We start from the raw sequence: 112,455 nt of genomic DNA, 5'->3' as shown, positions 1-112,455 counted from the left end.
CATTATAATTAAAAATATTGACTCACTTCTTTATCTGCGACTGATTGAACGATTCCTTTGACCTGGCCCTTCCGACTCATTTCATGATAACAATATCACATATTACTATTTTACATGCAAGATAAACTTACTTTAAAATGCCATACCCTGATACTAGGAAGATGTAAGATACTGTTGTTCGACTCTTGCTCTTGTAACTTTTTTCCGAGTCGATTTTCTACAACAACCGAAGTCTTAACTTCAACCCTGGACCCGACTCCCCACCCAAACCTAACACTAGCCCTAAACCTATCCTTATAGTAAAACGCAATCGCGACCCTAACAGCAAGCACCATACCCAACCCTTTATGACTAAATAAAGCCAGGAGCAATTGTCATATGAACAATAATGTGGGGTCACCGCCGTCGATATTATTAACGTAGTCTATCAAGTCAAGATCTTTCTTATATGAATGGGGTTTGTCCCGGCAAACTAGCAAGCGTTATCACACCAAATTGCAAACGCCTGAATAAATAGTTGTGGGTCGTGGCAAACCAGGGGACGTAATAATTGACATATTACTCTACTTTTTACTTCCAGTTTATTCCCTTGAAAGCGATAGCGTGACTCTCTACAATCGAATCAAATTAGAGAAGAAAGTAGACAAGAGAGATGCGATGGAAGGTCAAGTGTATACCCCCATCAAATCCAAGGGAAGAGCGGGAGGGAAGGTGTCCCCCATTAGATACAATATAAGAGAAAGATAGGGAGAGGGGGGAGCATGAGTACCCCCTCAGATTCAGAAAAGAGGTGGATGGAGAAAGCATGCCCCATAAGATACAAGAGAGAAGGGGAGGTGGCAAGAATGCCCCTATCACGTGACAGAGAAAGAGAGGGGAGGAAGGGGGATGGGAGGGGGAGGGAGAGGGAGTGCTCTAATAAGATTATAAGAGGGGGAGGGGGAGTGCCCCCATCACATACAAGTGAAATAGAGGGGGAGAGGGCAATAGTGCCCCCATCAGATATAAGAGAAGAAGGGAGGGGGAAAGCGCCCCTTCAGATACAAGTGAATTCAAATTTAAATAATTTTATTTTCATGACTCTATCAACAAAATGAGGATCCCCACTATATACGAGATTGAAGGCAGGTTGCCACCCCTCCCACCTCATTAAATCGAAGAGAAGAATGAGGGGCCAGGGGGAGAGTGCCCCCATTAAGATGGAAAAGAGGCGAAGGAAGGGGCAAGAGTGTATCCCCATTAGATTCACGGGAAGAGGGGAGGGAGGGCAAGAGGGCCCTCATCAGATCAAAGAGATACGATGAGAGGACAAGATTGCCCCCATCAGTTCCAAAAGAGATACGGAAGGGACAGAATACCTTCATCCTTTGCAAGAAATGCAAAGGGAAGGCCATAATTTTCGTCCTCCTCCCCCCCCCCTTCTCTCTCTCTCTCTCTCTCTCTCTCTCTCCCTCTCTCTCTTTCCCCCTCTCTCTCCCTCTCTCTCTTTCCCCCTCTCTCTCTCTCGCTCTCTCTCTTTATCTCTCTCTCTCTCTCTCTGTGGCTCTATCCCTCTAATCCTACTCTCTTTATATCATACATTTATTTTTGCCTCCTCCCCCTTACTCTTGATCTATCATTCCCATTTATCTACCCCCCCCCCTCCCCCCCCCCCCCCCCTCTCTCTCTCTCTCTCGCTACCCCTTATTATCTCGAACTATCTTGCTCTTGCTCTTTACTCTTCCATCATCTAAATCCAAGCTTCGTGTAATTTGGTAGCTTCTAGGAATAAATCTGGCGACATTAAGAATCAAATTGCTCTCACGGAATTGCATAAAAAAGGTCGTTTGGAGTGCGTTTTCTTGACTCCCGGAGGTGACAGAAGAGAGTATTATCACGCAAACTTTTCCCGCCTTTATGTCAGCACTTTACAACCAATGTCAAGTCTGTCTATTGTGTCGTCTGCGGAGCCAGACAAACGATCATTCGATTGATTTTTCTTTTTATCTTCCTTTTTTTTAATTTATTGCATTAAGAGTGGTTTTAACGGTGAACTGATATGAACCCGTTATTCACTTGTTCGAATTTCTTTTGAATTTGATACGGGGGTGTTGATTTTGATTATTGATCGACGTCTAAAATGTGACCGCAAATGTAAAATAAAATGAATAAAATTAGGGTAGATTTATTCAGCCCGTTAGGCCTAATACTTCACGATTTACCCCTGATGTAAATACCTAAGACTTTTATATAAAGGACTATAATATAGTGTGTCATTCGTAGACGTATATGCCCTATGTTGCCAGACACAGATGCTGCTGGGCAAAAAAATATCAACCTTCCTGTTTCTGAATTTTGAGAGAGAGCAGAGCGAGAAAAAATGTAGAAAGCTTTTGTTTTCTCACAACAGTACGATACAAATCAAATATAGAACCAGCTCACAGCCCGGTTATAATTAGGGTACCATTATGAAGCTGCACCTTCCAGGATATGAAATTTAAACTTCTCGGGGGTGGGGGGGGGGGGGGGTAAAACATCAATGATGCAAATTATATGAATGATATTACAACAATGCATGGTTATTAGTGATGACACCGTAGCTTCCCATGGGCTTGTCCGACATAGCAACAACTGAAGTATTATGCAAAGTGCGTACTAACTTCTCAAATACAAACACCATTAACAGGTGAGTGACTCTTGGCTCTTGGGAAAAAAGCGATTAGTAAAATACATGATCGGCATTATAGTTTAAATACACTTGGAGGTTAAGCCTTTTACAATATAAAAGCCATTTTTGTAATGCAAATTTAATGTCATCTTTGTGATTATTGTGAAGGCCTTGATACGAATGATTCCATTCACCTGTCATGAATAGTCAGAATGCAAATGGCATATATAACGTGTTGTTAGGTATAGGGACGCCATAATGTTTTCCTACCCAGCAACAACTTATGTATGCAAATCGTATTCTGACTATTGAGATACTATTATTCTGACAGTTGAGTGAAATAATTTGTATTGAGGCACTTCACAAAGGTATATGCAATAAATTTGATTAAAGTAGCTGTGTGAAGAATTTAAAAATTAACTTTATTTTCATTATTGCAAAGGTGAAAAATTTGATTGGACAATTTTATAAAAATTCAATGCTTTGAAACATTCGAAGTAATGATTATTATCAATTACAAAACGCTTAAAAACAGCCCCGGCATAGCACTTGAAGAGCTCCCCGATCACTGCTGAGATGTGTGACATCACAGGTTGGACATGATTGTCCAATCAAAGTTTCACCTTTGCAATAATGAAAATAAAGTTAGATTTTTAAGTCTTCGCACATCTACTTATAATGGCCTGTTTGTCAGCATCGGCTCTAAAAAGAAACATCCGTAAATTTAAATAGAGTTGTTAACTGACTTTTATCTTAGAGGATCAGTGCAATGAGATGCGATTCTCCGACACCGCAGACGATTATTGTCCCGCGTAGAATTCCAAGACTAACCAAAATGTCTAACTTAAACAAGCAAGACTATAGCCCTAACCTTAAACCTAATCCCAAATCTTAAACTTACATACTCAATAGGTCATTTTCGTAATGTATAATAATATATTATGCTTGTCCTACCTAGCAACAATTAATTCATGAAACTTGCATTATGACAGGTGACTGAAATATTTTGTAACGTGGCAATTAACAAAGATTTTTGCTATAAATTTAATTACATTACCCCTAATCGTATATATTTAACGGACTAAATTTCAGGGAAAGTATTACCTGTGCCTAATTAGTTGGTTCATCAGAGTCTGAGAAACAGAACAGCCCTCTCCATGGGTCGATCCAATCATGGATGGACCTACTTCGTAGTAAAGGTCCATGATCCGATCAACACACTCGTCCAGCACCCACCATCATCTCACTAATCCTAATCAACGGCTAAAATTAAGAAGCGCTTCTTGGAATCATTATCCACCTCTTCAACGGTGATATATTAATAACGTCTTAATTGGATGGAACCTCCAGACTGGGATAAAAGTGATTAGTGATGTCAGGAGCGGAGGAAGAGGAAAAATAAAATAGGGTTTGACCTCACAGAGGTAAGTTCAAGATAAAACTATTTCATTCATTGTAAAGACACTGGTAATAGCATCACGATAGCTTGTACTGCTGTCAGGTGGACATTGTCCAGAAGCGTTTTAAAGGGGAGGGGGGGCGATCCCCCCAACCCACCATTGACTTAAAAGGGCCATGAAGTTGGGAATTCCCCCTGGCCCTTGCCAGGCCTGCTGTTGGTTCGAAAATAATGTATAAGATAAAATGTATCATTACATATCAGATGAAAATGATGTGTTTTGTGGATCAGGGTAATAATTTAACAATAACCCGATGCAGAGGTTATCACCTTATGGAAAATGGTTCCTTAACAGAAAACAGAAGGACTTGCTGAAAAAGCTATAAGCTTGCAGCTTGATTATTACATTCCCCAAAACGTTAGATTACTATGTGAGTTGGTCATCAAATAATCAATCGATATAAATAAATTATTTCAGAAATTATCACGAATCGTTGAATAAATAGAGTGTGAAGTGTAGGTTTATAATTTTTATCACCACCCTCTTAGGAAAGGTTTAGAGCATGAACCTCAAGGGGATAAGAAGAGAAGGGCATATGATGAAAGAAAGGGGAGAGAGGAAAGTTAGTGTGAGCGTCTGGAGTGTGTTATGTGAAAGTCGCCTCACATGATTATAAGGAATGAAGAAAGCCTTTTCACACTCTCCCTCTATTTCGTATTTACTATATTGTGTATCGTCATTTAATTTTCACTGAACCACGCATTTGAATCATGCATGATTTTTCTTATTGTCTCTGAAGGTCATGGTGTCTCAAGGTCGGCTCCAAGCATGCGATTAACCCTCTTTATGGCCATTCAAGGGCAGTCATAAAACCGAAAATAGGGCTCTTAAAAAAGAACCGATTATAGAATCACATTACTTCCGATAATTTCATATACAACAGGTTTCCCCTAAGAGCCCGTAAAATGCCATCGTCAAATATGTCTTAAAGCATTATAGCATACTAATGGTGTACCTTTCCCGAAAATCAGAGCACTTTTTGTCAGATTTCTTTGATTTTAGTCAATAAAATAAGCCTACCGATAAACGCATACAATTTCAGACCGCTGCATGATATCTCCACATTATGTATAATGATAGTGAATGGTGAATATTTTGCAATGGTAAGTGGTAGAGCAGCGGCTTCATAACGGGCAGGTCCAGGTTCGAAACCAAGTTAATGAGCTAGTGCCCTTTGGTAAGGCATTAATCCTCATTATCAATTCAACATGACTGAAATTCAAGGCGTTGGTCCCATGGTTACTTTTTTACAAACCTATACATGCTTTCTTAGGAGTCAGGTAAAAAAACAAATGATCAATATGATTGTATTTTATAGATTCTTGGTTATAATCTAAACTATCCTTTGTTTCATTGTTTTCATATTCTGTACCACACACTTATGCAGCTATAGGGCAATCCAAGTAAATGGCTCTTCGGGAAGGGTGGATCTAGACAATGATAAAGGGAGGGGCGGCTACCAAAGGCTACTCTATGTGCGCCGCTTGCACCAGTCCGTTCAATACATTCTCTACCAGAAGATAAGAGTTTATATAACATTGGTCAGGTATATTAATAAGTTGGTTATATTTTTTCTTTGGATTCATTTTTTGAAAGAGAGTATCATAAAACAACCTGTAGTGGCAAGAATTATGCAAGGATTAGTACAAAAGAAAGACATTTGCTGTTCACATAATAGGACCATCCGAGGTTTGGAGTGCGTTTCCAAAATAACTTATGTTAATAAATATACTTTGTACCACCAAAATGCTGGATTTCGAGCCCCGTGCCCCCTTTTAAATGCAAGATACCAACAGCAAACAAAAAAAAAGTCCCTGACTCTCGTATTATGCATGCCCCCCCCCCCGGCAGATTCTGATTACCTCCTTGATTTTTTAACAAAAACAAAAAAATATTCGGAATTGTGCCTTCCACTTTTGATATATTAATCCCTGATCCGCCTTTTCTTCATACACCTCGATGCCGATATTCAAGCACAGACTAGTACAAGTTCGAAAAAGATCTCACAATGCTCCAAGTCTTCATGGAATATATTAATTCCTAGAGTTCGCAGATTTATCTCCTAGAACAATTAATAATTATTACCCTAAACCTATTTGAGTGCTCGTTGTTGTGGGTAGAAGTAGAAGAAATTTGTCGTGATTTTGGCTTATGATCGGAAGGAAAAATGGCAGGAAGGGCTTTGTAACTGGACAAAAAAACCGCAGTCCTTTCGCTTTTGGATAGCACCTCGTCGGATACAGTCTTAAAGGCATCGTTTAACAATGTTAAATCTGAGATGCATGGTCTTACGTGTTATCAGTGTCTGTGATATGGTGTAATATTGAAGCCCTAACAAAATTGCGCTTCAAAATGATCATGAAGTGCCTCAAAAAAGTAAACATCTTTGAGTGACCAGTTTTACCATACTTATTTTACCAAATAGACTGTAGTGTTATAAAAACCGTTAGGAAAACGCAAAATGAAATTTCGAGTTTCAATCATAAATATCTTGATAATCAGACAGGCGATCGGCTTGTAAAGTGATGGGATTCCTGAATTACCTAAAGGTTTATAATTATGATTGCAGCATGAGCTAAATCAAGGATTTCGTTTAAGGGTCTGAGACAAAGTTAACGGTCCCTTTAAAGGCACTACTCAATAATTCTAAAGCCCCCCCCCCCCCAAAAGGGTCATATTCATACAGATATTGAGGGCGAAATGGATAGGTAGCCTTGCCCCTGTGCGTCGGTATCTAGAATGAGGAGGGGCGACGGAGTAGGCATTAATCAGAGTAAGATATGCAGTAGGATACACAGTTAATTCGTAGGATAGGAGCGATGCCTCTCCAATTTTGTTCTTCTTCTCCATCAATTTTTTGATTAAATATTTTGTTATTATCTTTTACCATTATTATAACGTAAAGTTTGTAGAGATACAGTTTTAGAATGATGTATTTCATGAATTATGTTATATATCAATAATTGCCATTGATACGCATCGCGATATCGATCAGAGTAAAATGCTGCCGAAAACGTTGATAGCACTGAACTCTACACTACGTATATAGAGTTCAGTGATTGATATAAGCGCAGAATTTTTTTTCATACCCACAGTAGAGGGTGTATACCGCTACAATTGCCCATTTTTCTGCACCATTTTTTAATTACAATTATCTCCCCTATAATTTCTATACAAGAATTACGAATAAATATCTCTATTGTTATTTAGAATAATTGAACAAAATATAATTCAAAATGATACAAAAGATAATTTATTTTTATTTTAAATGCCCCAAAGTAACCTTAGACCCATTAAAAAAAAGAAGAAAAACAATGCTCATAGTTTTCTTTACTACATTTTCTTTCTAAAATGTATGTTTCCAAATACCCTCACAAAAGTTCCCATAATTGACAAATTGACAACGGAATCAAAGAGGAAAGAGGAAAAAGGCATTTACGAAGTCAAAAGGAAATGCTCAGCCTTCTCCAATCCGTATCCTAGCCGGGGCGGGGGGGGGGGGGGGGGGTTGGGGCGGGTGTGACGGTGGGTGAATTAACTTCCGTCTCATAATGCGTTTTTGAAGTTTTGGTAAAAACATGGTAAAGGGTAAAGATTAAAATTTACATGTTCGCTTTATTCGCGCCAACAAACTTATTATAAAATTTAAAAAAAGTAAACGAACAAACAAAGAAATTGTGGGCTATTTGTATGAAATTCAGTGTAATTTAGATTTCCGTATAACCAACAGAAGTTCTTGACATTTTACAAAATGTATTACTTACCAACGGGAACGAGAGGATATGAATTGAAGAGATGCAGTTTCAAATTCGAAAACTTTTACAATTTTGTCACAACATTACAGTAACATCACAAATACATTACAAAAAGAAAAAAAGGTTGGGAAAATATGTCAATTGAGTATAGTTACAGATCTATATTACAAATCCATGCATAATTATGTTTCGTTTATTTCTTAATTTGCGCGTTGAATTCTTATCAATGGGTCATTGTTATTCACAGTGTATGTTTTGATATGTGCTTGAGATAAGTAAACAAACCCAGAACTGAAACCGAAACTAAAACTGAAATGTTTGTTTGCATGATAATCTTTGACATTCGACACATCCGTTGTCTGGTATGATAATAGAGCAGACTATGGGCGTAGCAACGTATAGGGTGGGGGGAAAGTGCCCCTCCAATCGATTTACAAAAATTGCAGACAAGCATACATAGAAGAAGAAGAACAACAAGAACAAGAACAACAACAACAACAACAACAACAAAACAACAACAAAAGAAGAAGAAGAAGAAGAAGAAGAAGAAGAAGGAGAAGAAGAAGAAGAAGAAGAAGAAGAAGAAGAAGAAGAAGAAGAAGAAGAAGGAGAAGAAGAAGAAAAAGAAGAAGAAAAAGAAGAAGAAGAACAAGAAGAAGAACAAGAAGAAGAAAAAAAGAGAAAAAAAGAAGAAAAAGAAACAGAAGAGGAGTAGCTTGAGAATGAGAGAGAGAGAGAGAGAGAGAGAGAGAGAGACAGGCAGACACAGACAAACAGACGTTTAGACACACACACTGGCTTAGCTAGGTGGAGGTGTGGGGGGGGGGGGGCAAGTGTCCCTCAAATCGAATGACAACAAGAATATACAAAGAATAAAGAGAGAGGGAGAAAGAGGGTAATGCAACTTGAAAAGTTGCTTATAAGACCTCTCCCATACCTTCCCCTTACTCGATCGTCTTATTCCCTTTTCATTTAGTCAGATCGGTACGCCCCTCCCCCCTCCCCCCCCCCCCCCCCATCCTCAATGACACCTAGGGCCCCCACAACGTCCGGACCGACGGATACGCCACTGGATGTAGGAACTGTGAGAAACAAGCAACAAAACAATCTGACAAGCAATTACTACGTTTGCGTGACCTCTACACATAAACAAAGAATAATAATATTCATTCAGAAGTCCAAAAAAGCCGGATCTGTCGTATTTCCTTTTCCTCTGTTTTTATCTCCTTCTTCCGTATCCCATTCAGGCTTCGATCATCACTGAACTTGGTCAATATTTGTCCTACTTTGTAACAAATACTTCAATAAATCTATTTATATTTGGTTAAAGACAAAGTTGAGCTCTGGCACGAGGAGATAATAAGTTATAAGCGCTGCTTTTTCTATCACTCTGTATCTTTGTCTCTCCATAATCTGAAACGTCACACACACATGCAGGGCTGCTCTTGCGGTGCCCTTTTCTATCTCTCCAAATTATGACAAGAAACGAGATTAAATTCTGATGCGACTTTTTGCGTAGTCCTGGTACCATGTACCCACATCTGTGTCCATAATTAGCAGTACCAGTATTGTCATGATCATAAGATTATTTATTTTCATTTGTGTGACAAGGATGATCCCAAATCTCATATTATCCATATTTTTTTTCTTCATATTTACTCCACGGCCAACCATTCTAGATGTACACCACTTTTTCGCAATGAAATTCCACGACCAGTAATAATCTTTTTCTTTAAACATCAACGAGCTATTATGAGATTAACCCTGACTTTGGTATGAATTGAAAGTTCAGCATCAGGCAAACTGTTTCGCGGTTTTCCATTGTGATGATATTTTTAGAACGGAAGTATTCATCGATGCAATGAAACGCACCCATTGGGAACAGACATAAAGCCAAAATATGATGACATCATTTTCATCTATCATTAGTAATTTTGATCACCGTTTTGGCCTTGATGATCCGGGTCGTTTAAGAATAGTCCTATGAAGTAAAAAATATGTCATTTCATGGTTATAAAACAATTCGTTTGCTGCCTGCAATAACGCCACGACTGCCATTAACAATGCTTGGCTCTCAATGCCTTCTAGATGACAGCCGACCAATTCCAGTGTAGAGGCTCTCTCCAAAGAAAATAATGAAAATGTATTCTTGAAAAATGTAAAGGAAAAGAGAAGGAATTGATGAGAGGAATTGTTTACCTGAGATAAGTTGAAGAGAGAAAATAAGCAAATAAGACAAAAATTAAATCTGGATGGCAGCCGATGAATTCCAGTGTAGAGGCTCTTTCCAAAGAAAATAATGAAACTGTATTTTTGAAAAATTGTAAAGGAAAAGAGAAGGACTGGATGAGAGGATTTGTTTACTTGAGATAGATTGAAGAGAGAAAACATTAGCAAATAACAAGAAAATAAATTAACTTTGTGAGAAGGTTCTGGAGGTGAAGAAAGGGAATAATAGAATTATAGGGACAAGACGTAAATAATACTGTATCAAGGTTGGCGATAATGATTTTTTCTTCTTCTTTTACTGTGTTCGTATTATTAAAAAAATGAATTAGAGGCCAATGAAACCTTACGGCAAATCAATATATAGAAAATATTGAGAGAGAGAGAGAGAGAGAGAGAGAGAGAGAGAGATAGAGAAAGGAGGAGAAGAAGCCATATACATTTATAATCGTGTCGTCTCTTTTCAAGGTTCGATAATATACATGTACAGTGCGTCCCCGCACAAAAAAAAAAGAACGAAACCCCAAACAAACGTATACTGGGAGCACTGAGCAGATTAAATATATTAATTGCTTTTCATAAAGTAGAAGTACTATGTTTTCAGATAATACTTTAATAGATTGCAGCAATCCAAATATGCTTCACAAAGCAACATTATTTTGAAAATGCCATGTCAAAATCCTTTTGTGCCAGATTTTGGTTAAATATGGAAAGCATTAGTATCACACCCCCCCCCCCCACTCCCCGAGTGCCGCCTTTGCGACAATCAAAGACGAATGAAGGCGATCTGCGGGGACCGTTTTTCCTATTAAAAAGTGAGTATAAGATATATCGATTCTTTGTTTATTCTTCTTTCTAGTGAGATCAACTTCATGGGAGAAAAACTGTAAAAAACGGCAAATAACCAGACCCTTGCAAAACTCATTACGTATATTTATAATCCGGAAAACCACGAACTCATTCGAGCTGAATAAAATACGTGCGAATTATCTTGCGTGGCGCTCTGACTGTTCATCTATACGTACGTTTTTTTATTTATAAATTCAATCAAAGCAGATAATGTTGAGGTTTCGTACTTACGAAATGCATGTACGTGACTAGACGAGTCTTTTTAAGAGCATATAGCCTCGTATTCAGGTTCACACAATTTTACTCTTTTTTATTAAATAATGTTAATAATATTTCTATAAATCTAGAATGTTAGACTAATTCTGTCCACACTTGTCTTATGTCCTAGACTAAATTCCTCTATGTGGGCATGCCTTGAACCATAATGCATAGTCGTACAGAGGACTTTTACCTGTTGGGGGCCGGGGGAAAATGCAATGAATTATTGATAATTTATTGCATTTTTTGCGTTTTTTTTTAAAAATCTGTGGGGGCTGCCCCCTACCCTAGCCCCGCTGCGTACAGTCATGATTCAGTGGCAAAGCATTGGCCTCGTAACTGTGAGGCACCAGGATAAAAACCGTGTTAATCATCTTATTAGTGCCCTTTTGTGAGGCATTAATCCTCATTACTGTAAGGACGTAGGTCCCCTAGTTGATAAACATAGTAACATACACATGCTTTAGCAGTCACGCAAAACAAACACTCGCAAATTATTATTCAATAACATCTCAGAATGTATACAATTATCTAGATCTGTTAGGAATAAACCATTGTCAAAATCATTTCATAAATTGGGGTAAAAAAAAATTATTCCACATTTATGACCAAAAGTGTATATTTATTACCTTTGCAACGGAAGTATTAACTAAGAGAATTAATATAACTAATTCACAAAAAACTTGGTCTTGCACTAATTTTCTCAATACTTTAGTGAAAAAACTCCAACATTAGGAGGAAATATGAACGTATTAAGCCCGGAACACAGGCTACATGGACAGTGAAGACATTTCGGACCGAGCAATATTTTTTTATTTTATGTAAGAACTAGTTTAAGTAGGAGGTCATTGAGTCAGTGACATTTCAAATCGATTACAAGTGTTCTTTATGACCTCTTACATTCTCAAGATATATATTCATAATGAAACGCAAAAAATACATATATACATGAATAAAAGATTTTGACCCCCCCCCCCCCCCATAAAGAGCACTTTAGAATCGTTGAGGATTCAAAAAGGAAATTGAAATTAATTATTAATATGGATTTAAAAAAAGGAGTATGTCTGGAAGTGTATTAAGTGTTTCTATACGTATATACATGAACATCTTTTCCCTGCGTACTCTCAAAGACGTGACGGTAGGTTCTCAAGTGTGTTCCATTAATTGGAAATCTGAAGGCAAAAAAAGGCTAAAAATGCTATTTTAGAAGCGTCAGAGGATTATGATTATAGGCGAACATTCTTCATCATGCTCAATAAGTCATCCTTCCGGGAAATCCTTTATTTATAACAAAAGGTAGTCCTTCAGATAAATGTTTCCAGGGACTTGAAAGACGTGTATTGTATGATGCACGTCATTACATTCTAACTGGAGGGAGACTTTGAACGTTCAAAAAATTTGTTGAAAAATCGAAAAAAAAAAAACGAGATTTTCTTTTACATTTTTTATTTTTTATTTTGTATTGATTCTATCAATACTTGTTATTTTTATTATTATTCGTTTATTTATATGTTCATTAATTTTGCTTTGCTCATTCGTTTATTAATTCAATTTTGTTTATTCATTCATACATGTATTTATTTATTTTGTATCTTTATCCATTCATTTATCTATTCATTTATCTGTTAACTATTTATCTATACTTATCCAATTATTTATTCATTTTATGTATATATATAATATTTTTTGTTTTTATTAATTCATCTATAATATTCATTTGTTTGCTTATGTAGAAAGATGATCTGTTCATTCGTGTGATCGGCGATTCCTGCTGAATAAAAAGGCGTTTTATGAAACGCAATTTCGATTTGTAGCGTGTAATTCATTATATCATTCACAAATTTATTTAGGAGGAGAATTACAGTTGAAGCTGTTTATTTTTGGCAATTCTAATATTGGAGAGACTTTGCGTCACAAAATACTTAACGAAATCTAATAGTTCGCCATGAGCTTAGTATTTGGTTTCAAGACAGTTTTTATACTAAATTTATCAGCATGAATTTTCTCCTTTCCTAACCCACAATCACCTTTCTCTGTCGGTCTGTATATCAGTATGCATATCTAGGACTCTTTCTTTCATCCTTTCCTCTAAAATTCTAATACACTGTTGGTCCTAGTGGTGGAATAATTATTTTTACCCCAATTTATGGAATGATTTTGACAATGATTTATTCCTAATAGATGTAAATAATAGTATACATTCTCAGCAAATGTTATTGCATTTGCTTTGTTTTTTTGTATTTGTGTGGGCGGCGACGTACCTTAGCCCCGCTGCGTACAGTCATGATTCATTGGCTAAGTAATGGCCTCGTTACTGTGAGCCCCCAGGATAAAAATCATGTCGATGTGCTATATTAGTGCCCTTTTATGAGACATTAATCCTCATTACTGTCAGTTATGACTTAATGACGTAGGTCCCCTAGTTGATTAGCATAGTAGCACACACGTGCTTTAGCAGTCATGCATAACAATCACTCACAAATTATTATTCAATAAAATCTGAGAAAGTATACTATTATCTAAATCTATTAGGAATAAATAATTGTCAAAATCATTCCATAAATTGGGGTAAAAATAATTAATCCACCTTTATGACGAACAGTGAAATATAAAATCATAAGCAGATAGCTAAAGTTGATGATTTACGGTCCGCAATTAAATCTTTGTTTTATGTTTATATAAAAAGAAATCGAAAATATTTTCTGACGAGAAGTATGTAGAATAAAATTATATTCATCCTAAAAAAAATTCTCACTCTCACTAATTAGCATATAATGAAGTGACAACTCAAGCGCCAATTAATGAATAAATGCTGGACCGTGGAACTCCCTGATGAAAAAACCCGAAATGTTATTAATAGGCGTCGCTAGAGGAAAAAGGGGGATAATACTCCTGTCAGCAATTTTTTTAGGGAGGGGGGGGGGGGGGGGGGGTCTCATGGTTTATATTAACCTAGTCAGAACATTCCTAAATCCAGGGACCGTTTGTTTACTATTGGAAGAAGAAAAACAGCTTTCGGCAAACAATTATACGTACCCCCCCCCCACACACACACACACAAACACGTACCTATGCCCACTCACACATTTAACTGTTGTATTAACGCATTTGGTAATTGGGTTCAGGGGAAATAAAGTTACCAAGGGAGCAAGCACTGGATGAAAATATCTCAGGTAGACTCTACTGATTTACTTTCCTTAAACATTCCAATTTTATGCATACTTTGAAAAGAAAGGTTGTTCTTTGCAACCCATCAGCTTGTATTGTAATATGCAAATAAACATCCGTCTTAAAGAAATTAAAATTCATATTTTTCCTATAAAATTGCGTCTTTAATTATATTCAATTACAACCAAGCTCTGTAATGGATAATGCTACATGGATTTAGTAGTAATCAGCATTGGTCACCCCCCCCCATCCCCATTGTAACCTTTACAAAATGAATATCATTATTATTATTATTAATTTTGTTGTGTCATAAATGTTGTAAATTTGTTTTAAAATATGATAAACTTTCACTTCTTTCCTTAGAGGGAGGGGAGGGGTAGGGAGTGGGAGTGGGAGGGTCTAGCAATAAAACATAATTTCTTCATGTACTGCGGCATGTATCTTTTTAGATTTTGTTAAGGCCATCGGAAAACATATAACTTTGAACTAAGCTACCTGAAAAAAGGGGGTACCTAACCTAAAAATCGAAGAGAGGTGGAGAAAGGGAGAGTGAGAATAAATGTGAGTGAGAGAGAGAGAGAGAGAGAGAGAGAGAGAGAGAGGGGGGGGGGGGGGAGAGAGAGAGAGAGATGGAAGGGAGAAATAGAAAATACAGAGGAAGAGGCCGTGGGATATTTATAGAGAATGAGGAGACGGGAGAATGAGAGAAAATAGAAAAATTAATGAAAGAGAGAGAGAGAGAGTGTGTGTGAGTGAGAGAGAGAGAGAGAGAGAAAGAGAGAGAAAGATAGAGAGTGAAGAGAGAGATGTTCATTAATTCATATATATACCATGGAGATGGCGAATGCTTTCCCGCATGCATGTGCCGAATACCACCGTTGCGTGAATGTGAGAGACGTGCGGAATTGTATTTAATATTCCGCATCATATCCGAGCGGGCGACCGAAAATAGTCGCCGACTTACGTCGATACTTTCGTGACGTTTTTCATATATCAATATGCTGATGATGATGATGAATAGGGATTGGGCGAGTATGTAAGAGCCGTCACCGGGGGCTTTTATGCCGTGGTTTTATTGCACGAAGCATTCAAGATTGCCCTTTTCATGCCGCAATCGCCGCGCGCTGATCATTTGGGGTTGATGACGTATTAATTTGACAAGCTGCACGAATTCTTCTACTATTGTGACGGTGGAAATATAAAATTGAACTTCGAAATGACTGACTGATTATATCCTGCTGCCTTGCAATAAAAATCGGTGAATGCGTAATTGTGATCGGCGTATTTCTGCTCGATCAAAGCTAGGTCAATAAATTAAGAAATATGTGGTCCTTTTTATTTGTCTATTTTGTTCATTTATTATTTTGTTGCCTATCAGAATCGTTTTTTGAAGCCGTGCCGATAGTTTTTATGATTATAATATGAGTAGGATAATTTTATGTTTACCTTTATTGGATCTGGTGAATTTCTGGTGGTGTTGGTTTAGTAATATGTTTTAGAATAACACAACCGAAATTCTTACACTCCATTCAAAATGGTTTGGCATTACTTGCCCTGTCCCCCTCTCTCTCTCTCTCTCTTTCTCTCTCTCTCTCTCTCTCTCTCTCTCTCTTCCCCCTTCCTCCCTCGCTCACCCCCTCTCTTGCTTTCTCATTCTCTCTTCTCTCCTACCCTCTCTGTATATGTTCCTTTCCATATTCTTGCAATGGCCCTGCTGCGATATTCTCAATGTGAGAATGGGCACATGGATAAAACTGTAATGAAAAAAAAGATTATAACGTCAACAAATATTAATTTCACAGTTGTGAACAAAAAGTAAGGTTATGAAGAAAAATGTTCTTGGTCGTTTGAAGTGTTTTCCCCTCCTTCTTGTCAGAAAATTATGTTTGTTGTGGACTGAAATCTTATGTAGTACATTGTTGTCGACTGAAACCTTATGTAGTACATTGTTGTCGACTGAAATCTTATGTAGTACATTGTTGTCGACTGAAATCTTATGTAGTACATTGTTGTCGACTGAAACCTTATATAGTACATTGTTGTCGACTGAAATCTTATATAGTACATTGTTGTCGACTGAAACCTTATATAGTACATTGTCGTCGACTGAAATCTTATGTAGTATATTTTTGTCGACTGAAACCTTATGTAGTACATTGTTGTCGACTGAAACCTTATGTAGTACATTGTTGTCGACTGAAACCTTATATGTAGTACATTGTTGTCGACTGAAACCTGATGTAGTACATTGTTGTCGACTGAAACCTTATATGTAGTACATTGTTGTCGACTGAAACTTATGTAGTATATAAGGTTTCAGTCGACAAAAAAAGAATTAATCACCCCCTTCGTTTATTGTATACATGTATTTCATAAATTGCTCATTTTAATTTTAAGAAGGAAACGAATGTTTATTGAATTGTGAATAAAATCTTTCAGAGTATGATAATGATGGTAAAATGACATTGTTAGAAAATATAAAAATGTTGACGTCCACATTGAGATTTTGACACAATACGACACAATGTTGAAATAGACATCCAACATAAATATTTCCTTGTAGCTTGTGCGAAAGAAGAAATCGAGATTTTTCGTCTAATATTTTCATACATGATAATAATCGTACACAAGACGATGCGGAGGGGCGAAAAAAGTTTGATTTACTTCAAATCCAACATCGAGGTAAGTCAAGATATGATACTGGCCTACAGGTAATCAATAATATTGCAACCTTATAAAGGTTAATATATTTTACTGTACACGTGACAGCCTTCAAGGCATGGGCAGCGCCAGAGAATTTCACAAGTCAAAATAATGCTTTTATACGTCTGGTATTGTATATACGCGTACTTAATAGGGGGGGGGGGGGGGGGGGGGGGGGAGAAAAAATAAGATGAAAAACAAAAGCCTGAAGAAGGTTGCCGCTCTTATCAAATTTTACCTTTTTGTTTTTTTCCAAGAAATATTCCCCCTAGACTTTAATTTCTATTATCTTGCAGCCCACATTATACTTTCTTCGCGCCACGTACTATAATCTTCGTGCATAACAATCCTCAAGCACAGGTTATTGTGTTTCATTATGCATCACGTATAATGCTTCAGAGATTCTTCCCTCTCATCTCCCATCTCAACAACTTGCCCGTATTCTCCCGGGCCCTCAAATCTAGCCCCCTCCCCGTACCAGGATTGTTGAGGGGCGACACACAGGTCTTCATTGTCAAAATTCTGTTTTTACATTTCGTATTGTCATGTTTTGTAAATGCAAGTATAAGAGAAAGAGAAATAGAGAGATAGGGAGAAAAAGGGAGTGCCTGATGAAAATGTAATAAGATTTCATCTTTTTTATGTTTTTGTTTTGTTTATGAGAAATATTCCCCCTTGACTTTAATTTCTATTATCTTGCAGCCCACAACACCCGATACTTACCCTGCACCAAATATTATTTGTTCTTAAATCTCCGTGCCTATAAAACTCCACAGGCACACTTTATTTTATTCCATTACGTATCACGCATAATGCTTCAGCATATACCCCTTCGGCAATCTCAACCCCTTGCCCCTATGCTCCTGGGTCCCCTAATCTCCCCCCTCATCAATCCGTTACCCAAGGCTAGGGGTATAGGGATGTTCCCTGAAAGAGATAAGCTTCAATCAATCAGCCCGTTACAAGATCGCGCGTTCCTGCGGCGCCCGGTAATATCCGCCTGTGCAGTTCCTCACAAACTTGCTCGCCTTCTTATCCATTTCATATTTTGACCTGAATCTTTGAGGGGGTTCTGTATCTTCTGGCACGATTTCTTTTTTTCTGTTCTTCCGAGGGTTGTGCGGTAAAAAGAGATAATGGCTTGCCCTACTTGTGCGCGCAGTCCTATCGATCTTTGTACTCAATTCGAGTACACTTTGATCTTCCTTCTTTCCCCTCCCTCTCACTCCGTCCCTCCCACTCCTATGTCTTTTTTTTCATAACTCTCTCTTCCACATCTTTCTCTCTTACATCTTTCTCTCTTTCATCTTTCTCTCTTACATCTTTCTCTCTCACATCTTTCTCTCTATCATCTTTCTCTCTTACATCTTTCTCTATTACATCTTTCTCTCTTTCATCTTTCTCTCTTACATCTTTCTCTCTTACATCTTTCTCTTTCATCTTTCTCTCTCACATCTTTCTCTCTTACATCTTTCTCTCTTTCATCTTTCTCTCTTACATCTTTCTCTCTTTCATCTTTCTCTCTTACATCTTTCTCTCTTTCATCTTTCTCTCTTTCATTTCACTCTTACATCTTTCTCTCTTACATCTTTCTCTCTTTCATCTTTCTCTCTTACATCTTTCTCTCTCACATCTTTCTCTCTTTCATTTTTCTCTCTCACATCTTTCTCTCTTACATCTTTCTCTCTTTCATCTTTCTCTCTTACATCTTTCTCTCTTTCATCGTTCTCTCTTTCATTTCACTCTTACATCTTTCTCTCTTACATTTTTCTCTCTTACATCTTTCTCTCTTACATCTTTCTCTCTTTCATCTTTCTATCTTACATCTTTCTCTCTTTCATCTTTCTCTCTTACATCTTTCTCTATTACATCTTTCTCCCTGACATCTTTCTCTCTTTCATCTTTCTCTCTTACATCTTTCTCTCTTACATCTTTCTCTCTTTCATCTTTCTATCTTACATCTTTCTCTCTTTCATCTTTCTCTCTTACATCTTTCTCTATTACATCTTTCTCTCTTACATCTTTCTCTCTTACATCTTTCTCTCTTACATCTTTCTCTCTTACATCTTTCTCCCTTACATCTTTCTCTCTTACATCTTTCTCTCTTACATCTTTCTCTCTTACATCTTACTCTTTGACATCTTTCTCTCTTTCATTTCACTCTTACATCTTTCTCCCTTACATTTTTCTCTCTTACATCTTTCTCTCTTACATCTTTCTCTCTTACATCTTTCTCTCTTTCATCTTTCTCTCTTACATCTTTCTCTCTTTCATCTTTCTCTCTTACATCTTTCTCTCTTTCATCTTTCTCTCTCACATCTTTCTCCCTTACATCTTTCTCTCTTTCATCTTTCTCTCTTACATCTTTCTCTCTTTCATCTTTCTCTCTTTCATCTTTCTCTCTTACATCTTTCTCTCTTTCATCTTTCTCTCTTACATCTTTCTCTCTTTCATCTTTCTCTCTTTCATCTTTCTCTCTTTCATCTTTCTCTCTTACATCTTTCTCTCTCACAGCTTTCTCTCTTACAGCTTTCTCTCTTACAGCTTTCTCTCTTTCATCTTTCTCTCTTTCATCTTTCTCTCTCACAGCTTTCTCTCTTACATCTTTCTCTCTCACAGCTTTCTCCCTTACATCTTCTCTCTAACACATATACCTTTCTCTCTCACAACTTTATCTCTTACATTTTCTCCCTTACATCGTTTTGTCTCGCAGCTTTCTTTATCTCATTATCTTCTCTCTCTCACATCTTTCTCTCAGCCATCAGGCCTCTCACCAACATTAACGTGTGATTTTTTGGCTCGCCAGTATTATAAACAGGATAGTTGATATTCATCCACCAGATAACAGCACCCCCTTAAAACATGCCTATGATTTCAGCGCCCCCATGCAATTATTTATAGTAAAGGCATAACAAATTGCATATTATTTGATTTCAATTATTTATTTCAACATCCCTGCAATTTCATTGCCCCCCCCCCCTTTGTTATGTATCTATAGATACCTCACAGTCGCGACCGATGTTACTGTCAACGAATTTGAGTCAATTGAAATTGAAAGATCATTTCTGTTTAAAAACAAAAACAAAACGATGGAGTACGTTTAAAACAATAACAAAAAGCGTTTTAAACAATGAAATAAGAAGGTTTTATCACAACCCTGCACATAATAATAATACTCTCTCCGTCTCTTTTCACGTATGTCTTCTATCTTCCACTCCTATCTCCATTTCCTTTTCTTCTCTGCTGTACGCTACATCAAGGACGAAGATTGGATCACCTCGAAGCATTTTTTTCGATAAACGTTTCATGTACCTCTTATACAACATATTTCATTTCATTTCAGACTGATCATTGTTGTCATCACGTGACTGATTCACATAATATTGTATTCTTTGAAGAGCGTTTTCAAGCAATCTATCTCCTTATTTTATCTCACGTTCTTTTTTCTTTCCTTTATCTCTCCCTGCGCTCTCAACTCTCCTTACTTTCTTTTTTCCCCTGTTCATTTTTTAAGGGGGGGGGGATACATGCCCCCTGAAAAATCATAACAAGTGGGGAAATATTTTTCTAAAAAAAATTTCTAATGATACTTAACACATAGCGACGGTTACTTTGCCATGACAAGAAAGATAATTGTAATTGATAATATTTGAGTTTCCAATCTTGTTTTAAAGGGTTCCGATGTTTATAACAATCACTTATTGCTTTCTTAGCTGTCAGGTAAAATAACCACCACGATCACTATATTTAAAGTTATAATAACATTTTTGTTACTGTGAATTATAGAGGAACAACTACCCTAAGGTATCTAATGAACTTTGAAGTATTTATTGTAAATGGTTTGTTATGTATGACATATAAATGCCTGGTTGCCATCGACCCATCGTCTGTGGGCTGCATACAGTGTGTATAGACTTCTGCGTGAGACATAGGGAGTTAACATCATTCAAATGTTTTACACTCTCTTCTTTAACATGCACTAGTAGGGTGTGGCTTTCAATGCAAAGGATTGGTAGCTCCTCTAAAAGACTAGCCAATAAGAGCAAAGTGTCTAGTATACCCACAGGGCACACCTACCATGCCAGTGATTTGAAAGTGGAACCTCCAATGCCTTGGAATAGGTCAATAATCTAGTTAGAATGTTATGCTACATGGTTTTAAATGGATTTAAAGTTTAAAACAAAAAGATTCGGCATATATGAGAGCAACTTCTGAGTTTTAAAACGATGTAGGCTGTTATTTAGTTACAATGTCATACGATTGCTTTAAAAACGTTCAAATCTAGTTTCTTACTCTAGTTGCCTTTACCGTCAACCGAAATACATGTCCGAAATTTTTCTTTTCCTTTTTGATTTGTCGTTCTGGAGATACTATAACCCATTATTGATTGGGTAAATAGGTCGCCAGTTTCTACCCCAGTTTCATGGAGAGTTTTCAGAATCTGTAATTTCGCCAATCTGATGGATCGACTATGAATAAATCATCCAAAATTAACGTCAATGCTTCATCCGTAAGTTTGATGACTTTTTCATTAATCCTTATTTCATTATGGTGATGTTGTAACTCAGGAAATACGTGCAATGAAAGACTTACAATTTCATTGCAGTCCCATGCACCAGTTTTGGTGTACTGTAAACCATAGTCTAAATGTTTAGGTTTTAAATCCGATATCCATCTCGTCTCCGTCTAGTCTAGACCGAAAGCTTCAGTCTCTGATATCGATGGTTGTTTGGCTGAGACAAAGTCTGGCTGGCTCCATTGACCGCGCATCCTATGAAGTACCTCGTACGGGATACTAATGGCACTCCTGTGCTGTGGTGCATTACAAGCAAAAAGTTGCAATCAATTGCAAATCCCCAAAATCAAACGTAAGTCTTGCGATTAATTGCAAATTTGCAATTGATCGCAACTCAACTGCCTTGCAAGGTACATAGAACTTTAGCTTACATTTAGCGCATTCGCTGTGCTGTGGTGCATTACAAGCAAAAAGTTGCAATCAATTGCAAATCCCCAAAATCAAACGCAAGTCTTGCGATTAATTGCAAATTTGCAATTGATCGCAACTCAACTGCCTTGCAAGGTACATAGAACTTTAGCTTACATTTAGCGCATTCGCATAACCTTCATCCGATCTCAGCGAATTACAAGTAGCCTCATTGTTCTAAATTGGCGCTGACAAGGCATGTGGAACTTTAGCTTAGTCCTACCTAGATCTACATTGATTTAGCGCATGCGCATTTAGTTGAAACATTTGCTTTTAAATATGACACTCTAAAATCATACTGTTGCCGTAAATTACCATTAATAATGAATAAGTCCTGTAAATTCCAGCTGATTCACAGCTCAAAACCTTAGAAAAACTGAAGAAACTGCCGCTGATGTTTCTTTGTTGCCTCCTATTTCGCGCGCATTTGCAAAGCATTTAGTTTTAGCTTTTCAGGGTTATTTTTTGTGAAAGGAGTGAAAATTATTTTAAATTGTTGATCTGTTTATATTATAGTTGGTTGGCTTGAAGGCTGAGCTTTTCAAGAAGCAGGAGCAGCTAAAGAGAGATCGTCTTCAACCTGGAGGCAGCACTTCATCCAATAAAAACAGACATGGAGAATCTAAGGTAACTTTGGATATCTTTCCAGTTTCCAACTTGTAAAGACTTTTGAACATATTTAAAGCATAAAAATAAAGTCTTGTGTCTTTGAAATTACCTTATTATCGGATGTAGTACTGAAAATATGCATAGATCAATTTTCATTTCCCTTCTCTATTGGTTTAATCTGATGATTTTGCAATGTGGCAGTGTCGGTGTGTGATGTGCACATTGCTTCAATACCAAACTGATCTAATCTTTCCAAGGATGATAATCTATTTCATCACAGCTTATCAAGCCTGGCTTTAAAAGAGATTACAGATAATAATGTGGACTTTAAGAGTAAGAGTAAAAATAAAAACAAGCTAAAAATGCACTGACAATTCTGTCATACACCTTTATTAAAGTGACTTCATGGCATGTTAGGTTGCTAAAATGATACTTTGAATGCAAGAAAAGATACATGGACTCTACTTCAGATACATCATTTCAAAATAATTATGAAATGTATTTGAAGTCACAATTTCCTTATTAATTCACCTTAATTCTTTTGTAATGTGATTGTTTTTTATGATGTTTGTTTTATTTTCTTGTCTTTATCATAATTCCTATTCTGAATCTGAAATCTGAAATAATACTCCTGATGGGCATTTCACAAAGATCCTAAGTTAAACCTATCTTTACGTTGGACTTCAAAATTATGGAAAGCTGTTAGCCTCTTTGAAAATATTTTGTAAAAGTTATATTAAGGCATAAAATGTTGATTCAAATCATTCATATTTTCTATTACAAAGGAGATTTCATGTTCTTGATGTGAAATTTATGAAATGTCTAAAATACTTTTGAATATATTTTATTTTAAGGCTACAAATTGCTCTCCATAATGTTGAAGTACAACTAAGAGTTAAATTCAACTTAGGATCTTTGTAAAATACCCCCCCCCCCTGATGGCCTAAAACAAGTCAGAATTTGTCAGTGATGTGTCTCCAACAATTGTATTGTCAATATATTTTTGGTCCAAATCAGAAGCCGTCCATCTGGAACAAGAAGAATGCTGGAGTGCAAGGAAGAGCTGAGAAGGATCTAGAGCAGCTGGCTGAGGAGAGGGATGAGCTTGATAATGCAAGGTATGATACTCTCATACAGAAGGGACAGAGACTGAACATAGGGGACAAGTATTTAATGGTCCAGTAACTACTGAACGAATCATTTACACCGTCTTTTGCAAAGATTACTCACTGCTGCCTCAACAAAAGTGGTGAATTCCTGTTAGTCCAAATTAGTCTATTCCAATCAACACCCAGCCCGTCTACTATCAATGACCATTTAGGCTAATAGCCATTTGGTCTTATCTCCAATAAGTCTACTAACTATTTTGTCTGTTGCTCATTTAGTCTAATTTGTAGTTGGTCTAATTCCCAGTTTGTCTAATGCCTATTTTGTCTGCTATCCATAAGGTCTAATATTCATTTGATGATTATTAGTTGAGTATTCCATATGGATATGGATTTGGAGACAAAATGGGCAATAGACCAAATAGGAAGTAGGCTCATTGGAGATTAGACCAAATGATTATTAGACGATGTGGATAGTAGATGGGCTGGGTGTGGACAAAATGGCAATAAACTAAAAACAAGCTTCCAGTTTTCTGTTTCGAGTCTTATTTATGTGACTATGTCTAAAATTTGCTCACAGATTAGTTTCTTACAACAGCAAAAGATGTCTAAAATTGAAATAGCATTCAATCCCAATAATAGGTATGAGCAATTTAGTTTAAAATGAAAAAGACTCATTGATGTTGTTACAGTTAAATACAAACACTGTTTTTGTATACATGTACAGATGATTTACTTTTCTTATTTTTTTTACTAAAGATATAGATTGACCTGATTGCTGTAAAATTAACACCTTTTGTTTTATCTTTTATAGGAATAAGTTGGAAGCCAAGGCCATGTTTTATGAGAAGATGACAAAGGAAGGTTACCTCCCAGGTAGGTGTCTTTTTAATTTGAACGGTTCCTGATTCTATTTTAAGCTTGCTTTTAATTTACATTTAACTCAAGCCCAACAATTTTATTTCATTAAATGGGATGTTTGTGAATATATATTATCTTCAGTTCATCATTAAACAAATGATATATAAAGTTTTGATGCTTGGTTTACGCAGAAACAATGATGATGATACAAGGTATTGTTTATATTTGTTGATTTACTCTCTATTCTTCCTACATGACTTAATATGACCCTGTCATTTTACAAGTCTGTCTGTCTCTTTTTCCCCCTGTATGTTCCGTCAGCCTCTTTGATCTCTTTCTGTCACTCCTTTTCTTTCTTTAATTATTTGTGGGGGTCTATTCCTTATAAAGAGTTGTCCATTTTTTTCTTTTGTTGAAATACACCATCAGTCACCGCTGTCTTAATTTCACAGATTATCTGTTGGTTGGTATTTCTCTTCTTTCTTTTTTGTTTGCCCACTCCTCCCTCTCTCTCTTTTCCTCTCTCCGTCTCCCTCTTTCTCCCTCTTCCTCTCTTTCTCCCTCTTCCTCTCTTTCTCCCTCTCTCTCTCTTTCTCCCTCTCCCTCTCTATCTCTCTCCCTCTCTCCTTCTCCCTCTCTTACTCCCTCTCCCTTCCCTCTCCTTGTCTCCCGACTTATCTTTGCATAAATTTGTGTAAATTCACCTCTCTCATTATATATTTTGATATCACAATGTTTTGATTATCAATCTATTGAGCAGACAGTGATTCAGAAGAGAGGTTTCTGGTTGATTTTGAGAGGAAGGCCTTGGATAAAAAGGAAGCATTCAAGCACAGAGTCGAAGAACTTGAAAATGAAGAAGATATCCCACCTCCTGCTAATCCAGACGAAGAATGGTAAGAAATCAATCTTAAAGCCTGTCTGTACTAGTTTTGCCAGGAAGAATAAGACCTCCCTGCAAGGTCACTGACAGGTGGTCATCTCATCAAATCAGCTCTCAATTAACATGAGAAAGAGGGGATCATGGGGGACCAACAGGCACCACTTAGGCATTGTTTGCTATAAAGAGGGCACAAGTAGCTACATGTATAAGTAGTGCAGTGGGGCTTTAAAAGAAACAAAATCTTTGGTTTATTGCCGTTTGGTCTACAACCAGTTTGTCTACTACCCAATTGGTCTATACAAATATAGTAGCCTATTCACTATCCACATGGTCTATTAATAATTTGGTCTACTTATTATTTAGTCTAATGACCATTTAGGCTAATAGTCATTTGGTCTAATTTCCATATAGTCTATTCTCCCATTAGTCTAAAACCAATTTGGTCTATTGCTCGTTTAGTCTGATTCCCAGTTTGTCTAATGCCCACTTTGGTCTACTATCCATACGGTCTAACAATCATTTAATCATAAAAAATAATACGTATCAAATTATTATTATACCTTATGGATGGTAGATGAAATAGGCATTAGACAAACTGGGAAGTAGAGTAAATGAGTAATGGACCAAATGGGTAGTAGACAAACTGGTTGAAGATCAAACAGAAATTCACCACGGCCAGTTAACCTACTGAACTATCCCCAGGAAAGTTACTCCTGAAGTTATCATATTTATCAAATCTGAGATCTGTCTTGAAACTCTCTGTAAGGTTTGCAGATTTAGCCAAGGAGGGGCACACAAATTTGCCTGGGGAGGAGGGGGTAGCAGGGTTTGTAGAGGTGCCGTAGTCGAGTGGTTTAAGCACTTGACTTGAAAAAAAAAGGTCTCGGGTTCGATCCCCGACATTGCACTGTCAGTTGGCAAGGCATTAATCTACATTTGCCACTCTATACCCCGGAGAGAAATGGGGACCTGGTAGGATGACAAAAGTCTTTGTGTTACTGTTAGTAATTTCCATATGCTGTCACAGTTAAGTGGTAGGAAGACTCCCCATGGAGTGGAGATGGTGCACATTGTGAGAGAATGAATCTGATGCCTGGGGTAATAGCTGTAAAGCGCTTAGAGAAGATTTTTTTCTATTAAGCGCTGTATAAATCCAGATTATTATTAGCACATGTCCACTTTAACCTCCCCTAAAATTTGCCAAGTGCTGATATCTACAATGTATATGTAGCTGTACCTTGCCACAGTGCTAAGCTTCACTTTCCATCTTGCATTTAATTTGCTGCAGGGTGAACTACACTGACACTCTTGGGCGGTCAAGATGCTGCATGAGGAAGGACCTTCCTAATCTGATCTCCATGGACAAGAAACTCAACCCTCAAGTCTATGAGTAAGTCAAGAACTACTACTTTACAATCAACTTTTTTTTCTTTTTTCCGTTATTTTTCTATTCCTTCATCTTTTTCATCTTTTCTTCTTCTTTTTATTTCTTTTATCATATCAACTTCACTAGTGAAAGTCTTATATATTATATCAGTTGCCTATTTTACATTGGACTATTTGCATGTACCCAACTCCATCCAACCCTAGGCTGAAAACAATACATATATACCCTAAACCTAATATAAATCTAAACCTCAATTTTAACTCTAAAAATTGTTCTTTTTGCATTTTTTTTTTAGGCCTAGGATTTCTGTGGATGCATTACTTTGTCCCTTGTAAAAAGGCATAAAAATGGAAAGGAAAAAACATGATTTTTCCAAACTCTGACCATTCTTTGCCTCCAGCTACTCAACAAGTTGCAGCTTTTGCATTATCAAAATTCATAGTAACAATTTGATGATGATGGATAATGATGATAATGATTGTTTTACCCGACTGCTAAGAATTATGCTTGTAAGTAAACATCTAGGGGACCAATGTACTCTCTGAGGGACTTGGTAATGAGGATTAATGCCGTACCAAAGGGCATGGGCTCATTTTCTTGGTTTCTCTAAACAATTTTTAGTTAAGTTTAGTGATGGTTATTTTGCCTGACTGAAAGCATAAATGCATGTTAGTAATCAACCAGATGACCTACGGCTTTAGGTCAACTCCAAGAGACCTGGTAATGAGGATTAATGCCTTACCAAAGGGCACTAGTGCATCGACTTGGTTCAAACCCAGGTCAGTGGATTACGAGACCACTGCTCTACCAACTGAGCTATTGTGCCTCCTCACAATGAGATGCTTATAACTGTATTCAATTTCAACTTCAATAGTGTAGAAATCTGACTCTCACCAGTTATTTCCCTTTTCTGTGGTCACGTCTCTAGCGAACCAGAGAAGAAACAGGTTGAGGAGAAGAAAGATGATCTACCCGATCTGATGTCTAACGACATGTACCGTGAGATGCTACGCAAGAAATGGGAAGAGGAGGAAGAAGAAGCAGCGAAGGGACCTCTCGTCTCCACCCACTTTCAAAATGTCAAATACGATGGTGAGCAGGATGTGCACTAGATTGTTTTAAATGGGGAAGTTCACCTTGATTTTAATGAAAGTAGAAAAGTGGGAGAAACAAATTAGTGAAATTTTGACCAATATCCGATTAAAAATAGATAAATTAGATTAGATAGTTGTGGTTATTTTACCTGACTGCTAAGAAAGCATAGATGCTTGTTAGTATTAAAGCAACCAGAGGACTGATGGCTTTAGGTCCTCTCTGAGGGACCTGGTAATGAGAATTAATGCCTTACCAAAGGGCACTAGCGCATCGTCTTGGTTTCGAACCCGGGTCGCCGGATTACGAGACCACTGCTCTACCAACTGAGCTATCGCGCCTCCTCAATAGGAAAGTTAAGAATGCTTGAAAGTTAAGAATGTTTGAAGTCGTCGTCAGTCATCAGGCGACACTGTGACATTTTCTTTAGGGAAACTAACTGAAGTTTTTAAGTACAGGGCTAATGGGAGGGGAGCTTGCAAGATACACCAACGTGTTGCCAATTTGTCTTTGATTGATCCTACCTTCACAAATTTGTAAGTGTATTATATTTAATCGGTTTTTGCTCAAACTTTCTCTTACCTGTTTCTCTCATTTTTCTGCTTATATTGAATCTTAGCATCAGGGTGGACTTCCCCTTTAATTGTCTGCACAAGTGTGTGAAATTAGTTTGCAGCAGTTTTGTAAGGCAACTTGTTGATTATTATGCATTTTCATAGTTCATTTGATAGAAACATTCCTTGATGTCTAACAAATGAACCCCATTTTAAATTCAGTAAACACTTGCCTTTTATCCAATGATAATTGGATGGTTCAAACTGGCTATGGCACTGAAATGGTTGCATTTTTTGTTGGAAAGGTAATGAATGTTGAAAAAGGAAATATCCCATTCAGTAAACATCTAAACATTTGCAACTTATTCTCCTACTCGGCATGTTGCTGAAATTGCTGTTAATTTCAGAGGACTTGTTTTGTATTTTCATGTCGTAAAAGTGAAGTCTACTCTTGGTGACTGACAACAACTGTTATTGGGTAAACACCAGAATGGTGTCAAATTCCCCATGAAAACCCACTACTTATGCGTCTTTCAATCATGTCTGATATTTTTTGTTCATTGACAACTGTTTCTCTCCGTTTTTGTTTTCAACCGTGTAGAGGTTCGTGACATGGGTGTAGGATACTTTGATTTCTCTAAGGATAAGAATCAAAGGAACCAACAGATGGAGACATTGCAACTACTCAGAGATGAGGTAAGTCTCTTACAAATATAAATGTTGTTCATCACATTGACTTTCATTATTTCATTATTTATGTATCAGACTCAACAGTTTCTTTGACTTTGTTCACAATTTTTCTTCCATTGTTATCTATATATTTGTATTTTTATTTTAATTTTAAATCCAACCTCAAATTTTTTGCAATAAAGAAATAATAATAAAAATAATAATAATATTAATAACAATGATAACAATATTAATAATAATAATAGTATCAATATTAATAAATTCAATGATTTCTTATAGACTTTGGGTCAGAGGGAGAGAAGAGAGAAATTAAAGCTGAAGAGAAAAGCAGCCATGAAAGCCAGACTGGAGAAGATCAAGGAGAGGAAACGAGCGAGGGGAGAAGTGATTGAGGATGAGGAAGAGGAGGAGGAGGAGGAGAAGAAGAAGGAAGATGACAGACTGACTGAAGCAGCAGAGGAAAGCAAGCCAGTGAAGGAGAGCAAAGTCAGAGAATGGGATGTTGGAAAAGGTAACTTCATCAATCAAACCAGAGCCATCTATACACAGAGTTTGGCCAACCCGGTTCGAGTTTGACACAACATGGGGACTACTGCTTCGTTAGGCAAGCACAAAACAAAAGAATATACACCATGTTGTGACCCAGTGAAACCAAGTTGGCCAAACTCTGTGTATAGATGGCTCTGGGTACTACTATCTCTATCTAAGCAATGTATTCGGCAAGCACAAAACAAAAGAATATAGGCCATGTTGTGACCCAGTGAAACTGAGTTGGCCAAACTCTGTGTATAGATGGCTCTGAATCGAACCATTTTGGTGAATTTCAATAATTGCCATAAGTATTTGAATTTTATACACAGTCGGAGTTCACACAATGTCTTATATTTCTGGCTATGGTGTATGAAGAAAACCCTGCCTGTCAGATATAGAGAGGAAATGATTATCCTGGGTGGCGTTTCACAGAACTTGTCATCAGTGACACATGACAGTTCTTGTTATAAGCTACTGAAATCCTTGCTTCAGATTGGTTATCAGCAGATTTGTCACTGATTTTTGTCATTTGGTCATTGAAAAAAGGCTTTTTGAAACGGGGCCCCGAAGTGTATTTTCTAGTATAAACGGTGTAGTTGTGATCACCCAATAGACAGGTTTAATAACATATTCAAATTGTATACATACTGGTTAAAGAAAGGTTGTCTTGACAACCCATAAGCTTGCCCAAATTTCTCCTGACATGGCAACTAATAATGTATGTAGACTGGATTCCAAGTATTGTAAATGGAAAACCTTGTCACTAGGTCCCCAGGAAAGATACACCCATAAGTTTGAATAATTATGTCAGTAAACTGGTCTATTGAGGCAGGTTTTTTTTGTTTTTGTTTGTTTGTTGCTTTAGTACAGGAATTGAGCAGAATTATAGGAAAAGAAAGAAGGTTTTTCCTATGTTTCATATCATGGGAAGATATTGTACTTGATAGCAAGAGCCTTTGTAGGGATGGCAAAAAGCATATATAAAAAATCAAAGCTTAGCATCATATAACATTTGTTTGTAATACTAGAAATGATCTGCTCTGTTATTAAATGATAAAATGATATGTGGCTAGCGATTCACAGGATACATATTTCAGGCTTCATTTATCGTATTATGTGATATAAACTTGTATAACCAAGAGAGTATTTTTTGTCACTTTATAGAACCAGTGTCTGCCTGGGAACAGAAGCTAACGAACATCAGAGAGGAGAGACCGTCTGAATTTGCTCCTCCGTCCATCTACACCGAGTCTGGCCGTAAGAGAGGTCAAAATCAAACACCTACCAGTAGATACCCTCCACCAAAGGACTACAACTCATCCTTCACAAATCCAACCAAGCAAAAGACCGTTAACAAGCCTAGCAGTGCAACATCATCTGAATTTGCCCCGCCAGAGGTTACCCCGTCCGAGTTTGCCCCGCCCGATAGCTACAAGGATCCATCTCTCGAAACACGGCATCGAAGCAAAATTAATTTGCCGCCACCGAGGGACTATTCATCCATGTATGGAAGAGCCAAGGAAAAGACTGGGGAGAAGTCTAGCACTGCCACGTTGTCACAGTGGAACAAACCAAGCGGGTGGTCAGATTCGAATCCACCATTCACTGCTGGAGGGGGGTTGGGTTTTAGCAGCAGTGGAGGGACTGCAGGAAGGACTGGATCAGGGGGTGTATCCACACCTACAGTGCAGGCAGCTGCTAGTGATGTTAATAAAGGGATGGAGGACGGTGAGAGTGCCATAGCCTCGGCCTTGTCATTTTTCAGGAAAAATGCAGGGAAGTAAAAGAAGTATTTTTCTTGACCAATATGGAGTGGATTCAATAATACAGGCAATGTCATTGGTCACATGATGCCACATGATCATGCTTGATCTTTCCTACGCTGCAAAACAATTACTTCAAAGAGTGATAACTCACGGCCATGATGCAAATAGTTGTGCATCTGGCACCATCAAATAAACTGGTTTACTAACCTATTCATATTAATAGATATTTCTATCCTGTGGACCTAGTGACGAGGTATTCCATTGAATGAACTACAATCCAGTCTGCCTTCATTACTTGTTGCTATGTTGGGCAAACCATTAGAAAGTATCTGCGAGCTGTCGGATTGTCAAGAACAACCTTTCTTTAAAAAGTATGCATACAGTTTGAATATGTTAGTAAACCTGTCTATCACTAGCTTGTTTTATACTTTAAAAAAATTGTATTACTTCCCCGTCAAAAAATGCAATATGGAAAGAAAATGACTGACAAATATTTTAACTCTGATAATCAGACATAGTTTTCTGTCTACCTACTTTTAGCTTATACAGTAGGTTTGCGAGAGCACCATGTGAGAGAGAGAGAGAGAGGGTTGAGGAGTCCTGAAAAGGACTCTGACTCAGTAATCTTTCTTGGGGGTGTGGTAGTCCTAAAAAGGACTGTTTGTTATCTTTCTTAGCATATAGTTCTAAGGAAAACTATAGCGCTTGGAGAGGACGAGTGTACTTTGAGCTTATTCTTTATTCAATTTTCATTTTTTTTGGGGGGGGGGGGGGGGCTGGGGGATAGAAAAAAGCTATTAATAATGATACAATGTAATGTGAATAATATATTAATAATAATAATAATAATCCGGTTTTTTATATAGCGCTCAATACACCGATCCAACGATGTACCTAAGCACTTTACAGATATATTATTACCCCGGTCATCGGATTCAGGCTTACCCGCACACAATGTGTGCACATTTTCCACTCCCTGGGGAGCATTCCAGCCAGTCGCCATTTTACAGGCGCACACTTGCTCGTTCAACCACATGAACGTTCGCATCCTACCGGGTACCCATTTAACACCTGGGTGGAGAGTAGCAAGTGCAGGTAAATATCTTGCCAAAGGATATTAGTGCCGTGTCGCAGATTTCTGGGACACAGAAGCCAAAGAGCAAGACAGGACAAACACAACAATCCGGTAAGAAGAAGAAAACCCAAGAAAAATCTCAGCAGATTTCAAAAAGAATATCACCGAGAGCATTGACCAGGAGTAGACAGAATCTTGAGGTATTTTGTGAATAAAGTGCATACATATACCTCCACCTTAAAGAAAAGTATCTTCTTTCTTAAAGTGTTTTTGCTTACCTTTAATATACCATTTCTCACATTTGTCTGCTTGTATTGAAATAAGATCAATACCAGGTTGGAATAGCCATAGAACAGACAATTGGAATTTAATAGCAGGATGCTATGGTAGATCGAGTAGTGGGAATTATACCTAGCTTTTTTAAACAATTGTGTCATGGTCAATAAATACTTGTACTATATATAGAACATTTTCTTACCCCCCCCCCTCAAATATCACAAATGTCTTGATAAAAACGACTAAAAGGAAGAGAGGTAGACATGAAATATTTGTTTGTTATTAACAAAGTGTATTTATTTACTCTCAACAAAACTCGTCATAAACTTGGCACTTTTTTCCTAAAAAGATGGAAAACGTATTCAACAATTTACTCTCAATAGAACAACTCTGTAAGAAAAGCACAAACAGTAACAACATTGGTTGAAACCTTCATTTTACACAATCGATTTGAGTTTTTTGTTTACCTTCAGTGAATACTTTCAAACGCTAACAGCATTCTTTGTCAGACTGATGCCGTCATAGATGGCTTTTAGATGATGGCCTCATTCTGAGGAAGAACGCTGTTAGCTTTCGAAAGTTCTCATCGAAGGCACACAAAATTTCAAATTGATTGTGTAAATAGAAGTTTTCAATCAGTAAACTACCAATCAGATGACCCTATTTTCAGGATCTTAGTAACAACATTGCACACAGAAAACATCTTAAACCAACATATTTATCCCTGCTAAAAATGCATCATCTAAATTTGTGAATTTTAAAGTGCAAAGATAGAATTTACAGTCAAACACTTTACCCATGAATACATTTGCAGGCTTAAACATTTGTATACATTTAAATATTGTTTCTTAAAAGTACACGTACATACATTGTCATATATTTTGTATCTGAGAATGAGACCCTATTTTTAAATTTAAAAAAAAAAAAAAAAAAAAAGGTTTACAACAGATGAAAATTCTAATACCAAAGGAACAAATTTTTTATAATTTACAATCATTGGAATGCAAAACTTCTGCCATCTTGAAATATTACATTATAAATATCGAAGAGACTTCCCTCTTATATTGATCTGCTAATCAATACATGAACTGCATTTTCAAAAAGGTAAAATTGTTTCCGACAAAAACAAATTTCCAAACTTTTACAAAAAGAAAGTTTAAATAGTTTACAATGTCAACATTAGGGATTAAAACTTGAACAAAACAGATGCAACAAAGACACATGCTCATCTGCAATAAAATTTAAATCGCATATATTTCTTTTCCTGCTCATATAGTTCAATAATTTTAAAAAGCTATCTAAAAACATTACCGGTACTCATAAAAGCAATGAAGTTACAAATTCACAAAAATGGACAGGATCGTACGGTTTAAACAACTCATATTTCAGTATTTTTAAACAAAAAACTGTGCAAGCTTAAAGGGATAGTTGAGTTGTGTTTTCAGACCACGAATGCCTTCAAAGTGCATGGTTATTGCTCTAATTCTTATCTATGACATTTCTAGTGCCCTTCTAGAACCTAAAATTGCTATAAAAGTAATTTTAGACCCCAAAATGTGTGAAATTTAGCCAATACGATGATACCAATTCAGCTCCACTTAAAAAAATATACGGTGACCGTTAATTAATTATTTAATTAAAAATAACAAGAATGGGCCGGCTGGTTATGCGTAATATAACCAACACGAAAGTGCCAATAAAAAAGCCAACATTGATATTGGAAAAAATACAACGTAAAAGGCGCTATTTTGCTTTTTCAACGGCTTTTTCAAAATATCTAATATTTGTATTAGAAATCGTTATATTTATGGATATTTCCGCCGTCTCTGAACCGATTTTGATCAAACAAAGATGATTTTGTCATTTAAATTGTATGTCCTTTCAAATTTGATACTCAGTTTTTCATTATCTCACAAAAAATTCTTTTGTGTAGCACCCTCTGCAACAGAACTCAACTATCCCTTTAATATTAAAAACACAAGAAAAACAGCCTTTGATGTCAAAAATTCAGCGCATCATCAATACCAACATAAACCGGATATAAATACATCCATGACAAGGTGATGATTTTACACCTTTAAATACAAAGATATGAAAAATACAAACTCAGAATAACTTAAACCTAAACTAGTTTATAGAATATTGCAAAAATCAAGAATACAAGGACATACCCTGTATATTTGCACTCAACAACACCAATAATAGCACGATAACAGAACAAATTTAAACGGGAACGTTACATAACAAATAAATATAAAATATGTACAAAATAACAATAAGATGCGCTTTGTTTCAAATGAAAAGGCGCTTTATAAATGCAATATATTATTACTATTATTCATTAGATATTTTTCTGACATTCAAAAACCAATTTGTATACAGTACACTTACTTTGGAACGCTTGGATATTCAATAAATCACATATTTAATTTAATTTTCTAGGGATTATTAATCAGTGACAAATTTCTTGATGTATGGCTGAAACATTCAACTCTGAAGATCTCGCAAATCAAATAGGCCAGTTTTGTAAAGAAATCAAATTGAATGCACAAATCTTTATTAAGTGCCATGTTCTAAATTATTTCATTCACCGGTTACAAAAAGTTGTATTTCAATAGTCAGAATGCCCACAGCTTACAGCATACATGTATGCCTGTTTAATAGATGTTGATACATTTTAAAATAATGAGAAAAAAAAGAGAACAACCCATGGAAAGTAGAATAGTGTTTTCAAAGGAGGAAAACAAATTTGTTTACCTGGACAGATAACCTTGATCTATATATCGTCTGTTCGGAGCCAAAAGTACATAAATTCATGCAGAGTTAATCCCTTTCTGGCTCATATCAGACCCTTTAACCTATTTACAAATCTTGTTGAAGAAAGTGATGGTGATTATCTTACCGATCTTAGAATTAAATCATTTTAACCAGATCAATCACCTAGACTTGACCAGCAATGTGTAAATATTTCAACAATAAATAAACGACAACAAAATGAAATACAATGTAATTCATACAGGCATGTGCACTCAATCCGCACATGAATTTTCAATGTCAATTTTCTAACAAAGAACATCTACATAACAATCAAAGGTTTTGAATTTGAATTCATTATATGTTAATGTTCAGGAAAAGAAAGTGTTTACAGTCTACAGATTGAACGCCCTATGTATTTTCCACTGACAACAGAACATGCACTAATTCTTGAAACATTAATATTTTCTAATCTTTACCTCACAAAAACCTCATTTTTTTTGTACAGTATAACATTTATAAACACAATAATATGTGAATGACAATGAAAACCGTAATATGATATGAAAAGAAAATTTGTCACATAGTTTTTTCTCTGTTTGTACATGTAACTGATGCAAGAATATACTTTGGTTTACTAGAATTTCTCTTTAAATATTATGCAGAGATGAAATTCTATCTCAATTTATTTGGTTTTTATTTTGGCACTTTGATATGCTGTCTGTAAATTCATACTTTCTGAAGAAAAAAAACAGCAACATTTAATCCTATAATAAAAGAAAAAAGATTGAGAGAAATCATTACATATAATTTTTATTTGCGAGAACAATAAAAAGAAATTCATTCATTTTTTTCAAACATGAACCATGAAACTAAAATACACTAAAATGTGAGCACACAGATTGTCAGAGAATGTAAGAATTTATTGGATAAAACCATTCTTCATAGATAAGTCAAACCCCAAGGTTTATTAAGCATGGTTTTGCATAGTGCCATGAGCACCGAAAGGTGGACCTGTGCGCTATACAAGTAGCCACTATTATTATTATTATTATTATAGTATCATAGAAAAAAAATACAAAACATACAACCATGTTTATTATATAACGATGCATAAAATATCATTAAAGACATTTTTTCACAATAAATAATAGTAACTTGAAAAGACTAGAAGGAATCAGACCTAATTTGGGGTTTGTAACAACTGAAAATGAATGTTTTATAACTACCAAGGTGTCTTTTTTTTAACACCCTATTAATGGATCAAAAATAAAAATAGAAAAGAAAATCTATTAATAAATATAACTAAGGGAAAAAGAAATCAGACTGGTGTATCACTCTTCTAACTGGAGTTTTCAGTCGCATAGTAGTTGGCTCTCATGAGGAATTCAATTTTTCTTGTGTTTACCCAATAAAAGGTGTTGTCAGTCAGCAGGATTACCCTTCAGTCTTACGACCAACAGGCCTTACGTAATGCATGGCAATTTCCACCCATTCCCCGATTCGGTAAAGTCATTATCTTACATTTTCCTCACCCCAAAAACTCTCCAAGAGACTGGGTAGTATTTATTGATAGGACTACAGGGTTTGCAGTGTGCGGGACTTGGACACCCATTAAAGGAAACCAAAACCTTCATACTAAGTTACTGTTATTGTAAAGTTTAAGATATTTGAAAAATATAAGTGAAAATTTGAACAAAATCGGGCAAGGAATAAGGAAGTAAGAGCTTTTTGAAATTAGTAGTCACTAGAGGGCGGTATTCAATTTGATGATATCATCTGTGGACAACTCTCCATGCCTTTTGTACATCAAATTTCATGTTTTTCCTTCTTTCTTGTGATTGAGATAATGTACTCCCCTGAAAGCAAGATATAGAATGCAAAATGATATTCTACTTCACATGTTATGAAGTCGGATCTAGAACACAAATAAATAAGAAAACAACAAAATTGTGAAATTTTATGTACAAAAGGCATGGAGAGTTGTTCACAGATGATTTCATCAAATTGAATAGCCCTCTAGTAACTAGTCATTTCAAAAAGCTCTAACTTTCTTATTCCTTGCCCGATTTTGTTCAAATTTTCACTGATTTTATTCAAATCTTTTAAACTTTACAATAAAAGTAACTTAGTATGAAGGTTTTGGTTTCCTTTAATGGTATTTCCATCAAATCTGGTGTCAGCGAAAAATGACCTTCTGCACACAGTAACTGACGACCCTCCTCCTTTAAACTAAATGACAACAAATGTTTTGTTAATAGCATAATGATTATGATGTATAGAATAAAAACAAGTACACAATGGATCAATAAATAATAGTAACAGCAATAGGGTTCCTGTATTTGGTGTAATGACACAAACAAAATGTTTAATATTATAATATTGAAAGATATATTTATAATTCTTCTGGTATGTACAGAAAATTTGTTATTTAGTGAGTGGCAGTCAATTCAATTCTTATTTGTATAAATAAATGAGAGAACCACCTTGTAACCAAGTGAGTCAAACATGTGTAACCTTATACTCATTTCTGTGTTATTTTGATTTTATCCAGTAAAGTAGCATGTGGAGGGCTAAATATTATTATTTTTGAATAAATAGTAAAATAAGAAGAAATCAGACTTTGGTGTATAATCAGCCTCCTTGACTTTGTGCTAGGACCTGATAAACTCTGAAGGTCCTGTTCTGGAAGACCATCTTGAACAGTCGCATGAAGTCCTGGCCTCCGTTCTGGATGGCATCGCAGAAGCGCCTGGTCTTGACGATCCTCAGGTCCGGTTCCAGGGCTGGGTTGGCCTCACTGTACAACTGCATGGACAAAGATGGGCAGGAGATACAGACAAGAATATGGATTTTCAAGTGGTTGAATTGGGTATGAATCAATACTGCAATACATTTACCTGTATGAACAGGAAATCTTCACTCAAAAGATTTTTGCTTTATTCTTTTCTCGTGCCAAAACATTAAGCACTCATGCTGATCAGTGATCACAAAATACAGTATAATTGAATGTACATATATGATTCACCAGTCATATCAATGTAAAAGTAAAAAAGAAATTAATAAAAAGTCCCAGGGTTGGTTGGCAATAGTAATGGAGATATGACTGTCAAAAGAAGATGACTGTCTAGGAAAATGGAGTAGTTTTTAGGATATATAGTGGTGGTTATTTAACCAGACAGCTAAGGAAGCAAGAAATGCTTGTAAGTAAGCAACCGGAAGACAGACGGCTTTAAGTCCTCTCCAAGGGACCTGGTAATGGGGATAATGCCTTACCAAAGGGCACTAGCACATCGACTTGGTTTTCGAACCAGAGTCACCGGATTACGAGACCACTGCTCTACTGACTGAGCTATCGCGCCTCCTCATATATGTATGCATGTTACTAATGTATGATGTTTTGTCCATGCTCTAGAAGACAAGCATAGACTTAAGTTAAACTGAACCCTGTTTCAAAAAAACTTCTCATCAATGCTACTGAAAGTCACTCAAACAGGAACAGTGAAAGCCTGGCAGTGGAAAAAGAGCCAGACTTGCTATTTCCTGGTTGAAATATATCGACATATGGACAGGGGAAAAAGCTGTCAGAGGCAACGAGAGCAACATTAGACAGAGAAGGATTGCGTAAACTTGTGATGGCCACAGCAGCGCAGCTTGCGCCACCTGACTGAAAGAAGAAGACTGCAACTTGCAACTAGTTTAATGTAACTTGCTACTAGTTTAATGTAACTTGTAACTAGTTTTATGTAACTTGTAACTAGTATTATGTAACTTGTAACTAGTTTTATGATTCGGGGCTCAGGTTAACTATATAACTCACATGTCCATTCATGATGTCCAGTATGTCAGGGAGTCTGCAGCCTACTTCAGAAGATCTTGCGTAGCAGATACTGTCTTCCAGGATGATATAATCAGTCCCCGTCGCATTGTGGATGTCATACACATCTTGAGCACACCGCCGGGCGTAATACTGATACAGCTGTCAATGAAAAGAAAATTCAAATTGTATAGTATTACTGGTAAGATATATTAGTAGGAAATCTGAGAGAGATCAGATGAACAGAAAATATTATAATAATGGCAAAATATTAATTACAATAAATCTGATTTCATTATGAAGATAAGGCATGTTATATTCCACATACGAAGAATCTTGCTCTACGATTGGTCAAAAGTAAATCACGTGATGAAAGATAGTTTCGCCTATCAATCACCCTGCAGTATTTTGCATTATGCTGATCTTTCAAGTTAATAGCTTTGATCCATAGAATAACAACACACGTTATCACTATTTGGAGTATGAGCGAGATGAAAGTGTTTTGCACTGTGTACTATCTTATCCAAAAGCGCACTAAAATAGGCATACCAGTAAATAAGCGTGCATTTCCAATAAAACACATGAGCGCACCCAGGAGGGGTTAAACTTAAACTTTTTTTGTGTGAATTTGGGCCAAGCTGTCTTTTATGTAGATGAATACACGTCCTTTTCTTTCTGTAGTTAAATTGTTTCAGATGTGGAATATAAAGCAAATAATCACCTTTTGGTTTCAGGCGATGGCAAACAATCACTTCCTCGGCAATTATTTGCTTTATAGTCGGAAAGATAGCTACATCCAGATCACCTCGGAATTGATAGTTTGTCCATCACCTCACCAACGGTAATTATTTGCTTATTATCTGAGCGTTTTCCCGCAAAGACGACGTAATGATGGTAATTAAACGCTTAAATACAACAAGGAACTTGTAACAGGACTACCATTATCATCAATTATATCCCCACCATCATTTCTACATGTATTTCCATGGTAACCAACCAACCTCTAATGTCTTATCTCTGAGCTGTTTATCCTCGTAGTGAGGATGATTGGTCAATCTCCTGCCTGTACACAGCTTGACTCCAGCTAGTAGCTGCATGCTCCCGCTAAATACAGCTGTCTTTGGTGTCTGCTGACTGTAAACAAGGAAAGAAGAATTTCATGTCAATCACATACTTTATCATTAAATAATAATAATAATAATTAAACGTTTTTGTATAGCGCATAACACATAGGCATAATTGCATGTCTCTATGCGCTTTACAGAACATAATGCAGAAGGAGCGGAAATGGTACACTGGGTTCATGATTGTGAGATTTTACAAAGTGCTCAGTGGTTGAAAACTGAAGGATTGTGTAAAAAGAAGTTTTTAACCATTAAATCACAAGACCATTTTTTCAGGACTTCATTCCAATACAAATGTACAACCATGCTCATCATTTGCTTTCGTTTTCAATGACGTACCTGATCCAGTTCATCAGCTCTACTGTATCCGGATCATAGAATTCCCTGAGGTTATTCAGCTCTGCTGATATCTCTGGATAACACTGAGTCAAATCAACACACAATAAACAACAGTTAAGGTCAATTCCGAGTGTTATGTAATGACATTTCCAGAGAATTTTACATCTTGAATGAAGAATATGACAGATATTTTGATATGAATCTACAAATTAATGATATGATATATTATTACCCGTATCAGACATCTGAGCAGTGGTTTTACAAACTCATATTACACTTGCTGGTAATCCTAAAAGGGCTAATCGAGGAATATGAGATCATATTTACCTTTCATGAAAAAGCCTATGGACTTAACGTGTTAAAAAAGCATGATATAAGACCACATTCACCGCGCCCTATTTGGTCATTTTCATTGCGCATCTATTATGCGTACGAGAACCTGCGCACTTGTGCGTACTCTATCGTGACGTAATAATCACATCAAATTGGGTACACTGTTTGCAGTGTATCGAAAATTTTGTCAAGCAGTTGGATGCACAGTGCTGGTTTGACAAAGCTTGTTCAGTTCTATGAGATTGTCATGTATGTATTTGCTCTAGATGTCTGATTTAGATAATGATAACAATATTGACTGGCTTAACTTTCGGGAGATACCACATATGTTTCCCTCACACGAACCATATTGCCCTCGTCTTTGACTCGGGGCAATATGAGTCTAGTTTGGGAAATATTATGTGGTATCTCCCTCAAGGCCAGTCCATATTATATAATTAACCAACATACCATTAACCAAGATACTGTCACAACATATGGGTTTCTTATCAACTATTCATCAAACATATTAAATTTTGAATTTTTATACTACATGTTAGTGTGTTACGGAATGACATAAAAGGTCATTTTTGGTCATTCGGTGACAAAGCTATTCAAATTCACTATTTTATGAATTTGATGAATGATCCATAGGAAACTTATATGTTGTGAAAGTACCTCATATAAGATTTTAGATCATATCATCGATTTGTGGATTTTTATTAAAATATCTATGATATTTTTATTTCAAAATTGAAAATTCTCTTGAAATTTCATTCTACAATGCTTGGCATTGCCCTTAAGACATTATTAGGTAAGTGAAAGAGAAAAACTCTCCTAAATTTAGTTCCTAATGAATACAAGCATAAAAATCTTAAAATTTGCAATATCTAGTGGAAGTCTTAAACTTTAACTAATTTAAATAATTTAGAGCTTTAGAAGATGTTGTTCTTGTAAGAACTTACCAAGTAGATGGCAACTGCAATGATGAATACCCCAACACCATGACGTACACATTGAACCTGAAGAAGGGGGAAAAATGGTAAAGATATATCAGTTTAGCATAGGCATGCAGAAAACAAGTTACAGAAATCTGTTTTGAGAAATGTTTCACTTTAGTGTTTGATTTTTTTTGGGGTGTTTGGACACTGACAAAGGCTAGTACCATATGACTGGTAACAATAACAATTCCTGAATAGCACTCTCAAAGTTAAAATGGGAAGGCATTGCATGTTGGTGTGGAAGGTCCAGTCTCGAATTAGAATAATAAAAAAAGGCTTTAATACTGCTTTTCTCATATCGTTGGTATTGCAAATTCGCTACTACCGGTGTGCATTTTCCAAATACACTTCAAGATTTAGATTTATCATAAATTTGGATACAAATTTTGCTATTAAAGCAGTATTTCCTCTAAATTCACTGTTATAGATACACCTAGAGGTTTTTACTTCTTCTAAATGACATCACTTCACTTTAACTTAATATAATCATTCAAACAAATACGGTCAGATAAATTCTCACCACTGTTTCTGACTTGCATCCAGCCTTCCCTAGCAACAATCTCCATATCGATGCGTTGCCGACACCGAACGCCGCCAGGACGCACATCTGCGGGGTCCACACGAACTTCATGCGGACCACGGCGAAGGCCATGAGACCAAAGAGGATTGTCTGTAGGGTGTGGAAAGCAAGGTCCGGTCTAAAGAGGATGGTGGTATCAGGTGAAGGAGGTGGTGTGGAGGAGGAGGTGGTAGGTCTGTGGATGTCATCATCTTTCTTGCTCGCCGACATCTCAGATTCCAGGCTGAAATATGACAGTAAGGATGTGAAAAGATAATATGAGTTGCAAAATGATAAAAAGGTATTTTTATTTAAACAGAACAAATCATAAACGAATTAATGGTAATAAGGAAGAGGATGAAATAGAAGAAGGAGGGGAAGAAGAAGGAGGAGAAGGAGGAGGAGGAGGGGAGAAGAATAAGGATGAGAAGAAGAAAAAGAAGCAGAAAAAAAAAGAAGAGAGAAAGAAGGAGGAGAGGAGGAAGAAGGATGAGAAGAAGAAAAAGAAGCAGAAAAAAGAAGAGAGGAAGAAGGAGGAGTGGAGGAAGAAGGATGAGAAGAAGAAAAAGAAGCAGAAAAAAGAAGAGAGGAAGAAGGAGGAGAGGAAGAAGAAGGATGAGAAGAAGAAAAAGAAGCAGAAAAAAAAGAAGAGAGAAAGAAGGAGGAGAGGAAGAAGAAGGATGAGAAGAAGAAAAAGCAGAATTAGAAGAAGAAATAGAGGTGTGAAGAAAAGACGGAGAGGGTGAAGAACAAGTAAAAGAAAAAAGAAAAGAAAAAGAAGAAGAGAAAAAAAGGAGAAGTCAAAGAAAAAGTTATAGGAGGAGAAGTAGGAAAAAGAAGGAAGAGAAGGAGAAGAAGGAAAAAAAGGAAAGAGAATGAGAAGAAGAAAAAGGAGAAAAGGGATATTAGAAGGAGAGGGCAGAGGAGGAGGAGGAGTAGGAGGAGGAGGAACAAGAAGAAGATGTGATACTTTTGGCACTCTGTGACGGCTATTCCCATGAGCATCTAAGCTTCTTAGGTTTCTCAATTCAATATATATGTAAATGATAGGAATCAGCTGATGGATATATATATTCCTGTAGGACCCCATGCAACAAGGGTGACTGCACGATTAGTCATAGTCATATCAGCTCTAAAGAAATACCTTGGATACATCTAAATGATGAATTGACACTGCTTCAGTCTGAAAAACATTTATTCATCTACATCTTTGATATCTTTCCAAAACTAAAGACTAAAGACAACCCTGTATTAAAGACAAAAATATATATAAATATAAATAGTTCTAAGGTATTATTCCACTACAGATTTATTTGTCAAACATACAAACATTTTTTTCTTCAGAATAGGGCACACATGTGTTGGATTATGACAAGACTAGTATTAAGGGGTCATTTTTGTAAAAAACGATACACAAATAGCACACCACTGAATTTTTGTGTCAATCCAGTATATAAAAGACTTATCAACTGCTTTAATATTCGAGGCCTGGCTGTTGGCTCTCGGGGACGTGTACATCCTGCCATGACCCTGAGGGGTGCCTGGGTGGGCGGTGGGCCGAGGGGTCGTGGCAGGATGTGCATGCCCCTTGAGCCTATGAAATAGCCAGGCCTCTCATGGCAGTCGATATCTCTATACTATTTCCACCTAGGGCAAAACATCAATGCATTGTGATGGGTCTTTCTGACCAATCTGGTCATCTCCTATAGTGAAACCTGTGTATAAAGACCGCTCAAGGGAAACATGAAAAGTAGTCTTTATAGGCAGGTGATATTTATGTACAGGTTCCTTAAATATTAATACAGGTTTCAATGGAAAACCATATTTAAAGGGAACAAAAGAAGTAGACTTACTTCTATACAGGGGGTGTTTCATGAAGCTGTTCGTAAAGTTACGCATGACTTTACGAACGACTTGTATATGAAGTGCCAGATAGGATGCCCAAAGGTTTTTCTGATATTTCCAATAACCTCAATTAAATTATGGCAAAAATATACTTTGCATTAAAAATGTTTGTTATACCGGGTAATACGAATTTTAATCTACATCTGAACAGTTCAACTTTAGTTGATGCAGGTAATAATGATTGAGCATCCCATTTGGCTTTTCATATACCGGTACAAGTCTTTTGTAAAGTCATGCGTAACTTTACGAACAGCTTTATGAAACACCCCCCAGGTGGTCGCTAAAGCAGTTTTGACTGTATTGTGTGAATTCATCAATACTATATACAGGCCTCTATGACTAACTACTCACTCAGGTCAGTCAACTCTCTTCAGAATCTTCACTTTCTATCATACACAGTCTCTATTTTCCTTGACCCCCACTCCCCCTCCCCTTAAACCGAAATAAGGAATGGTAAAAATGTTCACATATTCAGCCAGGACTTTGATCTAGACCCATCAAGGGCACAGTACACACAGATCCCATATCTTTAAATGTGGACCCGTGATATACTGTAGCACATCATGGTAACATTCTCTATGTGCTTTATAGATATATCATTACCCTTGACATACTTAAAGCTCATCTGTACTAGTTTGGCCAGGGGAGATTAGACCTCCCTGCAAGGCCACTGGCAGGTGGTTATCTCATCAAATCAGCATTCAATTAGCATAAGAAAAAGAGGATCATGGGTGACAGGCACTGATTAGGCATTGTTTGCTATATAGAGGGCGCAAGTAGCTATAAGTAGTGCAGTGGGGCTTTAAAACTGTGTTTTAAAAGTACATCATCTCCACTCCATACAAATTATATTATATTATACTACCAGACGAATGCTAAATGTACACTGCAGGTTCATTGATCGTAATGTACATGTACATTTGTCATTAAATAGATACACATATGTTGTGTACAGGAGCAGAACAAATTCTTCTTCCTCGATGAGCAATACCCATTAACTTTATTAAAGCGTGCCTCCAACATGGCACCAGTTTTCTGACCCTCTTTATGAATCATACAAATTTATCATACCAATGAGACTTCTCGTGGTTATTGATGCATTATACAAGTCATGTAGCAACATCCCTTGGGAAACCTAGTGTGAAAAATTCAAAAGCATTTACGGAAACGACACATTGAATTATTCATGAATTGATCTTCTCATTAAATTTGCACAAGACACTTTCTATTTTTGCATACATGTAGAACATTCTCAGCTCCCAAGTATACTATAAATACATTAAGTTGGCCAGTAATGATTGGAAAACCTACATGTAGTTTGAAAAATTTAAAAGCATTTACGGAAATGAAACATTGAATTATTCATGAATAGATCTTCTCATTAAATTTGCATAAGACACTCGCTATCTTTGCATACATGTAGGGAATTCTCAGCTCCCTAGGATACTAGAAATACATGAAGTTGGTCAGAAATGATTGGAAAATTTCCATGTAGTGTGAAATTTTTTAAAGCATTTACGGAAACGACACATTGAATTATTCATGAATTGATCTTCTCATTCAATTTGCATAAGACACTTGCTATCTTTGCATACATGTAGGGCATTCTAAGCTCCCATTTACCCTGGAAATTTGGTCAGAAATGTACATCCAAGGTGTCCACGTATATGGGTATTTTTGTATTCCATGCACTTCCAAGTATATGAGAAGGCTTACTTCGGATCATCGAGTCATTGCTTCGCGTTACCCGAACTTTTGTAAAAACATGCCCCTTTATTCACAAAACGTTGGGGGTAATGTTTGTGAAATAAAGCTATCTCATCTACAAATGGTCTGGTCTAATTTACCCGATACTAAGTGAAAACCCTACGGCAAATATATGAAATGTTGCGTCCTTAACGCGAATCTATCTTCCGCTTTCGTTTCATAAAAGGTTGTGTAACGCGACCAGCGACCGGACATGATGACTCCAAGTAAGATGTATGACAAGAAAGAATATCAACAATATCAAAAGTATAATTTCCTTAATACTGACGACATCCAAGCTGTATGTGTAATGTTCTTTCAAGCGTGCCTCAATCATGGCACCAGTTTTCTGACTCTGTGCATGAGAGCTATCACGATAACGAGATTGGGGGTGGTTATGGATGCATTTAGATGATGCATATTTCATTACAGCACCCCTAGGAAAATGCAGTGTGAAAACTGTAAGAGCCTAGTAGACTGCATTTAACACGTTGAATTATTCATGAATTGATCTTCCCATTAACTTTCATGAGATGCTCCAAAGTATCCTGGTACATACAATGTCAATGTACAGGCAGCTGAGAAGGACATATAGTTCAGAGCAAGTCTCAGGTTTTTTAATAATTTCTTGTACCATATGCTAACAAGGATAGTGAACGTAAAATTTAAGTGACATCAAAAGTACAGTTTCTTTGAAACTGAGTTTTATAAAAACTACATTAACATCAATATTTCTCTCTCTTCCTCCCCCTTCTCTCTCTCCTTTTTTTACTCAATATCTTTATCTCAATTCATTACAAATTTACAATCTACCGGTGCTCTCTTCATGACCTCCTGACCCCCTCTCTCTCTTTCTCTATCTCTCACACACACACACACACACTTTCTATTTCTCTTATCTGTACTCCGTCTCTTTATTCCTCTGCGTTTCTTTCTACTTTTCTTCTCTTCACTTCATTATCCACAATCTAATCTATCCCAAAGAATAAACTTCTATTAGTACGTGTCCAATACATTACCGAGTATCATGGCATACTGAACATCATTGATGCTTTATCAGATCTAATCTGTAATTACAGTCAAACCTACTTTAGCACCACCTGTATAGAAAGGCCACTTTTTTTTGTTTCCCTTGAACATGGTTTTCTCTTTGAATCATGTACTAAAGGAACCTGTACATAAAGACCACCTGCCTATAAAGACCACTTTTCTCTCTTAAATGGTCTTTATAAACAGGTTTTACTCTACCAACAGAACCTGTACACAAAGAGGACCTGCCTATAAAGACCACTTTTCTCTCTTGAGTGGACCTTACACATGTATACAAGTTTCAATGTACATTGTGTATAATATTAATGGGGGGGGGGGGGTTCAATATAATAGAACCCTCAGGTACATGCAAGCTTTACATTGCACTTAAGATTTTATGTCATATTATTGTAAATCAACTCTAAAATTTCATATTCTTAAACTGAACATGGTTCATAAAAGACAAACAAGCAAAACAAAACTTACTTCCAGTTTTGTACAACTGCTAGGACGAGGACGGAGAGCAAGCCGAAGACGACGGCCGTGTAGAGCGGGAAGAGAAGGGTCGATGTCATGTCTCTTATTACATGGATGGGCAAGAAAGCAAAGGCACTGTGGCACTTGTACAGCAAAACATCAAAATCTCTGTAGGGGAAAGGAGGAGGAGGAAGCAGCGTGGATTAGCAAGGGATTCTAAGATCCAAAGTTCGGTATGGATACATGATTTGAAGAAGGGGGACACTGTACAGCTTTCAAGAGTTATTCAGAATTATATTCCACATACTAAGAATCTTGCTCTACGATTGGTCATAAGTAAATCATGTGATCAAATATAGTTCGCCCATCATTGATGGGAGAAGCAAAAAGTTTGTTGCCCTTTGTAGATAGTACTACTATCTACAAAGGGCAACGCACTGTTACTGAAGATAGAGGTACTATCTACAAAGGGCAACGCACTTTCACTGAAGATTATCCAAAAGCGCACTAAAATAGGCGTAATTAAGCGCGCATTACCAATGAGCGCAATTAAAGCAAACCCATGCGCGCTTTTAACTTTTAACCTTTTTGGTGTGAATTTGGTCTTTCATGTAGATGCATACACGTCCTTTTCTTGTTGTAGTTATATTGTTTTTAGATGTGGAATATAAAGCAAATAATCACCTTTTGGTTTCAGGCGATGGCAAACTATCACTTCCTCGTCGATCAGAATGTATACGCTATCTTTCCTCAGCTTCGCTTCGGAAAGATAGCTACATCCAGATCGCCTCGGAAGTGATAGTTTGTCCCATCACCTTCACCAACGGTAGTTTTTTGCTTACTATTTAGCTTCTTGTATGAATCTTCTAAAACTTTTAGTTACGTAAAAATGTACATCCTTTTAAACTTTTCCTGGCTATAAAATTTTCTCATTAGCATGAGCCTGCATTAAACAAATTCATTATTCAGGATCACACAAAACATTTCAAATTTATCAAGACATAAAATTTGCTGATGGTGCATCGTAAGATGATACAGTTAACACCTAAATTATTCATACCCTTTGTAAATTTGATGTTTTTTAAATTTTTTTAAAGTCAAGAATGAAAGGTGGAAGCGTTGAATTAGGGCCTGTGTTGAATACCTTTAGAAGTAAGCTTTGACCTATCACATTTTCAAGAAACATAAGGTGGGACAAATCAATCTTTTAACATACTGTACTTGGTAAGGATATTAATAATTTAGTTGTTAACAGTATGTGTGTACCTACCTAGCATTAGCAAGTCCAAATTTGGCAGTGATGAACTTGAAAATATGCTGATCCGCATCTAGGCCAATTAGGATCTGAAAAAAGAAAACAAAATCATTGATATGACAATCAATATATGAACATGGGATTGAAGTATATCTTAGTTTACAATAATGATGAGATGAAGCATGAGAACATTTTCAGCACAATAAAATCTGTGAAAAAGCTTAATTACGATATCTTTGTTAATAGTTCTCCAACTTCTAATGAACTTTTAAAGTTAGTTTGCATGTCTGGTACTTGCATAATCCTACTAATTTGTAGAGACAAGCAAGATTCTTTGAGTAAGGTCTTGGTTGACAATATTGAGTTTTCACACTTTTTCTGTTTTGACCTGATTCTAAAAACCAAAGCGGATGATCTGAAACAAAAATTGAATACATTGAGTACAATTTGGTCAAACACCTACAACATAAAATCAATGCTAAATGCCATGGTCAGAAAAATGGCTACCGGTAGATAGAAAAATGAAGAGAGCCATGAAATTCAAAGATAATCACACTTCTTATTTTGTGAATGTTTATTTTACAAATGGACATAAAGACAAGGACAAAAAGAGGCTAATTTCTCTTCTACACAGTACATTTATACACCCAGTAATAATCATTTTGCTGAAACTGTATATATTTGTGGATTTCAACAACAGATTGAGGTATATAGATTGTAAAATAGTTCCTGTAAAGATACTATGTCCCTTTTGCAGCCAACATCAAATTCTGTAGAACTTTGCAGGAATTATGAATATGTCATGTACTCTGTTTGTCCTATCTGTGAAATTTAAACGTTAGCAGTGTCCTAGTATTCAAATTATGCAAGGAAACCCGTTTACTTGCTTTACTTCACTGTCAGACACTACTGGGTGATTGACTGGCTGTTTTTCTTCTTTGGTAATAACATACATAAAATGAGCTGTAAAAGGTACATGAGCATTTGTCTACATCAATAACCCACTTCTTGTGGTGGCCAAAATTAAACTGATTGAATCTTTGCGCAGCATAAAACGTACAACCATTCAGTTCAATGGTCTGAAAATCAGTCTATTACTTAATGGCTCTATAGCTCTTAAGTCAATTTGACAACCAATAGTCGTTATTTTCCCACTTAAAAACATTTTCAAGCCCCCCCCCCCCTTTTTTTTAGGGAAGTTCAAAATTAGTTTTATCTTTCAAATGCTGTTGGAATTTAACCTTTTCATTTTTTTGGCCTGCAAATGGGACATAGTACCTTTAAAGCAAAGTCCAATGCCCCTTGCAGCAATTGCATGCCTGAGCTAAATGAAATTGACTAGTAGCATGCCCAGACTAATTTCCCTAGATAGTGAGGAGGTCCCACTGGGACCCTACTGTGGGTAAATCTAATTTATAACCGGTGCTGGGTGCCCCATACAGGTTGGGCTGGATGGGCAAGACCTCGTTCTCACTCCTCAAATAAGAGTGGTATTATATTGTGACCCCCTTAAATGTGTGGGTATGAACACACTTTAAAAGGTTGCTCTTATGGAAAATTGAAGGCAAAACTTTGTTAGATAGTACCATGCTGGAGTACTTCTGCTTGATAAATATGCAACCAATGCATGATAGCATTCATGTATGTAAATTTCAAGAAAATATTCAAGTTATGACCTTTCTTTTACATATTCCCAACATATTTCAGTCTTTTCATCACCTCAATGATAGGTCATTGATTTTTTTTTATCCCTTGCTATTGTTTCTCTGCTATTTCATTACAAAACCAGCAAAGTTAAGTTGTGTTCACACCCAACTGTACATGTATGACTAAAAAGAGTGCAAAAAAAGCAGCAGGATAATAAAGAGTGCCTGACCATGGAGCATAAAATGATATAAATCGGACAAAGGCACATAATAAACATGCTACATTTAAGTGTGAAGCATACTTATAAGAATCATTTTAGTTTCCTACTAAAGCGTTCATATCACTCTTCATAAGAACATTCTTATTTTATTCGAGTATGGGTCACATTGGTGAACATGTCACCCATATGTCATAAATCTTGGTCAAGAACTCTGCAAGATGGGCTAAAAAAGGGTCATTGAATTAAAGGTGAAGAAAATGGTAATGTTGTTGTCTTGGGATTACGATGATTACAAATCAGATGAGAAAAGCCTCAAAGCAATTTTCAAATAGACTGAAGATAAACCAAGTGTACAACGCGTAGCAGCAGTAGAGGGGTAGGCAGGATCGACTAGAAGCCTTTCCATATGATTTGTGAATATTCTTTAGTAGTGCATAGACACATAGTACGCAACATTTACAGAAAAGTAAAAATGGTAGAGTTCATTTCATTTGTTCTGCTATTGAAGCTCCGTGGTTTTACTGTGGAGTTGGCATTGCATTACCATACATGCCAACATTTGAAAATCAGAAATCTGTACAAATTATGCTATTTTCAAAAAAAAGAGGAACAATCCTAACTCTCCTATTCAATACTACAGACAAATTTGTACAGGAAGAGGAACACCTGCATTAAAATGATAATTATCTTCTCCCAAAAAGAGGAATGTTCCTCTTTAATCTGAACAGTTGGCATGTATGCATTACAGCAGTTAAAAGATTATGCATCTCCAATCTAAAAGTGCAACATTCTTCTAAAAAAGCAACACTTGTGTGCTTCTTCTCTTATACATATCTTTCTCTATCCATGTATCCCTCTTTCTTTCAATATTTCTTTCTCTTTCATCTATTGTTCTATTTCCCCTGACAACCATTAACTGCCCTCAATCTTTCTCTCTCTTCATGATAAACACTCCCAGAACAAGAGAGAAAAACAAAAAGGATTGAAAATAGACAATAGGGTCAACTTGTCCCTATGCACCGAGCAGCCATATATCTATCGCACATAAAGTGGTATTTGTCTCTCTCAATACGTCATGCCACACAAGTTTAATTACTGCCATGGGCACTTTTACTTCAAGCCCTGATTGATGTTTCCACTTTTTATGCTCAGTTATGCGCACTTGTGGTCATTTATTATACTTCATGGTCTATTTATTGTACAATCATTATACTGGATTCAAATATTTGTGATACGACCTCAGTCTATAGGCTTGTCCTCATCAGCTCGAGATCGCCAAAAAGCCTGCTATTTCTATTTACAAATCACGTTTTCATGAGCTCGAGACTTGACCTCTAAACTTGAAACTAGAGACCAAGAAATTAGCTCGAGATATTTTGCTCAGCGTTCGCACATAGTGCGAGTCTTCGGGCTGGTGAGAACGCACCAGACAAAAAGCAGGATAGTTTGCAAACTATCTTGACCAAATATCCCGCTTATGGCAACTTCGTGCTGATGAGGATGCAAATTAACTGGTTAATTTGCGATCGGGATAGTTCAAATAGCGGGATATTTGGCAATCTCAAGCTAATGAGGACAGGCCTAATGAAAGGCCTGAGATCAATCCATCTGAGTAATATTTCAGTTTATACTTTCTCAAGTAAATGCTTTTGAGGCTTTAAATTGACTGAGTTATCAGGTACAAAGTATTTATAATTCATAAATTTATAATTATATTTATAATATTGTGTACCACTCATTATAAATTTCCATGGAAAATAATAAAAATAATAAACACTAAAAACACTATTTCCTTGACATTTTTCCCCAATCCCAGCTATGGCTATTAACTTCATACAAATATCAGGTACCAGTATACTAACAAATCTTTGATGTGGTCAGTAACCTTTGGGCTTGTCCAGGTATTTTGAGTTCCAATGAGAGAACAAAGCTGTATATTTAGTTCTGAAGTTAACCATGCACATCATCTTCAAGTCTTAATGCCATATATACCACAATTAGCTAAAATCATTATTGCAATAAGAAATGGGTTATATTACCTTAATTGCAAAGTTGAGGATAAACATTCCTGCACATGTGAAGACCAATCTTGCAATCAATTTGAGGAGTTGACCTGAGATGCTTGTAACCGCCAGTCTCTCAGCCTGGATGTAAACACAGGGATGAAATGGAAACATATACAGTTAGTAACTAAATTATTCATACCCTTACCAAGTTTTGAAATTGTATAAGTATGTAAAAAGTTGGTTTGCCCCAATTATATTTTGTGAGAATGTGACGAATTAAAGCTTATATATCTGTAAGAATACGACAAAGGCCCTGATTCAACCAGTCTACCTTTCATTCTCGAGTTACAAAAACACCAACAACATCAAATTCAGTTGGTAACTTTCTGTGATTGAAAGAGATGCACCACATATGTGATGTACTGTACTTGAGAGAGAGGGGGGGGGGGGGAGAGAGAGAGAGAGAGAGAGAGAAAGAGAAAAGGAGAGAAAGAGAAAAGGAGTGAAAAAAGGGAGAGAAAAAGAGTAAGCAGGAAGAGTGAGAAAGAAATGAAGGGGAGAGAGAACAAGAGATTAAGAGAGGTGAACAGAAAGAACAAAATGAGAGAGAAAATAGATGGAAAGCCTACAGAAAGGTAAAGAGAAGAGAAAAAAAAAAGAAAGGGAGGAGAGAAAGTGAGAGAGGGGATAGAGAGGAACAGAATTTAAAAGAAAGTTAGAGAAAATGGAAGAGGGGAGAGAGAGAGAGAGAGAGAAAGAGCGGGGGGGGGGGGGGGGGGTCGGCTAAAGAAACACAAAATAAACAAAATTCTTTGTGTCTTGAATACACCACTGCATCAATACTGTTCTTGAATATAAATCCTAATTCATCAAAATTAATGTCTCTCTCTGTCAATTTATCAGAATGAAGCCTTTTGATTTATTCAATCAACCTTTGCCATTCTGAATACTATCAATAGTTTTATCCAAGGTTACGTGTAATGGTACCAATCAATCACATACATGTAAAATGACAAAAGAAAGAAAGAAAGAATGACAAAAGAATTACATTGAATAATCAAATAACGAGTATAAATCAATTAGAGACAGAAGTATGATCGTGCAAGAGCTAAAGAAGCCTAGTTTATTGACTTCATCATTTATTCAAGCAAGTTTGTACAGCTAACATAGATAGATATGATGAAGTACAGTCAAATTCAATAAATGGTTTGTTATGAGTTTGAGGGTATTACTATTAAAAAGGAAAGAAACATGAATACATTCATATTTTGTTGCAAACATTTAATAAGAACACCAATGAGCAAGATTTATTTATGTTGAGTTGTCCAGATTTTTCATCAAAGTTTGAGCTCATATGAAACCTAAATTTTCTAGAGTGCTAATAGTAAACAAAACTCTTTCCCTATCAGTACTCAACTTTATTTTTACACACATCTAACTTGTTTGTCCTTCAATACAGTATAATCTTAAAGTGTAATAATATAATAATGATAACGTTTTATTTACCCAGGGTAGCCACTTCAGTGATGAAACTGCTCTTCTAGCGGGCCCTGCAAACATAATATGTTATTACTACCCTTCTCCAATTTTATGTGCTGAGCACCTATAGCTAGAAGGCAGAAGGTCCCATTGTTGTAAATCTTTGGTATGACTCGGCCGGGGTTCGAACCCACGACCTCCCGTTCATGAGGCGGACGCTCTAACCACTGAACCACCATGCCTGTTCATTACAAATAAATGCTAGGACACTTACTTGCAACCTGAAGTCTATGAGTGCCATGACCACAAAGCTGAGTGCAAGAGAACCTAGTAACATCTTGTTGAAGAACTGCAAGATAAATACTGCTAGGATGGATGCCACACAAATATTGAAGAGGTATTTGACCTGTGAGAAGAAAAAAGAAAGAATAAAGAACAAACAATGCTAAAAAGGGATGTAGAGGTTAATGACCCCTGAATACTCTCAGTCATACTGACAAGCCTGACACCAGGGCCTGTTTCACAAAACTTGTCATCCATAACAATTTACAATAACTGTTATAAGCTACTGAAATTGTGGCATTTGATTGGCTGAGAGCACATTTGTAATTAGCAATTCAGCATTTGTTATTGATAACAAATGTTATGAAACAGGGCCCAGACCTTCATTGTACAATAGACAGAGACAAAAAATGACATTTGAAAGTCAAAGATCTTGTCACATATAAGTCAGTTTGGACTTGGTTTGGCTGTATGACTGTGTTATAACACTTGTTCCATGACTTGGCCGCATATTATAAAGAGTTATGATTGATCTTAAGTTTGATCAGTACACGATGGGCCATAGACTTACGCTCAATATTAACTTTACGATCAATCAAAAGGCTTTATAATACATGGCCCGAAGATATATAGCAGAACTCCTTTGTTTCAGACACGTACCTTCTAAATGGACAATCATCATATTGTGAAGTCTGGGGAATACACTTTCCAATTCACCCTTGAGATGCTGGATGAAATCATCATTCTGTTTCCACTTTCGCCAACTCCCCCCCCCCCCCCCCCCCCCCTTCTCCCCTCCATGGTAAAAAATAAACCCATGGATTGAGTCATCTGATCGAATGCACGTGAACTTCATGGAAATCTGGGGGGCGTTTCACAAATTTTTTTTGTTATAAGCTACTGAAATCCTTGATTTTGATTGGTTATCAACAGATTTGTCACTGATTTTTGTCATTTGTCACTGAGAAAAGGCTTTGTGAAACGGGTCCCTGGTCTTACCTTTTTGATGGGTATGACTCCGGTAATTGCTCCTAGATACAGAGCCATGGCTTGTAGTAGCAGGATGAACTGAGCAAACTGCCATGTCAACACAAACAGAAACGTGGTGGCAGCGATCAAGCCAAGACATACCATCTGGAACACAAAAAGGGTAAAAAATACATCAAGGCATAATATTTCAATGGAAATTTAATTTGAATTGTAAAGACTTTCAAGAAAATAAATGGCCTTGTCAAATCCCCTTTTGGAATGTGCGAACACAACAATAATTACATCATCAAAACGTTATCTTTATGGGATGTACAATATTGCTTGAAAGAAAGAAGAACACCAAGACCCCGTTCTCATTCACTTCGTTGGAGCGGACTAACTAAGAACCGTTCTTCAGGAGCAGTTCTTAGGTGAGTGAGAACGGTCAAAGTAGTCCAGGAAGTGGACTTTTGGACCGCTCCAGAAGACCACCTCGGGAGGTGGTCTTGAGGAACGGGTCTTATTAAGAGCGGTTTGGACCGCTCTAACGTGCAATGTGAACGGAAGCGTACTTTGACCGGAAGTGAGCTAGTGACGTTCCGTGCGAAACATGTAGTACGGTACATACGGTTTGTATTCCGCGCGCGAAAAAATTGACCTGCTGACCTGAGCTGCCAAAGCAACAAGACCACTTTGACTCGTGGAGCGGTTTGAGCCATAAAAAACTGCTCGGAGTGTGAACGCTCGCAAACCGTTCTTCAAGACCCGTTCCTCTGGAGCGGTCTAACTAAGACCACTTTCAAAGTGAGTGAGAACGGGGTCCAAGTCACACCAAAGTCTATGGAATAATACATGCAGTCACGTGTGACACAGTGTGAGAGTGTCTACTTTATTTCAAGAAATACTGTACAATAGGACACTAAAATTTGCCTTGAATTGATTTCTCAAAAGTCTTTGCGTTTGTAGAAAAGGGTAAACATGACTTTCGTAAAGGATGTTTGAGATTGGATCAAGTGTCATTATGTGCATGAAATGATAGCAAATTGAGCGAGTGGTTGAATGCCTTTAATAAATATGATTGATTCACAACTGAAAACAAAATTTGTGAAACAGGTTTTTCTCTGAAAATTGCTGCTCTTTACAAATTTGTGAACATTTCTGGTTTTAGAGGATAAATATAACACTGTGTCAATATAGAATAGACAGTGGAAATTCATTTATATGTTGCTATTAAATCAATCTACTCTATAATGAGCACCAATTTTTTTTAAAATTGAGTATCTTTTCTACATGAAAATGAACACAGACCAAGTTTTATAGAAACAGTTTGTAATTCGTCACCGGTTTTATGAACCGGCGAACCCGTCATATATACCAATGAAAGGATTCATCTGTTCATAATAATGACTACGAATCATTAGCATTATCGGTGATTCAAGTCCTGACCTTAAATGAATGGCCATGGATGCTTAATTTTCTACCACTGCAGGCTTATGTTAACATTTAATGTACTGTGACAGGGCCATCCCATCGTATAATCATTACTTTCTATTTCTGCCGACCGACCGACCGAGTGAGCTCATCTGTTTAATGGGCTTGTGTAGGCCATTAGACATTCATCGAGTCATACTTCCAAATGGGATGTGGGGTAGGCTTTCACAGTAATTAGCTCTTATTATGACTGCAGGCAAACCCAATCAGATTTACAGTTCCAGACTTCTCTGGATGACGGAAAATGAGAAGCATATGGTCTTTCATTTTGCTAAGTACTACATGTACCTATTTTATAGAAACTCAAGAAATTAGATACGTCATATTCTTTTCAGAAAGAAACAAACTTCTTGTCTCAACTTCCTCAAGCACCAAAAAAAATACAAATTTGTATTACGCTACACTCTAAATGATAACTCGCATCTGATTCAATATTATTTTTCACACTCAAATATTGTCTCCAACAAAAAAAACAATTTTTTGTGATTTTTTGTTAATAGACTTCTCTGTCTGATGAGAAATGAAGTGTTTCTGTACAAAATAATTAAGTACAAAATATTTTTTGTATTGTACTTTGAAACACTCTACAGAGTAACCACAAAATGGCAAAAATGCAATGTCTCTGATTATTTTTAAAGGTACTATGTCCCATTTGCAGGCCAAAAAAATGAAAAAGTTAAATTCCAACTGCATTTGAAAGATAATACTAATTTAGAACTTCCCTAAAAAAGGTGGGGCTTGAAAATGTCTTGAAGTGGGAAAATAACAACTATTAGTTGTCAAATCGACTTTAGGGCTATAGAGCCCAAAAGTAATAGTCTTGATTTTCAGACAATTGTACCGAATGGTCATATGCGTTTTATGCTGCGCAAAGATTTAAAGGTACTATGTCCCTTTTGCAGCCAACCTCAAATTCTGTAGAACTTTGCAGGAATTATGAATATGTCATGTATATGTCCTATCTGTGAAATTTAAACGTTAGCAGTGTCCTAATATTCGAATTATGCAAGGAAACCTGTTTACTTGCTAGACTTCACTGTCAGACACTGTGAGTGACTGACTGGCTTTTTTTCTTCTTTGGTAATAACATACATGAAAAAAGTTGTAAAGGGTACATGAGCATTTGTTTACATCAATAACCCACTTCTTGTGATGGCCAAGATTAAACTGATTGAATCTTTGCGCAGCATAAAACGTATGACCATTTGGTACAATTGTCTGAAAATCAAGACTATTACTTTTGGGCTCTATAGCCCTAAAGTCGATTTGACAACTAATAGTCATTATTTTCCCACTTGAAGACATTTTCAAGCCCCACCTTTTTTAGGGAAGTTCTAAATTAGTATTATCTTTCAAATGCAGTTGGAATTTAACTTTTTCATTTTTTTGGCCTGCAAATGGGACATAGTACCTTTAATCAGTTTAATCTTGGCCATCACAAGAAGTGGGTTATTGATGTAGACAAATGCTCATGTACCCTTTACAACTCTTTTCATGTATGTTATTACCAAAGAAGAAAAAGTCAGTCAGTCACTCAATAATGTCTGACAGTGAAGTCTAGCAAGTAAACGGGTTTCCTTGCATAATTTGAATATGAGGACACTGCTAACGTTTAAATTTCACAGATAGGACATACATGACATATTCATAATTCCTGCAAAGTTCTACAGCATTTGAGGTTGGCTGCAAAAGGGACATAGTACCTTTAAGATAGATTAATATGCATTTCAATTGCAATATTGCATTCATTTTTTCTAGAAGATGTCAAATAATACTTTTAAAAGTTCAGGGATAGGGTCCATCATAAAGAATGATGAAGGTATGGTGTACATGTAACTCACTGGATTTAGCCATTAACTGGCAATAAACTCAAGATTGGGACATGGGTTCAGTAATAATAATCCACTTTCTTCCACTTAATAGGAGAAAATGAAAGAAAAATATGTTTTGGAAGAGCCATGCCATGCTAGTTCAGAGTGTTTCCAAGTTAGTGATGCAACTATCACTTTCAATCTAAAATTTGACTTTAGACCGAGTTTGACAACCTCCTCAGAATCTTCAACTCTCTTTGTCAGTTCACATTTAAAATAAACTTTAGATTTTTATTTCAAAAAGATAACAAGCACAGGGTGTTCCATAAAAGATAAAAGAACAATAATAGAATAATAGAAGCAAGATTTAGATTTTTACTCTTTGAAGCGTTTACCTTTTTATAAAACAATACTTTCATGAGCATGTTTGAGTCAATGCATGAGCATGTTTGGGCCAACATATAAAGTATACACTTTATCATAGCAAATTCATAGATTTTTTTTCTGTACTAAACCTTTCTGGTGACAAAATGGGCATTATCCCATTTCCACATTTTTTCCTCTCAACCCAATTTCAAATCCCGCCCAACCACGAAATAAACGTGCCTGGTTTAATAAAAGTTTGAAGGTATCAAATGTACGAGACAAGTGGCTTTGAATGATCTCTGAATATAATGCACTCTTTCAACACTGTGTGTTATGTTGAATTTATCCTGGGCTGTGTGAAAGCCAGATTTGGGAGTATTAAAAAAAAGAAGATAAAATCACTGATATGAAAAACATGTTCATGGGTCTACATTCATTTTTTCTTTATCTTTCTTTGTTTGAGGGGGGGGGGGGGGCAGAACTAGATGCCATATTCAAATTTACAACTGGAAAAAAAAATCCATAAAATGCAATAGTCGACCAAACATCTTTCAAAACTGATTCAGCTCAGGTCTTTATATAATTCATTATACACAGGTTGCAAGAGTGAAAATATGTATACCTATATGTATGTGTTGCCAATTTGAAGAGGCAACGCTGATTCATATAACCTCTGGATAATTCCTGTCTCTCTCTAGGCCCGTCTTCATCATCTCGAGATTGCCAAATAGCCCGCTATTTCGGATTTGGGAAATAATCCCGAAGTAACAAATCGCATCTTCACTACCTCGAGATTCGACCTTGAAACTTGAACTCGACCTTGAAAAATTAGCTTGAGATATTTTGCTCAGCGTTAGCGCGTATTGCGAATCTTCGGTCTAGTGAAGATGCACGGGACAAATAGCTGGATTTTTTGCCAAATAATGGGATATTTTACAAACTATCCCAAGATATCTTGGGATGACAATCCTGACCAAATATCCCGCTAATTGCTACTTCGGTCTGATGAAGACGCAAATTAGCTGGATAGTTTGCGATCGGGATGGTTCAAATAGCTGGATATTTGGCAATCTCAAGATGATGAAGACGCGCCTCATATGGGACAGACATACAACTCCAGGTCCTCCGTTACCTCCAGTATTTCAAATCGATCGCTGAAGATGCTTTGATTGAGTCATCGGCCTGTCAAAACTATGCGGTTTGAGCTCAATGGGCCATGTAACAGTCCCAAAGATAAAAAAAACTTGAATTGAACTTTAACTCATTCATGACATGCATCATAGGGCCTGTGCCTTGTTCACACAATCAAAAATGTATATGAAACAGCTAGCCAATCGTTAGTGAACACTCTGATATCTATCTATCTACGTATCTTCTCCCGGTTCGGAGGTTGATTGCAACATCTCTCCATTTCACTCTATCTTCTGCCATTCTGGTGCACTCTTGCAGTTTTAGTCCACTCTAGTTCTCGACATTCTCTTCCCAGTTGACTCTGGGTCTCCCTCTCGGTCTACATGTACTTCCTTCTACTCATTTATATAGTTTTCACATGATACGATGTTCACATCAAAGTGGATCCTAATTTTGTTAATCAATTAAGTTCTCATTTGAAGTGATACTCGAAATTACATGTACATGATATCATGTTCAGACACAACATTTTTTAAAACTATTGTATAGCTACATGTACATGGTTTTTGTATAGCTTTATAATCAATTTTGCCAGTCTGAATGCTCAGGGATATATTCATCATCTACTGAGTGCCAGAAGGGTGTTAACTCTAAGTAACACATATTAAATGAGTTAACCTCTTGGCTACTGAAATTTCTCATTTCCATAGGCTTAATACAGAGACCACCAGGGGGGGGGGGGGGGAGGTTCCACAAAACTTGTCATCAGTGACAAATGACAGTTTTTTTGTTACAATCTACTGAAATCCTTGCTTCTGATTGGTTATCAGCAGATTTGTCAATGATTTTTGTCATTTGTCATTGTAAAAAGGCTTTGTGAAACGGGTCCCTGGTTCCAGTAGAAAATGAGTTAATAAAGAAGGCCTTTCAGGCTTTCAGCAGTCCATATCAAAGTTAATGTTTTCATAGAATGTCTGATGACTACATGGATATGTAAATTGGCTGAGTCATGGTCTAGATGAATTGTATACAAATGAAGATATATGAGCCGTATTATAAATAATGTATGTAAAATGAGTGGCCAAATTTGTTACTTCATACACTGCAACAAAGTTTGTACTTGTGAGCTGGCATTGGCTAGAAGGATAATGTATTTTGTTTCTTCTTTTATCTCAACTTGGAAATAAGAAGTAAAATAACAACAAAACATAAATGATTAAATTAGAAAACCAAGGTCTTTATAATGAAAAAGGAAAAATAGTGACTGAAAAAGGAAAAATAGTGACTGAAGAGAAAAATGATGAATTGGAAGATCTCCCCCACAAAGAGAAATCTGGGGGACCTTACTAAAACTACATCTGGCTTGAATGGAATCTGTCTTAAATACAAATGGTGCTTCGATAACCTTGAAAGATATGATTACTCTATAAAAGATCAAGGGTGCTTTCAAGCGACACTTTTTCACTCTATGAACGTGGTTTTCAAAGACGTTTAGTTTAAAACACGGTTGCGTTCAAGCAATTTTTTTTTCGTCCGTCAAAAAAACAAACGTGTTTGAAAATGCAAACATGAAACGCTGAAAAAGGTGCGGTTTGTAACGTGATTCTGCAAAATCGCCGTCGCTAAACATCGCTTGAATGCAACAGAGATCTCAATCATGATTCTGTGACATCATTATCGTGGCCTGCTTCTGGTTTGGCCGACAGTCGACCGTAATCAAATTCAGATGGGCACACCAAAGCTGACCTATACTTCCTAGGTCAAACTGTGCAGTGTGATGTGCAGTGGCTGGGCTTGAAATGAGCGAGAATCAGCGTTGATGGAAAATCGCTTGAACAATCTCCTGCAGATTTGTGATCCATGTTTGTGATTCTAGCTTTAAAAAATCGCTTGAACGCACCCCAAGACACTTGGCATCTGATTTGACCAAATGTTGATCTTATGAAATCAGAGTAAAGGTTTTTGCTGGAGGTGGTAGGACTGTTGCACAAGGCCTGTCTTCACTATCTCGCGATTGCCAAATATCCAGCTATTTGAATTATCCCGATCGCAAACTATCCAGCTAATTTGCGTCTTCATCAGACCGAAGTAGCAATTAGCGGGATATTTGGTCGGGATTGTCATCCCAAGATATCTTGGGATAGTTTGCAAAATATCCTACTATTTGGCAAAATATCCAGCTATTTGTCCTGTGCGTCTTCACCAGACCGAAGACTCCCACACTATGCGCTAATGCTGAGCAAATTTCGAGCTAATTTCTCAAGGTCGAGTTTCAAGTTTCGAGGTCGAGATTATTTCCCAAATCAGAAATAGCGGGCTATTTGGCAATCTCGAGATGATGAAGACGCGCCTCCAGATGTGAGAATCAAAGCTATCCCATGCAGGTACTGCAGTATTCTGTTATTGAACCACATGTATGCAACTCAAAGAAATCTGATGAAAACTTTAGGTCTTAAAACTACTAAAATGGGCTTCAACTTGAAGGGAATTTGTTGAAAATAATTCATGCAGCTTGAATAACCTTGAAAGAGATCTATTAAGGTCACGACACTGCTATCATATTTGGACTCAGTGTTGATCTTGTGAAATCAGAGTGCAGGTCTTCGCTTGAGGTGGTAGATCTGTTTCACTTAATACAGGTGAGAATCAAAGCTTTCCCATGCAGGTAAGGTATAGTCTGCAAGCACAGGCAGGCAATAGTCTGACACTTAATCAAAATACACTTCATCTCTAGTCAACCTAAAACACTTTCACAAGGGTTGTGGCAATTAATTCATTGCTTTGTGACAATTTACATTCACCTAAAATGCAATTAAATTGCAATATGTAGTTGGGAGAATTTGGGAATCAATCAGATCAGTTTTCATCAATCGTTATCATTAATAATGGTCTGTTTTTGCTCAAACTTGCAGATTATCTTTAATTGTACACCTATCATCAAAGTCACTACCTTAGCACCATTTCTCTCATCTGAACAATGTCATACCAAGTCTCTTGAATAAGAAAAAAATGGGTGAAACAAAGGTGAAAATATATAATAATAAGCTTGTGAGCTTGCACAAGCTTGCACGCTTCTCTTTTCTGATTGCCTGAAAAGCTGCCTCCTTTGCATATTTGGAACCTTGCAAGCTTGCAACAAGCTTGCATTTTACCAACTTGCGAGCTTGTGCAAGCTTGCAGATTTTTCGACATGCAAATATGTTTCCTCTGTCCTGATTGGCTGACAGATAATCTCATTTGCATTTCTGGAACCGTGCAAGCTAGTAAGGGTGTTTCCATAAGGGTTGTTTGCACATAATGATACATGTACATGTATGTTGGGCAGCATGTAAACAGGAAGGCAGAGGAACTTACCTGTTTATGAATAACTGTGGGTCTGAGGTAATATGTAATGACTGCCATCTGCATGTAAAGGAATGGCAAAGAAAAGCTTTCTCTCAGAGGTATTGTGTAGTCAACTCTTGTTGCATTCCCCCTAGGGTAAAACAAAAAAGGAAGAAGAAGATATAAATTAAAAATATATATTAGCACATTGAAGTGGCATACAATTTATGAGAGGAAAATTTTGTTGAATGTACCTTATTTTATAAGACAATCCAAAATGACATAAAGGGGCAAGGGTTTGTGAAAAAAGAAGAAGAAGAAGAAGAAGAAGAAGAAGAAGAAGAAGGCAAAGCAGGAGAAGGAGAAGGGGAAGAAGGAGAAGGAGGAGAAGTAAGAGAAGGAGAAGGGGAAGAAGAATTAGGAGAAGGGAGAAGAGAGAGAGAGAGAGAGAGAGGGGAGGGAGGGAGGGAGGGAAATGTCCAACCCAAAGAACTAGAGCATGATCGATTTTACAAGCCATTGAAACATATTCAGAGTTAAGGAAAAATGTTCATATAATTTTGGAAAATAACCAATAGATTAATATTTCAATTTTCATTGAAGAAAAAAAAGGTTACAAGAGCTGATAACTGGGTAATAGAAGGCGATGAATCACAAAGGTACATGTAAAAGGGGCATAAACATAGATCTGCAAACTTTTAGCATTTTTTGTTGTTGTTGCGAGTTCAAGCAATATACAAAACAAAATACAAAGACCTATCTCTTATCAATAATTCAGAATGACTTCATAGATATTTTCCTCCTTCGAATGCAGTCTCATTACCAGGGGGTGTTTCACAAAGATCTGAAGTTGAACTTATCTCTAAGTTGGACTTAACAATTATGGAAATCCGTTAGCATCTTAAACTTGTTTTAATAAAAGTTATTTTAAAAGGCATAAAATGTTGATTCAAATCATTCATACTTTCTATTATCAAGGAGATTTCATGTTCTTGATGTGGAATTTATGAAAAGTCTAAAATACTTGAATAATACTTTTGAATAAATTTTAAATTAAGACTACGAATGGCTCTCCATAATATGTAAGTCCAACTTAGGATCTTTGTGAAACACCCCCCAGAATTAACAATTTAAATATGCCTAAACTCACTTGTTAGCGATGAAGAAAGTACATGCCAGTAACCCAGAGAGCCAGGAGTTACTGAGAAGCCATGCCATGGCAAAGATAGTCGTGAAGTAGACTCCATGGAGAGCAAACACAGACTTGATGTAAAAAAAGATGGGTAAATATGAACTCTGAAAGAGATAAGAAAGAGAAAAAGAAAAAGACCAATATATTCAATCTATATAAATCATTATCATCATGTATACCAAAGCAAATTTGCCAGAAAATGAACCAAGCATACTTACTGACTGAGCCTTTCTGCTTATGTAAAGTAACATTATCAGTCCTAAAAGGAACATTATAGTCCCTGAGTAAAGGAATAAAGTGTTAAAAAAAGACTTAATTGATTTTTCTCCTTGGTTTCTTTTGTTTCTATAATATCAAATAAAGGAAGAGGCAGAAACAGCCAGAAGTTATGTTCTACATGAATAATATAATTTTTAGAGAAATATTTCAATCTGTGTTTGGCTATTCTTGCCTTTCTTGTTATCAACAATATTAAAAATGGTACCTAATACCTTTAATTTTTCTGTTACCGGTAATTGTGAAAATTGGTCTTTTTATGAGTTTTCAAACTGAATAATCAAATTTATGAACTTACCTGATTAAAAGGAAATATTCTGTACACCAGTGCAAGAAAGATCTCTTGATAAATGTTGAATCTTTGAAGTACATTGATGGTCCTCCAATTTTCTGTTGTGTTATCGTTTGTGATTTCATAAAAACCTGCAAAAGACATGAAAAATTTAAAGGTAAAATATCATGAATTAAACTAGAAAAACACACATCAATAGCACAGTGATTGGGGTAGCTGTAAAAATGGAGCTAAACAAAAGCTTACGCTTCAATAAAATATTTACAAGGGTGCTAGGAGTGAGTTATAGAAAACTTTGAAACTTACATGTATCCCCCCAAAATGCAAGTTTACTCTGAAACTGTTCTTGAATTTGAAAAAAAAAGGGGGGGGGGGACAGGGGTATTGAAAACCTTATTTAGAAATTAATATATTAACGGAGGGTCTTCTAGAATTTGAAAGCTATATGTCCCAGCTCCGCTTGGCAGCCGTGACCTTTCAAAGAGACCCAGATTTGATTCCTCGACAGCGTTCAAGCCCAAATCAGATCACAATATTTCTTTTTATTGACGATGACAATCTAATTCACACATGTGGAAAGACCTCTCCGATTTCATCCATATTGTTCTTATAAGGGACACAAAATGATGACCTTGTGAACAATCTTTCAACTTTCCCCAATTGTTCACGCTCACTCAGAAACTCTATCCCGTGAAGTTAAAGCTGCTTTCAATCTTATTTTTTACTTTCCTCTCTGCCCTCGAAGAAAGGAAGAGAAGTACATCCATTTTAAATTGAATCAAATCATTCATTTCCACTTTGAAAACTTATCACATACCGGTAGATCCTTGAATGTTTATTGGGTTAGATTTATAAGGGTGGGATCATGAGAAAAGGGCAGCTTGTTGAAAATAAAATTACTTTTCTCACTTGTGTTTTGTTATTCTTTATAAAACTTCTGATTCATGGTTATTTTTGATCATGAATATAACACATCAATCCTCCCTCTCTCTCACATGGTGCACCCGCAAGCCTACAAACATATCATTTGTTTGGAACCAGAAAGGCTTTAACTCTTTAATACTCTGTGACAGAGTTAACACCCTTCTGGCTCTGAACAGATGATGTGTTTCCTAAATAGCAGATACGATGGCAATCGATCACTGTAATGAATCCTTAAATCAGACAAGGTATTTATCCAAACTACAGGATAATCAGCTGAGGAGAGGGTGCTCTGTGCTATCTACTTGGAAAGGCGACTAGGTACCGGTAGCAGCAAACATGGGAATGAATATACTTTGGAATATCAGTAGGTATGTCATCTTCAGCTCAGCCTGCTATTTCTGATTTGGGAAATAAGCCTGAAGTTACAAATTGCGTTCGAGATATTTTGCTCAGCATTCATGCATAGTGCGAGCCTTCGGGCTGGTGAAGACGCACCAGATAAATAGCGGGATATTTTGCTAAATAGCGGGTATCTTGGGATGATTTCCTGAGCAAATAGCCCGCTATTTCATGATTCAGGCTAATATCCAGGATCAGAAATAGCGGGCTATTTGGCAATCTCAAGCTGATGCAGACAAGCCATTTAACTTCTAGTGGGTCGGATGGGTGTGAATATGTCCCAGATGATAATGAAGGATGTTATTCAGACTTGTTTCCAATTAATCTTATACCCCTAAAACTACAAAAAATACTTTTTCATGACTGACTGACAGGTCTGAAAATGCCATCTGAGGTACTGGGAGAACTCTGTAAAAAACAGAAACTCTTGCAACATTAAAAACTCCTATTTTTTCGTAATTCCTTTATTGCACCACATGAAGCTTTCATGAATCTAAACCTCCGCGCAAAATGTGTAAAACATTCTGGTTTCACAGTATTTAAAGCCTGTCTGCACTAGTTTGGCCAGGTGGGATTAGACCTCCCTGCATGGTCACTGACAGGTGGTTATCTCATCAAATCAGCTCTTAATGAACATAATAAAAAGGGGATCATGGGGGACCAATGGGTACTGCTTTATAGGCATTGTTTTTCTATATAGAGGGCGCAAGTAAGTGCAGTCCTCCAACCGAACAAAAAGAGCTCTGTTTCATACTTTCAACTCCTGGCTTTAAAATCAATAGACACATTCCAATCACATGGGTGAAAGACTTTGCAGAGTGAACACTCGACTCTAGAGAAATCACAAGATACCCGATTGATACTCTACAAGGAATGCATGTCAATCTACAACAAGAATTCACTCGGATGACAAGAGATTCCAGCATTCCACGTGTGTGTATATCCCTTCTCTTTTTACCCCAAATGACAGAGGTCTGTAATTGGAGTATTTTTCTCATCATGGTCATGATCATAGTGTCTTACGAGAGCTAAAAGGGCATAGGTTTGTACAACAGTGTATTACTTAATGCCATTTTGACTCTTGGCTGATGATACATGATAGACATAATATGCGTCAGTTTTTTTTCTCATGATCATGATCATATTGTCTAATGAGAGCCAGAAAGATGTTAGGTTTGTACGAAAGTGTGTTACTTAAGGCCCTTTTTACTCTTACATGTACATGTAGCTGATGATACATGATAGCCATATCTTATGAATCTTTATTTTTCCCATCATGATCCTATTGTCTTATGAGAGCCAGAAGGGCGTTAGGTTTGTGCGACAGTGTATTACTTAATGCCTTTCTGACTCTTAGCTGATGAAACATGATAGCCATATCTTATAATTCAGTATTTTTCTCATCATGGTCATGATCATACTGTCTAATGAGAGCCAGAAGGACATTAGGTTTGTGTGAAAGTGTATTACTTAAGGCCTTTCTGACTCTAAGCTGATGATACATGATAGACATATCTTAAGAATCAGTATGTTTCTCATCTTGGTCATGATCGAATTGTCTTATGAGCGCCAGAAGGATGTTAGGTTTGTGCAAAAGTGTATCATCTAATGCCTTTCTGACTCTTAGCTGATGATACATAATAGCCATATCTTATGAATCAGTATAGTTCTCATCATGATCATGATCATAATGTCTTATGACCGCCAGAAGGATTTTAGGTTTGTGCAGAAGTGTATCACTTTAATGCCATTCTGACTCTTATAGCTGATAGACATATCTTATAAATCATGTTAATCGTTACATAGAGAACAAAGGTACATAAAGAAGGGGGAAAGAGAACTTGATACAGTAACAGACAGACTAAAATGTAGTAAATTTAATTTAAAAATTTGAAAATCAAAATAGATTTGATTACATGAATTAAAGTGTACGTACATGTAAAACATGTAGGTGTTTCTGTGCACATGCATTACTTTACAAATGTGTCATGTATACGGTAAACATGTGTATTCATCATATTACATTTGCTCCGAAAAAAATGTAGAGCTCGCTACTGTATTGAATTTCATGCTTTGTACACAAAAGAATATCTTTTCCTTCCTTTAGATCTGTCTTTCTTAGACACCTATCATGCTTCAAAACGTTGAATTGAATTGAAAATGAAACACCTTTACGCTTCATGCTGATTGCACCTGTTCATGTTCACTCTAAGTGTGTGAACAAACCTGTGGGAGGCTACACAATACATCAGTGCACCAGAGTAAACAAAATGTCCTACAATGTAGCTGTTTTATGAATGTTGCGATAGATACAAATCAAATACAGGTCCTCAAATCAATCATTTTGTAATGTAACCAAATTAATTGCATACATACATGTACGTCTTTGAGAAGTGCCTCAATACAAATATTTCATTCACCGGTAATGAATAATTGTATTTCAATAGTCAGAATACAAAATGCATATATTACTGTACATGCTGTTAGGTACATATAGGGCAAGCCATAATGTTTGTCCTACCTCGTAACAACTAATGTTTGTAGTTCGCATTCTATAAGCTATTGAAATACAATCATTTGTAACAGTTGAATGAAATAATTCATATCGTCAATTGAGGCATTTCACAAAGACGCATGCATTAAATTTGGTTACATATTGCAAAGTTACAACTGTTCATTATTTCCTACCTGCTACGTGTATCGAGCTGTGAGAGATAGCAAACTCAAGTAGATCTAATAACAAACTTGCTTTTAAAGACAGGACCTTGTTAAACAAAGTTTCAAAGTTTTACCTAAGGTATCTCTAGCACAAAGTCACAAAAAACAATTTTGCAAATGTATCAATTTTATTAACTCAATGAACTACTATGTAGTGATAACCTTTAAAATTTGTAACAGGTCGATCACACATACTGTAGCAACAACTAATGTACACATTTATGGCTACTGAAATATAAAAGCTTTGTATTAGGTGAATGTGAGAGTTGGGTCTTTGTGAAGTCTCCATGAAACTTGTGTTCAAGCTGACCCTGAACTTGTCTGACATAGCAACAAATGATAGAACAGCTCACAGGTACTACTACATGTATATTCCCATTTTGAAATTGAAATTGAAATTGAATTGAAATTTATTTCCATCATCATGACAATATATACAAAGAGGGATATGGAATTTCATAACATGTAACAATATCAAAACTATACATAAATTGACATAACAGCATTCAAAATATAAAGAAAATATGAAGGTTTAAACCATAGTACAAATGGAAAATGGTGCATTTGTAAAAGCCAGTAAGGCTTGACAATTGAATGCACCAGGTGCAGAAGTAATAATAACATATACTTGGAAGAAAAGAAAAAAAGAAAAGGAAAACAGAAGGGGAGTATTAGTAATATAGGTGTGGTCTTAAAATAAATTATGCGTTATAAAAAGAGAGAAGATATTTCTTGTAAAGTCTTTAGAAAGAATTATTAAATCTGACAGATTGAGAAAAAACAAAAAAATTGTAAAGATATATGTGGGCCTTTTCTTCATTGGCTGCTTCATGACTACCGGTACATATATATATATATATATATATATATATTCAATTAGGTTTGACTGACATATCAATAACTGACTGACATATCAACAACCGATAGACCAGGTTAATATGCCTTTAAATTAGAATGCTTATTCCTTATTGTTTGGATAATGACTGTGACAAGTAGTTGGAATCATACAAAATTGCAGACTGCTACAAAGAATATACTTGCAGTTGGCCTTGATGGGGCACAGAAATAGACATAACAAGGAATTGTTTTTGCAATATAAAAATGGATTCTCTTGATCTATTAATGAAAATACTTCAGACATCCTTGTGTGCAGAAGCATGAAATACTGATGAAAAGATTGCATTGACCACATTCCCTTGCCTTTCAAGTTGACTGATTTTTACTATCCTAATTTGCCGCCTGACCTCTCTCGACCTCATTTTCTTACTTGAGGTTGTCATATTTGAGGTTTTGTTTCATACAATGAGATTCTATCCATTTCAATATCATACTATCTATAGCTTCATGTAGACCTACACTAGACATATATTCAATTTATACAAATTTATGAATATATCCTCAACTCAGAGGCAGAAAGGCATTAAGCTCATGTCATGTACGAGCTACCGTCCTTCTGGCTTTCAACAGAATTATGATATATACCTACATGTACGGTATGATATTTTATGCATTTAAGTCATAGACAGAATTCTCCTTTATCATATATATATATATATACATTAATAAAAGCCAAATCAAATTTAAAATAATTCCTATCAATAGATGAAAATCTTGTGAGTGCTGTAATAGCTATTAAAGTTCACCCAGGACTGGTCGTGGTTTCAAACTTTATGTTTGCAAATTAAACCTCAAAGTTATAAACACCAATCCACCATCAGCAATGAGAGTTCACAAGGGGTTCAAAGTGAGTATTCAAAGTTTTTAAACTAGAAGTCGGGCAGGCAAGCTAGAAGAAGTTTGAGTGAGGAGCCGCCCTGTATGTAGTTAATCAATCATGCCAACCACATAAGATCGCTTGTTTATAACTCTAAACACTGGTGCATAAAGTTCAAAGTTTGAAAAAAAGACCTAAACTTGATTGTTTATGGACTGTACTACAGGATGGGAATTTAACCCGTCGATGTGAGAGCTTTAAATTTGTTCATGGTTGTACCATTTAGAAATGATACATACCATCAGGTAGGTCCATACAAGAGGGATTTCATTTCTTTCACTGATATGCTTTCATCCATTGATTCCAACCAGTTGTGACAATTTATACTCATAATTTCTGCTATGATTCAATCAAAACAATCTGGGGTATTGAGGACAGCACTAACAAGATTTGTACTTTTAGAACATAGACCCCGGTTACACAAAAAGCTCAGGACTGGCTCATAATTTCTGCTATGATTCAATCAGAACATCCTTGGGGCATTTAGGACAGCTCTACCAAGCTTCATACCTTTACAAAAAACATATAGACCCCTGTAAAACACAAATCTCAGGACTGGTTCATGAATTCTGCTATGATTCAACCTGAACAGTCTAAAGAGCTCTATCAAACTTCATCAAGACTGCATGGAGACATCCCAAATCTAAACACTGGCACAAGATTTACTATGTACCGGTATATGATTTGTGTAACAGGGGCTATGCATACATGATCATGAACACGTACTGACTATATAGTCATCTCTGGAGACAGAGTCATATTATACAACATTACTTCATGTGCTGATATACAACATTAATGCACTGATTTACAACACTTATGTATGTCAGACCTCTATCATATCCAGGTATTTATTTGTAAGTCAAAAGGAGGGCTTTTTTTCTTTCTTTCTTCCTTTTAGAGAGAAAGAGTATACATGTAGAATCTTTGTAAAATAGATAAAAGACACAATGGCTCAGTGGTGGAGCAGTGGTCGTGCAACTTTGTATTAAAGGCATGAATCCTCAATATCAAGTCCCATAGATAGGACTTTAATTCATTGGTCTCCTGGTTGCTTACTACAAACATGCACATGCTTTCTTAAGCGACTCTCACACTCTGCCGTGTAGGTCTACCGTGTGCCACCGTGCGCGAAAATTTCTGCGGACTGTGGAGAACGGCGAGGGCACACGGTGGTTCGTTATCAAAGCGGGCAACACGTTAATAGGGCGTTGGCGCTTATTTACACCCTATGGGACCCGGCGAAAGTTTTGGGCATGTTCAATACTTTGGCCGGCTGGCACCGGCCGCAAGTAAGCGGCAAGAGGACGGTGTTGAACGGTATGAGGACGGTATGAATACGTTATGAAAACGGTCACACTGTATGAACACTTTCACAACACGCTCATAACCCGTTACAGAACGGTGATGAAAAATGGAGAGCGGACTGACCGTTGCCGTTCAAATCGGGGTATTTATGGCAGTCGTGTCATGACGTCAGCAGTCCGGGGACTCGCTCACAGGACGCTCCGAGCGGTGAGGGGACGCTAAGTGACTGGTAGGTGGCTGCTACAAACCCGGTGCACACGTTCGAGACCCGGTATGGGCCCGGTATGGAAACGGCCAAAATTTTCAACAAAAAACAATCTGGGCGGTGAAGACGGTAGAAGCACGTTCAACACCCGGTATGCGCCCGGTGAGAACGGTCAGAAGATGGCAACGAAACGGTGAAAAGATTAATTTTATGAATTTTTTTTGCGGCCGGGGACAAGTTCGCTCAAAACCCAACGTTCTGGACGTTTTTTTTTTAATAGCCCGGCAGGTGGACGGTAGGCCTACACGGAAGAGTGTGAGAGCACCATAAGCTTTCAGGTAAAACAAACAAACCAACCATCAGCAGCATTTTACAATTTTTTTAAAGGGAATATTTATTTATTTACTCCACAAATTATGGAGATATGCCCTTCTCCCATGGAAATCTCTATAAATGAGTGGGATGAGACTGAGGAATGACCTTCTGCACTAATTATGTACATTGTAGATACACCCTTATGCAATGGACATCTACGGAAATGAGACCTCGAGAGATGGGTTGGGAAAGGACCAACATGTTTGTCCTGTATCACAGGCAAACCACAATGGCAAAGGTTCTCTACAAATGAGTGTCATGATGATGGACTGCAGGATGCAACATAAAAACCACAAATTATGAAGATACGCCCTTCTGTCATTGATGTGGTGAAGGTTCAATTAAAATGAGCAGGATGATGCCAATACACGATGGGGCTGAGAAAAAGAGCATCTGTTCTCGGGAAATTGATTATGACAGGTTGATGAAGGGCTTATTTACATGACTGGGTACAGAATAGATGCAATATGCCATTTACAAACATCAGCTTCTTCACCCAATAGACCAAGGAAAGGTGTTGGAAAGGTACATCACAGGGTTGCAATGAGTTTTCATTTACAAAAATAACATTAAGAGCTAGGACACTTATTATTTATAAGATTTTCCTCTAACTTTCACTACCATGTTTCTTTCATTTTTTTTTTTGTCGCTTTTATTAACCAAAATTAATATCCTGGTGAACTTTAAAGCACTGCTGGGAGAGATGGTACACCCATGTAGTTATTGCCTATCTCCCACACTCTATCTATCTATACCTTCTGATGACCTGATACTATATATACATGTATGTACATGTACTTAGACAATGACCCAGACAGGGTTAATTATCTGAGCAGGTGTATCAATGACGGGTCCCCTTTAGATGAACCGAGATGATCTTCACATCTGATGGTATTAGGACAGACAATAATATTAAACACTGCATGTATTATTTTTGCAGAGACAAAGTTGCAAAAATGACTCTACAGGCCCGTCTTCACTATCTCGAGATTCCCAAATATCCAGCTATTTGAACTATCCCGATCGCAAACTATAGAACGAAGTAGCAAATTAGCTGGATAGTTGGTCGGGATAATATCCCAAGATATCTTGGGATAGTTTGCAAAATATCCTACTATTTGGCAAAATATCCAGTTATTTGTCCCGTGCGTCTTCACTAGACCGAAGATTCGGAATACACGCTAAGTTGAGCAAAATATCTCGAGTTAATTGCTCAAGGTCGAGTTTCAAGTTTCGAGGTCGAATCTCGAGATAGTGAAAACGCGATTTGTTACTTCGGGATTATTTCCCAAATAGCGGGCTATTTGGCAATCTCGAGATATTTGGCAATCTCGAGATGATGAAGACGCACATATTGATAAGAATTCTCGCTACCCCAAATAGCGATTCTGCCGAGATCCGGGGAAAATCCTGAAAACGCGCATTGCATTATGGGATAGCTTTTCGACATTACAGCTTCCTGTGCAGGCGTTCGTGATCACAACCCTCTCTTTCACGGTAGAGTTTAACGGCCTTTTGTGCTAAAGTCACTAATTCTGCCCCAAGCTTTCCATTGCATATTATAATCTGTACAAATTACACTGATAGGCATCGATTTTAGCGTGCGTGAAAACTCTGCACAGCGAACACAGGCGCTAGCGCAAGCGGGATGGGACTCTATACCGGAAGTTGTAGTGACGACCCGAGAGAGTGAAAATTACCTCGTCTCGCGAATTTCGAGATTTTCGTACCTATTTAGGGTAGCGAGAATTGGCAAGCTTATCATTATTATCGGATACATACAAAACAGAAACCTCAGGTCTTGCAAAGAGTCTCTCCTTACTATCCCTCAAATAAATACAAAATTTGATCGGCCACATTTTTTCACATTGCATCAGTAGAGTTTTGGTCTAAAATACACATTTAATGGGTCATGCTCTTTTCAGGTTGCACTAGTAGAGCTTTGGTCTGAATTGCCAGAAAATATCAAAACTTGTGATACTGTTGACAACTTTAAAACACCTCTCAAAACATTTCTTTATAGAAAAAAAATTGTGCCGATGTCAACCGATGGCTAAAGGAAGCATACTGTGCTATCCTCACTCTTCTTGTCCTCTTTATTTTCCTTTCCTTCTCTACATTTCAACGTACGTACATTAAAAATACTGATTAGTTTGTTACATCATTGATCTTTAGTGAAGAGTGTAGTGTGCAATTTTGCAGAGCCGAGAGCACTGTAAAGTTGGCATCTACATGTACACATGAAATATGATACCTCTATGTCAATGTAGGATACATATCAGTTCTGTTCTGATTATCCACAATACAATGCATGGCTTACGTGTAGGTCTATACAGTGCGTCCCAGAAAAAAACGATACCGAGAACTATCGATGTTTTACCATAACTTAATCACAATTATAATTAATAAATGACACATATTTGGAAAGCTTAGATTCTCCTCTTTCATTAGATGCAACTCATATGATTCATATCTCACGCATGAGTGATTAAAAGCAATTTGAAGAGAGAAAACCAAAAAGTCATTTGGCGGGCGGTATCTGAATTTCAAGGGGAAAATCACATTTCTAGAAAGTTTAATTTCTGCCCTTTCAAATGACACCTCAATCAAGAAAAATGGGCCAGGAATATGTTTAAAGTAAGGCTTGCATTTCCATAAGTTGATCAAACAAGTTCGTTTTTCACTGGCTGCCTGCCGTAGCCACGAACAGAGTTGACAAAAGACTTAACTCCGTTTTGTTGACGATCAGCCATGCACAAAGAAGACAAAAGACCTGATGCATGGCTGATCTTCAACGAAACGGATTTAAGTCTTTTGTCAACTCTATTTGTTGCTACGGCAGGCAGCCAGTGAAAACGAACTCTTTTGATCAAATTATGGAAATGCAAGCATTACTTTAAACAAACAAAACTTTGTTATTCCTGGCTCATGTTTCCTGATTGAGGTGTCATATGAAAGAGCAGAAATTGAACTTTCTGGAAATGTGATTTTTCTCCTTAAAATTCAGATACCGCCTGCCAAATGACTTTTTGGTTTCCTAGCTCTCTTCAAATTGCTTTTAATCACTCATGCGTGAAATATGCATCATATGAGTTGCATCAAATGAAAAAAGAGGATCTAAGCTTTCCAAATATGTCTCATTTATTCATTATAATTGTGATTAAGTTATGGTAAAACATGGATAGTTCTCAGTTGCGTTTTTTCTGGGACGCACTGTATATACTGCATACTGGTACCTGGAAAGCATATTGTTTACTTGCGAATCATATCTCTCTAGCCCATTCACAATTCACATTAACCAAATCTATTGCGTATTAAGTTTCTGGGTGAGGGGGGGGGGGGCTAAATTCACAGAATGCTTCCGTTTTGATTTGGTCAATGCAATCTGATTCATTATCAGCCACACGCTTTGTGATAGCATTAATTGATACATCACAAACTGATGTTAGTAAGAGCAGCGTACACGGAACGTCTCACTCAAATAAACATATTCCACTGCTAATCTGTTACATATTGATAGCTCAACGTAGCATATACATTTCCATCTGAAGGGGGTAAATTTAGAGAATGCTTTTGATAAGGTCATATATTATTCAATCAGATTTATTATCGGCCACATACTTCATGTTATCGCTGGTGCACTGACAAACCGTTTGTTGTAGGAATAATATATCTGGTCGGAATGAAATATCTTCCTCACCCTCCAATTCACATACGCAATTTCTAGTGCTAATATCAAAATGCTGCAGACTTAATTAATACTCAATAAGTACAGCCTGTATTTCCAGTGTGAAAGGTCAGCTTCAATTAGTCATGTAGACCTTGCATTGACCTTGCATTGACCTGAGCATTGACACACTGTTTCTCGTAAAGAGTAGTACAAGTGTTCGAGAGGTGGTATCTTCCTCAACTTCTTATTTACATAAACAATTTCTATCACTGCTATCATATGACTACAGATCGAGTTACTGCTAAGATTGTGCACACAGTATGCGCAGGCAAGCACTGAATCCAATGACCAGGGTAATAATATATCTGTAAAGCGCTTTATTAGAGACATTGTATTAAGCGCTATATAAAAGCGGAATATTATATTTATTAAGTTAATATAATATATACAATTTTCATGTTCAGGTTGGAAGGCAGGGGTAAGGAGCTTATTTACACAATGCTTAATGTTGATTAGGCTAAGGTTTTATATTTAATGTGATTTATTATTTCTGATATAAATGTAAATTGCGACATTGTCAATACAAATATCTCTTGCTCAAGCTCCTGTTCATATTTGACACATTCTATAGTTTCAGTATGATGGGGAGGGGGAGGGGAGGGGGAGGGGGAGGGGAGGGGGAGGGGGTGCATTTACAAAATACAGGACCTTGTAATATCTCTGACAAGATCTAGTGTTGTACCTTCGGTATGAAAGAGAAGGGTGCTTAAATTGATAAAAGACATACCTTGTGATATTGTTGGTGCATTGACAAACTGCTTGAAGTAGGAATAGTACAACCCGGACTCTGTTCGGAAGGAAATCTCTCGCTCCACCTCCTGTAAAAATGATTGAAAGGGACACGAGAATGCCAGATGATTGAGATACATGACATGATAGATTAACACACTACTGGGTAAGAGTACACAGATAGAGATATACATGTATGTACGGTGTACTTTCATAGACCAACCAAGAGCTATTAAAGGCACTTGTGCATACAAAAATGAAGATACACTGCTTCTATGTATGCCTGTCAAGACTCAGGAGGATACAAATTGAATGAAAATATAGTACCAGTACATGTGTAATTGTAATCCAGGGAAGAGGAAAAAACAAGTTAGAAGCATTAGTAGGAAGAAAGATAGAATGAAATAAAGACTGTGCATGAGTAGGATCAAGGAGATATCTATGAGGTATAGGCATGGCATAAAGAGTATGAGGATTTATGACAAACAGTAACTATGACAATGAGAGTGATAATTAATTACAGCGATAGATTAGGAGATAAAGGAACTGGAAATGCATCAAGTTAAAATCACATGGAGAGAGTCTATATTTACAAAAATAAACAGAATGGAATCTCTTGGCGAATTCTATCAGAAGAAATGAAAATTTAGGATTAACAACTACTCTTCCACAAAATTGTAATGTCGAAATAGACAATGATTAGACAAAAATAGACATGTACTATTTCAAGACGTCAAGATGTCAAGTGATATGACTAGATTGGTAAAAGTACATGCTTTGATTTCACTGCCCATATCAAGATCATATTTCAACAATGAGTACAGCTGAAGATATCAGAAGTTGTCAAAGGTTAATCCCTTGCTGACAGGAAATCTGTCAAAACCTAGGCAAGAGAAGACAACTGAACTGTCTAATCTTTGATCTTGAATGGAACACTGTAAATGATGAACATCCAATCCACATTATTTGGTTTTGAAATGTCCTGTTTTCATCAATCAAATATGGAGGTAAATAGATAAATTATCTCTTTTTTTTCCTACACTGTACGTATGTTTTGGTAATCTAAAGAGCCGATATATACATGTAGGAATAAAGGGATTTATTGGAAAATTTAGCATTCACTCCATTCTCAGCCCTTTAAAACACTTTTTTTTTAAAGAGGGCCACATTGTAGATAGATTTTTTTAAAGAGTCTTCCAAATCATCATTCCTACAGTGTATCCATCAGTAACCCCCCCCCATGCTCTCCCTCGGAATGTAATTCAATGTACACTGTATGTACCAGTATGTACAGTGTACATGTATATTGAAATAGCACAATAATGTTAAAATAGCACAATAAATTAAACAGAAAATAAACCACTCTCTGCTCCACTTTACACATCATAAAACATGTGAACTATTATGTGCATTGACAAACATCCTGAAATGTCAAATCTAGAAGAAAGAAGAAGAAAGTAAAAGAGGATAAGGAACACACACAGTTATACAAATATACATCATTGGAAACGTAAACACTTCACCCAAATAGTGCATTGACCATGTGTGCACAATGTCCTGCTGTGTCAATTTGACAAGCGGATGATGGATACAAAAGATGTTTACATTCTAGGGTCTTGGCACACAACAGTGGATGATCAATCCATGTATCCCAAGTCCCTGATCCAGGTAAGTAATTGGGGTTTATTGCCGTTTGGTCTAAACCAGATCGTCTACTACCCAATTAGTCTATTCCCATATTCCCAGCCCGTCTACTATCCACATGGTCTAATAACCATTTCATCTACTTACCATTTGGTCTAATGGCCATTTAGGATAATAGTCATTTGGTCTAATCTAATATTAGTCTACTACCCATCTGGTCTATTGTTCATTTAGTCTGATAACCAGTTAGTCCAATACCCAGTTTGTCTAATGCCCAGTTTGTCTAATGCCCACTTTGTCTACCATCCATCCATAAGGTCTAATAATCAATTGATGATAATTATTTATGATTAAATTATTTTTAGACCAAGTGGATAGTAGACGGACTGGGTGTAGACCATATGGGAATAGACTAATTGGGAAGTACATGTGGACGAACTGGCTGTAGACCAAATGACAATTCACCAGTAATTGGTATACATTAATAATGTATACCAATTACTGGTGAATTCCTAGTATACATGTAGTTTGTAGGCACAAACCCTTATCAGTTGCAATGTGTAGCAGAGTGTCTGAACCATGAGACTACAGTATGTAGCTGCCAAAGACTGACCATTTATACATAAAGTCAAGCTCAATGATTCATGGATTTATCTTCAAGTGTAAAATAGAGTCTGTACAAGCAGACTATTTAAACAGGTACACAGGTTAGGATTACAGACAGGGAAACAAGAGTGTCTGGAGCATTCAAAACAAATAATGGAAGTCATGCTAGGTGTTTGGGATTTGAATGATCCACAAAGTACCTGGAAGGATTAGTAATAATAAGCTCATCTCTAATGTAACAATGATCTGACAAAATTGAAATGAAATTCAAAAGCACACAGAGGATATAAGAAAGTTTGTTTTGCTCCCTCTTTACGGGTGAACAATGACAAGCAAATGGTGATGCAACCAATAAAGAAAAAATAAATACAATAGGTACTAACTAGGGTAGAGGTAAGTGCAAGAAAAAAAAAAGAGAATAAAAACGGAGAAAAAAGGTGTAAAAAAACAAGGTATTAAAAAAAGGAAAAAAAAAAGTTTTTAAAAAAAGGAGAAACAAAATGGAAAACTACAGGTTTTCAACTTATACAAATTGATATTGATTTCCCATTCATAGGCTAACGGAAATCAGTTCATTTGAACAGTCAGACTGAGTATGACCTTGTACAAGTGTTACAAGTGCATACCTGATGGTCAAACATCATTCATCAGAGGAAGAGATATTATAACCAGAGGTATTGACACCCTGACCCCTCCCATAGCATTCTCCCCAGACAAGTCCTCACATTAGGCCTAACAAAAAAAGATGTTGTATTGCCCTTTAGGTGCCAAAACATGGGTCGGTCGGTCGATTTCATTTGTTTCTATTTAGGCCTTAGGTAACAACATGTACAGCATCTGCAGAGAATTCTGTGCAAGTGGTCTTATGGTGCCCTTCTGGCTCTCAGCAGACAATGTCTGACCCTGTAGAAGGTGCACACCTGAATGTCAGAACACTACCCAATATAAATGCAGGAAGGGACTAATCAGTGTTGATGGTGTCACCTTGAAAGAAATGCCCAAAACATTCCCATGAGACATGTCCTTACATTGGGTCAAAACTCACCAATGCTTGCTCACAAGAATAAGCCTGCAAGTCTGAAGATCATGTAAGTAATAACAAACAGGTGTGACCTGCAGGTAGGTAACACACCATCCAATTTAGGAGGGGACTAATCTGTGATGACACATTGCTCTTAAGAGTGATCCATCTCCCAGAGAATTCTCTTGAGACATATCCTTAAATAAGGTCACACCCATTACTAGGGCCTAAACGTACATGTACAGGGACCCGTTTCATAAAGCCTCTTTTCAATGACAAATGACCAAAATCCGTGACAAATCTGCTGATAACCAATCAGAAGCAGGGATTTCAGTAGCTTATAACAAAAACTGTTATTTGTCACTGATGACAAGTTCTGTGAAACGCCCCCCAGGTGTATATTATTTCTTCAGAGCCAGAATGACATACATTAACTCATATTATTTAACACAGGTTTAATGCCATTCTGGCCCTCAACTCAACAGATAATGTGTTCATCTGACCTTGTGGCAGGTTCAGACTAGCATATTAAACACAACTTCTCTAGTTTAATAGGGATGAACTTCTCAAAGTAACAAGATATCCCTCTGTTGCATTTTCATGAGACTTGTCCTTACATTTAATATAAGGTCAAAGCACTTCACACCACAATGTCTGTAAATGTTCCATAAATCATGGACATGGACAGCTTGCACAAGTGCAATCCACACAGTTGCAGTAAAAAAAAATACCTGAAAATGCACTTTATGCAAACTGATTCAGCTCCTGGAGCTAGCAATGAAGATGCACTTTGATACAGTATTTTTCACAATGCAATAAAAAGAACTGAACAAGCAAAACTAAAACTTTATCTAAATTTTTAAGAAAAAAAAAGGCCCTGCCTTGATACTGAGTATAATTTCAACCACAACAAGTCTTCATACGAGCCTTCTGAATTGTTTCTGTGAAGAAAAAAGTTATACATACTGTATCATGCCAATTATGTTTGTCACAGGAACATTGTAAACAGTACTCACCTTGATGTGTGTAAACCAGAGAGTGTTTTCATGTAGCATGTAGAGTAACCACGCATAGACCACGCCCACACCCACCCCAACACCAACACCAAAGGCCAATATCAACCAATCAACCCATCCCCATGGTTTCCTCATCCTCCTCATCCTTCCATTGGACATCCTCCCATTCCTCATCATCCTTCCATTCCTCTGGCCAGGCGGATGACCATTGGATTTCACTGAATGTCCATTCTTTGCAATGTCTGATTGACCAACACAGTCTGTTTGACCGACACTATTTGATTGACCGACACAATTTGATTGGCCGACGCTGTTTGATTCTCGGAGTTTTCCATTGGTGTGTCCACTGGCGGATCCAACGCTTTCACAGCAGTTCACAGGAGTTTTGCCATTTACAGAGGGTACTGAAGTTTGGACCATCTTTTCCATTTTTGTATCTCTCAAGGTTTCACTCGGTGCCAATTTTTCTTCCATGTTGATTTAATGATGATCCACAGTCGTCAGTATTCCAGTTATCGAATGCAAATCAAGATCTTTGTTGAAAAAGATTTAGAAAATAACATTAAACCCATAGTCCCATACATACATTACAAAAAATGAATCGTACATACAAATGTACATTGGATGGAACATGTTCTGTCACCTCCCTGCTATTACTAATCAATTCCATGTACAGTGTCCAAAAATAAACACAGCTCTACATGTATTTGCATGAAAGATTTACACCGTAGACAATAGTAAACTGGAGCAGATCACAATGTAAAAGAGCATGAATACCACCAGAATATGAAGATTTGGAAAAGAAGAGGGGGGAAAATTCTTCAGTCGACATCCAATTACAAAAATGAAACCGTCCCACCACAGGAAAAAACTCCAAGAGTTAAACGATGCTGACGATGGCACACTTTCTTTTTTCAAAGACCAAACAATAACAGGCACCTTCAAAGCTCCCAGATCCAACTACAAAATCATCACAAACAGAAGGTCTCATTACTTCAAGTGCTATAATAGCCTGTTCAGACTCTATGAAATTCATATGAAACTCGTTTAAAGAAATGTTGTATAAATAATCATCGATACAAGCATTAGGAGTGTATACATGTAGACTAGATAACAACATCCTTTAAAGAAATGTATGTATTATAAAGAAACTGGTTTTGACGAGGTCAGCTGACATGAAAGCTGGCCAATCACGAGTGAATGCTTACCATAAGCCCTGCCCACTTATATGGTTATATTTCAATATGTCTTCAGACTAGAACGGGATGCGGATTTTTTATTGAGTTTTTGTTCAAAACAATGTCCAAACAGGTGTTTCCCTATGCAACATGTATCTATAAGAGACTCATATACATGTACATGTAGCTGTACAATGAATGCTGCTAGTCTGAATGGAGGGATAGTCATGATCCAGATAAGTGAACTAAGATCCCACAGGTAACATCATAGACAGCCCACCCCATCGACCAAAGGTGCCATGCACTTGTTTGACAAACATGGTCTTAGACTTAAAGATAAACTTGAGTTCTGGAAATGCGATTCATTGTGAAAGAAAAGGTGTGGAATGGATCAGAAAAGTTGATCATATAGCATGTAAGTGATGGTGTTTAATGCAAGGTTCTGGAGTCATCAAAATCATCATAAATTTGGCAGAGTCTTGGTAAAGTAACAATCACTTATGCAGAAAGATGTATATGGGACAACACACATGGTGTCGGGGCTAGTACTACCCTGATTTCCTTATCTTTCTATGCTCATTACTCAGCCAGTATACATTTTCTTCCAAAAATTGTTTGGCACATGACATTTATTTGTAATCTTGAACATTCAGTGTAAGTTTCGTTAGATTCTGTGAGAATTCATTTTCTTTTTTTACCAGAACTCAAGTTTATCTTTAAGAAATAAAAAGTGAAGTCACTGCATGGGTGCCATTAAAGTGGGAGGTTTAAACATGAAGGGATATTTTGTCAGGAATGAAACTAAAGATGAAAAGGAGGGGGCAGGTATTCCCTAGAGATGGGTGTCTGAAAGTGTTGCCTCCTACGCTAAAAAGTTACAGACCGTCTTGGCATCAAATGAAAACATTGCCTAGTCCCAGCTGCACTCTCATTAGTTTTTTAAGGGTGGGATTAGGGCAAATTTGCATGGATTTCAAACCAGAAAAAATAATCTACTGATAATTGTTTAAATACCCTGACAGAACACAGTTTTCTGTCCGATTTCCCATCGGATTAGGGTTTAAAAATATATTTTGGTTTATTTCCTTTTCATGTTTGGTTGCTAAGTGATGTGTGAATTGAAGTTTGAAAGCATACATTTATGTTTTTCTGAGGTTTTAATAATCTAGGTTATTATAAATTAAGATCAGCAGTGGTATGATGGCTTGTACTGGAATTAGGCATGATGATAGCTGAAGTGAGAGAATGGGAAATAAGGTGAACAGTATCTTTTCTTCCATTTTTCATTTTAAAATACTTCAATTACTGTCAGGAATACATGAGATATCAAATTCAATAACTAACATTAAGATTGCCCAAAACGATTTTAACAAAAAAATGAAAAATGAAGGTTGTGTGTGTCAAATTTGGGAATCCTGTAATAAACCAATTACATGTAAGTTACAAGTTGAAGTAACTTAAAAGGGGACATTATGCATAATTTATGCAAATGATGCACAAAGCGATTCTATTTCAAAGTGAAATATCCTGCTTGATATGTAACCTTCATTGTATGTACATGTATGCTATATGGTTTTCTGGGATTAATTTTCCATTTTAACCTCTAATTGAACCTATCCCTTTTACCTGTATTCCACCTTTAAAGCTTATCTGCCATAGTTTATAGGAGGGATTAGATTGCCCTGCAAGGTCACTGGACAGGAGGTTATCTCATCAACTCAGCTCTCAGTTAACATAAGAAAAAGAGGATCATGGGGGACCAATGGTCACCGATTAGGCATTGTTTGTTATATAGAGGGCGCAAGTAGCTACAAGTAGTGCAGTGGGCCTTTAAAGCAAGAGACAAAAGGTGACGAGTTTCAATGCAATTGTCCCACGCAAATGTTCTGCATTTAATAAAGACTATACTTAAAAGTTCAAGCAGAGTTCTGGTAAGCCCCATCCCCCACAAAAACTCTTTTACCTCGTTTCTTTCATTTCAGTAATTGAATAACAATATTCAAGGGATGGAAATTCATATGGGTGAATTCATAAAGGAGCATGAAAAAGTAATGCGACCTTTTTTTCTTGTGTGTGAATGACCCTCTTGGGGACAATTCCATCCCATTGCATGGCCTTGATCAGATACCTTTGAAGGCACGCCCACCTGATGCAGACAGGCTCAATGAAAGATGAGTTCAACCATCACCAATCCATACCCTAACCCAAAGGAGTATTACAAGAACAGCCTCCCACAGAGGTGAAGTTCTCACTTATGAATTCCACCAAGGAAGGAAAGAAAGTGAAATTCTCAAAGAATATACTGGTATACAATGAATGAATATAAAACATGGACATGTCGGCCAAGGTTGTTGGCAGGGCAAATTGAAAGGGAGTGTAGTGAAAAATTATTGAGAAAGAAATAAAGAAAGAAAGAATCGAAGAACATACTCATTATGGCATAACGCTTTCCGGCATAAAAAGCAGTTATTAACAAAGTTTCTTTGGTTCAACCTTTTCATGTTTCAAACAGCATGTTGAAAACTTCTGACTCAAACATGCTTTCACACATAATAATATGGCTCTTTGGAGATATTAAAGCAGTAAAGTACATGTACGAAGATGTACGTCGCGAAGATTATCTCAAATGTAAGCTTATTCGAGTTTATCCTCAATCACAAACAAAAATCTGATCTGTTGAGAATGAGGCTTTATTTCTAAACAATAACTGAATAAGAGAAGAGGAAACAATTGGTTGGAAAATTCTTTCTATTTTTACAGAATACACAGCATTTTCAAAAGATAACTGTCATTTTTAAAAAGGGGTTAAATCCATTTCAAAATGTGCCCTCCATATCACCCCGATGAAGATTCTTTCTGCCAAAAGTTTTCAATCAACTTGCCGCAAGCATACTACCACGCAGTTGGCAAAGGACTACAGTAACTATTCTCATGATTTCAATACATGCCTGGAGCTAAATAATATATGAGGTTTAGTCACGCTAGCTGTAGTATTGAGAGTTTCACATCGGTATTTAAAGGCGCATTTGTGGTGCAGTCCTGTTGGATTCATGACCACATACCAAACTTAATCCATCACTTTAGAATAATTATGAAAGGAACAATGATTTTTGTTTCTTTTCAAACAGGTCTTTTGATCTGGACGCACTGCATTCAGGTGAGTTTAGACTGTCAATGAAATGTGATGATGATGCAGACAGATCATTCATCAGTGTATGACGTTACCACTTACCAGTTTTGCTAACTTTTGAAAATTAAAACTGAAGCTTTCACATGTAGAGTACATACGCTGTACATCAACAATCTACATGACAAGCTTTGAGGCACATGCTTCTTTAGATTAAAAAGGAACAAATCAATTACTAACCAAAATCCCATTTACCTTGTAAATGTTATTCATTTCATTCCGATAAAACTTACAGATAAGGGTTATGACAAATACAAGCACATGGACCATGAAAAATGAGCTACGAAGTATGCCAAAGGCTTGTAATGAATTTGTAAAGGTTTTTCTCACAAAAGACCTACTGTTACAAGTAATGTACACAAACACAATCATCAATCATTGTATTTCAGCGTTGTATTTCAATGTACTTCTCTGGCCAAATCTATCTTCATGCTGCTGCTATATCGATACCTATGAAATATTGTCTTTAAATGTAATTTACAGCAGTTTATAAACAATAACAAAACAATTAAACAATAATCATCAATATCCTATTACTCAGTTCAAAATGAAACCAAATTGTTGAACTTTTGTGCCACTTCTTTCTCCTAATCTCTGTCTCTCTCTGTCTCTGTCTCTCTCCCTCCCTCCCCCCCTCCCTCCGTCCCTACCTCCCCCCCCCTCTCTCTCTCCCCCTCTCTCTCTCTCTCTCTCTCTCTCTGTGTCTATACTCTATGTAATATTGTTTTACCAGTAATTTACAACCATTCGATGTACATTACATGTTTGAACATGTACATGTATAACTAAAAAAGTACCCTTAAATTACAGACAGACCTCACGTGGTGTAGCCTTTCACTAAACAGCTTACTTACTCTACCTATGGGAGTCCTTTCTAACCTATCCCAGTGTCTTTAATAAGAATGATAGATTGAGCTGTAACAATAAACCTCCAAAGTAAACTGTAACTGATTTGCAAGGGCAATAGTTTGACAGATAAATGATGATTGAACCATTTGTGAACTTGGATGGGACAAAACGAAATGCAAATGGGTCAAATGGATTCTTAAAAGACCAAATGCCTGGAGTGATATTCCAGAGGGCCCATGATTCTGCTTCAGATAAGATTTTAAATCATGAAATACACATGTAGATGAATGATACAGATCGCCAAGTAATCAATTTCACATTATGTGACACTAATTAATCGATTCTCGCCAAACAGTCTGAGATAAGAATTGGTTCAAAATTATACAGTAGGCTTGCAGGTGCACCATGTGAGAGAGAGAGAGAGGATTGAGGAGTCCTGAAAAGGACTGTCGGTAGTCTTTCTTGAGGGCGTGTAGTCCTGCAAAAGACTGTTTGTTCAAAATTGTTTTTAAAGGAAAGCTGGGGGGGGGGGGCTTCATGTACATTCATATGCCATGTTTAACAATTCAAGTTTTACAGTAATTGCAACTTCACTCATGATACCATTTAATATATGCCTACTTTGAAAGCATTATAGTTGTTTTAATGGGAAGATAATTTCACAAAAATATTGAAGTTATTCTGAATATCATACACCTGTACACGTGTACAGTAGGTACTTATTGCCCCCGTACCACTGTTACACTAGTGTAGAAGTCACTGTAGAGTTCTATATTACTACTGTAGGCCTACATGTACTGTACATTGGGAGAGGCAATATAAACCGACTGTCAAACTTTATGAGTGGTTTGCCCAGTTCAAACATATTTGGCAAGGGAGCCCATAATTCTCCATGACATCCTGTTTGATATTGAAGTATAATATGAATCATGTGTAGTATATCAGCTAGGAGGATGCAACACAGGTAATGGAGGTTGTGTGGGGAGGGAGGGGGAGGGGGCTCAAAATAGAATAAGGTCAAATTTTGAGTTGATGCAGCCCAGGCTGAGTCACAAGCGATTTCTAATATTGTTAGAAGCCAAAGTACTCAAAATCCAATGATTTCACATATCTACAGGTTATCACTGATTACTCTTTTGCACACTTATTTAGTTAATCTAATTTCAGTAATCACCAGCATAGAAAAGTTTCTCAATAAAACACATTCCCTCCTTGTCAAAATATGAACAGTACATGAACTTTTCAGTGTGCCTCTAGCAATCCTACTTTATAGACAAAGATCTGTTTCCAGAGCAGTGGACATTGGCACACAAAAAAAAAAAAAAAAAAAAAAAAAAAAATTGGGAAAGAGTCAATTTTCTTGGTTTCAAGAAGAACTGGGATTTTATAATAAAAAGAGTGGATGTACATGTAAATGTATGCTTCTACATGTACCCTTCTCTCATTAAAGAAATAAAATACAGATGACACTGTTATGACAGGTTTCTATTTGGTCAACACCAACTGTCATCGATTGAAAGGCCTTGTTTACACTAGAGGCTTTGCTCAGTTTGTTCAAGATTTGTCTGTGATGGGATCATGATGACACGTTCGTGTCCAATGGTGTGTGTATTGTATCCACTGTGAAAGATATACACTGTAAGTACATGTACATTACTCCAAATATACCAAGTACATGTTTCTGACAGACACTGTACAGTATACTTTCTATTTGAATTATATCAAATAGAATAATTCTGTCAGTTGATTGCCATCAGAGCTTAAAATTGAATTGAATAGTATTTTTATGATAAATCAAATTGAAAGAGCATGGCTCTTATTTACCCCCCCCCCCCCCAATTTTGTGGTGGCCAGAATAATCTACACATTATCAATATTTCTAGTTTAGGGAATTGGCTTCATAGGGTAAACCATTAGGAAACCCCCAACACACCCAGGTAGGTCTTCTTGTATATACAGGCCTTAAATTAATCGACGGCCATCGACGGCCAGGCCGTCGATGCCCCTATGACTGGCCGCGGTGCCCTCCCAAAAAAAGATATTTTCACGGCCAAAAAGGCCGTGCCCTTTTTTTCAAACTGGCCGACGTGCCTTTTTTTCCAACTGGACGTGCCCTTTTTATTTTAAATTTGCGCACATAAAACCACCAATTGCGCCCATAATCATCTAAAACTAGACGGCAAGGCGCAAGTGTTTTCCGTGAAAATGCGCCCATAAATTATTAGAACAGTAAAAATACACGAATCACGAACAGTTTGCCGCCCACGAGCTCTCTTCTAGCTTCGTATTTAGTGCTTTAATAAGGCGCAAGTGCCGTGAAAATGCGCCCTTTGTTATTATATAGGCAATGCGCTAGCGCACGTACGTACGTACGTACGTTCATATTATGCGATCGCATGATATGCATATGGTGCATGCTATTGACGCACGCACGTACGTACAAATCGAAGGCCAGGATCAAGAAAACAAATCGTCAAATGGAGAAATAAACAAGCATTCAAATAGTCATTAGAGATCTGTCGAGGTTTGTTTGTATTCCTAGTTTATTATTTTATCTCAAATAGAATTTGGAATTATCTTATTAATAAGTTAAGAACACCTACGATGTTCTCGATCGTAGTTACTCTCATTTTGCCACCAGCCGACCTCGCTTCAAAAAGCTACCCCGCCAGCTTCCCAAGACGAACGTTTCGAGTCCCGGTAAAATTCCGAGGGTGCATCGGTTTCGCTGGCAAACTTCCAGCCCGACAGCTTCCCACCAAAAGTGGCGAGAGTGTGTGTGCGAGGAACGATTTTGGTTTCGTGAATGCACGTTACGCAACTGAGCTGAGCGTGTCACTTTCAGCTGTCGAATGTCTATAAGGACATTTTTACATCTTATTTCATTAGTTAGGCCTATGTAAACCTTTCTATACAACAGTTAAAAAGATAATTTCTTCAAATTTGCTCCTACTACCGAGACAGTGGCGGAAGGTTTGTGTGTGAGGTGCGATTTTGATTTGGAATACCCGGCCCGGTAAACTTGCCAATTAAGTCCTTCTGACTTTCGATGTTTGTGAAATTGACAATTTATTTATTCATTTGCTCATCAATATTTTTAGTTACTTTAAAATACTGTTTAATGTGCAAGTTTGATGTTCTTAATCAATCTTTCCTGTTCATATTGTTAAGATTAAAAAGTTATTAAATTGATCGTTCGATCTATTCACATTATGAAATTAACATTTGTAGACTCTCTTTGAACTTATGATTAGATAAGCGACCTATCTGTTTTTGGAAAATTGCCCCTTGCTCTGGTAAATTCCCGTAGCAAAGGGCAACTTAAAAAAAAAATTGCCCCTTGCTCCTGGCTGCTAAATCTAAGGCTTGCGGGCCGCCGCCTTGTTTGCAGGCGCGTAGCCAGAGTTTGGTGTTTGGGGGGGCACATACATGTAATCGATCGAGGTCAAAAAAAAATTTCAACCGATCCTGGAAATTTTAGGGGGCACATGTCCCCCGTGCCCCCCCCCCCCCCCCCCCCCCCCCCCCCGTGGCTACACGCCTGCTTGTTTGTATGTACCCGTACCGTAGACCTCTATACATTCTGTGAAGAAGCTGGTGCTAAAAGTCATGGGAAATTGATCCTGCACAAGTTTCATAAAATACACATGACATCTAACAAAAATAGAATCAATTTTTTTGGCCTCATACTCGATGCCCTTTTTGTAAAATATTTTGGCCTCGATGCCCTTTTTGTAAAAATATTTTGGCCTTGGTGCCCTTAAAAATATGAGGTACTCGAGGCCAAACTGGCCTTGCCCTAAAAATGACGAAATTTAAGGCCTGTATATATTATCTGTAAATACCATTATTCATTCAATCAATTGAAACCATTTAAAAGCAGTTTTCGATCTTCCTTTCACCCTGTGTAAATATTTTGCCTGTAGAATTAGATTGTCTGTAAACCAAACAGTGTCCCAGTCACATTCTTGTCTATAATTGATAATATCTGGCAATGCAACACAAGGGAAGAAATTTAATGAGGTACCTGGGTGCGCTGATAAACACTTTAGACAATTTACCACTATAGCGTCAGAAGCTTAGGAATGCAATGTAATAAGTGTATTCTGACCTCTTTTTAACCAGTCATGAATAATTGAATTGGGGAAAGAGAGAAAGTCGATCCATCTGCTGTATTAATAATAATGTAGAACCATGGATGGTAAAACCACCCAAATGCATATTATCAATTGCTGAATGAACACAGCAATCTAATAAATGGCTTCGATATAAAGACTCATTTTAAAAGCATGGCCGCAGAGATGCAATTACTCCTAGGGCATTGAGGGGGATCAATAGGGGGATTATATTGGCAAACAGCTAATCTCTGATGACCATAGCAGAGATCATCATTAGATGCTACAGTAAATACACCAATGTAATTGATACTATTTGAGGGCAACACCTTCCAGCATCTTCTTTCTTGTAGAGGTGTTGTCGTCTGGAGGATAAGTCTCCGGACTGTGAACCACAGTAGGCCCGTTTCCATCAGCTCGAGATTGCCAAATAACCCGCTATTTTAACTATCCCGATCACAAATTATCCAGCTAATTTGCGTCTTCATCAGCCCACATGCAATTAGCTGGATATTTGGTCAAGATGATCAAGATATCTTGGGCTAGTTTGCAAAATATCCTGCTATTTGTCTGGTGTGTCCTCACCAGCCCGAAGACTCGCACTATGCGCCAACGCTGAGCAAAATATCTCGAGCTGATGAAGACGCGATTTGTAACTTCAGGCTTGTTTCCCAAATCAGAAATAGCAGGCTTTTTGGCAATCTCGAGGTGATGAGGACTGTGTTGTACAAGGTTTGAATCCCTGCTCCAGTCCAAACGTCCTTTGGCAAGAAATTCATCTACATTTGCCACACTCGACCCAGTACAGTAGTACAGTACATAATGCAACCAAAACATTAAGCCTATCTGTTGAGAGCCGGAAGCTACATTTGTAAAGGCATTAGGCCAAATTAAAAAAAAAAACATGTTTAGCGTCCTGTTTTTTTGAAAAATAGGAAGGAGGAGGCCCTTTTTTTTTTCTTTTCAAAATGGCCGCTCGTAACATTTTCCCTGACAGTCGGCCTATTTTTCAAGATGGCCGCCGAGATTTTTTTTTTTTTTTTTTTAAATCAGAAATAGATCCATTTTAGCAGTTTTTTTCATGTTTTTTTTCTTTAAAAAAAAAAATATTTCAAAAAAAAAATTTAAAAAAGGGAGGTGCCCCCCAAAAAGGAAGCGGGCGGGGACGCTAAACATGTATATATTTTTAAATGGCCTTAACTCTATGTCGATATGAAATAATCACCCTCAGCAGATTTGTAGTTGCAAACTGAAAACTTTTTACTTAACCCCCCCCCCCCTCAAATATGCTATCTTTTTGTAAAATTAGCGGGGCCATCACACAGCCGCAAACCTCTTCCTGAGCTATCCTATTGTATGCCACGTGCTAAGAGGCTTACATGAAGTGGTAAACCACAAATATGATTGTATCGTTTCTTTTGTGGCAGCCATATATGAGGGATGACTGGAGGAGTGAGTGACAAGGATCGGTACAATAATATATCAAGGTCGATTCTCTTTAATCAGATCACTATGTACGCCTATTGATGTCACAGAGTGAGAGAATGTCATCCATCAACCAGAGATTAAAAAGCACTTAAAAGGGGCTTATCACCAAAAATAGTTTATTTCATGCAAGAACCCTGTATATCAGCTTCAAATATCTATACAGGTGTACAGTATACAGTATATGTAAATATCGAAATTTACCAGTAATTTAGTAAATATCAAAATTGCACTTAGTCTACTAGTTGTGCACACAGAGGTATAAAAAACAAAAGAGTTGAAGCGATTATTTTAGTACTTAGTAGTTTTAGTACAGAGTCGCAGTCAACTTCACTGTGAGAAAATTATTTCTTTTGCTAATTCATCATGAATTAGCAAATACCTTGGTCACTGCTTAGTAATTTACAAGCCTACAGTTTGGTTAAATTGTTATCATGTGTTTATCGGAAAATGAAAAGATAAGTGATTCTAGTAGATAAATCATATAAACAAATTATCCTAACTACATTCCAGAAAAGTCTTCTCTTTGAAAAATATCTTATTAATCCTGATGTCAAAAGGAGAAAAGATATCAAAATATCAATGCACAGAATCCAGAGTAAACCAAATAATTCCACTGCCAAGAAGAAGAAAAAAAGTCAAATATATTCCAAATTATGTAACGATCCGAAAAGTGCTCAAATGCTCATCCAACACTGGCAGGTCATTGCAGACCAACAAAAACACTTGCCCAAGATGTCTAGCTATCATCACTATCATCACTGTCATGAAGTATGAACAATAATCACATCCTCAGTGTAAACCCTGGGCCGGCTGAACCCCTTGGAGTATTAAATAGCAGGATTCTCAGGCAGAGCGCCTGAAGTATGAAATGCTTGTTCAGTGTACTGTGATATCGTGCAGGGTACATGCATCTGCACACTTTTAGGCCACACCCCCTTGTGTACACTTCAACACTTCCCTGTGAGGATTAGTCCACCCAGGACGTCCCACTTCTTGTAAAGGACTACACAGGAGCCACACCTCCTCTGTGATATGATTGGCTGGTTGATCCTTGGTTGACAGTGACTAATGCTCATGCTTCCTGCCATTCAAGCTGCTGGGATTTATTTAGCAGCAGCTTGTTTATATGCACTAGGCATTTCATTTTGTCAGATGTATTGAGCACTCATTTTTTTCTTCCATTCAGATAACTTTTCCTTTTTTTCTGTTAGAGGATGGGATAAGAAGAACAATTAAAAGTAGAATTTCTACATTTAACAATTTGTCTACACTGTACCGTATTTACCGGCGATAAGGCCGCACCGCCGCATAGGCCGCACCCCCAACTTTGACATTTCAAAGGGGAAAAAAAAAAAAAAAAAAAAAAACGGTCAAAACAAAATAATCATAATTTTCTCGAAAACACTATTTTTTTTTTTACAAACTGATACCAAATTCATCCATATTCGTATAATTTACCAGAAGTTTAGCTAAAAAAGTGATCGCAGGCAGATTTGGTGTCCGATATACCCTACCACAATGTACGGTGTAATGCGAAACTGCATGAAATGGAAAAACAAAATGGCGACTTCGGATGGATGTTCGCGGCAGCTCTGTTAGACTGTCCCTTCCTTTACCTTTGCAATGCATTGGCACGAACTTAGATCAAGATCTATCGGCAAATGTTGTGTTAGGACGTTTATTTTTGTCTTCATGTCAACAATGCAAGATAAAATTGTCGGTAAGATGTTTGGAAATGTCCTGTACAATAGTGGTATTGTTATTTTACCGTTTCTAGTCCCATACGGGCAAATTCGTGTTGGTTTTGACTTTCTTTTTTTTTTTTTTTACTCTTTCGACGTAAAGGCCGCACCCCGACTTTTTAATATTTTCTCTTCCAAAAATACTGCGGCCTTTACGCCGGCAAATACAGTATTTATATTTCTATTATATTTGACTATTAAAGCAGGAACATTTATTTTCATATAACAGTGGGAACCAAAACTTTATTGATAAGTTAATTTTTAACAAAATCTATTACATGTAACTACATGTAGTGTGTTAAGCCTTAAGGAATCTTAAGTCTTAACTTCAACAAAATACAAACTTGTGACTAAAGGAATGCAAATCAGCCCAATAGTAAATCAAATAAGACCATTTTCGCAATGTAATCAAATCTAATGCATAAATCTGTGTTAAGTGCCATGTTACAAATTAATTAATTTTCCTGTTATAAATAATTGTATTTCAATAGTCAGAATGCGAATTGCATAAAGTTGTTGCTACATGTACAGTATGTCGGTCAAACATGATGGCTTTTCCTACCTATTAAACAACATTGCATTTCTACAATTGAAATATAATACACACAATGCATGGCCTTTAATTATTATTATTATTATTAGAAATTTCTTTTTATACCATGTCCTTTCAATCAGATCAATTCTGAAAAGCCCTTTGAAAGAAAATATCCTAATCAATTCATGATGTTTGGATATTTGACCAATGTGTTCCTACTGTGAGCATCTGGGATATGAAACTTGCACGAATTGGACTCCAACTGAGACTGATTATATCTCTTCATTGAATACAGGACAGCAATACCTGGCCTTTTGGGAGAGAGGTAGTTTGAAAGTAGACCACAGAAGAAATAAGGAGAAAGGAAAGAAAAAAGAAGTTAAAGTAGAAGAACAGAGTAAAGGGGGAGAGAGAGATGCGATGGAAACTCCAGCCCACCAAAGTCTGCAAGCTAAAAAGCAAAAAGGGAAAAAGAGAGAGAGTGATAGAAGAAAAAGGAGAAAGAGAAAAGGAGAAAAGAAAGAGAAAGGAAGGTAAAAGAGAATAAGAAACGAGGGAGAGAGAACAAGGAGAATGAAAGAGAGAGAGAGAGAGAGAGAGAGAGAGAGAGAAAGTAGAACATAAAACTTTAAAGGAAACCTTGCTCCAAAGAATAAGTTCTCCATCTTTGAAGGATCTGAATTGATAAAACTTGAGAGCATCCAGGGGCTTTGCCCCTACATGTACAACCCACCAGGGGTGTTCAGGGGCCGTAAGACACACGTTGGCTTCGGCGTTCCCTTCATGAAAAATTCCTGGATCCGCCGCTGCATTTAGAGGGACACATACAATGTACATACATGTGTATGTACACAAATGCATCTAAGGAAACAGAATGAATTACATGCCATGTTTTTTTATTTTGCAGTAATCCTTCTATTAAACAAGATGCAATATGAACTTGCATGAACTGGATTCCAACTGTCCGAGATTGATTATTTCTCTTCATTTAATTCATTCATGTACTGTATATACTTTAAGTTGCATGTTTATAAGAAAGTGGAACGAGAAAGAGAGACAACTTTGAAGGCAGAAATATAGAGGGAGACAAACACAAATACAGATCTAGGGAAAAAGGGAGACTGGGAATGAATAAAATGTTTTTTTCTTCTTCATCTTCTGCAGTAATCCCTTACAAAGAGGTACACTGTACATGTATAGTACTTGTATAAACTGGATTCCAATTGTACATGGAACTTGTGTATTTGAAGCCCATTGGATTTCTTTTAATTTCTTTCATTTTGCTAGAAAAATATCATTATTGTACTAACCACAAGGCAAAATATAGAATAATATTTTTAGAGTACCGGGTATACATGTACTGTATGTGTACATGCATGTGTAAGTAATTTCACTCTACACACAATTGTATACAGCACTTGTTTTGTGTTCAATGTTTTTAAGTTTATTTTAAGACAACCTATTAAAATATTGAAAAATCAATATTGCCATAATTCCATGTATTATGACACAGCACCTCATAAACAGCTTTGCAGCCTGGCCTTTGAAAATGCGGTGCTGATCGAGCAGCATCTGCAAATTTCATGCTCTCCTCCCCCCCCCCTCTCTCTCTCTCTCTCTCTCTCTCTCTCTCTCTCTCTATGCTTCCAGGGTAGTAGCTAAATACAATCAATCAATTGGCTATTGATTTTTTTTTTTCTTGTTAAGAAGCTATAATACACCTCCCTCTATTAGAGGCAGGCTTTGTGTTGAAACTGAATGGGAGGATGCAATGAACAAAGGATCAGTACCTTATGAGAGGAAGACACTTTGAACACAAGATACACACAGTATGTCAGTAAAAATTAATCAATAGGCCTGAAAATCATACAGAAAGAGCTATTTTGTACACAGAAAAGCCTAAACTATGGCCTGAAAATAAATTGCTTTTGCCTAAACTGAAAACTGGCATCCCTGTGTAGTACAGTATTGAGTATTCTGATCTGAATTCTGTATTCAGCTTTTACACATACAATGTACAAGCGGGGTCCAGACAACTCGCCACAAAGACAACCCGCCCCAAGACAACCCGCCACAATACCCTGGACATCCCGCCACAATACCCTGGACAACCCGCCACAATACCCTGGACAACTCGCCACAGCCTTTTCGGACAACTCGCCACACTTTTTCCCATCATGATTTCTAGATCTAAAATGAAATGAAATTGTCATTTTTCATGATTTTCGTGCTTTTATAAACACAGTCATTACAAAGAATAAAGAATAAAGTTGATTTCCCTAATTGTAACAATAATATATATTGAAATGAAATTGTCATTTTTCATGATTTTCGTGCTTTTATAAACACAGTCATTACAAAGAATAAAGTTGATTTCCCTAATTGTAACAATAATATATATTGAAATGAAATTGTCATTTTTCATGATTTTCGTGCTTTTATAAACACAGTCATTACAAAGAATAAAGTTGATTTCCCTTGTAACAATAATATACTTTTGATCTAGAGGTCTATAACAGCTGCATTTTTCTGTCCCAGAATTTTTTTAATGGTAGGATACTGGAAGCACTGGCGTACCAGGGGGGGGGGGGGGTGGGCAGTTGACCCGCGAAATAAAATTGGAATGTGGTTTATTTCTAGATTTTCTGGGTTACTTTCGTGATATAAATAATTAAATATTGCTATATTTCTGTTTATGTGGCAAGGCTTTATTGCAAAGGTCCATGTCATGTAAATTGAAATTTAATTATGAAATACATTCTCATGAAACTCGTAATGCTGGTAATTTTCATTTTCCTAAAATTCCGTACAAATTAATGTTTTAAAGGGCCAGTTTTATGGAAAAATATCCCGTTTAATATGAAAAACTCTAAATAAATTAGTATTTTTAAACGATTGTATAAATCCCATATTCTATCATTGTATTCCAGTCAAAATAAATGACATTACGTTTAAGTTAATGCACTTCTCCTTCCCTTTTTTCTTCTTCTTGGTGTTCAGGCTCCCTCTGCTTTCCCTTTCCCTTTTTTTCTTTTCTCAACAATACAGTATATACTTGCTAAGGGATTGACGCTAATAAGGCTAATTGCCCTTTTTGTTAACCCCACATTTTTCATGTAATCAATCTTTTATTGAGAGCGAGTTCTGTGTGATCCTGTATAGACTGGATATTACGCTAAGCGATAGGATCGCTGATAAGATAAAATTTCATTTGACTCTATGGACCCCCTTCAGGGGTATGATAGCACTACATATTTACAACACAATACAGAAAAATATATAAAACAAAGTATATGATAATAAAATACATAGACATGATTATATACATTTTTATATTTCTAAAACACAATAAACATGAGCTAAAGACTAAGTATACCCTACATACAATTTAAAGTTATAAGTCTAAAATATCACGTGGATTGGTTTGTCTACCACTACGAGTAGGCCTATTACACTTTTAGTAACAAAAATAGGACCACGCCTTTTAGCATTATGATCCAACAAAAAGAATTGTATTATAACTGTTATTAATTTTACGAGTTTTCTTAATTGCTTAACGCTAGATATACCATGTTTGTATGTTTTAATATTTTTTTAATGGAGAATGATATCAAATGAATTGAATTGAATGGAACGTTCCATATCCTCTCGATTTCTATCCTGAGGTCTTCATACTTGAGACGTCTCTTTCTTTGATGGCGATGTTGATGTCATGGGGAACGATGACCTCGATGAAATTTACTTTGTTGTTGTCCCTGAAGACAATGTCTGGATTCTTGCAGTTATTATTAGTACTTTTTATTATTGTTGTCGTCATCATCATCACCGTCGTCGTTAAATTGTAATCATCATCATCATTATTATTATTATTATTATTAGTAGTAGTAGTAGTAGTAGTAGTAGTGAAGTAGTAGTAGTACTATATTTCAGTGGGGAATATATTTGTTGTCACTGCCAGGATTACCAAAGAGGCCGGGACGAGCATTCCTGACATCGCAACCAGTTTGGCGCGCCGGAAGCACTTTGGGATTGGGTTGGGTCACTTGGGTGGGGGGTGGGGAATATTCCAGGGGGCTCACCCTCCAGGGGCAGTGGCGTAATGCGCAAAAACGTTTTTGGGGCAGAAGAAAAATCTGCATCGCCACCACTCTTACACGTAACATGCAGGCCCCTGGCGGAACGTTTTTTGAAGTGGAGTATCAACAATCTGATAGAGCGTATATAGTGAGCAAAGTGAGTTGAGCGCAAATTGACGTGGAGTGGGGTCCAGGGGTCAAGGGGTGGAGCCCCCAGAAGCTCATGGGTTTTATGTATGTATACTTACGGTCCGATGAGCATCCATGGGCCCACGTTAGGGCCCTTAGTGGGTTCCAGAGGACGGAGCCCCTGTAAGCTCAGGGGATTTAGGCATTTAATTACGCCAAGATGAGCATATTTTGAAACATCATTTGTGAAACTAGCAGGCCACTCGTTCTTTCTTCCTCTTTCTCTTTAACATACTTTTTCAAAAAGTGCAGGCCCTGCCATAAAGGCTTCAAAATAAGCTGATCCAATCTGATCCACTCGCTCGACAAAAGCAATGTAATCGAGCCATCACCAAAGAACGCCGCCGCCGCGAAAAAAGCGTTTGGTAGACCAGTGCTTCCAGTATCCTACCATAAAAAAATTCTGGGACAGAAAAATGCAGCTGTTATAGACCTCTAGATCAAAAGTATATTATTGTTACAAGGGAAATCAACTTTATTATTTTTAATGACTGTTTATAAAAGCACGAAAATCATGAAAAATGACAATTTCATTTCAATATATATTATTGTTACAATTAGGGAAATCAACTTTATTCTTTATTCTTTGTAATGACTGTGTTTATAAAAGCACGAAAATCATGAAAAATGACAATTTCATTTCATTTTAGATCTAGAAATCATGATGGGAAAAAGTGTGGCGAGTTGTCCGAAAAGGCTGTGGCGAGTTGTCCAGGGTATTGTGGCGGGTTGTCCAGGGTATTGTGGCGGGATGTCCAGGGTATTGTGGCGGGTTGTCTTGGGGCGGGTTGTCTTTGTGGCGAGTTGTCCAGGATTCGTACAAGCTTGTAAGAAGGAAGGCATGTATTTTCAAGTAATTCCAGTATTATGCAGTGATAAAAGTAAATACACAAACAGAATTAAAACTTACCCTATTAACTGTTGATGCACATTTCTACTCCTGGATTTGTGCACATGGTTTAAAATGTAACTCAATTTACTAATTGACTACAGGCATCCAGATTTGACAATCTTTACCAACTGTCAGTGTGCATTTCAGAAACACAGAACAAACATTTCGTTTCAATTTCATTTATCAAACAAAAAAGAAAAATACATACCAAAACAAGACTTTTTTCAGGCCAATCTTACAAAGAGTTGATATCAATCACAAAGTTCTATGTACATAAGAGATAGGAGACGGCAAACTTGCGATTGATGAGAGGACTTCGCAACTCTTTGTAAGACAGGGCCCTGATGTTATAGATAATAGATATTTCCCCAATATTAGCCTCCCTATTGGCCTCCCTTTTGGCTGCCTATATAGTAAATTAGTGGATAAATTATTGTTTTTTAACCAACGAAATTCTCAAACACAACAAAATATGGGGGTTGACAATTGTCTAACAATTCAAAGAGATTGAGACTTACCATTATGCTGCTAAACCAGAGATGATTTTCATGTATTGTGTAGATGCAGGTATAGTAGGCGAACCCCAACAGCAGAGCTAGAGTGACTCCTACTACATAGCTAAGGCTTATCAAGAACCATCTTAATGCCTCTTCTTCATAATCATCATCAACAACTACCTGCACGTCATCATCATCATCATCATCATTGTCTTCATCAATGTTCAAATCCACCTCGTCCTCCTCATCATCATCTGTGTCATCATGCACAGTTCTTTTTCTGGTCTTCTTTCCTGATTTCTCTTTTAGATTGCCATTTTTATTCTTGTGCAGACCCGCTTTCTTGCGTCGGCTTGGAGATTTCTTCACGGTTCCCTCCTCATCTTCCCTGTCGGCTTCGGTTGGGTCCGGTCCTGGAGGGTGCGCCTTGCGTCGGCTCCGGGACCTGGGTTGCCTGGGTGGCCTGGGTTGATTTATAGACATAACGACAGGTGCTACATCAAAGAAAGAAGAAAAGGAAACTGTTAACCCTTTCTCATTAACCCTTTTTAAGCCACTGCACTGAGAACAATTTCCATAAATTAACTTTAATGAAAGAAAAAAATAGAAGCGACAGTTAACCCTTTCTCGTTAACCCTTTCTAAGCCACTATCACTTAAGAAAAATGTCCATAAATGAAATTTATCAAAAGAGTTAAATCTGAGATGACAATTCTTAGTTTATTGGCTTTATTTCTTCCATGGAACAACAGGAAAATAGCATCAGAAGCACTTGCCTAATGTTCTAGGGCAACTAGCATCCAGCATGAACGTGTACCTTGAAAAAGCACTTGCAAGTCAATTGTTCAATAAAATAAAATTACGAGATCATATACTGTTCGGATTATTATCAAAAAGGATTGAAAAAAGAGCTGTTCAAACTATGCATGTATGATAAATGCAGAAAATTGTCTGTTTATACAGTCATATGGATACGGTAATATTGGAAGTTAGCAAAACTGTATAACATTATTATTAATTTGATAGGATTTGAAATTATCCAAATTATGGAAAATTATTTTTGATATGATTGGAAGTTATCTAAATTGTGGAACATTATTATTGATATGATTGGAATTTATCAAAATTGAGGAAGATTATTATCGATTCCTAGACAAATTTAAAAGACATAAATACTTCATATGATAAAAGGAGATATGGTAAGAAATTATAGAGTTCAATATTTAAAAAGAATTAAGTTAGTAATGTTAAATGTTGTGAGAAAGAATACCAATAAATGATGGTGTATCCAATAGTATTCAATGGTGAAATCCCCCCCCAAAAAAGTAATAGTCAATAGAATTAACAACAGATAATTTTGTTAGTTGAAAGACAACATGATTTTTATAAAATTGTTATAAAGATACAGAAATCATTTTTTAAGGACACCAACAGTACATATTGAATTAAAGGACAATCCAACATTTGTAATACGTTCATTTGTTTAAATGCAGAACAATAGGAGAAACAGAATGGAGAAAGTTTTTAATTAATTGGACCAATTATAACAGAGAAATGAATGTTTCAAAATATGGAATCACTAATTCTATGCAGGGGGGGGGGGGGGGGGAGCGATGGGGGCGGTCCCCCCTCCCCCCAAAAAACAAAACATGGATAAACAGTCAAGAACGGTACAATAATTCATCTTCTTTCTCCCTTATAGTTTAAAGACACATCAAAGCTTCAAGGGGGGGGGGGGGGGGCGAAAAATGTTATAAGACGAGGAAGGGTCCAGAATGGTACAACGAATCAACTTCTTTCTCTAATAATTTAATGAAACATCAAAAATTCTGCGCTTTGAGGAAGTCGATTCATTGTCGATTCGATGTACCGTTCTTGAAATTGGATACAGACAAATTAAAGAGTCAAAAACGGTACAACGAATCATCTTCTTTTAGTCTAGTAATATTCTAATATTACGTCAACCCCCCTCCCTGCACGCACCCCCATAGGGAGCATGCTCATTATGGCCCCCCCCCCCCCGAAATAAAATCCTAGCTACGTGGTTGACATGTGTAACTTTTGACGCCTGCATTTATTGCAAGTCTCGCTTGCATCTTCTCAACCCTTCTTCAATCTTTGTTCTTCTTCAAATTTCAATCGTCTTTCCAGCAGACGTTAGCCTTGGCTTAGGAATAGGAGTTAGGATACATAGCATAGATCCTGGTACTTGAAATATCCATACATCGAAGACAAACATGTAGCTGTCTCCTTCTTCACTTTGGTTTCAAGCAACGCTACGCAACCAAAATTTCAAAAGGTCCAAAATCTCGCGACCTCATTCAGCTGCACGGACACGGCTTGAGAGCGCGAGCCTAGGCCATGCCAAGCCGGAGTTGCTGGCGGGCAGTCGGGCTATCTGCTCGATCGATCAAACAACAAACACACACACAAGTCAATGCACAAACATGGCATTAGAAAATTCAAATTTTACGTGCAATATTACAATCCCATTTTAATTTACAAGAAATTCTATACTTACTACAATCTGTCGCCAATATTTTGTTACGTCTTCTGTAAGAAATCAGAGGTTGAACGGTCCCAAAATGTAAATTCACAGAGCAGACGACGAGTCTGTCAATCAAAAGGGAAAAAAAGAACACAACACATTTATTCGGACAGACTGGGATCCAGCCGTTAGATATTAATTGTATGGAAATACTCTCTCTCTCTCTCTTTCTCCTTTTTTCCTTTGTGACATTACCAGAACAAAACTTGTTTTGTTATCCATTAAAAAATATTTTTTACTTTCCAAATGTTCAGTCCTCATCGCATTTCTATTTGAATTCAATTAATGACAAAGATAGTAATACATAATTTTAAAAAATAATTTACGGCGAGTATAAGAGCAAGGTTATGGAGATGTGACAGATAACACACCGTAGAGGTGTGTTAGTAAGCAAATAACTACCGTTGGTGAAGGTGATGGGACAAACTATCACTTCCGAGGCGATCTGGATGTAGCTATCTTTCCGAAGCGAAGCTGAGGAAAGATAGCGTATACATTCTGATCGACGAGGAAGTGATAGTTTGCCATCGCCTAAAACCAAAAGGTGATTATTTGCTTTATATTCCACATCTAAAACAATTTAACTACAAAAATAAAAGGACGTGTATGCATCTACATGAAAGACACCAGGCCCAAATTCACACCAAAAAAATTAAAAGTTTAACCCAACCCTTGAGGATCTAGGATACAGTGCGCGCATGTGTTTGCTTTAATACACCAGTTTACAGTTGTATCAGTGCGCATGCGCAGACAGTTGATCTCGGGTCACTGGCCCCGGAAGCGGGGTCAGTGGCCCCGGAAGCGGGGCCAATAACTTTTGACCAGTGGTATTTATGCGTAAATTAAGATTGCGCCCATGCAAATGATGATGTGCGCGCACAACGCAGCGCGTAGGGCAGTGATATCATCAAAATTTGCATGGGCGCAATCCTAATTTACGCATAAATACATGACCTCTAGGTCATTGGCTTTGTTTAAAATGGCGCACACAACTGTAAACTGGTGTATACACCAGTTTACAGTTGTATCAGTGCGCATGCGCAGACAGTTGACCTCGGGTCATTGGCCCGGAAGCGGGGCCAATAACCTTTGACCAGTGGTATTTATGCGTAAATTAAGATTGCGCCCATGCAAATGATGATTTGCGCGCACAACGCAGCGCGTAGGCAGTGATATCTTTGCATGGGCGCAATCTTAATTTACGCATAAATACATGACCTCTAGGTCATTGGCCTTGTTTAAAATGGCGCACACAACTGTAAACTGGTGTATTGCGCTCATTGGTAATGCGCGCTTAATTACGCCTGTTTTAGTGCGCTTTTGGATAATCTTCAGTGAAAGTACGTTGCCCTGTGTAGAAAGTACCTCTACCTTCAGTGAAAGTGCGTTGCACTGTGTAGATAGTAGTACTATCTACACGGTGTAACGAACTTTTTGCTTCTCCCATAAATAATGGGCGAGCTATCTTTCATCACGTCATTTACTTTTGACCAATCGTAGAGCAAGATTCTTAGTATGTGGAATATAATAGTATATCTCTATGAATGACACACGCCCTTAAGACTAAAACAACAACAACAACAACAACATAAGCGATGAAGAAAAAAAATATCCTTAAGTTACCCCGCGAGGTAGCGAAGCAACCGAACAGGAGAGGGTGTTCGTGTTGGAGGGGGTTATTGATATACCATCCAACGTGTTATGGAGAAAGGAAAAGTAGGCATTTATCATCAGGGAAAAGGACAGTTATAAGAATAGAAAAGGTGCTCGATCCAGGGGCGTCGCTAGACCTTTCTCAGTGGGGGGGGGGGGGGGGGGGTGTAGAGGCCAACGATTACCGACAAAACTAGCCACCAATTACCGACACAATTAAATGTCCCAATATCTACAAATTTTACCATATAAACCCGGGGCCGAAGGCTAAATTGTTTTTCCTATGGACTATCTATAGTACTTGCGTATGCGCAAGTGGTCATTTTCCTAGATGACATAAATATACGAATTATTTCGTCAACTTAGTCAGCTTTATAGCTATATATTTCAATGGTGGGGGCATAGGATCTTATTGGTGTGAGTGAAAGGCAAAGAAAAGAAAAGAGAAGAAAGAGAGAAAAAAGAGGGAGGAGAGGAAAAAAGAAGAAAAAAGAGAAAAGGGAAACAAAAGAAACGGGGGATGAAAGAGAGGAGAAAGAGGGGAGCTAAGAGCCTGAGATAAAAGTAGTGGGAATAAAAGAGAGAGAGGGGGGTTGTTGGGTGGAGTCGTCCCGTCGAGGGAGCAAGAAAGACACGGGTAAATATATTGCTGTGTCGGATCAGCTGTGTCGGTATTCTTGCTCGATCCTCGCGTACTATATATCAATGCAGAAGTTTGAAGTCGGTGAGATTTTTTTCCCCTACGAACTGTGACTTTTTATCCGCTGTGACGACTTCGTATTTTCTCGAAGTTTCACTTTCCTATAATATCAGCTTAAGAAATCAGAGGTTTAAAATTTTCGGGGAAACCGTAAATTCAAACAAGGATTAGGAGTCAACAACGGTACGACGAATCGTCTTCCTTTCTCTATAATGTTGATGAAACGCCAAAAATTCCGCACTTCGCGCGGGAGGGGAAAACTTCATTAAGAAGAGTCGCGAACGGTACAACGAATCGTCTGCTTTCTCTAATAATTTAAGGAAACATCAAAGCTTCCGCGCTTCGCGCGAGAGGGGAAACTTAATTCAGATAAATAGGGCTTATTAATAGTCGAAAACGGTACAACGAATCGTCTGCTTTCTCTAATAATTTAAGGAAACGTCAAAGCTTCAGCGCTTCGCGCGAATGGGGGAAACTGAATTCAGATAAATAGGGCTTAATAAGAGTCGAAAACGGTGAAACGATCGTCTTCTTTCTATACTAATTAAATCAAACGTCTAAGCTTTACGCGCTTCGCGCAGGAAGGGGGAAACTGAATTCAGACAAGGATTAAGAGTCTAGAACAGTACACCCAATCGTCTGCTATCTCTAATAATTTAAGGAAACGTTAAGGCTTCCGCGCTTCGCGCGGGAAGGGGGAACTGAATTCAGATAAATAGGGCTTATTTAGAGTCGAAAACGGTACAACGAATCGTCTGCTTTCTCTAATAATTTAAAGAGATGGTTTATTGATTTCAAACTTGACTGAATTTGGTATCATTGCAATCGAAAAATTACACTGAGTAAAATAATTACATTTGTGTAACTTGTACATTCGAGCGAAATTTATAAAAGTTGATTGAACTTGACGAAAAGTCAACCCACTCAACGCCCCGAAAACATCGTAAGTCAGCTGATTTTTGAAGTGACGTCACAATATGAACAGCGGGCCGCTCAGCTGAAGTGATTGACGACGGTGCGAGATGCAGTTTGCGTGCGATTCACATGTATTGCATTGACTCTCGAGTACCATACCCATTTATACCTAACGCTGTTTACCTTCATCAAAATCCCCTGGAAATATAGATATGGACGGAAACATACTTTAGTATACTCCAGAAGGCTCCTCCATGGCATGGTTTTGGTTCTTAATATGACGTTAGTCTAGATAAAAGGTATATAACTTCCAAAAAACGAGTGAATATATCGTTGATGTAGCGTTCAAGTTTCCCGTAGCTAATAGCTGTGCGTGCGTACTCTGTGTATGTGTGTGCACAGGGGCGTAAATCCGTACCGAGGAGTGGGGGGGGGGGGGGGATGAACGGCGATAGCCATCACATACTAGCATGAGCACACGCCCACACTAATTTACGCAAGCGCGCGCGATCGCGCACGCACAATCACACAACACACACACACACGCACACGCTCGCTCATTAGGGGTGTGTGGGTGATAGGCCTACCGTGCTTGTAACTTTACGAAGAATGGGCCAAATTTCTTATCATTTTGATGATTCCAGAACCTTGCAGATGCTAGATGCTAGATGATCAACCTTTTCTGATCGATTCCACAACGTTTATTTCACGATGCAATCGCATGACCATAACTGGTCTTTACCTTTAATTCTCGTCTGAATTCAGTTTCCCCTCCCGCGCGAAGCGCGAAAAGCTTAGACGTTTGATTTAATTATTATAGAAAGAAGACGATTCGTTGCACCGTTTTCGACTCTTAATAAGCCCTATTTATCTGAATTCAGTTTCCCCCTCTCGCGCGAAGCGCGGAAGCCTTGACGTTTCCTTAAATTATTAGAGAAAGCAGACGATTGAGTGTACTGTTCTCGACTCTTAATTCCCGTCTGAATTCTGTTTCCCTTTCCCGCGCGAAGCGCGAAAAGCTTAGACGTTTGATTTAATTATTATAGAAAGAAGACGATTCGTTGCACCGTTTTCGACTCTTAATAAGCCCTATTTATCTGAATTCAGTTTCCCCCTCTCGCGCGAAGCGCGGAAGCCTTGACGTTTCCTTAAATTATTAGAGAAAGCAGACGATTGGGTGTACTGTTCTCGACTCTTAATTCCCGTCTGAATTCTGTTTCCCTTTCCCGCGCGAAGCGCGAAAAGCTTAGACGTTTGATTTAATTATTATAGGAAGAAGACGATTCGTTGCACCGTTTTCTACTCTTAACAAGCCTTATTTATCTGAATTCAGTTTCCCCCTCTCGCGCGAAGCGCGGAAGCCTTGACGTTTCCTTAAATTATTAGAGAAAGCAGACGATTGGTTGTACTGTTCTCGACTATTATTTCCCGTCTGAATTCAGTTTCCCCCTCCGCCCCCCCCCCCCCCCTCCCGCGCGGAAGTTTTGGCGTTTCATTAAATTATAAGAGAAAGTAGACGATTCGTTGTACCGTTTTCGACTCTTAATAAGCCCTATTTATCTGAATTCAGTTTCCCCCTCTCGCGCGAAGCGCGGACGCCTTGGCGTTTCCTTAAATTATTAGAGAAAGCAGACGATTGGGTGTATACTGTTCTCGACTCTTAATTCTCGTCAGAATTCAGTTTCCCCTTCCCGCGCGAAAAGCTTAGACGTTTGATTTAATTATTATAGAAAGAAGACGATTCGTTGCACCGTTTTCGACTCTTAATAAGGCATATTTATCTGAATTCAGTTTCCCCCTCTCGCGCGAAGCGCGGAAGCCTCGACGTTTCCTTATCGTGACATACTGTATACGTGTAGGCTATACATAAACAAAATAACTCATTTCTCATGCATTATGCTGCAATAAATATTGAAAACAATCACATTTTTTTTCTTCTTCTTCTTCTTCCTTTTTTTTCCTCTCTTTTTTTGGTAATATCAGGGGGGGGGGGATGATTGTACAGGTCATCCCCCCTACTTCAAACCAGGGGGGGGGATGCAGCCCCCCCCCCCCCCCCCCCCCCCCATCCCCCCCCCCCCCCCCCGGGATTTACGCCCCTGTGTGTGCAATGCACTGACCTCTATGCGTGCATCACATCTATAGCGCAGCTTGCTAGCCAGCCTAGCCCTCAGCCCGGCGCTCGAGCTAGCCGTGAATCGCGAACCGGACTGATCTGTTTCTCTCGGTTTATCAGGTCCTATACGACTTAATTTATCAAAAATGTAAATTAATCAGCCTAAGTACACACTTTTGTAATGAATATCTGGACAATTCTATGTAAATTTGTCGCCGATTTTACTCCAAAAGAGTCGTTAGGTCAGCATGCAAAATGTCCTTTGCCTTCCCAGATCAAACACATACACGCTGAAGTGCCCTCAGAATATGTGATTATTTTTTTCCGATTTTTATGCTCAAGTGTGACGGGAAAAAAAAAAAAATCAAACAAACATTTGTATAAAGTATCATTTATTCAGTGTATCTCATTCAAAATGCCAAAAATAGAGGAAATATCACCACTGGCGGTAAATGTACAAACAACGTTAACCCATATCTGAAAATTGCAATGGGTATCCAACATTGTCCCGAATGTGTGATGTAGGTTGTTCATATTGTGACGTCATCGTTTCGCGTGTAAAATAACGCCGTCAATTCACTTTGTGAGTGGGTTCAGTAAAGGGTAACAACATTGCATTTAATTTATTCCTCACAACAGTGACGGCTTCAAAAGTACTTTGATCATTTTGTTAATGTTCTCAGCAATCTGTAGAGGTGTAATTTGCCCACTTTCCACATTTCAATGAACCATCTCTTTAAGGAAACGTCAAAACTTCCGCGCTTTGCGTGGGAGGGGGCAACAGAATTCAGACAAGGATTAAGAGTCGAGCACGGTTTAACGAATCGTCTACTTTCTCTTATAATTTAATGAAATGTCAAAGCTTCCGCGCTACGCGCTAAATGGGGAAACTGAATTCAGACAAGGATTAAGAGTCGAGAACAGTACACCCAATCGTCTGCTTTCTCTAATAATTTAATGAAATGTCAAAGCTTTCGCGCTACGCGCGGGAGGGGGGGGGGGGGGGGGGGAACTCGTTCATTCAGACAAGGATTAACAGTCGAGAACGGTACAATAAATCGTCTTTTCCTAATAATTTAAGGAAACGTCTAAGCTTCCACGCTTCGCGGGGGGGGGGGGGGCCTATCCCCAACACCCCCTAATGAGCGCGCTTCTTGCGTTCTTTAAGTGATTCGCTTGCTCACTACCGCCCCTCCCTCCCTCCCCCCTAGCCCCGCGTCTGCATTCAAATATATAGCTATGATGCTGACTAAGTTGACGAAATAATTCGTATATTTATGTCGTCGAGGAAAATGACCATTTGCGCATACGCAAGTACTATAGATACAAGATAATTTATTTGGTCTTTGCAACAAGTTACATAGAAAATTGTTTTCCACTGGCGTTACAGTCATAATTATTCAACAAAATACATAATTTCAAGAACTAAATAAATCACGTTTATAGAATGAAATAAGGAACAAATACATGAAAAAGATAATGAAGCGACAAAAATGGTCATTGGTACATGTACTTCAAATCATGAGTTTCAGAATTAAGCATTGGTCATTGGTATTTCAAATCATACAATTAATTTCCGACGCAGAAGTTTAACGTTTAACCTGTGAGTTGAATTTAATATGAACAGATAGTCCGTAGGAAAAACAATTTAGCCTTCGGCCCCGGGTATATATAGGGTTAAATTAATATTGGGACATTTAACTTTGTCGGTAATTGGGGGCTAGTTTTGTCGGTAATCGTTGGCCTCTACACCCCCCCCCCCACTGAAAGAGGTCTAGCGACGCCCCTGGTCGCACCCCACCCCCCCCCCCTTTGGCGACGCCCCTGTATATCAGAACTGCATATTGTAATAACATAATAATAATGGTGGCTTTTTATATAGCGCACATGTCCGTCACGTCGTGATGCTACTGGCGCTGCCCCGATTATTACCCTGGATTTAGCAAGGCGTAGTACATTACGGCGCTTTAGCATTTCAAGGAATAAATTCCTGCCAGGTACCCATTTACCTCACCTGGGTTGAGTGTGGCAAATGTAGATCAATCAATTCCGAGATTCTCATGGTCGCAGCTACCATGGAATGGCCTTAGGAGCTATTTGAAATATTTGAAATTTACAGGGAGCACCGGCAAATTTCGATTATTCAATTTCTCGAAAGCAGAATTGTATTAGGGTCTAAATTTGGTAGTGCTTTACTTTACTATAATTACTATCCATGCAATTTTCAACATTTCTCAAAACTTTGCATTACTCGAAGGATATTTTAGAAAATGGACGTTTAATATTCGAAAATCAACTTTGTAATGTACTTGGTTTGAACTAATCGTTGATTGACTTCATGTATTCAAATCTAAAGAAAGCGATCTCTACAACATGGATCACAATAATTATTGCAGAAGTCAATCGGCAAGATTTCGAAACAGGTGTTATGCACGATTATGAAAATGACTTTATTGAAATCAAAACAGATGATGCTGTTGGATTGTCAACCATGAAATCAAAACAAAAATTTAAGTATATCATGTGAATTTAAGAAAAGTAATCGTATTGTATTATGGCATTGGAAAGAATAATTTAACTTTCCCGTGGATTTTGAGTGGAAAAAGAATATTGACATTTTAAACAAAAGTACTAAAAACCAATAAAGTGAAACGATTTAATTCTAAAGCACAACCCGTACACTAGCTTTCAGATATAAGTTATGTAAATGGAAAATTGTAAGTGATAATTTATGTACGTTTTGCTGTACAACCGAAGGCATTGGAAAGAATAATTTAACTTTCCCGTGGATTTTGAGTGGAAAAAGAATATTGACATTTTAAACAAAAGTACTAAAAACCAATAAAGTGAAACGATTTAATTCTAAAGCACAATCCGTACACTAGCTTTCAGATATAAGTTATGTAAATGGAAAATTGTAAGTGATAATTTATGTACGTTTTGCTGTACATTCGAAGGCATTGGAAAGAATAATTTAACTTTCCCGTGGATTTTGAGTGGAAAAAGAATATTGACATTTTAAACAAAAGTACTAAAAACCAATAAAGTGAAACGATTTAATTCTAAAGCACAACCCGTACACTAGCTTTCAGATATAATTTATGTAAATGGAAAATTGTAAGTGATAATTTATGTACGTTTTGCTGTACGACCGAAGGCATTGGAAAGAATAATTTAACTTTCCCGTGGATTTTGAGTGGAAAAAGAATATTGACATTTTAAACAAAAGTACTAAAAACCAATAAAGTGAAACGATTTAATTCTAAAGCACAACCCGTACACTAGCTTTCAGATATAATTTATGTAAATGGAAAATTGTAAGTGATAATTTATGTACGTTTTGCTGTACAACCGAATCGTTTGCTCATGTTTTGTTAGAATACACCAAAGAAACATTCTGGAAAAGCATTGTTGCAATTATTCACTTAAAAAAATTACTGATATTAAATCAAAAATACTTGATTCTTGGTATAGATTCTTATTGCCCAAATACAAAAGCAACACATAAAGACAAACTTAATTTCAACTTTTAAGTAAAAACGTTCAACAGTAAATGTAAAGTAAATCATTATCAATTACGTGTTTAGATCCTCTTAATGTAATTTTTGTTGTTAAATAGGTTTATATTCATTTTACAAATCAT

The 112,455-nt window shown here is 37.2% G+C and overlaps 2 protein-coding genes across 2 annotated transcripts; one reads left to right on the top strand and one right to left on the bottom strand.

The window, feature by feature from the left end:
• Positions 1–21,452: 21,452 nt before the first annotated feature.
• Positions 21,453–32,142, top strand: LOC100888804 (coiled-coil domain-containing protein 174). Its single transcript, XM_011683548.2, is given in 10 exon segments — positions 21,453–21,576; positions 22,567–22,677; positions 23,677–23,777; positions 24,580–24,641; positions 25,387–25,522; positions 26,798–26,903; positions 27,853–27,988; positions 29,144–29,238; positions 29,512–29,743; positions 30,928–32,142. Coding segments are annotated over 10 exon segments (1,638 nt in total). The 5' UTR covers positions 21,453–21,537; the 3' UTR covers positions 31,548–32,142.
• A 5,650-nt stretch (positions 32,143–37,792) lies between these two features.
• On the bottom strand, positions 37,793–103,525 carry LOC578625 (probable C-mannosyltransferase DPY19L3). The gene is made up of 17 exons (XM_030994357.1): positions 103,402–103,525; positions 100,903–101,375; positions 77,845–77,935; positions 65,691–65,815; positions 65,075–65,220; positions 63,955–64,075; positions 55,832–55,966; positions 54,825–54,956; positions 53,105–53,209; positions 49,214–49,287; positions 47,953–48,111; positions 42,748–43,030; positions 42,192–42,248; positions 40,915–40,997; positions 40,453–40,585; positions 39,455–39,613; positions 37,793–38,442 (listed from the first exon to the last, which is right to left on the bottom strand). The coding sequence occupies exons 2-17, from the start codon at positions 101,362–101,364 to the stop codon at positions 38,269–38,271; spliced, it is 2,439 nt and encodes an 812-aa protein (XP_030850217.1). The 5' UTR covers positions 101,365–101,375; positions 103,402–103,525; the 3' UTR covers positions 37,793–38,268.
• Between the last annotated feature and the right edge of the window lie 8,930 nt (positions 103,526–112,455).

The sequence above is a fragment of the Strongylocentrotus purpuratus genome, unplaced genomic scaffold (genome assembly GCF_000002235.5).
Source record: "Strongylocentrotus purpuratus isolate Spur 01 unplaced genomic scaffold, Spur_5.0 spur5_scaffold_21, whole genome shotgun sequence".
Taxonomy (NCBI): Eukaryota; Metazoa; Echinodermata; class Echinoidea; order Camarodonta; family Strongylocentrotidae; genus Strongylocentrotus; species Strongylocentrotus purpuratus.
Note: the sequence above shows the minus strand (reverse complement) of the source record. Positions and strands in the feature narration are given on the sequence as shown.

Bases quoted from the DNA above. Each gene is read 5' to 3' on its own strand.
- LOC578625 (XM_030994357.1), bottom strand. From the start codon at position 101,364: ATGTCTATAAATCAACCCAGGCCACCCAGGCAACCCAGGTCCCGGAGC. The intron at 54,957-55,831 runs GTAAGACCAGGG...TTCTTCTCACAG, and splicing joins GAGTCATACCCATCAAAAAG to GTCAAATACCTCTTCAATAT. The intron at 42,249-42,747 runs GTGAGAATTTAT...CCCCTTCTTCAG, and splicing joins GATGCAAGTCAGAAACAGTG to GTTCAATGTGTACGTCATGG.